The sequence below is a fragment of the Marmota flaviventris genome, chromosome 14 (genome assembly GCF_047511675.1).
Source record: "Marmota flaviventris isolate mMarFla1 chromosome 14, mMarFla1.hap1, whole genome shotgun sequence".
NCBI classification, from domain to species: domain Eukaryota; kingdom Metazoa; phylum Chordata; class Mammalia; order Rodentia; family Sciuridae; genus Marmota; species Marmota flaviventris.
The window spans coordinates 19,915,842-20,035,235 of record NC_092511.1 but is presented as its reverse complement, the minus strand read 5'-3'; the positions used below and the strand labels follow the sequence as shown (position 1 = coordinate 20,035,235).

Sequence of the window (119,394 nt, the reverse complement as noted above, 5' to 3'; positions counted from 1 at the left end):
GGCAGGCTGTCTGGAAGAGGGAGCTCTTTTGGGCAGGTGGGACATTTTGTACATAGCATCTAAGAAGCTAGCATGCTGTTCAGCCTATGAAACCAATATTGGGCTGGCCTGCGCTTAGGGGCCCAGCTACAGTGGACATTTTTAAACGATGAATGACATAAAAGTTACTTCTATTAAACTTTGGAATCCTAAGCCTCTCCAATAGGGAATGGGTATAATCCATGTCATGGCACTTATTACACTAGGAGCACAGATCTGCAATGTATACCCCATTTATTGGCTCAGGGAAGAGTTTGTTCCAAACCAAGCAGCTCATCTACCCTGGGAGCAGTGGCCTCTCAGGGAAGGATGCTGTTCAATTTCCCATCTAACTTTCTCCCTGGATCCACAAGAGCCTCTCCATGCAAGGAAGAGACTATTTTCTTTCAAGCTTTATTCTCAATCTTCCCTATAGCAAGAAAGCTGATTGGATATTGGGATTTTTAATGGTTTTGTCTGAAAGCCATTCAAAATGAAACTGAAATGCCAATAAGACTAGTGTCAAATGGAGTAGATGTTAAGTGGGAAAGAACTTGAAACAAGATGGGGTTACTGATAACTGAAAAGAGATGATGGAGGTCCCTTGGCTCTGTGCCAGTGAAGACAAAAGGGCCACCCAAGTGATGCTGCCACTGTGTGTCCATACCCTCCTACACAGTGACTCTTCAAAAAGGTTTAACAATGTTTTGCTTTTTTAAGTTGATCTTTCCACTCTTTCTGTATAATTGATTTGTTTCAGCAAATCTTTACATGTATATGTGTGTGTGTGTGTGGAGAGAGAGAGAGACAGAGAAAGAGACAGAGAGACAGAGAGATTTCAGCTCATTCCGTTTGCTGAATACTCACATCTGTATCTCTAGTGCCTAAGCCAATGAAGGTTAGCGCATTTTCAAACAGAGTCCACATGTGAATTCTGCAATGGCTAATTTCACAGTGTTTGACTTCCTTTCTATTAGGCTATGCAAATACTCAAGCAGTGGAGGGTTTGAGCCTCATGCTTAGCTTGGAGCCCATTAGAACCAGACTCCTCCTTGGAGGTCCCCACCATATCTCCCCCTGGCTGTTTTTTGCATCCTTGAGCACAGCCATATCAGAGCCTCATTAAGATCTTTCTAGGATGCACAGCTCTTTGATTATTCAGAGCGGCAGGTCCTTGGGGAAGCCTGATGCACCACTAGGCTCACCTGATTCTCGATTTGTATCGTGTATATCACCTTCGGGGAAAATTAGCAGTTGAAGCTCAGGCTCCATCTCTCCTGTTTCCTTCTCCTCTGACCGCTGCCTTGCAGGGGACTTGTTAAGATTTTTCTATTTGATTTTTTTTCTTTGTTTTGTCCCTGGCTAGTACTAAAGATTATTCCTTTTCCATCTTTTCTACTTCGTATCTATTTTCTGTATAAATGACTCTGCTTTATAGCTTCTAATTATCTCAGATGCAATCCTTCCCCACCTGCCCCCACCCCAGCCCCCCCCACCACACACACACACACACACACTCAGATTTGCCACATCACTATTTCAGTGAATCCAACATCAACCCTGCCTTCCTCATGAGACTGGGGAGCAAAGTCAGTTCCTAGAGGGAACAGCCTAGCTGAGTCTCCTTCCACACTCAGCCAAGGCGCCATCTCAGGGGAGGGTCAGAGGGGCTCCTTAGTTAAATGAGGTCTCCCAGGTCTTCTGTGGAGAGGGAGCATGCATACCAAGATCCGTCCTATATTCCCAGCCCTGCCCGTCAATGGCAACCCATCCTAACCCCCATCTGGAGACAGCTCTTTCACAAAACAGACCATTTATTGGTCTAGATTAGTGGGAACTTAAAAGTGTTTTTCTTTCAATTATAAGAGTAAAGCATGATATTTTTTTTTAAATCCATGTATAATATCCAGTAAATAAAAAACAAAAGGTCAAAGTACGCTGCTTACAATATCTTTTCACTCCCCCTCTCCAGGGAGGACGAACTTTAATGGTTGGAATTTTTTTTCTAAGCACATACAAAATAGATACATAGAATTGGTTGTTTTTTAAAAAATAGGATTAAAAAAACATCTAGGATCCAACCATACATGCTATTAGTTATTTATTCATTTGTGGGTCATTTCAAAGAATAATAGATTAATTTTAAGTAATAACTTTTTAACCTATCCCACCTCTGGTTTTCTCCTTATAAAAATTATAGCCTCTTCTCATGTTATTCCAAATCACCCCCCAAAAAGGTATTAATCCTCCCTCTCTGCACCATTTCTGCATTTTGTGAAAATTTTTATCTTGGGATATATATTGTATAGTATTGAACTAGGGACTCTTCGAGGTCCCTGGCTTCCCCTTCTTGGCCCCCTGAGGAAAGGGTCCTATGCATTTGTCCATCCCTCTATCCTGAGTCCCAGGATGTGGCCCAGTACATCAGGGACTCCGCGGGTAAATGCTTTGCAAAGTGAACTGGAGGAGATGGTCTCCACACATGGCTGCCTCATGCCCCTTAGTTCACCCTCCACTATCCCCTGATTTAGTTTTCCCAGCAGCTTGGGTCAGTTCAGATTGGATAGGCCAAAAAGAGGACAGCCTCTGACACCCAACATGCCCTATTTGGTGGCATATGGATGTGGGGGCAGCCAGGGGTCTGGGACAGTATATCCATCCCACCCTATTACTTGTGCCAGCAGGAAAAGAAGGGACCAGGTACCGAACACAGGAAAGAGAGAGGTCACCTGAGACTCTCCTCTCTGTAAAGGCTCACAGAAAAGGAAGGGAGATGAGGCTCTGGAAGGGGTAGAGGAGGCCCTGGGGACAGAGGTTTGGGACTTGACTAGTTGTCCCAGGCTTTGTTTGGGTGGGACCAGGTCACAGGAGGTGGCTGGGCTCCACAGACCCCCATCAGCAGGAAGGGAGCTTGCCACTCCCTGGACCAAGCTTCTGCTAGGGCAGCAGGGCCTGGGACAGCCAGTGGGGGGGGGGGCTGCAGAAGAAGGTCAAGAGAATCCCTGGGGAAGTGGCCAGGGGAGAAGAGAGCCCTGGGGTCCACTCCCATGTCTATTCTGACCAGCTTGGCCTTCCTGGATTTTAGTATCCCATTTGTAAAATGGAGCGAATGGCCTTTGACCTGCCTACCTTAAGGACTGCTGAGGGTCAGAGAAGAGGTGACATGGGGACTCGCCTCATCCTGGAGAGCCGCATAGCCCTGCGGTCCGGCAGTTCATGACCATGGTTTTTTTCATCAAATGCTGTTACAATGACTCTGGGGCTGAGGTCTGACTGGAGTCCCCTCTCTCCCCCACACAGGGCAGTCCTTCTACTCCCGGGTCCTGGAGAACTGCGAGGATGTGGCTGACTTCGATGAGGTAGGCACCGTGTGGGGCCTCTCCTCGGGCTTCTCCAGAAGCTCTGAGCCCAGAGGGGAGCAGTTGCCCTCTCTGCCCTCAGGGATACATCTGGACCCAATCCTGGGTGGGTGGCTTGCACAGAGCTCCTCAGCTCTCCTCACTGCTACCTGGCAGGAAATGGTGTGGGAGGGTGTGGAGGAGCCTCTTCTCCTCAGTGAGAATCCTCCCCTGTGTGTGAATGATTCTGCAGAGAATGGCAGACCAGGCCCAAATCAATGGTCCACTGTGTGACTGGTGCATTTTTTCTGAAGAAAGGGCCCACAGGGATGTAGGCCTGAACCTGAGCTGAGGGCTCAACGGGGTAGAGCAAAGGGTCCCTCGTCAGTGTATCCCTGTTTCCCTGGAGCCCTTGAAGGACCCAGGCTAACCCCACCAGGGCTTCCACAAGGCCAGTCTCGTGCAGACTATACCCCTTTCTAAGAGCCTAGATGCTGTTCCCACCTAGGTCACCACAAGCTTCCTATGATGGAGACAGTGGGGGACACACAAACACAGTGTTTCCCCAAGATAGCTTGCTTTTCTTTTGAACTGCAGGATTCAGGGTTGAACATAAAAACATTTGCCTCCGTTTATGGGACACTGTCTCGTTGGTCCCACAAGGCCCCACTGCTGCGTGTACAAATGTATGTCTTCTCTTTTAGCCCCATCTTTCCCTCCATATGCAACTGCTCAAATGTATGAATGCATATCTTTGGTTTTCTTATGATTTTTGCAAGATCTGTACTGTTGTCTTATAGAGCATGTGTTTGTTTACTTAAATGGCGGTGTGTTCAATATTTAATTTTCTTTCCTGCTTTTTCCACCATGTACTATTTTTAAGTTCCATCTGTGTTGTAGAGTGTTCCATGGAACACAGCCAACACAGGATGGTGACAAACCATCCTGGTTTGCCTGAGACTGAGAGGGTTCCTGAGACACAGACTTTTACTGCTGAAACTGGGAAAGTTCTGGGAAAAGCAGAATGAGTTGGCCACCCTACACATATCTCACCTGCCCACTTCATCAGGGAGGGACCCCAGTTGGCCTCCAACTCTCCCCCACCAGAAATGAATTTTCTCACACACATGTCTTTTGCACCTGTGTGAGCATCTCTCTGGGATGTACACCAGGATCTGCAATCGCTGGCTCTCAGAGTTTGCATGCACTTAATTTGACCCAGCACATCCACTGCCTGTGCTTCTACCTATGGAGCATACAGATTCCTGGGCCTGGATTCCTGATTTTCACCAGGCCAACGGTGATATCTCATTGTTGTTTTAATTTACATTTCTCTGATTACTGATGGAGTTGAGCATCTCTTGATATGCCTTTAGCCTTTTTAGTTTCCTCTTTTCTAAATTGTCCATGTTCTCTGCCCTTTTCCTGATTGGGGTGTTTGTCTTTTTCTTATTGGATAGCAAGTCTGCTTTGTATGTTCCAGACATCAACCCCCGTTGGTTTAAATACTGAAAATACTTTCTCCCAGTCTGTCATCTGTCTATGGACTAGGTCTATGGGGCTCCTCATTGACCAAAAGTCTTTAACCCTTAATGTTTTCCAGTTTTTATGAAGTCTTTCCCCCTCCCACACGTTACTGATTCTACAACATTTTCTGATTGTACACTTACATCTCTTCCATTTGGTGTTAGATAGAGGTCCAGTTTTATTTTTCTTCATTTAAGAAATTGCTTTTCCTAACATCAGCTTACTAAACCATCACCTTCTCTCCACTTACTGTCTCTGGAGGCCTGGGTCTGAGCCTCCTGCCCTATCCCATTAGTCTACAATCTACTCTGGATCTTTGCCAATATGCCCGCATAAATATGGCTCTTCTGTGTATAGGATAATATCTAGTGAAGCAAGTTGTATTTTCTTACTTTTCTATTTTTTTTGAAGTTGTCCTATATGTGGACCTTTATTCTTCTGGATAAATTTTAAAGTAAGTTTATCAAGTTCTTCCAAAAGCCAGCTGGGATTTTGATTGAGATTGCATTGAACTGAAAAATTAACTTAGGATGCTGTTGGGTGTTTGTAATATTAAATCTTCTATTCAAATGACCTATCAGGCTTTATTATTATTTTGAGTTTTCTATATAGAAATTTTATGTCATCTTGATTAGTTCCTAGATACTTTATGGTTTTGATGATATTGTGAATGGTTATCTTTACTTTTATTACTTTTTTTTAAAGTTGATTATTGCTGGCATAGAGAAATGCTTTCAACTTTTTTCTAAATCCTGCTCTTTTTTTCTGGCAACCTTGCTGAACTCCTACTGATTCTAATAATTTGTTTATTGATTCTGCTTTTCTTAAGCACATTATGTATCATATGATCTACAAAAGAAGTGTTTTGTCTCCTCCCATCTGATCTTTACCACCCCCGCCCCGAGCTTTCTTATCTTTCTGTAGAACCTTGGACATGATCTCTAGTGCTATATTAAACAGCAATGTGTTCTTGAAATGAAAGAATATAAATGCATCTAAAGTTTGATCACTAAATGAAATTATTATAGTAGAGTTTTAATATCTAATCTTGTCTTACTAGTTCACTAGAGTTTTCATCATAAAACATCATCAAACCTTATCAAAGTATTTTCCTGAACGATTGAGACGATCACAATTTCACTCCTTTAGTACATTTTGTAATGTATTAGTTTCTAACACACTGTTAAATCCAGTTAACAAATATTTTTACTTAGAATTTTTGCAGAAAAGTTTCACAGTATTCCAGAATTTCTGGAACAACTCATAAGAGGAATTCTTCTTCTTGACATTTTGGAAGATTCAAATGTAAAAACATCTAAGGCTGGACTTTTTTGAGAGAAAAGCTCTTTTGTCTCCTTTTTTGATGTATCTATTTCTTCTTGCATCAACTTGTCATTTTTATATTTTTCTGGGCATTTTAAATTTCATTTGGGTTTTCAAATTAATTAAATTGTATAAGATCAAAAGATTTTGAAATTATTTTAAAATATTTATTGTTTCTATTAGTTATTGGCCCTTTTCTCCCATAGTTCATTCATCTCCTTGATTTCCCCACTTCAGGCCATCTCTCATGCTGATCTTGTCTAGGTTAGAATTTTGATTCTAAGTTCTTATGATGTGTGGCCTCCTTTTCTTTTATTCGTCCCATCTTTGTTTTTTCTTCCTTAAGACAACAGTCTTCACCAAGTTCTGATCCCTTTACTGCTCAGATCTCTGGAAGCTTCTCTTGGATTTGATTCTCATTTGAGTATTTCTCCCAGAAGCGTTTATGATTTGGGTCATTTTGTAGCACGCCTTCTAAAGTGCTCACACCCACTCTTCTCTTCAACCCAAAGGACTCACAGAGACCCATGCCCAAAAGATCTGTAAATTTTTTCTTATTTTCTCAAGCTTGAGAGTTTCACTAGATGTAAAATTCTAGGTTCAAAGGTCTTCACAATTTTCAAAGTATGATTCCATGTGGCTGAGAAGTCTGATGGCTGCCTGATGCTTGTAACTTTGTTACGATATAATTCTACATACAATTTATTTAATATAATAGATAAGTATATAATTTTTTAATCTTTGGTATCATTAAACTCTTCTACATCTTCAGGTTTTCCTCATTGTTCCTGTCTTGCCTTATTAGTGAGCCCTTCCAAATATCTAGCCTTTTATCTTCCATTTATTTTAGAAAATTCTATCTCCACATTTTTTCAATATTCTTTTCATTCTTTTATTCAATTTTTTCTCTCCTCTGCCACCTGCATTGTCAGATGTCAGTTCTTCTAACTTCCAGCGGCCACATCTCTGAGCTCTATTGTTGTTTCTCAATTCTTTCCTGATGTCTTCTGAGGAAGCCCTTCAAGTTGATCTTCCAGTTTACAAACTTGCTCTTTCACATAAGCACGTTAATATTATATTCCTGGTCCTCATTTTATATCGCCAACATATTTCTTGGTGGCCCGCTTCCTCCCGCAGGCTGCTATTGGTAAGGACTCTATGCCATCTTTCTTCTGTAGGAGATGAGCTCGCCAAGTCTCTCTACTTTGCTCTAACAGTTCACCATGTCAGGTCTGGTGACAAGTTTTGGACACGGGTCTCTGTGAGTCCTTTGGGTTGAAGAGAAAGAGGGTGTGAGCACCAGGATGGGAGCCCCGGTCACCCCAGAACCATGAGTCCCTCTACCAAAGTCAGAGTCTCCTCTCTGAACTCTTTAAGGGAGACTTTGTTGACAGAAGACAGTCTAGATTGTTAACCACCTGCCCTGGGAGTTCACTAAGAGCAGGTGAGAGCTACTGGTCAGTCAGTACCTATCTTTGTTCTCACCCCAGCAAGGCTTTTGCCACCATTTTATCAATGAAGGGAGGGGCAGCAGTGATCCGAGGGAATGCCAGGGAGCGGGGAGAGGGAACTTTCCTCCTACAGAGCTTTCCTCCACCTAGTCCCACCCTGACCTTCCCTGCACCTGTGCCCCTCACCAGATAGCCCCCAGTCAACCTCAGACACCAGCTTAGCCTGGGTCTTCTGGGTTTCCACACTCTCTCATCTGTTTATTACTTCCTAGAATCCATATCTCCCTCTGCTACTGTGATTTCTGCAGAGTAACTATGGGGCAAAAGCCAACAAACAGTCCTAAGTCACCATGTTGTAGTAATCCAGAAGCTTCAGATGACCCCCAAATAACTGACCCCTTCTTCCTGGCTTTGCCTCACACACCTGGCTCTGTTAGGGCACAGAAGGACCTCATGGCAGACTTGAGGCTCCAGGCTGAGGGGCCATGCAGAACTAGCTGTCTCTCTGCCCTTGGGCCCAAGCACACAGTGCAGTTGTGCCCACAGACCCAGAGCTGGTTGAAGGGAAAGCAAGGCCTTGACCTTCTCACTTGGGCTCAGGAGCAGCCAGGGGGCACAGATACCACTGTTTTCCAAATGGGTACAGCCCCAGGGACCGTTGGATTCCTTGTTTAAAGTGAATCACCAGAGCTAAGGGAGGCTTCTGTCCTTGCCTCTCCCCATCCTGACTTTCAACATGGCTTTCAGCCTCAGGTACATTGTCAAAAGCTACTAAGGATGGGTCTGAAGTCTCTCTGAGATGACGAACGGAAGGAGGGATCTTGTGATGAAGGACCCATCACTGCCTGCTAAGCCAGCCTGCAGGAGGCCTCGGACTTGCCCCATTACACAACTTGCCCACTCCCTTCCTCTCCTGTTTTCCTCAGTGAGGGCCCCAGAGAGGGGAACAGCGTGTTGGTGAAGATGCACCAGCTTGGCCCAGCTCCCCACGGGCCTGCCTCTCCCGGCCTCATCAGCCAGGTGTAGCATCCAACTTCCTCCTTCTGAGACTCCCAGGGGACAGGTCAGCCCTGGCTCCAGCCAGCAAGCAACCTGATGCCCCTTCCAAGGGCACCGCCACCCCTTTCCATGCACTGTACCCGGGATACCTGAGCCACAGATAAACATGACATTCAGAGTTAATCACCGTGTCCTTCTTGCCCAGCCCAGATCAGGTGGAGACTGTCTCTGCTGTCCCTGAGTCTCTGCATGGGACCATGTCTGAGCAACTAAGGGTGCCAGCCCCAGGGTAGAGACACTCTGGATTCAGAAGTGGGTTCCACAGGAGCTTAGGAATGGGGCCGCCTCCAGGGCAGTGTGTAGAGACCACCAGGAGGAGCAGGGGCCGGGGAGCTGTGACAGATGCACTAAGGAAGCCTTCCCACCCTTCCCTCCTGGGAAGACTGAGACAGCCCCACCTGCAGCAGCCCCCTGCTGCTTTCTGAGCCATTCTTCTATCCAGTACCCACAAGAATTCACAGGCGATGACACTCAGGCTCAGAGAGAAGGTCCGTTACAAGGTGACAGAGTGGAAATGGCCAAGCTGGGATTCTAAGTCCACACTGAGATTAGATTCGAAGCCTTCTCAGGATACAGCAGGTGGGCAATCCTATCCTCCCTGGCTGCGCCCTAGAAGAATTGGCCTGTCAGGGGTTCCAGAAAAAGCCTGGAAAAGGTCCCCTCCTCTGCTCAGATGAGGGTGAGGGTTGTTATGGGGCTAAGCAACCTGAGTGGGCAGGAGGTGGCTGGAAGAAAGACAATGCTCCTGCAATAGTGGGTGGAAAGAGAGCCTGGGTGGTGTCCCCTTTCCCAGAGGCTGGAAACCTGAGATCCTCCATTTAACCTACAACTCTGGAGAAACCAAGAGGGAGGGAGGCCCAGCCTTTGTAGCCCAGGAGAGCAGGTGCAGCCATGCTTAGTTCACCTCAAGCTGGTCTGGTCTGGCACTAACACAGACCTTGTGTGGACCAGACCCCACAGGAGAGGCCAGATTAACAATAGTACTTGAGCAAGGATAATAAGAACCCCTGCTATTTACTGAGCATCTAGTAAGTGCCAAGTAGGGCTGAGAGCTTTGCCAGAGCATTATACTCACTATAATTCACCAAGTGGCCATCATCCAGGTCATAAGGAATCACACCAGGATTTCAGTCCAAGTTTATCTTATTCCAGAGCCTAGGGACATTTGCAAAATGGACAAGACTCAGTTCTACCCCAAGGAGCACATCCTAGTGGGAAGATAGGCCTAGTACAGATAGAGATGAACCATGGGCCTTCTGAGTCCAGGAGAAGGAGATAACCTCAGCCTCGGGGTGGCAGAGGAGGGGACCTGGCCCCATCCGCCCACTTCTGCTCATGGAAATTGTGGGCTGTAAGCTCTCTAGGGGCAGCAATATGCCAGCCTTTTCATCATTGGCTGGCATCCAGCATGGGTCTGGGAGAATATTGCCCAATAAAAGCATGAAGGAAAGCCTGGCCATCCACTAGACTGGCACCTGTCACCCCAGGCCTCTGCTCAGGTCTGCAGGGCTCAGCAGAGCTGGTAGAATGTAGAAGCTCTTAGCTTTGGCCTGGTGAGATAAGACATAGGCAAGGCACAGACATGATGGCTTAAAAGGGCCTTAGAGGCCACCTAGTTTACCGCCCTTGTTCCATAGTGGAAGAAACAGGTCTAGAGGGACGAAATGAGCTGCCCATGACAGCTGAAGGACAAGCAGACTGGAACTTGAACCCAGGCCTTTCAGCTCCCAGGGCTGTCTGTTTCTATCACACCCTGTGTCTTTGCAGGACATATTCATACCACCCGCAAACAGAAGACAATCCCTTAAGGATGCTGACTTGCTGGCTGAGGACAACTCCAGGACTAGTCAGTGATCGAGCTGGACACAAGCCAGGTCATTCTCCACGCACATCAGGGACATCTCTCTGCACAGCCTCAGATCCCTGGGGCTGATAGGAAGTGGAACCCTGCACCCCAGCCAGCACCAGTCAGGTCAGGGCTAAGCCTGGAGCTGGTGAACTGGGTCATGACTGGACACTTGAAGGGCTCCTGAGACCTCTCCTGGCAGAGATCCTCTTTCCCTCCCACTACCCTAACACCCACCTCCCTACTCCTGTCAAAGGTCCTATTGCAGACTACTATTTCAGGTTAGTGTCTGTCTCCAGAACTATCCAGAAGCATTCCCAAGACTAAGAATCACCCCTGCATCCCTACATCCCACAAGGTATCATGCGCAGGACCTGGTATACAGAAGGTGCTCAGTAAACATGTGGCCCAGTAAACATGTGGCTCACCGGCTTGCAACATCTGGAGCCCCAGTGTTTAGCTTAGCTGCTACATGGTCCTCTGGCAATACCAGGCACATGTCCTGGGTCTGAGATGGAGAGAGGTCTTAGATGACATGCTGGGTTTCTTTGGCCCAGTCTCAAGGCCATCCGTTTTCAGGGAATCCTCCAAAATAGAATATACCATCCTCAGCTCTGACCACAGAATCATGCTGGGGCTGCCCAGGCTGGAGAAGTGGCCCCTGGACCCACAAACCTGCAACCGGGCCATGTCTGTCACCAAAAAGCCAGGCCTAGCTCCAGTTTCTGGAATGACCATCATGATCTCAGCCATTATAATAAGCTGCTCTGTTAACTGGGAACTTACCATGTGCCAGGTCTGTGCTGAGTGCCTGGCCAGCCTCATGGTTACCCCAAGAAGTGCATTCTGTTGCCATCACACTTTAGAGAGGAGCACTAATCTGCTGAAGTGCACTCCACAAGTAAGGAGCAGCACTGCAGTTGGGTCTGTCATTTGAGACCTGTTTGCAGAGCACCTACTATGGGCTGGGTCCTGCAATGAGTGTGGGGAGACCCCAGTGAACCTGACTAAAACCTGGGTTTTAGCTCTGCTTCTGCTCTGACTGCCCTGAGAGTGACAGTCAAGGCTGTCCCTGGAGTTCTCAAAGCCAGTGGAAGGAGAGGAGCAAGAGAACTGGTGCATGGGGAAGCCAGGCCTGGAGCATGGAGCCAAGCTCTGCCTCTGGTGACAAGTGTCCTTGACATAGTATGATACTTAGAGCCACAAGAGAGCATAGGGTGATGTCATCATTACCTAGTGCTGTGTAATGAACCACCCTAAACCATGACTGACACAATCTCAGTGTGAGTATTGCTTAGGATCCTGTGTTGGTTGGTTTGAACTGGATGGTTGTTCAGCTGGAGTTCCATGGGTGCTGCTGTCATCTAGGGATGACACTTTGGGTCTCCACCTCATGGCCTCATCCTCTAGGGACTCTATCTCCACATGGCCTCCCTCCAACAGGACAGCCTAGACTTCTTTACATGCCACTGTCTTCTAAGAGGGTGAAAATGGAATTCTAAGAGCCACACAATATCACCTCTGCCATGTTCTGTTGGCGAAAGTCAGTCATGGGGCCAACAGGGAGACATCCTAGAGAGTACCACAGACACGGGTCCTTCAGGGTTTCCCCTGTGCCCAGGGTTAGGTGACACTCTCACCTGTTTTACAAATGAGGACACTGGGAGGCAAGGAAAGCTGCTCAAGATCACAGAGCTGCTAAGTGGCAGAGCCAGGACTTGAACCCGGGTAGCCTGGATCTTGTCTTAACAACTAAGCTGTATGGTCTCTTACTTTAGGCAAATCCGCACTGGGCCCTGGTTTCCTTATCTGTAAAGTGGGGGTTTGATTATATAACATGTGTAAAGTGCATAGCCAGTGCCTGGTCAGCCCTCAATAAGCAAATGTTGTGTTACGGCTGACAACCTAGAAGGATGGCCAGAATCGCAGGCCTCTGAGTTAGCCTCAGGAGAAGGCCCAGCAGAGTGGAATACGCCCCGGCCAAGCTCTAGAGACTTGGGTTCCAGTCCCACCCTCTGCCACCAGCCAGCATTGCGCCTTTGGGCTCCTCCCTTTCCTGCATCTTTGCTGTGTTGCTATGAGCCATGTCACCAGTGCATGGTGTTCTGGGTAGACCTTCTGGAGACCTTCCTTCAAAAGCCCTTTCCCTTCAATCAAGTGGTTCAGGGGTTAGATAGCATTGTCAGGGGAGGGGTGCAGTGAACCAGGCTCCCCCCTGAGGTCCCAAAGCCCCAAACTTCCCACCTCGTCCTGTTCATTCTCTGCCATGTATGGACACACCACCCCAGTGGGTAGCACAACAAGACAATGAGAAATGAAATCAGATGAGAAGAGCAAAAAAGGAGAGAGACAGGAAAAACTGACAGGCCATGGCAGATGAAGAGTCAGAGAGTGAGGGAGAGGAAGGACCAGGGAGATGGGCCGGACATGTATAGAGGTCCCACGGGAAAAAACAAAACCAAACAAATAATGCCTCCATCTCCACAGTGCCATGTTATTTACAGAGTCCTGTCACCTGTGATTGCATTTGGTTCTTTCAACAGAGGTGAAGTAGATATTTATCTTAGTCCAAAAATACAGTTAGGAGTGGGAACCGCCAAGAGCGAGAGAAAGAGAGAAGTGGATGTAAGACAAAATGGATGTGCTGAGTAGAAAGAGCAGAAGAAGAAAAGAGAGAGAGAGAGGGAAAATAGAGAAATGAGCAGAAAGAATAGTGTAGGTAAAAAATAGGGAGATGGCTACTGACCCCATGTCCACTTGGCCAGCTGGCCTATGGTTGGGCCCTTGGGTCCCCACCAGCTGAACTGCGCCCAGCAGTGGGCCAGCAGAGACCCCAGGAGCTCCCTTTGCCAACCCCTTGGCTCAGTCCATCGAGTTTCCTGGGAATGACTCTCCTGCCGCCCTGGCATTAACCTAGTTAAGCCGCTCTCCCTCCCTGGTGCCATTTCCTCCCACATCTCGGCTCCCTCCTGTTCCTTCTCTACTTCAACACCGAATCCCACCAGCAGCCCCTGGGGTGGATCAATAGGCCTGCCCGCTCCATTCCAAGAGCCCAGTCTCGGTGGCTCCCCAGCACTCTCCCCTCGCCTAGAGCTAATGAGCTGGGCTTTCCAGAGCCGCCTTATTTCCCAGCAGCCCCATCCAAGCCGCCTCATTATGCCAACCCGCCTGCCAGAGGCACCAGACAGCGGGAGCCCGAGCTTCTTAATGAGGCCCGGGAGGCCTCCCAGCTCTCCTGCTCCCCTCCACCACCTCCCACCACACCCCAGGACCCTCCCTCCTCTGCCTCTTCCTCCCTCTCATGCCCATACCAGCACCCCCAGGACTGGCCAGTCCTGAAGGGAGGTGACAGGAAGGCCATCTTCCTGAGACAGGCCTGCACACACCTGCCAGACCAGCCCAGTGTGCCCCCAACCCTCCAAGTCCCCTCCAGTCTGCAAGAGGAAAGCCCAACTTTGGAAATGGCGAGCCTGCAGCCTGGGCCTGAAGAAGCCATCTCCCCAGCGCCCTCAGCTATTAGCCGTCTCCACATCATACCATTTCCCTGAGCCTCAGCTTGCCTGTCCATAAAACAGAGAAGGTACTATTGGCCTCTTGGGCTGTTGTAAACGAATTAGTGCACGCAGACTTCAGACCCCCACACAATGAAAAGCTCTCTATAAATGGCAACAATTACTACTATCACTGTTATTATGTACTACTGGCTTATGGAGCAGTCTGAATTGGAAAGGGTATAAAAAGGAAACTTAAACAGTCATTGCCTCCCACCTGTCAAATCCCCCTGATACCATCCTCCAACAGCATTGAGCAGCTCTCCAAGCCCTGGGGCCATTTTGGTTATCCAAAGTCCAGCTAGGCAGAGTGTACACCCTCACCCAGCACCTGTTTCTATCTGGCCTTCTCCCCATCTCTTGTGAGTGGGGTTCCAGATGTGGAATGGGAGGGGACCCCTGCTCAGACCCTCCCAATTTCCCATTCCAGTAGAGGGAGGGACATGAGATCATTCTGGGTCCAGAGCTTCTGGTTCTGTGGCTATAGCCCCACAGTCTCCTCTGAGCTGAGGACCCCTGTCTATTAGGAAGCCCTTGAGAGAGAGTTTCTGGGCACTTCCTGCCTGCAGAGCCTAAACCACACACTTGCCACACCCAACGAAGTGCCCTGGGCTCCTGCCCTCTGTGCTCTGTGGGTCCCCTAAGAGGCTATGGGAAAGGCCAGCCGCTCACTACCCGGGCAGATGCTACTAGGAACCTGCATGTCAGGCTGTCTGTCTTGCAGGTGCCCGATCTCTATGAACTGCTTCTCCAGGGGATACCCAAGAGCGCTAGCCCTCAGGATGTAATTCTTTCTTCTTTTCCCTTCCCAGTCTTCTTTGCTGTCCCATGCAGGAGGAGGACTGGGTGAGGCTGGGGTAGCAGGTCCTTTGAGGAAGCCCTGCCGATCATGGTTTTTAGCCTCTGTGTTGGGCCCTTGCTGCCTCTTCTAGGGTAGTGAGAAAAATCCCAGCCAAGTCCCTATTTATCATTATTACTGATTTAGGGAGGACTCCAAAGGACAAGGTTGACTCTAGAAACAGCACATTGGGGACAGGCTGTGGGTCTGACCCTCCTAACACTCAATAGCTAAAGCTTGTCCCCAGTGTTAACAGTGCCACTTGAGGGGTGGTTTGATCTGCCAGGGCAGGGTCTATGCTGGTCAGAGTAGACCACTGGGAGAGATCCGGAGGCCCATTACTCCAGTCAGCACGCACCAATGCCAGGTCACACCCACAATCATTGCTGTTACCCTGGAGACCAAGTCACAAGTCCTGGTAAGGTCTAGGATCTTCCACTGCCCACGTGACCTTCTGAGCACGATCTGTGGAAGAGGAGTGGTCAGCCACCCCCGTGATGTGACTGTGGGGATTAGAGTCCACTGAGTATTTGTCCCTAGGGAGCCCTGGACCCTTGTGAGGGGCAGGCTGGCTATTGGCAGCCCCTCCCGCCCTCCACATCCTACCCACTATTTCTACCCAAGGCCACAGCTCTCCCTCTCTCCCCAGACGTTCCGGTGGCCAGTGGCCAGCAACATTGACAGAACCGAGATGCTCGAGATTCAGATTTTCAACTACAGCAAAGTCTTCAGCAACAAGTAAGTGTGGGGTGGGGTTGGAGGCCTGCCCTGCTCCTCGGATGACCCTCTCTTTGGGCTCAAATTGTGACCTGCACCCCTGGCCCACCCTGGGCAGATCTTCAAAGACCAAAGAGGTCTTGGGCTGGTCTCTGCCTGCCATTCTGCTCCTTCGTGATGTCCTCAGAGGACCCTATTTCAGAGTAACCATTGTCAGCCAAGAGCACCTCACTTCCTGTCCACCCTTCTGTCCCCAGCCCTGCCCAGGCTTCCTGGCCTTTTCTTTAAGCTTCTTCTCTACCCTATGTTGGGGGGACAGAAACCCATGAGAGAAGCTAGAGACAGAATGGCTGATACTGTCCTACTGGCCATCTGGGGCCTTGGGAATGAACTTGTCTCACAGAAGCTGGGAAGCAGTTTGGCTGATGGTTTAGAAGACAAGCTTGATCTCAGATCCCAGGTCAGTCATCTACTGTGTGACCCTGGGCAGCTTCCATAACCCCTCTGAGTTCAGTGTCTTCATGTGTCATTTACCACAAAAGGCAGCTGTGAGATGAATGAGAGAGAGCCGTTCATTCATTCAACAAATGTTTACTGAGCACCTCTGTAAAAAAAAAACAGCACAAAACCGGGCACTGGCCTCAAGGAGCTTTCATTCTGGAAAGGAAGTACACCCTCCACATGAGGTGTCCCATAAGGGTGTCCCCTTTTTTCCATGTGACATACAGAATTCAGAAGAACTTGAACAATTTAGAATTGTGGTTAAATGTAAGAAATATAAAGTTTGCATTCAAAGCTTAATTAATCTTGGCTTCAAAAATTAGTTGCTCCTATGTAAGCTGGAGGAGGTCATGTCTTAACTGCAGTGTGCCCAAAATGGTGTGGAGATATTCACTCAGTCACACTGAGCCATCTCAGTGTGACTCAACAGTGGGAGGAAAGTACAAACCAAAAACATCTAACCAAATCCTAGGTCATATCAGTAGAAGTAGTTCAATCTGAGCCAGGGAGGACGAGGGGTCCACTCTTCTTATATTGGTTGCAAAAAACTTCAATAGGCAACACCTGGGGTTGCCTGGGAGAAGGGACTTTAAACCTTGCTTTATGACAAGAGAATGCAAGCCTAAAGGAGAAGGTCATAGAGGACATATTCATCTGTTCACCTGTCCATCTACTCATCCATCCATCCATCCACCTATCCATCTATCCACCCAGCCAGTCATCACCAAATATCTACTGAAAGAACACCCTGTATCAGACAGACACCAAGCCAGTCATTAGAGGGGCTGAAACGAAGGATCAAGGCACAGGCCCTTCGTGTGAGGTTTGTTGCCATGGGAAGAGGAAAAGAAAACATGTGCTTAAGCAAAACGAGGACCAGGCTGCCTTGCTGGAGGAAGCAGATGGCAGACAGTCAGGGCGCTCCAACCAATGCACCGCCCTGGGAGCCCCCAGCATGGGGAGAGAGTGAGCCCAGAATAGACCACGTGGGGATGTCTGAGTCAGGAAGGGCTGGACTTCGTGGGCTGCAAGGAGTGTTTGATTCTGTGGGATTTATTAGGAGCCCTGGAGACCTCTGAGTGTGGGGCACAGGCACTTCTGGGCTTCTGGCAGGGCTACAGGGAAGATACTTAGGGCCTAGAGGCCTCCTCTTTGCCTTGAAGGGGGTCACAGCATTCAGGCAGCTGCCTCTGGTAGCTACAAGAGAGGTTGGTAAGAGACACCTACCTCTCCAGGGACCCCCAAGATGAAGCATGGCCTTCTTCCCTGGGGTGAGATACCCAAGTGACCTATGAAGACAGGAGTCACAGGAACAAGAGAAGGGTCCAATGCAGACCACGAGGATGTGGGGAGGAGGCAGAATCAGAAGCTGAGTGCCAGGAAGGGTACCCAGGAACCCCAACAGGGACCAGTCCTCAGATGTCAGATCATCCATGAGCCTTAGAGCTCAGCAGAGCAAGCCTCCCCGTGCCACACAGGGATATGCTGGGAGTTAAGGCTGCACACAGGTGTCCTTAGTGCCGAGAGAGGGAAGCCCGAAGGGGCTCTGCTTCCTATCCTTCCCTCCCTACCCTTCCTGTCCCCATCCAAGAGAAGACAGGGAAACCCTCAAGGGGCATCCAGGCCTGATGAGAGAGGGTCTTCAATTTCTCAGAAACCCAGAGAATGTCCAGGACACTGTGGGCTGAGAGATGGGATGGGGGTAAGGAAAAACCACCTTGTGGAGACACAGGCCTGTCCTGACCTGGGCCAGCTTGCGTGGAGGGGTGCTTGGAGTCAGGTGGGGCTCAGGACTTCCCATCCTGGAGTTGGGGCTTTATTTCCCAGAGCCAAAGAAAAGGCCCACCTGCCCCCCACCTGGTGGTCTAGGGGTTTCTGGGAGATGGAGACAAGGTGGGAAAGAGGGAAGCATCCTAGTCCAGAGCAAAGAGTCTTCCATGTCTGCTTGGCACTGCCTGGAACAAGGGCCTCCTTCCAGGAAACTTGAGCTTCCCAGGAGGACGAGATGCTGGATTCAGAGTTCTTGGGCATCCTGCTCTGCCTGTCCAGGATCTTGGGGGGCAATGGCCTGGCCCAATTGCCAGGCTCCTGGATGCTGAGGATGCCAGGGTCCCTGAATAATTCAGAAGCCAGGAGCGCAGTGGAGGCCTGAGGCATTTGACACCGGCTCCCAGGGGGACACAATGAATTATTGATAGGCTTCTGGTGCCCAGTTGCCACTCTATTGTGGTCAGTCTATAAACCCATCTACACCGGGGCCTCCTTCCCTACTGGCTAACTACCTGAGACCCCTGGCCCTGCCCTGCAAGCCAGGCCCATCCACGGGTTCTTCCAGCAGGGATGCCTTCCTGGTGATGGGTGGTGTAGCTAAATGGCCCACATAAGGGAAGTTGCAGAGGGTGTGGGGTTAACTCCCAGATCCTTCACCAAAAAAAGCCTAGGGGGAACATTCCCAGGGAAGGCCCTTGCCCATGGTCACACGGCAAGTTCAGGGCAGAGCTGGGTCTTCAACCCCGACCTCCTGAGCCCTAGGCCAGTGCTCCTTCTCACAGACCACATGGCCTCTTACCTCCATTTGCAGGGAATCAACCCTGCTATCCAAGGGGTAGATAAGCCCACCCTTCCTCCATCTCCTTGGGTGCTGCTGTCCTGTGCTGACCCACCCAGAGGAGAGAGATCTACTGTATTTAAGGCCAGGCTGCACAAAAGGCAGCTGGGTGGGCAGGGTGGCTCTGGGGTTGCCACAAGGGCAGGAGCCAAGGGCTTTCCTGCCCCATCTTTCCTGGCTCCTTCCCCAGGGAATGCCTGCGAGGAGGGCTGATGGTGGCATTCTCATTGTTTTGAAGCTGTTTCCACGGCAAGCACCCTGTTTTTTGCTCACAAACTTATAAAAGGAGCAAGGTTTTGTAAAACTGCTTTTCTTAATATTTTATGTAAGACTTAGATACAATCAATTGTCCATTTCAAATAATATTATTTTTATTTGGGAAGGGCTCTTAGGAGTTTAAAAAAAAAACCAAGTCACTCCCTGGAGGTGTGGCAAGTTGATCCCTTTGAGGATGCAAGTTTGGAGTGTCACAATCCCAGCTTCCAGGCTGCAGCCAGGCTATTCAGGCTCATGAGGCTGGGCAGAGGTGGGAGGGTCAGTGGCAGCCTGGATCTGCTGCCAGAGTCCAGCCTGCGAAGGAACAGCCTTGCCTGGGCCCTTCACCCTGCCCCACCTCAAAGGAGTGTCTGTACACCCTCCAGGGAAGCAGGTGGCATGGCCTGCAGACAGACTGGAGCACAAACCAGAAAGCATGCAACTGCCAGGTGGTGGAATCTCCCTTAGACTCCGCTGGCTGAACTCATATCTGTCTGACTCCGGACTCTGGCTCGTTCCACTGTCTACACTGGCCATTTAGTCTTCAGGGTGTAGGCAGGGTTGGGATTCTCCGGGAGATTAAATTCAGTCCTCCTGGGGTGCGATGAATGCAGTGGAGAGTGACCTAGCAGTGGGAGCCTCCTGGAGTAGTGGGGTCCTGGTTGCCCATCACTGGTGTGTCTAACAGAGGCTCCAAAGCCTGGTCAGGGAGGTTGCTTCAGACATCAGCGCTGGACAAGCTGTCCTCTCAGGACCCTCCCAAGTCTAAGGTCTGAGACTCAGGCAAGGGAAACCCCAAAGGCACCAGAGGCTTCTCTGAGCACTTGCAGGTGAACAGCTCCTTCCTGCCCCCTGGGGGTGTCTTGTCACACTGCAGTACCTCTGCTGAACCTGGGGAACTTTATTGGCTATTACTGGGCCTATAAAGATGGGGACAGATGTGCCTGAGTTCTAACTTGCAGCAGGTCCTGGTGGAGTGACAGTGTCCTAAAGAGCCAGTCAGCAAAGTGTGAGAGGAGGCAGGTTCTCAAGTGTGCACTGCAAGCAGCAGCATCAGTGTCACCTGGATACTCCTCAGAAATACACACACGGCGTTTCTCCAGCTGAGGAGACACCAGGATGGGACTGGGCCTTCCCTGGGGCTAGTCTAAGAAGAGGCTAGAATCCCAGTTAGGTTTTAGACTGGAGGGGTGACGGACAGTTTCACCTTTAGGGAGATGGGGTCAGCTGGCCGATGGGCTCTGAGCTCTGGAGGGAAACATTTCCTGTGTCTCCAACATGGCTGCTCCCAGCACTTCTTCTTCACACAGATGGATTCCCCACCCGCTCTTTTTTAAATCAGTGTTCATCCTCCATAGCCCTCAGGATGGTATAGACATCAAACACGTCTCATGGTTCATCTGATAGCTCACCTCATACCTCACCTCACATCTTTAGGGCCCATGTACCCTCATAGACATGCTGCCCTGGCCAGATGTGACATTAATTATGTTCCTGTCTCCTTTCTCAGCCCCACCCTCTTCCTCTCTAAACCAAGGGCAGCACAGTTGACCCCCAGGAGCCTTCCAGCTCTCACACATGGTACATGTCCCCAGGGTCTTTGTTCCTTCTACAGAAATAGGGTATGTGTTCTAACGGACCCAGATGGAAGCACCATGTGAGTTCACCTCTCTGAGGACCCTGCTCTGTCCCAGAGCAACAGGGGACAGAGCAGGGACACCCACTGTTGCTCACTAATTCAGCCAACAGATATTGAGGTCTCTGAGCATGCAGGAAATATCAAATACAGGCAGGACATAGAAACCACCACCAGTGTGGGCGTGAGGACCTCATGATCAGTAGAGTAGAGGAAAGGGATCAGGAGAGGAGGGAAAGGGGAATTGCTGGGGAATTATATTGGCCAAATTATATTGTTATATTGTGTGCATGTACAAATATGTACCAACAAATCCCACTGTTTTCTAGGACTGTAATGTAGCAATTAAAAAATATGTGGAAAAGAGAAAATACCACTCACCGTGGTTCACAGCCTAGAGGCACTGCACAAACAAGGACTAGAGCATCTCATCCACTTGGTGAGGTAGGGGTCATTAGCTCAGCTTAGGAGCAAACAGACTCAGAGAGTGTAGGTGAGTTCCAGGGACAGATGCCTCGCTGATGTGAGAGCTGGGTCTCAAACCCCAGTCTCTCTGACCACCAGACTGTGCTTCTAACCCCAATGCTGCATGCCTGTCCCCTGCTGTGTAGTTGGAACATGGGATTCTGCGGTGGCACAGGTCCTAGCCCTCGAGGAGCTTGGGGATTGCGGATGAGGATAAAAGACGACGTGGTGTTGGCCATATGCAGCCTTGCCCATGGTTTAAGAGGTAGAAAGGAGGAGCTTTGTGCATCCAGCAGCCTCAGTCCTTCCCAGATACCTCCATAGGACCCCTGGAAGCTGCTCTGGAGGGTCTCAGCTGAAACCTACTCCCACGTGCCCTGGCCCCAGGCCATGAACTTTATTTATCCCAGGGTTCTGCTCCCCAGACTCTCCTGAGAAAACAGGCCTCACACATACAACCACACACACCTGTAGGGGTCACGTACCCTTCTGGACATGCTGCCCTGACCAGGTGGGCCCTGACTCCTGGGCCATTATCTCTAGCACCAGCCAAGGAGTCCTGTCTCTTTCCCAGCTTTTCATGGCCCTTGGGATGCCAGCCTTGCTCCTCACTGTGGCTTCTTGTGTGAAGCCACCATGCCTCCTTGCCATTCACAGGCTGATCGGGACTTTCCGCATGGTGCTGCAGAAGGTGGTGGAGGAGAACCACGTGGAGGTGACCGAGACTCTGATCGATGACAACAATGCTATCATCAAGGTGGGTGTGACCAGAGTCCCTGGACTTTCCCATTATAGGGAGAGGGGATCTGCTTCACTCCCTCTCCCCGATACACAGGGTGGTCTAGAGAGAGCCTGCATGGCAAGGCACGGTGGGCAGAAGAGACTGAGGACACTGGTAGAGACACTCAGTCTGGTGACTGGTGCTGAATCTGTGGCTTGGACACCCCAGACCTTCCTACAATGACAGTAGGAGGTGGAAGGTGCCATTCCTTCTCCTCCTTTGAGTCCTTCCACTTGGATTCCACTTGGGAATCACTAAGGAGGTTTCTCTCATCATCCAAAGCCAGACTGAGCCCTGCTGGGCCCGGAGCCTCCACTCTGTGCATCTGACTTGGCTCCTCTCATAGGCCAGTCATTCTGGGAGGGCAGGGGCCTCATTTTTCACTCCACTTGTCATACTCCAGCCCTTCAGCCTGAGCACACGTGCCCTAGTGACACCATCCAGCACTTAACACATGTCCTAAGAAAGGAGGGGTAAAGCCCTGGCCACCCAGCCCCCAGGCTCTGTTCTCACCTGTCCCCTCCAGCTCTTCCCTGGACGCCCATGGGCAGTTGGCATGGTGGTGAGGAGCCCAGCCCCGGGTATGAATCTTGGTTAGGCCACCTGCTAACTGTAACTTAGGCAGGGAATGTGTCATCTGCAAAGTGAACAGAAGTATGGCATCTACCTCTCAGGATTGTTCTGAGGATTAAATGAGAAGACACAAGAAGTGTTTAGAATGGGAGAGCACATAGTAAGGGCTCAATAAATAAATAAAATAATACTGTTAACTGTCATTTCCTGACCTCATGTGTGCAATAGGGGCTGTACCATGGTCCCCCCATCACCTCCAAGGGTCTGCATAAAGTATGCCTCTATGTAGTAACTATTAGAAAGAACCTCAGAAGGCAGCCTCAGGACCCAGAAGGGAAGGAGCCCTTTCTGAGGAGTGCTCAGAGTGGGGCAGAAATTCCCACTGTGGCTTGGCATCTCAGGAGAACATCTGGGGCTTCTGAGCCAGGCCATTCTGAGCCAGGCCTACTCTCCCTCAGGCCAGGGTGGGCTTTTTGAAGTTTGAGGGTGGAGTCTCAGCCACCGCAGCAAGGGGAGAGGGAATGCAGAACAAGCTGTGGACACCAATGGGAATGAAAAGCTTGGAGAAAATGGCAGCCTGCGTGAAGAGAATATAGTGTGGGAGGGGAGATGGGAAAGAACCAGGAAGTGGGCGGGAGCACAGCCACGCCTGTATTTCTAGAATGCCACCTAGGATTTCAGCTGAGAGGACATGCAGATTCTCTAGCCCATACATCATTCACCTTTTCTGCCATTTTATGGGTGGGAAAGCCGAAGTTCTGGACAGGGATGAATTCCAAAGTTAGAGAGCTGATCTACATCAGAGGCAGCTCTGAGACCCAGGGCTTCCAAATCCAGGTACCATTTCCCACTGCAACATCCTCAATCACACCAGAGAGGTCCCATTGGCTCAGGGAAAAGGACATGGTGCTTACAGTCAGGAGCCTGAACTCAAATCCCAGCTCCAGCATTTCTGAACTGGCCATAAGCATGTTGCTTACCTCCTGATTTGTTAGGCAGGGTAGGTTGAAGTGTTAGGATCAAATGAGTTCACATGGAAGCCTCTTAGCAAGACACCTAGCACCAGGAGGGATCAGAAAATATGTGCACCTTTCCCTTCCCTTGGGAAATGCAGGCTTGGCCATTAGGGGATCCAAGTGCTGAGGGAAGGCTGCCTGTCAGGATGCATGAGCAGGTCACTTCCAGAACTGTGTGAAAGGGCGACCATGTCCGGGAGGCCTCTGTTCACCCATGTAGGTTGAGGAGGGAACTGGCAGGAGTCTTCCCTATGCAGTGGGGGCAATTGGAGCTAGTGCCCAGGTAAGTGGCCAAAGGACACAGAGCAAGAACCCCCTCAGGATTCTCAACTGTTAAGTCTGGGCCCAAGTTTGGTGCTCTATTTTCTCCAGAGGAAAAAGCCCAGGATGACCCCAAGATCCCTTCCTCTCTAGGTAGGATGGTGGGTGTCAGAAGAGTAAAAAGACATGCTGATTCCATGCTTTTGTAGGGTGTCCAGGGCCTGGGTCCTCACCTGGAGGGCAAGCTTAGCTCATTCTGTCACATTGCCAGGCAGACCGCCTCTCAAGCCTACAGGCAGCCACAGTTCTGGGATGAGGAAGTGACCTCATCTTTGGGGACACTGAATGACACTTTCGATTAAGTACACCATGGACTCAGAGCCCACTGCCAGGCTCACCTGTTCAGGGTGGGCCCCTGATCTTGGGCACCAGAGAGGAGCAGAGTCAATGCAGTGGAACTGGGGGCCAGTTCCCTTAGAGCTGGCCGAGTCTGCAGTGTCAATCTTCCTGAGCCTCCTTTTTCTCATCTGCAAAATGGTCAGGGGGATACTTCCCCTCACCTTCCTCCAGTAAGTCGGGGTGAAGGCATTTCATGAACACCACAAAGCAGCAGAGTTCCCCGGGCGCGCGATGGTTGCCATCCCAGCTGCTCACACACCTCTCTCCCGCCAGACCAGCCTGTGTGTGGAGGTCCGATATCAGGCGACAGATGGCAAGGTGGGCTCCTGGGATGACGGAGACTTCCTGGGGGATGAGTCTCTTCAAGAGGAAGAGAAGGACAGCCAGGAGACGGATGGGCTGCTCCCTGGATCCCGCCCCAGCTCCCGGCCACCAGGCGAGAGGAGCTTCCGGAGGTAACAGGTTGGGCCCCTCCAGCTACCCACTGCCCCCAAAGACATGGGGAGGAAGCCTGATCCCACTGGAAGGCCCCCCGCAGGCCTGTCCGGGCTCAGAGTGCAGGGCTGAGTTGCTGCAGAAACATACGAAACGGGCAGAGGTGTTGGCAAGGTGCCTCACCTGCACCCCCAAGAGCCCACGGGGGAGGCAGCGGGGACTCAGATAGGGATCCCACAGGGATCAGAGGCCTCTCTCAGGGTTAAGCTCTAACATGAGGGGAAGGGGCTGGACCTCCTACTCCTCGGGGAATGTGAGAAGGAACAAGGAGGCCTTGGCCTTTCTAGTCCAAGACCCAGCAGGGCCAACCAAGCCCAGACAGCCTGGCCTGCACCCTGGCCCAGTGAAGACACCCTAGAAAGGGAGGCCTCTTCCTGCCAACAGTCCTGCTTGAGACCCAGCCTCTCTGCTAAGAATGTGTCTAAGTGGGCTGGGACTGTAGCTCAGTGGTAGAGCACTTGTCTCTCATGTGTGAGGCCCTGGGTTCCATCCTCATCACCACATAAAAATAAATAAATAAAAATGAAGATATTGTGTCCATAAACAACTAAAAAAAAAAAAAGAATGAGTCCAAGCAGGCATGGTAGCACACATCTGTAATCCCAGCAGCTCTAGAGGCTGAGGGAGTAGGATCAGAAGTTTGAGGCCAGCCTGGGCAACTTAGCAAGACCCTGTCTCAAAATAAAAAATAAAGGGCTGAAGATGTAACTCTGTGGAAAAGCCCCCATAGGTCCAGTACTCCCACCCACCCAAGAAAAAGAGTCCTGGCACTTCTGTGGCCAGAATACATCCCTGCAAATGTCCTGCCACCTACAGACGACAGGGAACTGTGTCATTCCGCAGGCGTCCCATGAGCTGCTCACATGCACTATTTTTTTCAATAAAGGAAATGCCATTGCATTACTCCCCGAGCCCAGAGAGGCCAGATCGAGGCTAGGCTAGCGAGATGGCCACGGGTTCCCGGATGGCTGGAAACGGTGTGTGAAATGCCCATAAGCCTAAAGGATCAGGCTGTGTGAGAGCAAGGATCCTCCAGGTTCAGTCTCTGTGCTGGGAAAACACACACACACACACACACACACACACACACACACACACACGTCCCCAACTTGTGCAATGGAATTGATTCGCTTCTATTAGGAAATATGTTTTCCTTCTTCACACTTGAACTGTTTCAAGCTTCTTTACCCCTCCATCCCCACCACACACACAAGCTTAAGAAACCTTGAGACTGTCTACATTGGGCCAGCCATGGTCCCCCTCAGACTCTAAGCCTAAGTGCCAACTCTGCCTCTTACTAGCCATGTGGCCCTGGGCAAGTCACATAACCTTTTTGACCCTGTCCTTTCAACTTTAAAATAGGAAGAGCCATGAAAACCCCAGCCCTGTTGTCAGGAGAGCCAAGGGGACCCTCCAGAATGAGTTGTAATCAAGGAGCCAAGTACTGCCAGGGAGGGGTTGGTGACAATAGGTTCTTTGTCCTGGACCATGCAAAGGATCAGGAATGGAGTTAGAATGCTGAGGGGAGGAGCAGAGACCCAGTAGGGCCGAGGAGCTGCTGACACTTGACTACCACTTGGTCCCCATCCACCGACTCCACTCAAGAAAGAGCTGAGCAGGGCTGGTTCAGAGACTGCAGGAGGCCTCTAAGAAAGGGCTTTATCAGGACATGATTGGAAGCATAGGAGGGCCATCAGTTGTACGGACAGGAGTGCTGACCTGAATCACGAGAGCTACATTCCATCATGACTCTGCCACTCCCCAGCTAAGTGACTCTGGGTATGTCACCAACCCCTCAGAACAGTAGTAAGCATGAGTTCAGCAGATTGGCAGGCTGGGCCCTCAACTCTGACATCCTGAGGGACCCAGGATGCTCTGGATCCTGTAGGTAGCATCCATGGGAAGCAGCTCTCCTGGGAGCTCCTGGTGGCCAAGGGCTGGCTCTATAGGTGGCTATAGCACAGGTAATGCCAAGCCAGTCCTACAGAAGGGGGCCTAGAAAAAACAAGATGTAACTTAGTTCTGAGACCTCCAGAGAGTTCTGGGCACCAAGGACATAGAACTAGAGGGCTCCTCCCACCCTTCCCCTCAGCACAGCCCGCCATTCCCTCCCCGCCCCCACCTTCACATGGCTACTCCCAGGAAGCAGCAGCAGGATGAAGGGTTTCATCCAAGCCACTGGGAACTGAGCAAGGGTGACAGCATCTGCCAGAGCTTCTTGTCTTCCAGGTGCCACCACCCTGATTGGAGGGCAGGTGAGAGCACACACTTCCCTGGCCTGCCATGGGGGCTGCCAGTCCAGGCCTGAGAGCACCGTGGGGTTGGCTATTGTCACCACACCCTGTCTCCAGGCCTTGCAGTCAACCCCCAACCCAGCCACTGCCTGTGAACCCTCTGCTCCCACAGTTCCACCTCTCCTAGGCCCAGCTCAGTGGCATGACCTCTGATCTATTCTGCCCACATCTCTAGTCCCTGCCTCCAATCAGGGGCCTCTGGTTCCTGTCGGCTCTCGTAAAACTCTCCCAGGAGGCAGAATCCTGCCAGGATACAGTGTAGTACAACGAGAGCCTCCCAGCTCTGTTGCTGGAGCCCATCTTCCCATCTGTAAGATGGGCTCCCTGACGCCCATGGGAGTGTTGGGAGAAGTAGAGGTAATCATGTGGCCACCATGGTGCCTGGCAGGTGACAGGTGCTCAGGCAGCACTCATTTTCTTCCTCTTCAGGCTCCACATTACCCTGACCCCAAATGAGCAAGCAGCACCTTTTGGTCCAAGTCCCTTCTCAGTGCTGACACGCTATAGCAAGGGCTCTTTGAATATTGTCCACACAGGAGATTCGATCCCCTGGGCAGAGGCAGGAGTCTCATTTACCCCACTTCCACAGCTCTCAGTGTTGCAGGGAAGGAACAAAGTACTAACCTCACAAGCCCTCTGCTTTTAGGAGCACAAAAACAGGATTCAGACGCTGCATGTTGGCACACATTGCCTCAGTCTCTGGAAAGACAGGCGACTTTGGCCCCAGAGACACAAAAATACCCATGTGTTTACACACATTCACATGCATACACTTTACGTGACACCAGGGAGTGGCACATGGCGCTGGATGCTGACGTCTGTTGTGACTCTGTCTCTTAGAATAAAGAAAGGAGCCTCAGCTTTAATCTTGCCTGGACATTTTCTCCAGATTCCCTATATTCTGAAATATTTGCCCCTTCTCATATTCTACCTGCTCTAGTCCTCCAACCCTCCATTACCTGGGGCCTCCTTCTAGGCTGCTCTCTGCGGAGTCTCATTTGGGAGGAGGAATGACAGGAGGTGTTCTTTTTATCCACCTATGGACATTCTTCCACTCCAGTGGAGATCTGTAGAAGCCAAGGACCTACCCGTCATGTCTGGGACAGAATGACACGTCATTCTTTAAAATACAAAAATGAGACAGGCATTGGCAGCCAGGCATGTGTGGAAGGCCAGGGACCGTGAGAGAGGTACACAGCTATGTGCAGGGTTGAGTATGGCAGGTGTGTAGAGGTGCAGTACACCCTGCCTCACCCTCAGTGTTCCTTTATCAGTGCCTTCCACTCCCAGAGAGCTAGAAGAGCCTTCCCTGCATCCCTTCACCAGGCTGGCTCCAGACCTACAACAGCTCCAGAGGAGCCAGGATCAGCCAGTCATGCCAGGATCACGGGTGAATGGGGCTCAGGAGATTCCTCTCCAACCCCACTGCTCCACCTGATGTTTGGGCCACCCCCAGCCCAAGACCTAGTGAGGCCTAGCACCGTGAAGTACCTGGGGCCTAGTAAGTACTAGAATCCCCTACAGGGTCTCCATGTTGATCCTGCTCTTCTGTGGCTGCTTTTAACAATGAAAAGAGGGATGGGGATGGGGATGGGGCTTAAAGAAGAGGTAGAGTTGAACTAAGGCTGAGTGCCAGACTCACACAGAGAATGCTAGAATGCTGGCTGAGGAACAGAACTTACCCAATCAGGAAGGGACACCAAAACCACCATGTGGACTGCAGGAGGGAGTTTGAGTTCACCCGGGGCTTCCCGGCACAAATGGAACATGAAGTCATGGTTTGCTGGCTAACTGATAAGGGCAGCCTGAGCCTCTGCAAGCTCACGTGGAAATACACAAGAAGAATGTCCACTTCACAAGACAGATTAACTATGGCAGAGCCTGCTGCTAATGTTGATAGCAGCAGTGGTTGTGGTAAAATCACAGAAGTGTTCCTTCTTCAAAGAAAGACATAGCCCTTTCCCTTCTCCATTTCCTCACTCAGGGAGTATGGGCCTGTGTGTGTTCCCTTTGTTGGGTCTGAAGCCTGGAATAGGTAAGGAGGAGAGAGGAACAGAAATCCCCCACTGTAGTGGTTTTATCTCTGTAGTTTTAGAGCAAAGACCAAAATAAAAGAGAAAAGCCTCAATGCCTGTTGTTCAGCACAATGAGTCCACCTTCCTCTTGCCCGCTCCCCAGTGTTGGACCTCCCCTCCTGGTTCCTCTGTTGCAAGGGGTTGACAGATTTTCTAGGGTCACAGCATTCTTTAAAATACAAAAATGAGACAGGCACAATAGCATACTCCTATGATCCTAGGGAGGATGAGGCATGAGAATCCCAAGTTTGATGCCAGCCTATACAACTCATTTTGAGGCCCTGTCTCAAAATAAAATAAGGACTGGGGTGTAACTCGGTGTTAGAGGGCCCCAGGGTTCAATCACCAGTACGGGGTGGGGGTGGGGGAATGCACCTCTTCCTCAGAAGCTCAAATAGCAACTCAGAGAAAAGCTACTTTCCTTGGATTAATGTAAAGATGGAGATCAGCAAATTTCCCATTGAGCAATGGCTCACTGGAGCCCCTGCTCCCTTGAGCAAGCCCTAGCAGCCTTCAGAGGCCCTTGTGGGTACCCATAACAACCAGACTCCAGACCAGTCAGGTTGGGCCAGCACAGGGCTTCTGAGACAGTGTCCGCACTCCACAGTGAGCTCTTCTCTACTCAGTAGTCTCAGCTGACTGTGGCAGCCAGAGACCTGGCTAATATTGACCTCTCTGAATTACAAACTGATCTGCTTGCGTGGTTAGCCAGCTAGTGCAAGACATTGACCGAGTGTCTGGAGGTCTCCTGAGACTGAGCTGTCAGGGTGTGTGATCAGGTCTACCAGGGCAAAGTCTGTGTCAGGACAGTATGTGAGAAGGGGGAAAATCTGCTAATGGTTATTTGCTTTCTTTCCTTCATCTTCACTGAGGAAGCATTGACAGGAATATTCCAGAAGCATTGCTAGAAGCCTCCCTAAAGGAACACCATTCTTCCACTGCTCTGAGCCCTGGAGTAGTAGCCTACTAATTGCCCCCATCCCACCTTTCTTCTCAAAGGCCAGATGTCCTCCTAACACACCCCAGTACCCTTAACCCTCTTGAAGAAAGTTCAGCCCACTATTTCCCTGAAGGACCCCATCGCCTGGGAGCTCAGGATGAAGGAAGGAGGTGGGGGAAGAGCAGGCCCTGGAGAACCTGCAACCCACTTTCCATAGTCACCAGCCTGTAGCCTGGGGTAGAAGGGATCGGCTGGTACCCAGGCCCTTCCCCTCTCTCCAAGGCAAAGCTGAGGGCCATGTGATCCCTGCCCAGCACATTTTGGTTTGTTATAAGCAAAAGCTGTGGGTGAGGGTCTGTGGGACAAGGAGGACCCTAGGGAGTGTGGAGGTCCACAGGGCCAGGGGCTAAGACTGCAAGTGTCTCTGGTCCACATCCTCTCACTTGCATCCCCTTGTCTCCTTATTTCTTCTCCCTACTCAGCAAAGGCAGAGAGAAGACCAAGGGAGGCAGAGATGGCGAGCACAAGTAGGTGTCCAAGGCCAGGGCAGAGCTGGTGGGTGCCAGCTCCTAACCACAGGGCTGCCGAGGGCGGGATGGGCCCATCTGAGGGTGCTTAGGCGTGGGCTGTCCTGGTGCAGCCAGCATGGGAGCATGCAGGGCGAGGGAGGTCAGTCCATGGACCATGGAGGGGGGTGAGGAAAAGTGGGGGGGAGGATGGGGTGGGCAGGTGTCCAGGCCTTCCGATTTCTACTCTTGGTTCTTGGGGGTGACCCCATCACCTTTCAAAAGTGTCCTGTTTTTTGCCCATATTTCAGTTCACTTGCCACTCCTGTGAGTCAGGCCTTTAAGCTTCCCTGCGAGGGAAGGTGAGGCTTGAGGCAAAGGATGGGATGCAAAAGAAGCCACTAGTCATCCCCACACACACTGCTGCCAGTCTAGCCAGGGCTGGGCAGTTGGACAGACAGCAGTGGAGGCCCAAGGAGGACAGGCTCTGGGCACTGGGTGACTGTAAGGTGTGCCAGAGCATGATACCCAGAAAGCTAAGGAGAAACGGCCACTCTCTGGTGGCCTCACAATCTCCACTCCCCAAAGGGGAAAGAGACATGAGGACTGTCTGGGAGATGAAGGAGAAGGGCAGGGCCAGCCATCCGGGTCTGTCAAGGCAGGAGGCCTGAGGTTACCTTGGGCTCGTGGGCTCCCCCAGAGGCACATTGTCACTTGGAGACAAGCATCACAAGGCAAATTCACAAGGGCAGTAATAGTCAGGGCACTGGAGGGGACCTCTGGCCAACTCCCTTTTTTACAGATAACAAATCTGAGTTTCAGGAGATAGGGACAGAGATGGAACTAACATACAGGGAGTCCCACCCCCTCCCCCACCCCCAGAGCTCACCATGGACCCAAGAAGTTTAGAGCACTTGACTATAGTTAATTAAATCTCCAGATACACCAATGAGGTTGAAAAGCCAGGACCATGATCATTATCTTCTAGATAGGGAAACTGAGCCCCAGAGATTTTCCCAGAACTGTCATTCCAATAAGTTAAAAATTAGTACATGTGAGGATACCATGGAAATGCCACCATTGTGTGTCTAGAGTTCTGCACTGATGGGCGCTGTGCCTGGGGCGCCTGTTGACATCAAGATCCCAAGGAACTCATAGCCTCTCCCATGCTTTACCATAAGTACCCTGAGTTCCCATCACGCCTGTAACCCACAAGCAACAGCTATGATGACACAGCATTAAGGCTACAGTGATGGAGGCAACCACACCACATGGGGATGGCTCCACCGGCTCCACCCAGGGACACGAGGGTTGTAAGAGTTTGCTGAAGCCTCAGGCAGAGCGCATGGCAAGGCTTGGAGAGGAAACCAGGGAGCTGAACTCCAGGGCAAATGGGAGATGACAGGAATGCTGAAGGGGAGTTCCTCCTAGAGAAAGGCCTCAGGGATTCTTAGATTTCAAAGGTTATATATGAGACATAAGTCACCCGTCTACCCAGGGCTCTGTGTGAGATCGCAATGCCCTTCTTGATGTCCAGTTCCACAGTCTGTCCTGGTAGAGGGCCCATAATATGCTCTGGTTCCCTAGCCAGCTCTTTGCCATCTCCCATTATCATATGAGATAAAGCAAACCAGCATGTGTTATTATTTTAATGTGGAGCATAATAAGACTAAGGAAGAGTAGGGAAATGGGATTTCTAAGAGAGTAAACAAATCAAGGCTCTGGCCTGGGAAGAGAAGAGCCTGCAGTCTCTGAAAGGAGATGGTGCGGCAAAGCTGGTTAGTTTTTATCTACGCTGAGGGGAAATAAATGGTAATAGATGTAAGCTGCAGTAGGGGAAATTCAAGATTCGATCCACAAAAGAAGGTCTGCTCACTGGGATAAGTCACTTTGGGAAGATGGAAAACGTATTTCCATGATGCTGTTTGCTTAAGTTTTGTATAATAGTAGACACATGAGGAGCACTGAGGACCCCTAGCACTCCTGGGGTCAGGATAAGTTCCTGTGGGTCTCTCAAGAACGGGTGCAACTGGTGCAAACAGGTCAGTTTAGAGACAAGTGGTTCTGGGTGAAGGATCCTCCTATCCTCCTGCATAGGAAGCTATTTGCAAAACTAAATGAAATTCAACACACTTTCAAAGACATCTTCAATGATTGCAGAACCCAATTAGATGAAATGTAGAATTATGAAATTTACTGTACTTGGGGCATGGAAAATAAAGGAAATAAAGCCATCAAGGGCGCTTAGAAACATGTCCCCAAGTTTTTAAAACCTTGTTGCTTACACAGTGCAAAGAAGCATCACAGACCCCGCTTCTCTTACATAGGAGTTTGTTTTTATCCCAGTTACCTAAGGCCTGGCAATTCCCTGGCAATTCCAGTTGAAGCCAATCGTGGGGCACAAGCCCTGGGCCGTGAGAAATCACCAGATCCATAAATGAAGAGTTTACAGTGAGTGCACTAATTTTAAAATATTTCCTCTAGAGAGAATTCTAGATATATCATTCTAACTGTGGCGAACCCAGCCATGGGGAACAAATGTGAGTAGAAATCTTCAGAGCATCCTAAGAGGCCACCCTCCCTCTGCTCCTATTTCTCAAGTTTAATGTGCCCATGAATAAGGAGCCACTTGATTACAAAGTAGTTTTTCACTGAGTTGATTATTGGCTTCTTTGTCTGTTTCTTACCACATTCTATCTTCAATGATTGCAGAACCCAATTAGATGAAATGTAGAATTTTAATTTTAAAATTTTTTATAAGTTTCAAGACAACAGAAACAAAAAAAATACATATTTTAAAGGAGTCTTTATGACAAGTGGATACTCTTCAAAAATCCCTGATTAAGTTAACATTTATTTTTAAAAAAATCTCCTTTACCTTTGCCAAGAGAGCCCAGCACACTGCTTGCTAGGAACTGGTGCTGGTATAAGGCAGGAAGGGCTTTTCCTGTAGTGAACTTCTGATATGTCAGCAATCAGAAAACTACAAAGGCAGTGGCAATGACATCATACTCTATTGCCCATGGTCACTGATGACCAAGTCTAGAAGAAACCAGCAGAGGCACAGATCCTCTGGAAATTACATCTATTGGACACATTTACACATTTTTCATCAAGAGACAAGCATGTCATTTTGAGACATTCCCAGAATACTATCAGTGAACTTCAGATGGTTAAATAATATAGAACTGGGAAGGAGGGGTTTCTCTCTTGAATTGCTTCAGGGTGTGGTAGAGATTTTTGGATAACTATAGTTTTTTAAAAAGTCTCAATCTTACTTCCAATGATGTTTGTTTTAAAAAATAAAGTGACTTTCTAATTCAAAGGGTGGGGGGCAGTGGGTGGGCACATGGGATCAGCATCAGAAAGCCACCATGGTGGCTGCAGTAGTGGTGGTGCCTGGCCATTCCTCTGGGCCTCAGGCAGAAGAGCCAGATCTGTCCCAGGATGCTGGGCAGCTGGCTTCTCCAAGTGGGGCTTCTTCTGGTCCAACTTGGATCACTTGGATCTGCTATCCCAGAACACTTGCCCCTGGGAGTGGAGGGCCCCTTGACTGGAGCAGACTATGATGATGATGACACTGTGCAGCTCACACATGGAGTGAGGATTCTAAGAATGGCCCAGTCTAGGAATGGCTAAGACAAGATTGTACAAGGGCAAAGACTGAACCTCCAGGAGACTCCTGGGTGATTCAAGAGAGAAGTCGATGAACAGTGAAGCTGGGCAGAAAGGAGTCCCAAACACAGAGACAGGAAGGGACAGGTGGGGAAGACATGTAGTAGAGTGAGGTCCACACTAGTCAAGCTTCCTAAAGCCGGGTCTGTTGCAGAGGTCAGCATATAGCTGGCACCCTGCCCCCAAAGGGGTGAGATACCACAGGATGCTTGTGGGTAGGTCAAACGCATGGCCCCTTTGCCTGCTACCATGCCATTGTTTCTGATGGGTTTATTGATCTGCCCAATGCTATGTTACCAGCAACTTAACAAATACAGCTTTCTCTTTCCAAATGTGTTGATGCTTGGGTTGGTTTTGAATGAGCCCCTTCTATGTGGGACTCTTCATAGACGACAACCCAATCTGCAAATTGTGCTGGCACAATTGCCATGGCAACAGGCCCTGGAATCTTTTTGCCAAAGTCCCCATGGTCAGGATGGGATTCACACTCAGAATAGCTCCAAGCATTCAAGCCAGCACAAAGTGAATATACTGCCACTAGGAGACAGGAGCTTTGTATTTCAAACCCAAGTCTGCCACTTATGTGGGACAATGAAGTCATTTTCATCTCTCTGAGCCTCAGCTTTTCCTTGGATAAATAAGAAGTATATGTCTTTCACAGGATTCTTAGGAATATGAAATGAGCAAACATCTGGAAGAGCCTTTGGCCCACAGTAGTTGCTCAAGAAAAGTTTTATACTTTTGTTTATAAGTTATATACTATGGATTGGCCACTTTGTGTGTTTTACAGGTATGCGTGTATAACTTACTCTCTTAATGTTACAGTTAAGATAATTCCAAAGACATCAGCTTCCTTTCATAGAGCCCCTTTCTTCACATTGTTATTCCCTAAACAATAGGATACTGTCAAGGGGAGACATACCACTGTCGCTTCAGCCTTCTTCTATCCTTCTTTATGAACATGTTAGTAAGCTGATGTCATGTGAAAGGGGTGGTTTTGATTGCCTCTCAGGGGATACAGACATGCCTTGCCTAGTATCTGAATAGTAAAGAAAATCCTGGGTTTAAGATAGAGCCAGGTTTGGGAAATAAGATTGGCTTATCTGGGGTTGAGGAACTTGAGATTTCTAGGACATTTCTAAAAGAACAGAAAAGTTCTCTCCAACCTCACATTATACAGCATAAAGAGCAGGGATGTGGGGGCTTAAAAACTGTCAAGCCTCCACAGGGAGAAGCAGACACAAAGATGGTGGGCTCTGTAATAAGCCAGTCAGGGGTGGGCCTGCTCCTTTCCCCAGTGAGGCCTAAAGGATGACAGCCACACCCAGGAGGAGGAGAAGGGGAAGTACAGGGAGTCAGGTGTCCGGCTCATGTAATATGGATGGGGTAATGGAATACTACACCTTACCCCCTGCCAATCCTACTGCTGGTCCCTCCTGGCTCCAAGGACCTCCGGCTCAGCTACAGGGACATCACTGAAGGGCAGTGAGGACTCCTGTCCTCTTCCCTCAGCCACCCCCCCTGACTACAAAGCCTTTCACCTCTGGGGCACAAGGCCACACCAAGCCAGAAAAAGAGGTAGGAACCATGGAGCTGCCATAAGTTCCTGGGGGTGGGGAAAGGGTTTCTGAAAGAGAAGAGACAGGCAGAAGAGGCAAAAGCCTTGAAGAAGGATGGGAAAGGGCAGTCTCCTCTTCGCTGGGACCAGGGAGAATCCCAGGCCACAGAGAGGCTGGGGAACTGCAAAGCAGGCATGGGGCACCTGGGCCCTCTGAGAACTGAACGGCTGGTTTCTCCCAGCCCCCTGAGCCCTGCCCTTCTGTTCTGATACTATGTCTCTGATCATCTGGCTTGCTTTCCAACCAGCTAGGGTGGGATGCAGGGACAGGGAGGATGAGCTTGGGGACCTTGCAGAGCTCGGGAGCTCTGAGAAGACTGGATTGAGGGGGTGAAGAGGCGCTCTAGGTAACACCTTCTTCCAGCTCCAGGCCACCTTAGCTGGGCCCGCCCCCCTCCCTGGCCCCAAGGACAGGCGGTGGGGTTTCCCTCTGCCCCACTTCCCTTGTGGCCCCCAATTTGGGAAGTAAGACCCCCCATATATCTTGGGACCAGCAGCTGAGGGGCCGGGGAACCCATCACCCTTCCTCTCCGTGTCCCAACCGCGGCTGGCTCTTGGGTGTTGGTGTATTTTCCTCTGTGCGTCCATCTCCCTCCACCTCATTCTGGCGGCCCCCTCACAGAGCCGGGAGGAGCGTGTTCTCCGCCATGAAGCTCGGCAAGAACCGGCCCCACAAGGAGGACCCCCAAAGACAAGGTAGGACACCTGGCCCCGACGGTGGCTCGTCCTGACCTCTCGCAACCACTTTTTCCGCACGTGATCACATCAAACCCCGCCCCCTGGGCAGGTCCCAAACAGGACTTTCTGGGATTGGTTCAACCAGAGCCACCTGGGCGGGGTCTGGCCTCCCATTGGCTGGTCCGAGCCAAGCCCCGCCCTGAGAGCCCAGGTCCTCTAGGGATGGGTGCTCCAGGGGTCGGGGTGGGCACTGCCCTTTGGCACCACCACTAGTCTGGAATTGGGCAGATAGCCCTCTTCTGGATGGAGGTTTCCTGTCCTCCCTTCTCCCTATCCTTTGTTCTTTACACCACCCAGGGATTTTTAATCGGAGGGAATAAATAGCAGGAAAAAGTTTTTAGCCAATTCTTTTGTGGGGTGGGGGGAACCAGAGTCCCAGGAGTGCTTATTCAGTGGAAGAAGTCACCGTCCTCTCACCAGGCTGCAGCCTGGCCTCAGCCAACTGGCAGGTCCTGGCAGGCCGGAGTGGCCTGTGGCACTAGTCCCTCAGGGAGAATGCTGCTGGGGAACTGGAGGACAGATGTCCAACACAAGGAAAGGAGGACAGACAAAAGAGGAGAAATGTGGTGAAGAGGAGAGCTGGGTGGGAGCCACCTGCCCTTCACGTACCCACTCTCAGTTTCCTGGCCACCATCTCCAGCATTTTCTCTGTGGCCCACTGGTCCCCCAAATCTCTGTCCTTACCTCTTGCTACATGCCAGTTACTGCTGTGCCTTCTCCTTAGACTGAGAGTGCTACTGCTGGCTGAGGCCCACACTCACCACCTTTGGGTAGCTTTTCGGGCTTGTCATTTCTTCATATCAATGGATTAATACACACCAGTACAGGGCTAGGTCCTGAATTTCATCAACTATTTTGCATGGATAAGATACCTCGGAAACCTCAGTTTTCCCATCTATGACATGAATATAATGCCTACCTTGACAGGTGTTCCCTATAAAGATTAGAGATCCATGTGTAAAGTGCCTGGCATGTGCCTGGCATTTAGTAACCACTCAATTAAAGGTAGCAGTTGTTATCCATGTAAGTATGGATTCTTTATTCCCTACCTTTTTCCACTTTAGTAAATAGTGTTTAATGAAAGAGTTACATTCAACTAAAATAAAAAAGAAAATAAGACCAAATATAGTTTCAAAAATAAAAGACCAAGATTGGGTAGAAAATACTGCAAGTATACACTGTCCCATTCAAAGCAGATGCTACCAAGTAAACCTTAAATTTGATTCTTAGCTTTGCCACCCACCTAACCAGCCCTTCTTCTTCCCCAGATGAACCAGCGGTGCTGGAGATGGAGGACCTTGACCACTTGGCCATTCGACTGGGGGATGGGCTGGATCCTGACTCAGTGTCTCTAGCCTCAGTCACTGCTCTCACCACCAATGTCTCCAACAAGCGGTGAGTTGGCATGAACCCAGCATCCCCAACTGTCTCCACTGTACCAGGAAGGATCTCAGTTGCCAGGTTCAGAACTTGTGTGGAGAAGAATCAGGCCCCATGGACTGCTCTTTCCTGGCCCCTCCCCTTCCTCTTTTCCCTGGGTGTCCCTCTCACCCCTTCCCTGCACAAGCAGAATGCAGCTGCTGCATCCTGTTCCCAAGCCATTGAACACCTCCAGGCCAGGGAAGGCATGGAGCTGCCAGCCCTCATTTCAGCCTGGTGGCCTCATGTCTGGCCCCTGTTAATTCTGTCTTTGGTTAGTCCTCTCCTATGGGGACCTCTGAGGACAATTAATCCCCATTCTATTTGGCATTCCTCTTAGGGGTTTTCAGACCATGATTCTGTCCCTCCACCCTACTGCAAGCTCTAACCCTGCCACCACCCTCCTCCCCACAAGCACACCCCTTCCACCAGGCCTGATGGTACCTTCTCCTCCTCAGATCTAAGCCAGACATCAAGATGGAGCCAAGTGCCGGGAGGCCCATGGATTACCAGGTAGGTGGCACCTGAGGCCTACTGACTTATAGATTCTGTGGTGGTGGGCAGTTCTAGCCAGATGTGCCTTATAGACCCTGTCTCATGAATCTGGGAGTCATAGCAAACCACAAATTGCATATAAATTCTCAAAGTTGACTTGTTACTGGGAGGCATTCCTAGAAAGGATAGAAGTATTGAGGTACAAACCCAGAGAGGAGCTGGAGAGCTCTGCTTGTGCTGGTCAAAACCCTTCCAGGCTTTTGTGTTCAGCACAGGACATCATAAAGTAAGAGGGGCCTGGAAAAACCATAGAGACCAAGGAGAAACGCATGCAGGCAAAGGTACGCATGTGCACCCACACAAAGTATTCAAATAGTTGAATACTAGCCTTTGGAGAAAGATTTTTGGGGCGATTTTTTAAATTGTTGTTCTGAATTATTCTATTGCTGGAAGTAATGTCAGTCTTGTTATATCAGGATAGTGGGAATGTGTTTTTTTTTTTTTTTTTTTTTTTGCTTCTCTGCATTTTCTGATATTAAAACAACTTCTTTGTATGTTTTTTAAAACTGGAGACAAACAGGCTGAGACAGGGAGTGGTGTGCAGCTGTGAGTTATGAATGTGGCTCAATGCAGGCAGGACAGGTGATGAGCATGGCTGCTGGGACAGGCCACACTGGCCCTAGCTTTGCAGGGCCAGGCCTTCAATCTTGGCTGTTCTCCCAGAGTTGACCAGAGCCTGAGAGGCAGAGTTACACTCACAATAGGCTGGTGGACAAGCCTGAAGCACCTTCTACTTGCATATAAACTGGAAGCAGGGGAGAAGGAGGAGGAATCTCTGAGGCAGGTGCCGGGACCCTGCCTTGCTCCAGACCCTCCCCCGAAGGTAGTGAGACCCAACATAGGTTCTTAGCATTGAGTGGGTATGCTGAGGGGTCGAGGGGGACAGAGCTTTAAGGACACCCCGCTTGGCTGGCCCTGCATTCCCTATTTGTGGATGGTCTGTCTGAGTATCAGCACCAGGCCCCAGAATCAGAGTGAGCCCCTCTCCCAGGGTAGAGCTTTATTTTGATGCTCATGCACAACCCCCACTCTCCTCACCTCCCTCAGGAGATGACATGAGTGACGAGAACCACCTTTCTGTGGGAAAGGCACATCTGAACATGTTTCCCCAGGGATTTGCCTCCTCTCCCTTAATCCATGCTTCAGTTTATCTTCACTTCTCAGCAACTGTCTTCCCAAGGGCTTGAAAAATGGCCCCAGGAAGTGTCCAACAGACTCACACTGGTGGTTTTAAGTAATGTTGCCAAAATCCAAACACAAAGAGTCCTGAGGATTCTGAGGGCTTTCTAAGGGCCCAAGGGTTTGCTTCCGTGTGCTTAGAACCAGAGAATTCTAAAGAACAAAAACTCCAAAGAACAAAGACTCCAACTCAGATACCATGCCACAGGCCTGTCTCATAAAGAAACATTGAAATGGAGTTGTTGTTATTAATGTAACTTATTTTTTGAAGATTTATTATATACCAGGCACGGTGCTAGGAGCAATATATGTGTCTCCATTTAAATTAATTCTTAACAACTACTCAAATATATATGTTACTACATTTTACAGGAAACTGAGGCCAAGAAAGTTAAGGCTCTTGCCCCAGGTCACACAGAGAGTCAAGGTCAGAGCCCAGGTTCAGACCCAGGGGTGTCGGACCACAGCACTCAGGGTCAAACTTGGACAGTTGCTCCCTTCTGGACCCTGGTTTAGCTCACTCGCTGCTTACTGCTTGTTTTCAAAGGTTTTTCAACCTGTTTTCTGCCAGAGACTTTTGTTAACTAGATATTTTCCCTCCAAAGACTTCTTAAACAACATCTGTCTACTTTCCAGTCTTGAGTTACAGAAAGCCTTTTTTGAAGGGGGAATGGGTTACAATGGGACTTTTTTAAGCCTTTGGCATAAAAAGGTTATTGGAAGTTAAGACTCTATAAACTACGGTGCAAAGAATATTCCAGAAGGACTTCTAGTGTCTGTTTATGCTCATCAAAGTAAACTTCCAGAGCTAAGTTAATTGGCCCTACTTCCTTTTTGGTTCCCTGAAGAAATGGTGATTGTTGAACCTCTTTGAAGCTTGGATTCTAAGCTGTCAGTCAGTCCTTCTGGACTTCAAGCTCCAAATAGAAATGTTTGCTTTCATGGTTCGAGTGTTGTTTCAATGAGTAAATATTCAGTTTCCCATTTCTATACTTTCCTGGCAACATTCATACTGCAATTAGGTTTCTGATTTCTTAACACCGTGACTTATGATGTGTGGATTTTTCTTGATATTCAGGCTATTTATCACACTTGATGCATACAGTGAATGATAATTTTAGAAATGATTCTTGTTTTATATATAAAAAAGGAAATAGGGCTGGGGATGTAGCACAGTGATAAGAGTGTTTGCCTAGCATGCACAAGGTGCTGAAGTTTGATCTCCAGCACTGGAAAAAAAGAAAAAGGAAAATAATTCACTCAAGTAAAATCATATTTAGAAGTTACATGAAAGCACAGCAACTACATTACCACATCTTCGCGATGAGAAGCACCAAGAGCCATCTTTCCTGTTCCATTATAGGTAAATGCTCATACTAGCTGAGATAAGGCATTTTGGTTAATTGGTCTTGTGAAACCATCCCAAGGCATCCCCGACCCTGCCAGCTTGAGACAGACCACTGCCTGAAGGCAGATTCTAAGAAGCCACTTAGAGCAGATGCTGGCACTGCCCAGAGTTTCCCTCTGTTGAGGATGCCTTTATCCTTTCATCTCACTCACTCCACCCTCACCCAACCTCGTGGGTAGCTGGTGTCTTAGCTGGTAGCTGAGAGATTTGTAGCGTGGTGAGTCCTCCTCACTCACACCTGGTAGCATATTGATGCCAAGTTCAGCGGCCCCAAGTCTATTTACCATGACCACTCCAAGGGGACAGAAACTTCCAAATCCAAAGTGATTTAAAATGAAGGTTTGGGAAAAGTAGTGGTCACATCAGAAATTCCACAAACCAACCTCTGCGTGTGAGGTGTTTTTTCTTCTTCTTCTTCTTTTTTTTTTTTTTTTTTTTTTTTTTTTTTGCCAATAATCACTTACACTAAGTTCCATGAGGCGAAGGAGTTGACTTCACTCCCACCTGTGCCTGGCCCCAACAGGTATCCCCTAAATATTTGTTGAATGAATGGACAACTAGAAAAAGGCTTCCCAGGGCAAAAGTAAGATTCCAGGGAGCTGGAGGCTACTTGAAGGACACAAAACACACGCAACATACAATGGTCAGGTTGAAAAAGTGGCTCAGTGGCACCAAAGCCTCCTTGCCATTCAGAGAAATTAAAGGCAAGGAGAGGGGCAGGAATGCAGGAAGGGAGCCAGGTTCCAGAAACACAAGAAAGTAGCAGAGGCCTGCAGGCTCACATGAGAGACCCTGGAACAGGAAATTAAATGTAAGCTAACAAAGACTCTAAAAGCTTAATTCCTAGCTGGGCACAGTGTTGTGGGCCTGTGGTCCCAGCTACTCTGGAGGCTTAGGCAGCAAGGTGGCAAATTTGAGGCCACGCTGGACAACTTAGACACTGCCTCAAAATGAGAAATAAAAAGGGCTGGGGACATAGCTCAGCCATAAAGCACCCCTGGGTTCCATCCCCGGTACGATCTCCTGTGCGACTCCCAGCAGCACCTATGTGCAAAACACAGATAAAGCTTAGTTCCTGAGGGCATGAAATATGTGAGGTGGTTTTGGCACCCCACCCTTCACCCCTGGGCAGAGCCATCCCATCCATCTGGGGAAGAACTCAGGGCTCTAGTATCACCTAGGAGCTTTAAAAAACTGACGCCTGAGCCCATCCCTGACACTGGTTGGATTGGCCAGGAGTATGTCCTGAGCACCAGAGTGGGGGGATGCCCCCTGCCCCAGATAATTCTAGTGAACTTGGCTTAAAGGTCACCCATCCCATGTCCTGCTGCAAACCAGGGCACTGAGGCTTGGAAAGGAAAGAGCCCAGGATCTCCCAGCAAACCAGACAGTTGCCAGCGCAGATCCGAGGACGTGACTCAGTCAGTGCAGCTCCCTGAGCCCTCCTGCCCTACTCCTGGGCTCCAGCAGGACCAGGCTCCAAGGCCCACTCAGCTGTCTCCCCAGCTCTTCCTTCTCCTGCCCACAGGTCAGCATCACAGTGATCGAGGCTCGGCAGCTGGTGGGCTTGAACATGGACCCTGTGGTGTGCGTGGAGGTGGGCGACGACAAGAAGTACACATCCATGAAGGAGTCCACCAACTGCCCCTACTACAATGAGGTCAGTGGCCCCATGCCTAGGTGGGGAAAGGGGCCTCCTGAGATGTGGGAGGCGGCTGGGCCCCAGCCCCACCCAGGCCCAAAAGGAGCAGCTGAGTGTCAAGGGATGTACGGTGCTCCCAGCAGAGGTGACTTTGGCCCACTGTGTTATAACGCACTGACACACAGTGCCAAACCCTCTGGACCCCTAGTCTAGAACCCAGTCTGGCCCTGTTCTGGCCAGGGCCACCCATTGAAATGAGTGTGGCCTGGGTGCTCCTGTGCGACTCCCAGCAGCTCCTATGAACAAACCCCACAGCCCCACGAGACCTGGTCCCAGCTATTTTCCAAGCCAGAGCCCTGGGCAGTGCAGCTTTCTCCAGCCCAGCCATCAGTGTGGCACCAACGCTATTAATGAACATTTCCCATGTGCCCAGGACTCTCCTGATGCATTAGTTGCATCAGCCATCAGAGGTTGCCACTGATACCCCACTGCTCACACAGGGACACTGAGACTCCTGTAGGAGGTTCTTACAGCCCCCTCTGGGGGCTTCCCTTCTGACCACTGGCCTTGACTTTGGGTGCAAGAGGTAAAATACTTGGTGCCCTCTCTTGCTTTTTCCAGCCCTTTGAGGTCACATGAAATATGAGGGACCTAGTTCAATGCCCCACCTTACAGAGGAGGAAGCTGAGACCTCAATACCAGAAGAGACTTCCCACTGTCCAAGGGTACAGTCAGTTCAGAGCAGGGGCTAGATTGTCCGGCCTCCAACCCAGGGCCCTGGCTGTCACCAGGGCACAGCATCTTGACCCCTGGGCTCCACATGGAACCCCATCATGACCAGCTCTGGTGAGGGAGGTCCAGGCCTCTCTCAGATGTCTAAGAACACATCAATCTGGCCCAGAAGCCTGGACCCTGAGCCTCCCTTTTCTCAAGGGGTACAAAGTGGCTCCAGGAAATGAGATGTGCTGGAAGACTGCCACTGAGCAGTCTTCCTTCAAGTGAGACACCTGTGCTGCTTCCTGAGGTGTAGGGAGGGCTGAAGGGAGCCATGAGCCGCTGTGGGAATCCTCCAACTGCACCTGCAGGAAGATAAACCTGTGCACACCAGGTTTGCCCTTCAGCCAAAGCCTGGCCCAGGTGTCATGTGTAGCCACAAATGGACCACATCTCCCAGCCAGTTTCTCTTGGGGCCCCAGGGCAAGACGTCACTGCTCAAGACTCCTTCAGCCTTGTGTGGAGTCAGGAAATCTCTGACCTCATGTCAGGACACACCCATGACTAAAAAAGCATCTAACCTAAATAAGGGTCTACTTTCCCATGATAGCTACAGAGACAGGTCCCTGTGACCCAGCATGTTATTTTTTTTTTTTTTTTTGAGGTAAAGCCATGATTGGTGGGCTCAAGGGCTCACTTTGTACCAGGCCCATGCACCTCATGTTCTTTTCAAACTGCTCCCTTCTTCCAAGGTGCTCTGCCACTCCTAGCAAACTCCTGCTACCGTGCAGGGTCCGCTCAGATGTCTTGCCACTGAGCAGTCTTCCTTGCCCTCTCTGGGTCAGAGGGTCAGTTCCAAGCCTTTATTTCCTTTTTCTTCTCTTCCTCTTCAATTAAAGATACCCCAGGGTCACAGAAAGGTACTGCAGCTGACAAATTCTCTGAGCTAGCAGGAACTTTCCTTTGGTTGCACTAAAGGAGCTACAAACAACCAACACGACTTAACAGATTTCTAAGCAATTCCAAAAGGGACTGTGCTCAAGAAATACCAGGAATGTGACCAGAGACAGTTCAGAGGGTGTAGGATTCTGGCCCTAACTGAGCTAGCACGTTGCATGGGGCTGACCCATCTCCAAGGCTCCAGGCCTGATGACCCATCCTGCCTGGCTCTGAGCCTGCCCGGGTGAAGGGAGGTTCATGGAGGGAGTTCTGCCCTCCCAGCACAACCTGTCCCACATGGGGAAGGACAAGCCCTCTTCCCCATGTGCCTGATCCTGCCTGGACATCTGGGGAGCGCCATCTTCCTCCTGCCTAAAATCAACCTCTCCCCTTTGCCATGGACCCTTCTCTTCCTACATCCCGAGGAGTCTGGCACTGCACCGTCCACCAACACGACAACTTTGTCTAAGCCTTTCTTCTGGCTCCTTCGCCTTTGCCTGTGTGGTTTGACTGCAGCACATTTTGTCTAAACACCACTATGAAAACTATGCCTACTCAAGGACAGGAACTAGACGCTCGTCATCCATGGATCAAGGGCTTTGCCCACTCCCATGGACCTCTCCAGCGCCACCTTTTTCTCTCCTCTGTTCCCAGTAGGCATGTGAGTTGTCCCCACCTTCTCTTTCCCAGTCACACCTCAATCTCTGCCCCACAGCATTTCACAAGATCAACGAGGACCTTACTCCTGAGGACCATGTCCCCTGCTGTCCTCTCTCCCTTGACTGCCCAGTCCCTCCATCTGGTTGTCTACCTGCCCCTCCTCTTTTGCTCCCACATGTCTCCAGCTCCTTCTCCCAACCTCCTGCTTCCTCTGCCCACTGCAGAAGTCTGCTTCTTGGAGCCCTATCTTGAGCCCGCCTCCCCTCTGACACTCTCTCCCCCTAGGTCCTTCCTCCATTCAAAAGCTGCAGTCACCATCCAGGTGCTGATGGTTCCCAAATCTAGATTCCCACCTGCCTCTCCAGAGTTGCAGGCTCCCCACCCCCAGCCAGTGCCACCCGGACCTGTTACTGCCACACTGAACAATTAAGGTTAATTGTGCATGTACTGCATCCACACCCGGGTTGAGAGCTCCACCAGGGTCCTCTCATTTCAGGACTTCACAACCACACCTCACAGATGTCCCTGTGCCCCTGGAGAGATTCAACTTGCTACCTGAGACTATTATCCCCATATCACAGGGGTAAACTGAGGCTCAGGAAAGAATGTGATGAATCCCCAAATCGCATCTAGATGTGGCCAGTTCTAAATCTAGTGCTTTTACCCACAGTGCTCAAGGGCGAGGCTCCTGTAGTCAGGAACCTGTACTCTTGTGACTTTTATCCCTAAACGCTTCTTTTCTCACCCGTGAGTTCACCAAAGCAGGGATACTTTTGCTCACTACCCACACCCTTTTCCCAGCCCTTGTACCCCGGCCAGGGACAAGGGTGGGGACCACAAGTGGCAGCCTCCAGCACAAGAAGACAGCTCACACCACTGCATTTTAGGTTTACAGTCAAGGAAGTGCCTTCAACACCTTAGGGCCTCAGCGCTAAGAGTCACCTTATTTTCCCTCTTAACCTCCCAGAAGTTGCATGTTCCAGGCAGAGTTGTGGTTTAATGGCGATATCTGTGTGGCCCTCAAACCACAGTGTATCACACAGTCAAGAGCATTTTCAATTCAGTGACTTATGATATAATATCTCATCAGAGCTTCATGAGGTGGGGGTCCATATCCTCGTTTTACAGCTTAGGAAACTGAGGTTCAGAGAATGTGCTGTTCAAGTCCACACTGCTAGAAAGAGGCAGAACTGGGCCTAGAGCCCACAGTCTTTCTGAGCATGTCAATGTCAACCAGTGGTTCCACTGACTGGCAGCAGGTGGCCCAGCCTAGGGGATGGGGTCCTGCCTCCATCACTCAGAACAGGATGGTTTACCCTACTGCTCATCCGAAACTTGGGGCTCAGGGGAAATGGCCAGGGTACAGACAGGCACTGCCAGAAGGGAGGGGCCTGGCACTGTCCTGGGCTCTAACTGCAGCCCCCCCAGTGACAGCAGCCTGGTCCTTCCCCCTGCAGTACTTCGTCTTTGACTTCCATGTCTCTCCTGACATCATGTTCGACAAGATCATCAAGATCTCGGTGAGTGGGGAGCAGCCCCCGGCAAACAGGGCCACTGGCTTCAGCTGCACCTGTGTGCGATCTTGCTAGGTGGCCCCTCTGGCTGGACCAGTCATATAAAGGTAGCCTGGTGCCTGGACACATGGCTGGGCACAGGGGGCTCAGGATGGATTTTGGCCCCTCCTGTCCCTTTAGCCAGGTGCCTCTGTGACATGTATAACCTACTCGCCAAAAAAAACAGGTGTGGGCAGGAGAGGCGGATGCTGAGCCTGAGTGAGCCACCTCAGCCCTGCCAAACGCTCTCCCCCTTCACCACTAAGCTTGGGTCCCCAGAAAGACTGAGGTGGTGTCAGTGGGCCCCGCCCTGGCCCCATGGAAAGCTTCGCCCCAGCCCTGCCTGACTGGCGGCTGGTGGTTCTGCCCGGAAGGTGATTCACTCCAAGAACCTGCTGCGCAGTGGCACCCTGGTGGGCTCCTTCAAAATGGACGTGGGGACTGTGTACACCCAGCCTGGTGAGTAGCTGTGCATGGGCTGGCCAGCCAGGTGCGTGTGGCTCCGGGAGTGGGGCAGCCATGGTCCTCCCCACCGTGGCAGTTCCTGGGCTCAGCCTGGTGGGGACCACATTCTGGAGACTGTGAGCACACACCACGTGGCCTGAGGGAAATGGTGCGCACAGTGTATACACAAATGTGGGCAACAGCTACCCCGTCTGACAGTTCTCCCTCGTTATCAGGGGAGTAACACCATGCAGAGCCTTGGAGGAATTCTGGACAGGACGTAGCACGTGCTGCGTGGCCGCCCTTGTCTAGGGTGCAGAGAGACGTGCCTATCCTCACAGCCTGGGAGGGTCTGTGGCCAGCCTCCTGCCCCCTGAGCTGGCACCTGCCAAGCAGAAAGGACCCCTTCCATCCTCACAGGAATCCACCATCCTCCTTTGACAGTTGAGGGACCTGAAGCTCAGAGATGCTCCAGGTCTTGCCCCAGGCACCCAGCTGATGTGTGTGTGTGTGTGTGGGGGGGGGGGGTCAGGCCATGTTCTCTAGATCCCTCCTTAAGTCACACTGTTCAATCCAAATGTGGTGGTGATAGCCATTGCTGAATGCAGTATGACAGCCTCTGAGGGACTCCTGGACTCTAAAAGCAGTTTTTTACAAGAAACCCGGGTCACCTGAGGAGCAGCTATGTGGGGCAGAGGTTGGGCAGCTCTGTAAGTACCTATAGACCATGTATGGAGATGGTGAGGCAACCCCAAGGGCTGGCCCAAAGCACTTGTCACTACATGGCCAGCTTGGGGCCCTTTGGGGTTTCAGTTTCACCCACAGTGTCACATTTTACCTTCACAAAACAGTGAAGTAGGCAGCTGCACCTCTTCCCATTTTACAGATGACTTAAATGAGGCTAAGAGCCTTGAGGGGCTTAGAGGTGTCACTTAACTAGAAGGATGAACTCCTGGCACTTGTGGTTCAGCCTAATAGACAGTCAGCTGACACACCTTCAAACTGGGACTCAGATCAAGGAATTTGAGTTCAGTGCCCAGGAATATACACATTAAAATTATAAGATCATAGAACATTCAAGCTACAGCAGACCTTAAAAATATCTGGTCCAATCTTTATTACAATGGAGCTGCCCAGGGTCATGAAGGACTTGCCCAAAGTCTGGGAGTAGAGCTTAGGCCTCAGGCTTCCAGGGCAGTGCCTTCTCCACTGCCCCACACAAGTCATGGGCCCCAGGGGAGGCCAGCTGTACTGACCTCCAGCTCTCTAAGGAACAGGGAAGAGTCAGTCTGCTTTCCAGGAAGCACACACGGCTGTGGGGCCGTGGTTCTGAATGTCACTAGCATCCTGAGGATGACCTCCTCCCAGGGCTGAGCAGTGGGTGTCCCCTGTTGCCATTGGCAGACCTGAGGCTTAGAGTCAAGATGAAGTAGGAAAATAGAGAGAGTAGGGGAGCTCAGTATGCCCCCCTGGGCTTCTGGTTGGTCAGGTCCTGGTCAGGAAAGCATCGCCCTCATGGAGCAGGTCCAGCACTGAGTCAAGCATGCCATCCAGAGGTGGACCCTCCCTACCCCATTATAAGCACATGAGCACCATTCCCATATGGAAACTGAGGCTCACCAAGCTCAAATAGCTGGCCCAGGGCCACACTGGGAGTCAAGTGGGCAGAACTAGGCTGTGGGCCCCAACTTGGGCTCTCTACTAGGGTAACCCATCCCTGGACTTGCTGCTTCTACTGTCTCTGCCCCTGAGCCTGGTGCCCTTCTCAGAGACCAAACCTGGGTAGTGTTGGGAAGATGTTTGCAGGGACCCAGAATTACTGGTTGCTCATACAGGTGGTGTCAGCACCTGGTGGAACGGGAAGAGCTTCGGGGGGTCCAGAGCCTATTCTCACCCTGGCAGGACCCTCTTTACCCAGTCATAGGCGACAGGAGGAAACTTCAAAGCTGCTCTCTGCTGGATGGGGGTGTGGGTTTGTAGGTCACGAAGAGGCCTGGGACGCTGCTTTCCAACCAGCCAGTCAGAGCCAACAGGTACCAGAACCAGACTGGACACAGGTGAAATGATGTTTCAGGCCACTATACACAGAGCAGGGCTCTCGGGCTGTTCTTGCATCTCTGACCTGGGATCACACAATATCAGGACTGGAAGGGCCTCAGAGGTCATCAGAACACTGTGTACCTGGCATAGGGACCCCTGTATCAATGTTGCTGATGGTCACCTAGCCTCTGCTTAGACCTCCCAGCACCCCCTATTTTAGGTATCTCCACTGTGTTTATGTCAGATAAAGAAAAAAAATCTATCGCAAACTTCACCCATGTCTATAGGTCCACTTTTCATGACAGAAAAATATTCCCTCTTCAAATAGCTTTAAGTTTGAAGGTAAAATTCATGTCATTCCTGAGAGTGTGTTATTCCCTTTTCTTGCCAAATTTCCCTAATTCATCTAACCATGTCCAAATCTGCCCACCTGTCCACCCGTCTATCCATCCACCCCTTCTGTCCATATGTTAATGGACCCTGCTATTCATTTATCCATCCACCATCCACCCATCCATCCACTCCACCAGCCAGTCAGCCCACCCAGCCTTCTGTCCATCTCCCATTAGCCATCTACTGTCTGTTCATCTGTCTCCCCCTACAAACATCTGCTCAGGCAAGGCCCTGAAGCTCTGGGATGCCCAGGTCCTGGCCTCCTCCTCTTGAGGCATGCCAGCCCAGCAGAGGTCTCCAGCAACTCCCCACACCTGTGACTTCCTACCCTCTGCCCTCCTTGACCCTCTTTTTAGGCTGCTGTGGCATTAGCTCTACTGAGACACAGCTGGGCTGGCCGAGCCCTGGACAGGCTAGTTTCTACACCCAGCCCCTAACTCCCCCCAAGGAGCCCCTGGGATCACAACCTTAGATGACACAGGCCTGGGCTGCAGTAGAAAGGGGAAGAGGAGGAGGAAGGAAGGGAGTTCTGAGCCTGGGGATCAGTGCCTCACAAAACACAGGGAAAAGCTCCACAAAGCAAGGCTTCCCCTCTGCCTCCTTCCACCTCTGTCCTGGGTTCAACGCCAACCTGAAGGAGCGGGTCTTCCTAAAGTGCCTCTCCTTTGCTCCACACTGTCCTAGGTCCTGGGGACCCTGGGGTAGGACCACAGGCCCCTGTCTTTAGGAGGCTCTCAGTTCAAAATTGAAACCAAACAGCACACAATCACAGTGAGGTGGGAGCCAGACGTGGGGGGCACCAAGCTGTGAGGAAGTCAGGGCAGGGTGCATGGACGAGAAGACCCTGGGGCAACTGGCCAGGGATGGAAGAGGAGGGATGGGACTCATTGACCATGAACACAGTGGCCTGGAGGTGGCATCAGCAGGAGCTCAGAAAGGAATGAGGGCTTTGCCTGGGGAGTAGTGCAGAGCGAGGCAGGGAGAGCCGCAGCAGGAGCCCAACCCAAGCCCTGGGGCTTCACTCCAAGGCACTGGGGAGCCCCAGAAGGTTTGGAAAGCAAGGAGGTAATTAGGTAGGAGCCACCACTTCAGAATACCCTGTCTGGTGGCTATGTGTGTCCGGCTAGAGTGGCGACAATAGGAGAAGCCGCAGGCCAAGAAACCCAGTTAGGAGGCTCATCACCAGGAAGCCACGGCACACATCCCGTGGATGACCTGGGCGGGGCTTGTCCAGCTCACAGCTCCTGAGACCAATTTCCCTCTGTCTCTCCCTGGCCCAGATACAGGCAGAACTGGGGACCCTGGTCTCTGGGACCTGCAGCCTGGGGTCTCTAGAGGCCAAAAAAAGTGCTAAGCTCTGCAGGGCCCTTGGTCTGCCCTAATGGCAGGGAGCTGCAGGGGTGGGGACATTGGGTACAGCACCCCTCATCACCACTGCAGAGCACCAGTTCTATCACAAGTGGGCCATCCTGTCAGACCCCGATGACATCTCCGCCGGGCTGAAGGGCTATGTGAAGTGTGACGTCGCTGTGGTGGGCAAGGGGGACAACATCAAGACACCTCACAAAGCCAATGAGACAGAAGAAGATGACATTGAGGGGTGAGCCCCATCTCGCCCCAGCCCTTCCAGAGGAGCTCCCGGCGTGGACTCCACCCAGAGTTCTTACGTCCACCTCCCTTACCCTTGTTCCCACCAGGTACCCCACACAGGAGGGCCTGGGGCAGGGCAGGAGCAGGGTTGAGGGAGGAGTGCGTTGAAGGTGCTTTCACTCCAGACTTTCAACTCTGAGGAATTCTGTAGGAAGAGTAGACGCTGGCAGACCAGCTTCCAGAAGCTGCCAGGTCGGGAGGGCGCTAGCACCCTCCTGGGAGAGTCCATGTGGTGTGCCAGCTGCCAGCAGCAGAGAGAGGCTTTTGAGAAACATTCTGGGACCTCAGCTGCCTCAGTGGGAAAGAGGGCAGGGATCCAGTGACTCGTGTCTTCCTGGGCTGGGGAAGGAAGAGCAGCTACTTGTGAGGTTTCGTTCTGGGGGACGAAGACTATGGCATGAGGCTGTGCAAATTGATAATAGTACTCAGATTGGCGCCCCGCTCTGTGACAAAGCGTTCCCATATTGTAACCTGTTTGAGCCTATTATATTGTTTTCGGGGAGGTGAATTTTATTGCCCTCACTCTGAGGAAACTGAGGCTCAGTGTGATGGGAGATTTGCCCTGCTTCCCACAGTGAGTGGGTGCCATGAACTCCGGTGTCTTCAATCTGCATCTGGGCCCTCTCAGCTGTCCTTCACAGATTGGGCCAGACCCCAGGGTAGGCAGATGCTAGGGTAGGAGGTGGGGGCCCTGGACCTGGCCACCATGGCCCTGGCTGGATGTGCCGGCAGGAACTTGCTGCTCCCTGAGGGGGTGCCCGCAGAACGCCAGTGGGCCCGGTTCTACGTAAAAATTTACCGTGCGGAGGGGCTGCCCCGAATGAACACGAGCCTCATGGCCAATGTGAAGAAGGCGTTCATCGGTGAAAACAAGGACCTCGTCGACCCCTACGTGCAAGTCTTCTTTGCTGGCCAGAAGGTACGAGGGTATGTGGTGCAGGAGGTTGCGGCTGGGAGTGACAGGTGTCAGAAGGGCAGGTGATGGGCGTGGTGGCCTGGGAAAGACACGAGGTGAAATCTGGAGCCTCCAGCTCAGGCTGGAAGGTGAGGTCAGTCTGGGAATGGTCTTGGCCATGGATGGTGCTCAGAGAATCCTCAGGCCAAGAGCCTGGGGGAGGCGAGTCTGAGAGGCTGGGGACACACACACACACACACACACACACACACACACACACCCTAACCCTCACCCCTCACGCCTTCCCACCAGGGCAAGACTTCGGTGCAAAAAAGCAGCTATGAGCCCCTGTGGAACGAGCAGGTCATCTTCACAGACCTGTTCCCCCCACTCTGCAAACGCATGAAGGTGCAGATCCGAGACTCCGACAAGGTCAACGACGTGGCCATCGGCACCCACTTCATCGACCTGCGCAAGATTTCCAACGATGGAGACAGAGGTTGGCAATGGGAGCCCAGTTGTATTAGGGGTGGGGGCACAAAAGGAAGGAGTAAAGAGACCCTCTCCTCATACCACCCCTGACATCCCGACCCCAGCCTGACAGGGCCTTGTGTGTAGCCCCTGCCTCAAGGAAGAGGGGAAAGTCACGACCCACTCAGTGACCCGGTCCCTCCTCCTTGTCCTTGCTGCCGCAGGCTTCCTGCCCACGCTGGGCCCGGCCTGGGTGAACATGTACGGCTCCACACGCAACTACACGCTGCTGGACGAGCACCAGGACCTGAACGAGGGCCTGGGGGAGGGCGTGTCCTTCCGTGCCCGTCTGATGCTGGCCTTGGCTGTGGAGATCCTGGACACCTCCAACCCCGAGCTCACCAGCTCCACAGAGGTGCAGGTGGAGCAGGCCACGCCTGTCTCAGAGGTGAGGCCCCTGGGGCTGTGCTGCCCTCAGGGCCCCCAGTTCAGCTCCCATCCCACCCTGGAAGCCTGAGTCCTCGAGGGCCCCACCCCAGAATGAGACCTCTGTCCCTTCCAGCTAGGCAGGCCGCTGTCTCTAGGGAGGAGAGGCCTTCATGTGGCCCCTCAGCAGGACCTCTGTCCTCTCTTCCACTTGCCTATACTCTTCTCAGAGGTGCCCCCATGGCCACCATCTCCCAAGATGGTGCCTCGTGTCTGCCCCTCTTCCCGGTCATGTCAGCTCTTCTCCAGGACCATCGAGGCCGAGGGCTTTAAGGTCTGGGCTGCTAACCCCAAAACTAGGTAGGATGCCCTCCATCAGCCCAAAGGGCCAGTCTAGGTCCTGTTGGAAGGAGGCCAGCCCAGGCCATTGCCCCACTGAGGTTTAGCGGTGGTTTGAACTACCTCCCGCACAGAGCTGCACAGGGAAAATGGAAGAATTCTTTCTATTTGGAGCCTTCCTGGAGGCCTCAATGATCGACAGGAAAAACGGAGACAAACCAGTCACCTTTGAGGTGACCATAGGTGAGTGCTGTGCTTACAGAGGGAGGGTCTTCAGGCCGAGGGGCTGCTGGTGGTAACTGTTGGACCCTGCACCCTGACCCCTGGACACAGGCAACATCAACCTCTTTCCCCTGAGTGTCCGCAGGCACCCACACAGCACCTCTGTGGGAGTGTACTTGTTCCCCAGAGGGGCCAACCTTCACTCCACCTTGAGGGCTGGCCTGAATCTGGGACAAGGAAAAGAAAGACAGGACAGGCTACTGGGGGCTAGAGAGGAAGAGTGGGGACCCAGGCCATGTCCTAGGCTGGACCTCATGTTCAGTCAACATCAGGGCTGTCAGCAAGATCCGGGCGACATGGGGATCTTTCTCTGGCTAATGCTCTGTCCTATCTGAGCCCCATTCTCTGACTTTGCCTCTTCCTAAAGAAACACCTAGACTGGACAACTGTTGGGGCCTGGTAGGGAAAGCATTCTCCTCTGATGCCCCATTCTGTGTCCAGGCAACTATGGGAACGAAGTTGACGGCCTATCACGACCCCAGCGGCCTCGGCCCCGAAAGGAACCCGGGGACGAGGAGGAAGTAGACCTGATCCAGAACTCCAGTGACGATGAGGGTGATGATGGCGGGGACCTGGCCTCAGTGTCCTCCACCCCGCCCATGCGGCCCCAGATCACAGATAGGTGGGCTCACCCTCCTGTGGCCTGGTCCTCCCACTTTCTATGGCCCTGGGCCTCAACCTTCCCACACCTCCCACTCCAGGAACTACTTCCATCTGCCCTATCTGGAGCGCAAGCCCTGCATCTACATCAAGAGCTGGTGGCCAGACCAGCGCCGCCGCCTCTACAATGCCAACATCATGGACCACATCGCTGACAAGCTGGTCAGGGCCAGGCGGGGGCTGGGAGTCCTAGGGAATGGGTGTGTCTGAAGGGCTCTCCCAGAGGTCTGCCCAGAGGCTTGCCATGTGGCAGAGTGAGGGGCTGCAGGAATGGCCCCAGTAAGACCTCTGACCACGTCCTGTCCTAAGTCCCAGAACTCTGGAAGAGAGTCTAAGAAGCCTGGCCCCTCCAGGCCTGGGGTTCCCTGGAGGCAGCTAGGCAGGCCTCTGTCTTAATGAAGTAGGCATCTCTCCAGCCTTGAGTCCTGTACCACCCACTAAGGTCACAGCCAGAGGCGACTTCTTCCTTCAGGAACTGAGGTCTCCAGGTTCTACAGAAGAACCTGGGGAGTTGGCTGCTTCCTCTTGATGAATAAGGAATGGCCCTAGTGAGAGATCCCAGGTCACTAGGACCCTTCTTCCTCCCTGATGAACATGGAGGAGACGTTTGGGAGGCCGAGGGGGTGGGCTATGGCCCAGCATGAACCCACACCCCTGGTTCCCAGGAAGAAGGACTGAATGACGTGCAGGAGATGATCAAAACGGAGAAGTCCTATCCTGAGCGCCGCCTGCGGGGAGTCCTGGAGGAGCTCAGCTGTGGCTGCCAGTGAGTGGGCAAAGGGGCGGCAGAAGGGGTGGGCACAGGGTTACCGGACAGAGGGGACCCAGGCCAGGCCTGGGCAGAGGAGGAAGTGCCTATGGGCTAAGCCCTGGCTCCCTCCCTTCCCAGCCGCTTCCTCTCCCTCGCTGACAAGGACCAGGGCCACTCGTCATGCACCAGGCTCGATCGGGAGCGCCTCAAGTCCTGCATGAGGGAGCTGGTAAGGATGTGCTGGACCCCAGGGTTGGAGGAAGGCTCTTGCAGTGAAAAGGGGACATCTGCCTCTGAGGTCATAGTTCCCCCGGTCATGGCCCCAACAGTGCCCCAACAGCCAATCTCCCCCTGCACCCCTTCCCCACAGGAGAGCATGGGGCAGCAGGCCAGGAGCCTGCGCGCCCAGGTGAAGCGGCACACGGTGCGTGACAAGCTGAGACTGTGCCAGAACTTCCTACAGAAGCTGCGCTTCCTAGCAGACGAGGTGCATGGCCTGCAGGGAGGACAGGGGATGCACAGGAATGGGTGGGCCAGACTCCCTGTGCAGCCCCTCCAGCTCAGGCTTGGGGTCCTTCCCTCCAAGGCCCCTTCTTCGTCCAGGTCCAGCCCCCAGGCCAGGCAGGCTCAGGGGCCAGAGTGGAGAAGGTCCTTCTCCCTGACCCCCCTGTCCTTCCCCCGCCATAGCCCCAGCACAGCATCCCTGACGTCTTCGTCTGGATGATGAGCAGCAACAAGCGGGTTGCCTATGCCCGGGTGCCCTCCAAGGACCTGCTCTTCTCCATTGTGGAGGAGGAGCTGGGCAAGGACTGTGCCAAGGTCAAGACACTCTTCCTCAAGGTGCCACAGGGATGGGACTTGGGTCGGGGGAGGTTGGATCCCACTAAGGGTCCCACCCACATCCATCAGGCCTGAACTGATTGCATAGAGCCCTCTACTAACTCGTGTTCAGAAAAGGGCTGGAAAGAGAGCGAGGGGGCAGAGGGAGCTGTGCTGGGGTCCCCACCGGGCCCATACCCTCTGTCCCCACCCCATCCCAGCCAGTGGGATGGCTGCAAAGGGCAGGCACAGCTCTGACCGAGGCCTCCATCAGCCCTCCTTCCCTGCTCCTACCCCTCCTGGTGGGTCCTGGCATTGGCCAGACTCCTGGTGACCCCAATCCTGCCCCCAGCTGCCAGGGAAGCGGGGCTTCGGCTCAGCAGGCTGGACAGTGCAGGCCAAGCTGGAGCTCTACCTGTGGCTGGGCCTCAGCAAGCAGCGGAAGGACTTCCTGTGTGGCCTGCCCTGTGGCTTCGAAGAGGTCAAGGCGGCCCAGGGCCTGGGACTTCACTCCTTCCCGCCCATCAGCCTGGTCTACACCAGTGAGTGAGGACACCTCTCCTGGTGGGCCCCTCTCAGCCAGGAGGGGCTATGCCAGGCCTCAGCCTCCTCTTCTCCACAGAGAAGCAGGCCTTCCAGCTCCGAGCTCACATGTACCAGGCCCGCAGCCTCTTTGCCGCGGACAGCAGTGGTCTTTCTGATCCCTTCGCCCGCGTCTTCTTCATCAACCAGAGCCAGTGCACGGAGGTGAGGGCCTGTGGGGGACATGCCCATAGGCGTGTGATTGTCCCTGATACTTGACCTTCCCCATCTGGAAAGAGCACTGGAGGCCTCTGAGTTGTGGGCCCAGAGAGCAGGTCTACTAGCACCCAGGCTCCTTAGACCTGCAGGCCCAGGTCACACAGGCTAGGACTACAGCTTTGAGGTTGCATCCACAAGGCAAAGAAGACAGGAAGACTTTGTCAGGGCTCTGGAGGCAGACCTCATATTCGCCTTGATTTTAAGATTTCTGACATTCCTGCTCCTGGCTTCCCCGGAATCCCTGACTAGGAATGGTGTCAGCCACTCACTATCACCTGTTCCCTGTCTCCCACCCCATGCCGCAGGTGCTGAATGAGACACTGTGTCCCACCTGGGATCAGATGCTGGTGTTTGACAACCTGGAGCTGTATGGAGAAGCCCAGGAGTTGCGGGATGATCCCCCCATCATTGTCATTGAAATCTATGACCAGGACAGCATGGTATGAGTGGGCGTTGGCACCAGGGACCCCAGCAGCACCACACCTCCCCCCTGGTCCCCTGCACTCAACCTGCTGGCCTCCTCCCCACTCCCTCCTGGGCTGGTGCTGGCTGGGAAGCTGGCATCTGGGCTGCTGACCAGTCCCTCCGGGTGCCTCCTGCCCACCCGTTGCAGCCTAACCTTTCCCAACACTGAGCCTCTGGGATCTCAGGAGTCAGGCCAGGGCATCCTCACCTCCCAGCACAGACATACAGAGCCCAACATCCTCAGGAGATGAGCCGGAAAGTTCTACTGTCACCGCAGGGCCTTTGACCCCCTGCCCACACCTATCAGTCTGTACAGCCTTCAGCTTTCCATGGTGTGGGGGGCTGGGGGGACCTGGAGTGGGGAGTAAAGGATTGGGATGACCCCCCAAGAGTTGGGAAGCCACCAACTCTTCCTACAAACCACCTCACCCATTGAGGTGCCCCTAGAGAGCTCTGGACTAGAATAGAAGGACCTTATTTCTGGTCCTGAGTCCTGCATCTGCCATTCACTGCCTGGCCCTGAATAAGCCTTTGGTTGTCCCTGACACTTGACCTTCCCCATCTGGAAAGTGGGTGATCACACCTGCTCCTTACACCAACGCATGGCCAGTCGTAAGGACCAATGAGATGACAGATGTGAACACAAGTGCAAGAGGCCACCTGGGTTGTTTGTGTTGTCAGGGCAAAGCCGACTTCATGGGCCGGACCTTCGCCAAGCCCCTGGTGAAGATGGCAGATGAGGCGTACTGCCCACCCCGCTTCCCGCCCCAGCTCGAGTACTACCAGATCTACCGCGGCAACGCCACGGCCGGAGACCTACTGGCTGCCTTCGAGCTGCTGCAGGTGGGTCACAGGGGATAGGGCTCAGTCTGGGGCTTCCCTCCTCCCCATGCTGCTGTGAGCCAGTGGGACCAAAGCAGGGGGTGTGGTTCTCAGGGGCGTGGGGCCATTTGGCCATCCTTATCCCCCCTGATCTCAACTCCTGGGGGAAAAGACTCCTCTCCCTGGACTCCCCAGCATGTGACCTATGACCCCCATTCCTCAGATTGGACCGGCAGGAAAGGCCGACCTGCCCCCCATCAACGGCCCGGTGGACGTGGACCGAGGGCCCATCATGCCTGTGCCTGTGGGCATCCGGCCCGTGCTCAGCAAGTACCGGGTAGAGGTGCGCAGGGCCTCTATGGTCCCTCCCTGTGTCTTCCACCTGGCTTTCTTGTTCCCTCTCATTCTCTCCACTGAGAAAGTGCACGTTCCTCTGCAGACAGCAAACCCTGGTGCCTGAGAGGGGAAGTGACTTGCCCAAGGTCACCCCGGGAGCCAGCAGCAGACCCAGGTTCCCACCCCAGGCCAGTGCCTGCCTCCATCTGACTGAGTCACACTGGGGCTCAGGGCCTATCCCAGCAGCACCCCTGTCGGCTCCACCCTCGATCCTCCACACCTCCACTGTGAGGCCCCACCTCACCTCATCAGTTCTCCTGGCACTGTCCCTGCCCACTGAAATCTGTCCTCTGCTGCCTACTGCCAGGTTCCTTCTCAGGAGACCCCGCCACCCACGGCTGCGGCCTGGACTGAGCAGCGCTCCTCCCCAACCCTCTCCCAGGTGCTGTTCTGGGGCCTTCGGGACCTGAAACGGGTGAACCTGGCCCAGGTGGACCGACCGCGGGTGGACATCGAGTGTGCAGGGAAGGGGGTGCAGTCATCCCTGATCCACAATTACAAGAAGAACCCCAACTTCAACACCCTGGTCAAGTGGTTTGAAGTGGTAAGCACAGGCCCAGACAACGGAGGGCAGAGCTGGCGATGGAGCTGGTGTGGCTCCACCTGGTGGGGTTCCTCTGTCCCCTTCTCTGAGGTTCAGGCTTTGTGTCACCAACACCCCCAGGACCTGCCAGAGAATGAACTACTGCACCCGCCCCTGAACATCCGTGTGGTGGACTGTCGCGCCTTCGGACGCTACACACTGGTGGGCTCTCACGCCGTCAGCTCCCTGCGGCGCTTCATCTACCGGCCCCCGGACGGCTCGGCCCCTAGCTGGAACAGCACGGGTATGGCCACGTCTGGGCCCGAAGCCTGGCTCGGCCCCCAGAAGGGCTGCTGCTCTCAGCCCCTGCAAGCAGCCACCAGTGTTATATCCCATGGTCCTGTGGGAGGGCAGGAAGGCGGATGCCAAGAAAGCCTGCCCAGGGCTGCCCCTCACTCTGGAACCGAGTAGGCCAGCCCTGGAAAGGCCCCAGAGGGCCTGAGAGCAGATGTCCTCCTCCACTGGATGGAGGAGACCCAGGCCCTCCCTCCTGGTCCAGCCTCCACTCTGCTGCTGGGCCTCCAGAAGCTCGCCCTTCTTTCTGGCTCACTTTCTCCCTCCTTCTTCCCATCTTTGTCCCTTCAACTATCCTGTCCCTCCTCTCCCCACAGAAAGTTCCAGACTCAATCTCAGGCACCCGCTCTTCTGCCTCTCTGACTCTCACTGTTCTTCCTGCGCCTCCTCTGTCTGTCTGTCTCCCTGTCCAGTGAGGCATCTCCAGGGCTACCATGGGCTATGCAATGGGGGACCCTTCTCTTGCCCCACAGGGGAGGTTGTGGTGAGCATGGAACCAGAGGTGCCCATCAAGAAACTGGAGACCATGGTGAAGCTGGACGCGGTAAGGCAGCCCCAGACTGTCCTTGAACTTGTGACACACTCATGAGCCAGGCTGCTTCACCCTGAGAGATCAGCATTAGGTCACTCCTCTTTCAGTGAGGAGTGTGGTTATCAAGGGCCAACCCGACTGTACAGGCAACTCCACCCTAGCCCTGTCCTGGCATATGTGTGTGCAAGCTTGGCAGGGGAGGGTACGGGAGTGGGGGTGGGGGTGCAAGTTCAAGAACAGAGAGAGCATTAGTAGTGTGAGGTGATAACCTGCAGTCATTTGTACTCCAGCACATGCACCCTAGGCAATGGATTCCTTGTGAAAGCACCCGTGTCCTTCCTTCCAGGAGCCTGGTTTTCCCTCCAAGCCATTTCTAAAACACCCTACAGGCCTGGGCTGGGAAGGATTCCAAGTGGAAACTCCTTATTCCTCTTGGCTTTAGGATGCAGCCAGTTTTAAACTACTGGTGCCTCTTGCCACTGTGCAGACTTGGTGGTGCCCACATTAGTCATTTGTAAAAGCCCCCCGGCTGATCCCAGCGTGCAGCCAGGGCTAGAGCCAGCGTCCCAGAGGGCCTGAGGAAATCCTCCAAGCAGGCCCCAGCAGACTCACCAGGCAGTGTGCTCTCGGGGACGAGGGGCTCATAGCACACCTCGAGCTTCCATTCCTGCATGCACCCTCTGGGCTCCCATCTGTCCCTCTCCTCCACACTTCCTGGAGGGAGCTGCTGCCTGCCCCTTCAGGCCGCAGTGGCTAATCCTGTCCTGTCTCCTGGTTCCCCTCTGCAGACTTCTGATGCCATCATCAAAGTGGATGTGGTGAGTGTGGGGGCCATGCAGGTGCCCTGGGGCCAAAGGACCTACGCTAGTGTCAGCTGTCAGGCCAGAGGGCCCTGCCTCAGGGACCGAGCCATCCCCTGAACCTGAGCGCCAACTACTGCCTCACCCTCATGGTCCTCACAGGGTTGTGGCCCCCTCCCCTACAAAACTCAGCCCTGTCTCTTTGACATGGGTGGCCCCATAGAGCCACATGGGGGCCAGGGCTTTTCAAGAGCAGATGGCCGGAGTGGGAGGGGACCCTCTGGGTCATCCAAGGTTCTGGGAAAGAGCAGGGAGCAGGGGAGCCCACAGGCCTGTAGACCTAGGCAACCCTCAGGCTGAAGAGGAGAAGGAGAAGGAGAAGAAGAAGAAGAGGAAGAAGAAGAAAGGCACCGCGGAGGAGCCGGAGGAAGAGGAGCCAGACGAGAGCATGCTGGACTGGTGGTCCAAGTACTTTGCCTCCATCGACACCATGAAGGAGGTGAGGCTCTGGCATGGCTGGGGGTGAGGAGGAACGGGCGGCCTGCTCACACCCCGTCCAGATCCCCTCCCGCTTCCCCCAGAGCTGGCTCCCCTGCCCTCCGAGTTGGAGTCCCCTGAGAACTCACCTTTTCCGAGCTGGTAGTCCAGTCTGCCCCCACCCCGCCCCTGCTGGCTTGGTTTCCTCTTGTCCTCATTCAATTATCCCACAAACGTCTCTGCAGTCTTAGATAATCCAGACACTGTGGGAGCCCAAAGATAAGATGCCCCACGTGCCCTGAGGAACCTCAGTCACTGGGCAGAAGGGACGTGTACCTTACAGTACTGTGTGGTAGCCAAGGCAAATGGAGCCCCAGGGAGGCAGGGGTGTCACTCTTTCTTTTGGCAGCAACTTCGACAACAAGAGGTCTCAGGGATTGACGTGGAGGACAAGGAGGAGATGGACAGCTCAGAGGGTGAGCCCTGTACCCTGGCCTGCTGCCTCCCGTCCCCAGCTAGGCTGCTGCCCTGCCTGCTCACCAGCGGCTTCGCCTTCCCCCTCCCACAGGCCCTCACAGTCTCCTAGCCTGGGCAGATCACTGGGAGTCCCTAGGTGCCAGGCAGCAGGCGAAGCCCCTTATCTGGAGTAGTTTTTACTCTGACCAGTTCAGCAACGACAGTGGTGGGCAACCATTTAAAGCCACAGAGTATCAGAGCGAGCAGGAACTTCACAGCCACCTCACCCAGCATTTTCCAGACAGTATGGATGAGGATTCTGAAGGGAAGAGACGGTTCTGTGGTCAAATTGGTTCAGGAACGGCTGGTTTAAACATGTTCCTTGGGTTTCAACAGAGCCTTTAAAATGCAAACACTGTAATTCTCTAATAGGAAGATATTATAAAAAATCTTCTCCCACTGAGCCCACCACAACACCCTTTCTTCCAAAGCCGCCAACTGCACCTGTGCTTGATGTTCCACTGGATGCAGTTTGGCACCTTGTTGATACCATGGGCAGGTTAAGCGCAGCTGGAGGGGGATGAGGGGGCCCAGAGCCACTCAGCAGCAGGCCTCTGACTCCAGACCCGGCCTCCTTCCTGGCCCCACTCTGCCAAATGGCACAACCGTAGTCTGTGTTCCCGGGCTTGGCCTAGTGTCGAGGACAATGAGACAGGAAATTAAATAATGAAGAGAAGGAGCGGCGAAGCTGGTTCTCCAGCGCAGGCCTTCTTGTCTGGTCACTTCGGCCCTGCCTCCCCTAAGCTCACTGAGCTCTCCTCTCTGCTTCTGGCCAGGCCTAAAGGGGCCAATGAAGGGCAAGGAGAAGGCAAGGGCTGCAAAGGAGGAGAAGAAGAAGAGAACCCAGGGCCCCGGCCCCGGCCCCGGCCCTGGCCAAGGGTCTGAGGCACCAGAGAAAAAGAAACCCAAGATTGATGAGCTGAAGGTGAGGCTCTGGGGCCCACCCTGCCAGGGAGCGGGGGAGGCGGCGGACAGGCATCGGGCCCTAACGGCCTGGCCCCGGCCCAGGTGTACCCCAAGGAGCTAGAGTCAGAGTTCGATAACTTTGAGGACTGGCTGCACACCTTCAACCTGCTGCGGGGCAAGACGGGGGACGATGAGGACGGATCCACCGAGGAAGAGCGCACTGTGGGCCGGTTCAAGGTCAGGCGAGGAGCACGGCCAGCCCTGGAGCCTCCCACCTCCTCAAGTTCTCTCTGGTCGCCTCACCACTGCCCTAGCCACTCCTTCCAGAACCCCTGGCCACCCCTCGGTCCAGCAGCTTAAGACCCTCCCACAGTAACTGGCCGCTGGTTGTTTGGATGCCACCCCTGCCGACATCCAGGCCGACCCTGACCTGGGCCCCCTTGCCTCTCCCCAGGGCTCCCTCTGTGTGTACAAAGTGCCACTCCCAGAGGATGTTTCCAGGGAAGCGGGTTACGATCCCACCTACGGCATGTTCCAGGGCATCCCGAGCAATGACCCCATCAACGTGCTGGTCCGAATCTATGTGGTCCGGGTGAGGCCCCCTTTGCACCCCCAGCCCTGCAAGTCCTCCTGCCCCGGAGGAACCGGAGCCGCTGGAGACTGACAGTCCTGAGTGGGAGGCACCTGGGGATCATCTGGCCTAGAAGAGGAAGTCAAGGCCCAGGGAAGGGCAGCAACTTGCCTAGGGCCACACAGCGAGTCCCCTGACTGGTCCAGTGCTCCTGCCCCGCCTTCAACATCATGGGACCCTCAGGGAGCAGGGCAGAGGCACCCAGGACCCTCCTCAAACAGCACCCTCCCCACCCCAGGCCACAGACCTGCACCCTGCTGACATCAACGGCAAGGCTGACCCCTACATTGCCATCCGGCTGGGCAAGACTGACATCCGTGACAAAGAGAACTACATCTCCAAGCAGCTCAACCCGGTCTTTGGGAAGTAAGGCGCCTCATGCCCTGGCTTGGCCTCACTCCCAGCCCAGCCCCTGCCACAGCCCAGCCTTCAACGCTTCTCCTAACACCCCCTGCCAGGTCCTTCGACATCGAGGCCTCCTTCCCCATGGAATCCATGCTGACAGTGGCTGTGTACGACTGGGATCTTGTGGGCACCGACGACCTCATTGGGGAAACCAAGATCGACCTGGAGAACCGCTTCTACAGCAAGCACCGCGCCACCTGTGGGATCGCCCACACCTACTCCATGTGCGAGGGGCAGGGTGGGGTGCTGGGGGGGGGCAGGCCTGCTGCACCTGACCCTGAAACAAGACTCAGAGGTGGAGATTTGGGAATGTAGACATACTGTGGTTTCCGTCCCAGGCCAGCGCTTCTCCCCTAAAGGATCTGGGTATAGCCTCAGGGGCCAGGTCTGCAGATTCCAAGGCAAGGAGAGGGCCAGGGGATTCCAGGACAGAGAAGTCAGAGCAAGGAGAAAAGAGTGAACTAGGGAAGGGGGTGAGACAGCAAAGGAGGAGAGGAAGAGTCCTCTGGGGATCTGAATCAGCCTTTGACCTTTAAAGGCTGTGTGACCCTAATCAAGCCCCTTAACCTCTCTGGTTACCAGTGTCCTCATGGGAGTCTTTGAGGTTCCAGGAGAGTAGGCACAGTGGGGCAATGCTTGGGGAACACTGAACACATGGGCCAGTCTGAGCTAGGAGGGGCCAGGCTTCGGGAGCCATGGTACCTTGGGAGACCTGGAACCCCGGGCAGGCCCACCTGTTGACATGAGGCAAAGATCCATTTTAGAGAACTGCCACCAGGGGATGGCCTAGTCCCAGTCAGAGCTCCTCAAGCCTGTGTGTCCCCCACAGACATGGCTACAATATCTGGAGGGACCCTATGAAGCCAAGCCAGATCCTGACCCGCCTCTGTAAAGAGGGCAAAGTAGACGGCCCCCACTTTGGGCCCCCAGGGCGAGTGAAGGTGGCCAACCATGTGTTCACCGGGCCCTCTGAGATCGAGGATGAGAACGGTAAGCGGCCCTGCACCACACCTCCTGGCCCCTTTCAAGGTGGCTCCAAAGGCCATGAGGAACCCATGCTGTCCTGTAAGGCGCTCTCAATGGTGTCCTTATCCACGTCTGGGCTTAGTGACCCTCCACTCCCACCCCAGAGCCCCCTCCTGTCTGCCCAGCCTCTGCCGTCCACCCCTGCACCCCGCTTTCCCACGAACTGCCTTCTCTAGCCCTGCTTGCACCCCTGTAGGCTAGAGAGATTGTCCCCATTCTGTAGATGAGCAAACCGAGACCCCACAGAGGGTGTGACTTGCCCAAGGTCACATGGCACTTTAGAGGCTTGAGGACGCCGGCACAGATGCCTCTGGCTCCAAGCCCTGGGCTGTCCTCACTCCTCTCCCATGAGGCACCTCCCAGAGAATCGGGAGGTAACTGTGCTGCGGACCTATGCCTGGGCCTCAGGTGCCGGGACAGGAGCGGCTTCTCCCCGCTCTGCTCCCTCTCACACGTAGCAGGATTGTTTGCTTAACCTCCCCAAACAGGGGACATCAAGGACACGGACCTTTCTGGGTCCTATGGAGTAGCTGAGATCTGGGGCAAGCCACCTGTGTGCCTCAGTTTCCCCAACAGTAAAATGGAGTTCGGTGACAGGGCTCACAGGCTCAGGGCTCTGTGCCCCTAAGACCCTGACCCCAGCACCGGTGCCTTGGTTCTGGGGAGGCCGGATATGCAGTTGAACCACTGGTACCCATAGGTCAGAGGAAGCCCACGGATGAGCACGTGGCCCTGTCTGCCCTGAGGCACTGGGAGGACATCCCCCGCGTGGGCTGCCGCCTGGTGCCAGAACATGTGGAAACCAGGCCACTGCTGAACCCCGACAAGCCAGGAATAGAGCAGGTGATGCCTTCCTCGCCAGGATCAGGGCTTCCTGGGTATTTGGGATCAGTGAAGATCAAAATGGGCGCATGAAAGTAGAAGAGGGACCTCCTGCCACTCAATGCACTCCCCCAAATCTGGCAGGCACCCACCCACCAAGGCCAACTTGAATGGCCAGTGTCTTTGCTCAGAATGTCTCCCTCAGAAGCTGTGATTGGTTATTGGTGACATCATGGGAATTCCTGGCACCCAAAGATGGAAATTGATGACAGAACATGGGCTGGGAGGGTGAGGGAACTGTCGTTCCCAGAGGCAGAAGTCCCTGAGACATCTACCACGACCTTCTCTTCCTCAGGGTCGCCTGGAGCTATGGGTGGACATGTTCCCCATGGACATGCCAGCCCCTGGGACGCCTCTGGACATCTCCCCCAGGAAGCCCAAGAAGTGAGCTTCCTGGAGCCTGAACTACTCCCTTTTCTCCTTCCCACTGTGACCAGTACTTTCGGTTGGAGACACAGGCCCAGATGGCCTTAGTCAGTCCCCATTCCCTGGGTCTCAGGTGTGGCCAGACCTCCTGAGGGAGAAAAAGACTGACCCATGAGGTGTGGGGGGCCTGCTCTGGGTAGGTCCCTATTTGTTGGGACAGGGGAACACTCTCTACTCTGCTATGAGCAGGGGAGACGTGCCACACCCCAGCACCCCAGCACACGCCCATCCTTGCAAAGATGAGTCCACTGGTAGACACACCCACTCACCCACTTCAGCACACACACAGCCCTCCCAGGGCACCCGCATGCGTACCCACATGTGCACACGCATGTACAGGAAACAGAACCATCGGGGGCCTACTCTGCACAGAACCCCCGAGGGCCTGTTCTGTACCCTTGCGTCAGCTGCTGTCATGTCTTCTTTCAAGTCCAAAGAGGCAGGAGGAAGTGATACACTTCTGAGTCAGAAGCCAAGCATCTGCCTCTCCTAGTATACCCTGGCCAGGTCGCTTTGCCACCCTGGTCCTCAGTGTTCCCCTTTATAAGGTAGCAGGGTGAGCCTTACCCACTTCTGACCTCCACAGTGGCCTGGGATTCAGGTCAGCTTCCTGGTTATATGAAGCTGCATAGAGACCCACACTCAGGGGCTCCCATTCTTCCAATGTTGCCATCTTGATTTCTTGATGATTTATTTAGCAAAGGGCCCTGCATTTCCATTCTGCACCAGCCCCAGCAAATTATGCAACCTGTTCTACCAGAAATATCCTCCAAGCCTGAGCCATGGGCATGCTATTCCAGGTCCTACCACAAGAGGGCAACCCAACCATTCCCATCCATTTTTAGTGGAAGACTCAACCTCACTCTTGAAATATAAATGCCTCATTTATAATTACAGTTAAACCTCAAGGGGAAATTCTTCTTTGGAGACAGGACATAAAAATAACTAGAGTCTGTGGGTTTCCATCGCAGGCTTTTGGGCTTAAACTTCTCTTAAAACTGAAGAAGCTCTGATCTCTGGAGTCACATAGAGGTTGCTCCTGGCTCTCCAGCCTCACTTCAGCGCCCCCACTCTCCTCTTTGCCCCTCTCTGTCCTTAGCACCCTGTCCAGGAAGGAGTGTGTTCCAGCCTGACTGGACCTCCCCCGAGGCAGATGAGCATGTGCCTGGCTGATGTCCAGCTCACCTGGGCCCCACAAGACAGAGGCCTCCCTCTGGCCTCTGTTTGCTCTCCTGTCCACATGCCAGCCCAGGTCCCCAGGGTTTCTCTCACTGTCTCGTCTCCAGCACGCACCCCGCCCTCATAACCCCCACCCAGGCTGCTGATCGGCCCTCCTCCCTGTGTAGGTACGAGCTGCGGGTCATCGTGTGGAACACGGACGAGGTGGTTCTGGAGGACGATGACTTCTTCACTGGCGAGAAGTCCAGTGACATTTTTGTCCGGGGGTGGGTGAGAGAGAACCCTGTGCTGGGGGGCTGAGCTGGGCAAGCCTACCTTCCAGAGAGAAGAAAAGGGGGCTGTGGGGGGGTGAGGCCCCCCAGGGTATGGCCACAGGTCTGGAGCACGTGGCTCCTGGCAGGTGGCTCAAGGGCCAGCAGGAGGACAAGCAGGACACGGACGTCCACTATCACTCCCTCACTGGTGAGGGCAACTTCAACTGGCGCTACCTGTTCCCCTTCGACTACCTGGCAGCTGAGGAGAAAATCGTCATCTCCAAGAAGGAGTCCATGTTCTCCTGGGATGAGACTGAGTACAAGATCCCCGCGCGGCTCACCCTGCAGATCTGGGACGCTGACCACTTCTCAGCAGACGACTTCCTGGGTGCAGAGCAGGGCGGGGCCTAGCACCCAGAGCAGAGAGGCAGGGGTGGGAGAGGTTGGGATAGGTAAGCCCGGCTGCCCTTGTGTGGCCCATGAGAGCAGAGAGATCAGACGGGGTTCCTGTCCCCCAAGAATCCACCTAACCACACATGGGACAGATGTCCCCAGGGTCATTACCAAGGCAGGCAAAGTGCTTTGGACACATCAAACAGTGGGCAGTAAATGCTGATGGAGGGATCAGCAAGGATCCCTAAGGGGGTCGGGAGACTTTACAAGGACTGTGACAGAGGGGAGGCCCAGGGGGTAGTGGGTGGCAGACACCAGGAGATGCCCACCAGGCTGAAGGAGGGCCTGAGCAAAATGTGGGGACAAATCCCCTGCCCCTGTCACGCTTGCCCAGAGCTGACTCTAAGATTGCCACAGGGGCCATCGAGCTAGACCTGAACCGGTTCCCGCGGGGCGCAAAGACAGCCAAGCAGTGCACCATGGAGATGGCCACCGGGGAGGTGGACGTGCCCCTGGTTTCCATCTTCAAGCAGAAGCGGGTCAAAGGCTGGTGGCCACTCCTGGCCCGCAATGAGAATGACGAGTTTGAGCTCACGGTGGGCACCGCCTCCTGCTGGGGAGTGGGCCAGGCTGGGCCAGGGTGGAGTGGCCAGCCCTGGGACCTTTCTGTTCTTCTCTTCAGGGCAAAGTGGAGGCGGAGCTGCATTTGCTGACAGCAGAAGAGGCTGAGAAGAATCCAGTGGGCCTGGCCCGCAACGAACCTGACCCCCTAGAGAAACCCAAGTGAGTGCCCTGCCTGCCCGGACCCCCAGCCGTGCTGGTCTTAGGGGCAGAACAGGAAGGAGGGACCAGAACCTTCTGGATTTCTTGCCCCCACTCCTCAGGCAACCTGTGTTCCTTCCTGGGTCACAGCCACATTGTGGGGGAGCCCCCTCCTCCACTCCTGAACCCCACCACCTTCCTCTGAGCCAAAGGATGGGTTCAAGGAAGCAGCTCCTCTCCCCAGCCACAGAGGTAGAGGTTCTTCCCAGAATTTGCCAGCAAGCAGACCAGTGGTGGTGCTGGGCCTAGCTGGCCTTGAGGACCCAGAGCTCATATACTCTGCCCAGGTGGACCTCCCCTCAGCAGGGGCCCTTCACCAACCCAGCCCCAGCTCCCCCGTCCTTTCTTCCTGATGCAACAGCCGGCCCGATACAAGCTTCATCTGGTTCTTGAACCCTCTCAAGTCTGCCCGCTACTTCCTGTGGCACACCTACCGCTGGCTGCTCCTCAAACTGCTGCTGCTCCTGCTGCTGCTCCTCCTGCTCGCCCTGTTTCTCTACTCTGTGCCTGGCTACCTGGCCAAGAAGATCCTTGGGGCCTGAGCCCCACAGCCTCCCGGGTCTGGTACTTCTCCCCTCTGCCTCTGGACCAAGGGCTGCTGTCACATGGACACACACACACACACACACACACACACACTTAAACCATAAACACAAATGCTCATACACAAGCCCTCACAAACATTCAAACTTTCAAAACAGAATAATATTCTCAGAATTAGAAGTGGCTACTTCACATTTTTATGTGTTAAATCAGAGAGGTGAAGTAACCCAACCCAGTAAATTAGGGCAGAGCTGAGTGGGACTCCAGCCAAGGTGTCCAAACTGCCAATCCAGCGTTTTTCAAACTACAGCACCTCCCGTCCCAGCTACATTCCTTGCAGACTGTACTCCAATTTATTGACATAAAAAATTGATAGTGACAAGGACAGGGGAAAGGTTGAGCTAGGATTCCCCAGCAAGAACCTGAAATGACTTCCCCCATCAAGACGTCCCTGTGCGGTGCTGAGTCTGCCCTGTGGAATCTCAGTCCCATCCAGATTCAGACCCTCAACAGCCAACACTGAGCACCACCTCACGGGCTGAGAGCTTCACAGGCACTCTGCTTCACCATTTCACAGCCCCAGGAATCAGCTATGACTACCATCCATAGGAATGGAGGCTCCAACAGGTGCCAGCCATAGCTGGAGTCCAAACTAGACGCCCTGTGCCCAAAGTCCCTGCTTCGTTGTCCCATGTGTACTGAGCTCACTCTGGAGCATAGCCCGTGTACTCTGGGAGGTGCTGGGTAGCTTGACAAAGCATATTCAGTACTTTCACTTTATATCTGGATCTCTTATGAAAACTGCTGTTTTTGTAACAAACCTTAGTGGTAAAGCTCAGCGAGCCTCTTAGCTAGAGCATTTCATTTCCGCAGAAGGCAGAGCAAAGAAGGTGGAGCAGGTCGGCGAGGGCAGTGTGCCCTGCTTGGCCAGGCCTGGTGGGACATAAGTTTGTACTCATTATGAAGGAAGAGGTAGTGCCACACTGGTCCCCTGAGAACAGGGGACAACACAACCCTATATGATGAGCGGCTGAGTACAGGTCCACAGTTCCAAGGCCACTGCCCTTGCTTCAAGTGTCAAGGCCGAGGCCAGGTGGCTGCCCCATGCCCAGGAGCTCCATCTAGGGGCTTTGGGAGGAGCATGAGGCTCTGCAAGCAGCAAAGCTGGTGCTTTGACGTAGGCAACCCCCGGGCTCCAGCACCCATGGCTGAGTCTGCGGGGCTTGGTCTGCTTCAGGGCCTCTGGGTCTGGAAGGGGAGAGGATGGGTGCCTTGTGGGGGCTGCCTGTGCCACTGCCTGACCAGCCCCTCCCGCTCTCCCCCAGCCGGCCCGACACGGCCTTCGTCTGGTTCCTCAACCCGCTCAAGTCCATCAAGTACCTCATCTGTACCCGGTACAAGTGGCTCATCATCAAGATCGTGCTGGCGCTGCTGGGGCTGCTACTGCTGGCCCTCTTCCTCTACAGCCTCCCCGGCTACATGGTCAAGAAGCTCCTAGGGGCGTGAGGCTCTGCCACTTCCCTCTGGCACCTCTCCAGCCCCTGCTGCTGTTCCCTTCCTGCAGCCTGGACTCTCTCCTGCCCTCCCTGGGGAGCCTGAGGAGCCCCACGTCCACCCTCCAAGCCTTGGGCCGGGCCCTGCCTCCTGCCTGCCAGGCTGCCATCCGCACTGCCCAGACTGCTGCGTGCCCAGCCCTGTGCCTCAGATCCTGCCTGGGGGCCGGGGAGCGCGGGAAGAGGTGGGGACCTGGAGCAGGTCCCTCTTGCCCCACTGCTGGGGTCCCACCCTCCTTCAAGCCCTGCTCCAAACCCTCCCCTGGGGTTTCTGAGCCCAGGATTAAAACTTTAATGAGATTAACTAAGGAACACAGCCCAGTCCCAGGGAGCAAGAGGGCACCTCCACCCTGTCCTGTGAGCGCAGCCGATGCCACCAGTCCTGCCCAAAAGCCCCAGGGCAGCCGCTGTGTCTGCCCACGCTCCACTTGGCTCCTGTCCCTTCCCAGGCAGCCGCCTGTCTACAGGTGCCCAACCCAGGCCCCTCTGCCCAGGCGGTGCTCGCAAGCCCAGACAGGAGCACTGCGCTGAGCCCATGTCACCACGGCCCCACCCTTGAGGCAGTCCTGCCTGCCCAGCAGCTGCCGCCAGGAGTTTGTGCTTAAAGTGCTGCCCCTGCCTGCGACTGGGTTTCTCTTGGCTGTTTGTCCTTTCCTGAGTGTGATTTTTTCTCTTAATAAATCGAACACTGAGCTGACAAGTCTGTGTTGATACAGTGAGGGGAAAGCCACCTCCGTGGGGCACAGGTCAGCAGACAAGCTGGGTTGGTCAACTCTTCCCTTGTGGTGGCCTCTCGTGGCCCAGGGATCAAGATGAGCCTCAGGAACAGGGCTGCCTGCTCAGGCAGCTCACAGGAGGAGCCTCCCCCAGCCCAGAAGGCACACCAGGATGCACAGAGGGCCCCAAGAGCACAGAAAATGTCCCTCAGGCCTGCAGACAATCTGAAGGCTCATGACCCTATAAGAGCTCCAGCCTCCACCCATAGAAACCAGCTGCCCCCGCTCTTCCTTAAATACTGCAACCATAACTCCCCCACCTCTTTCTTTCCCTTTTGTCCCTGCAAAGATAAAGGAAATGATAAATTCCTTGGAGTACATTTATAAAGTAGTACATTTCTAACATATTTATTCAGGTTCTAACCTTCTGCTGTACCTGAGTAGACAGAAATGCATCTGTTACAAAAATGAGGAAATGCTAATGGAGCATGCTTTTAAAATCCTTGAAAAACACCATTTATCCCTGGATTTGGGCTTGCCCGTGTTCTTTTTTTTGTTCATGTATGTTCTCAAAATCTCATGTGTGCTGTGCTAATTCAAGAAGAACAGTTTCTTCCTGGATTCCTGATTTGATTGACTTAATTATACATGACCTAACTATACTCGAATATTACGAATATAAATGGGTAAAAGTAAATTACTCTTCTGAAAATGTGTCCTGTGCTTTTGACTTTTTAAGTTCCATAAATACAACAGTCTTCATTTTCTTAGAGACTCAGTATCATTTCTAAACCAGAAATATTCTTTTTTTTTCTGCTAATGATGCTATAAGAAGGAAAAGAAAGTTTTCTGCTTAAAAATATATAGTTATTGGATATTTCTAGCTATGTTAAAAATAAAATATGGTTTCAAACTGGAAAAAGAAAAAGAAAAGAAACCAGCTGTCCCCAGAAGCAAGAAGGTGCCCCAGGCCACTGGCCTCAGCCTGGTCACACACCAGGACCTGAGCCCGGGAACAAAGTTCCCTCATGACACACACATCAGATCTGGCCTCTTTACAGAGATTCAGCCACAGTTTTCAAAAAACTTTAATCAGAACTATAGGAAACAGGTGACTCGCTTGTTGACTTATTTTGACAGCCTATAAGACAGCTCTGGAAAATCTAGAGTGGGCTCAGATCACTAGATGACAAGTGCCAGCTCTGGCACCAGCCCCAGTGCCAGCTAGGGCACATCAGCCCTTTGAGGTCCACCTCTATTTTGTGGGTACCCGGAACACATGAGTCGGAGGAATCTGCAGTTCGGAGTTTATCTGGAAAAGAAAGTGAAGGTCATTCCTTCCCCCAGGCCCTCCTTCTTCTTGTCCCCTGGGATTCCAGTGCGCCTGCTAGCTCTCCCTGAGTCCCCAGACCCCTGCAAGAGTTCCTCTCAAAGCTAACGCACACACAGAGCGCAAGGCTGCCGGGCTTCCTGTTCCCCTGGGCTCTGGCCAGCAACCTCTCCTAGTGTTCCCCCTGCCCCCACCTCGCCATTGAACCCCCCTCCCCTCTTCACTGGCCAGTGCACCCCCTCCCCTCCCCCAATGCTCTTGTATACAGCATCCATGGAAGCAAGGGCCATATGGTCCCCAAATGTCTGAGTCCTGTCACAGGCCAAGAGGCCATCATGATGCCAAGGCTCACACTATCTGCCTTTCAGGTGTAGCCTAGGACCTGAACTAGGCTAGGGACATGCGTCCCATGCTCGGACTCGGGGCTAGCCTCAGCTGCCTCACATGTGTGTAGCTGATGACTAATGACCCTCCGGGCCACAGGACAGCACTGTGCTAAGGACAGGAGAGGAGAGCACATGACTGTTACAGCAGTACGGTTCCGATCTCCTCGGCCGGGCCAAGGGAGACACCACGATTCCTGCAGGAGGAGGCACAAAGCTGGGCAGAGCCCATGTGCCCAGCACAGACACCTCTCCCCATGAGGGCACCCTGAGTCAAATCACAGGCCAAGGAAGCTGATCTGGCCCTGGCCTCTGGGGGTCTCCCTAAGCCTCCAGGTTTTGCTGTCTTTTGTGAAGTGGGAGGACAGTTCTACCTCACACAGGTTGTTAGAGTGGAGAAAAACTGGGGCCTGTGTAAGCTGGGAAGCTGGCTCTGGCACTACTTGAAAAACAGTCCCAACCGGCTGGTGCCAAAACCACAAGCATCAAAGAGACGTGGTCACAACCTGGTTGCCAATACCCACTGCCCTGTCATTGTCTCCACCTGAGGTGCTACTGTTGCTTTGCATCCCGTCTAAACCACCTGGCCCCTGGGGAGGGGCTCCTCCTTGCTCCCAGCTATGGCCCGCCCTGCTGCCCACCCACCTTGGAGTGGAGATACTGCTGCAGCAGCATCTGCAGCTCCGAGTTCTGCTGCTCCAGAGAATTGTTTTCTATCAGCAACTTGGCTCTCTGGGTCAGGACGAGGCTTTGGGTAGGAAAACAGGTTAGAGACCCACTGAATCCTCCATCCTCTGCCAAGTGAGGACCAGGACCTCTATGTTTGTTCTGGCTAGACACAGAGGAGGACCACAGGCTAGTGACAGAACAGGGCCGGACCAACCAAAGCTCCCCCTACCCCCTCCACCACACCCAGCTTTTCTCCTCAAGACTGAGTGTGACCTGGAGTGTGGCTGTTCAGAGCAGGGTCTGCCCCCACAGACCTGCCCTGCTCCCTCCTCCTCCTGGCTCATGACACACACTTACTGGTACTTCTCCAAGGCTGTGTAGAGAGCATCCCAGAGGTTCTGCTTGGAGGGAGGGATAACTGTAGTCAGGGCCTTCCAATAATCAGAGTCCTTTGAGTTATCTCGTGAAGAATTTGCCATTCTCATTGTTGCCCGGATGTTCCTGCAGGTCAAGAGCACTAATGCCATGATCTCCACCTGACACCCAAGGCCCCCAAGCAGTGCTAATCTCAGTGCCTGAAGTCAGTCACAGACATCCTGCCTTTCCACCTGCCACCTTCCCTCCCAGCTGTCCAAGTCTCTTAGATTATGGCAGATTCTCAGAAAGTACACCTGCTTCCATGTTCCTGACTGGGGCTATTGTTCCCTCCGTGAAGGTAAAAGTCTGTGTTGATACAGTGAGGGGAAAGCCATGTCTCTTTCTCCCAATTTTTTGTTCACCTCACTACTTTACAGCTTATTACTATGCCTCCCCCTTTTTCCGTGAATGCATCCTGACATCAGCTCTTAAACTCTGGCACTTTCTTCCATGCCCTCTATGATGTCTTTAACCCAGAACAGCATTCCCTCCCACCCAGACAAGCCTCTCCATTTCTCCCTGTTTCCAGCATCACCTCTGTCTGCTATCAAAAGGATCTTTCTAAAGTGCAAGTCAAATCATGGCTCCCCAACTGCTTCATATCCTCTCCCAGCTCCAGTCACCAGGGCAAAGGCAAAGATCGTGGGCACACAGGCAAGGCTCTCCAAGAGCTGACCTAGCTCCCCACTCACTGGTCCCACTCCCAGACACAGGGCACTCTTGCCATCTCTGCCATCATGACTCCTGAATGTATCAGGCCTCCCCCGCGCTATGATGTCCTGAAAAGCCCTTACCCCTACACTTTGCCCACCCAGTTCCAGTGCCATCTCCACCCCAAATTCTCTCTGATATGCCAAATGGGGATGGCCATCTCCCCCTCTGAACAATGCCACACCTCACATAGGCTTTGATGTCATTCTGACCACAAGGAGTTACCCTCGTTTTGCTGAAGCATGGCAGACCTCAATAAATGTTTGGTGAACCAGTGACGAATGGGGAAAGCATCAGTCAGCCCTGCACCCCACTTCTTTCCTCTCTGCCCAGCAGCCTCTTCACTCACTAGCCTCTGCTTGGCTCCCAGCACCCACGCCTCCCAGGTCTCAGGCAAGCCCTCTGGTGCCCTGCACACCTGGGTTTCTTCAGACCCAGGACAAAGGCCTCCAGAACCTTGAGAACCTCATTGGGGTGGATAAGCTTGGGAGAAGGCGGGGCCTCCTTCTCTTCCAGCTCTCTGCCCACAAAGCTCTCCTCCTCTTCCCCCTCCAAGGACTCTGCCTCCTCCGTCTCCTGCTCTGACTCCTGCTCCGGCTCCCGCATCATATTCTTCTCGAGCCCTGTCGCTGATATCAAGCTCATTCTCTCCAGAGCTGACATGAAGCTTGATTGCTCCAAGTTTGCTTGAGTCCAGGAGCCGATCTGGAGAAGGGCGCACAGGAGAGAGTGGGTCGGGGACACACACGCACCAGTGTGTGAAGAGAGACAGGAAGAGAAGAAAACAGAGTTTACAGAAAGTCACAGAGACAATCGCACAAGGACAGAAATAGGAGAAAGACGGGAAGAGATGGGGGATGGACAGGAAGAGGCACGTGGGGCAGGGGAGGGCTTCAAAACAATGACAAGGTTCTGCTTCTAAATCTGGGTCCACAGGTGTTCATTGACTTGATATCCATAAAGTGGACATGTCATAATTGTCATTTTGAATCATAATACACAGGCAATTTTTTAAATTTAAGAGTTCTTCTGTCTCCCAGGTTATTCAGTTTATATCTTATAGGCAAATTAATGTTATGAAGAAACAGTATGTCTATATAAGCAAGTAGATATGTAAACACATAAAATACTTTTCCTTCCTATTTTTATGTAAATGATACTACTCTATACATGTTGTTTTATAAATTGCTCTCTCTCTCTCTCTCTCTCTCTCTCTCTCTCATTTGTTCTTTTGGCTTACAGACTTTTTGTATAAATATATAAATAATTTCCTGTTCTTTGTTTCCATTTGGTTTTTTTAAAGTTGTACAGTATCCCACTATGTAGGTGTTCTATATATTATCAAATAAATTCCTCGATGACAGACATGAAGGTTGTTTCCAATCTTCTGTTACTTCAAATAATTCATTGAAATAAATAAGCCACAATAAACACATCATTTCAACTGTATTGAGACATACCTATAGAATAAAATTTTAGAAGAATAATTGAAAAGTGTATAGAGTTTTGTAATTAATACTGTCAAATCATTCTCACTTGGAGGTGACAATGTGCACTCCTACCAGCAACTTAGAATGTGCCCATTTCCAACACACCAGTCATCACTGTTGTCAAATGTTCAGATTTTTGTCCATTTCACCAACTCTTTTTGGAGACCTGTCAGGAAACTCACTCACATTTTTTAATTCTTTTTTTGTTTTGTTTTTCTTTTTTGTGGTACTGGGGATCAAACCCAGGGCCTCATACCTGCTAGGCAAGTACTCTACCACTGAGCTACATTTTCAGCCCTTAATTCCAATTTTTAATTTTTGAATTAAAATCTTGTGTCTTTTTAACATGATGACCTCTTCAGAAGAGTTGGTATTTGGTTCTCTCACTAAAATCAGTTACAACAAAGGTATGTATAGCATTACAAACAATCCTTGCTTTTCAGGAAAGTGTTAATGGTCAAAAATGATGGACTGTGGTGGCCCAGATCTTATAGTGGCTGAGGCCAAGCTTTGAGGGAAGGCCCAGGGAAAGATCCCTTGGATCTCAATATGACAAGAGCATCTCTCCCCTCATCACTCTTCCCTTTGCAAATATAGAAAATAATAATAAGGAAAACACTGTTAGCTATTCCTGGTGTAAACTCCCAAGATTGCCCAGAAGTGTTACTTGAAGGCAGCAATGCCCTCTGGGGGGCTTCCTGGAGAACTGAGATGCCCTTTTCAGTGGCACCTCACCTTACCTGGCTGGAAGATAAATGATGGGTTCGGTATTCAAGGAAGAACTTCACCAGTTTATACAAGTCATCCTCGCTCTCGATTCCAAGAGCCTGGGGGAGGGGATAGGTCACTGTTCAGACACCATCAAAGAGATCCCAGGCTTGGGATGCTGATCTCAGCTCCTCAGAGGAGAAGACGCGGCAGCTCCACTGAGCATGCCTGGAGCCTGTTGTGGCCCAGAGTAGAGGACATTGATCCAACACTGAGAAGCTACATGAACTGGGGGACATCAGAATAGAGAAACGAAGCTCAGAGGGAAGCTGCACGTCTGGTAGGTAGGAGAGAGCTAAGGGGGCACCAACACACACCTGAGTTGGGTTGAAGGGAAGAACCTACAACCTGAGAGCCTGGCCACAGAGTGAAGCCAGCAGGAGGTCAGGGAAGGGAGACATCTAAATGGGGCCGAGGCCCGTTTGCTGTGCAGAGGGTAAGTGAAGGGAAGGCTGTGACAGTGAGCCCAGAGAAGCCCCCACGAGACCTGCACCTAGTCTCAGGGCTGAGGCAAACCAGAAAGTCAGAGGGGCTCTACTAGAATGAGGCAGGCTTTACCCGCTGGCACCCCACGTCCTCACAGCCCAGTGGGACTCACTGAGAAGATGGCGTCCAACTTCAGCAGATAGCATTCGTTCTTCTCCAGGGGAAGGAGAAGGCTCAACAGCTTGCTCTCTATGAGGAAACCCTGAGGAGGAGGAGGAGGAAGGCATCACCAGTTGGAAACGGGGCTCAGGGTCTGCAGCCACCTTCTGTGTAACTCTTGAAGGACAACTCCACAGGCGGAAGCCCCTGGGCTGAGACTCTGGGCAGCAAGGCCCCCAGAGGAAGGCCATCGAGGGACGCCTCTGAGCCATTCCCAGGGAGCAAGGCCAGGAACATCATGGTGTAGACTGCCCCCCACTTCAGAAAGGTGCTCATTCACCTTGCCCACAAGCCACTGGGCAGTCCAAACCCAACCCAGTCACAGGGGCCCGCCTCACCCATGTTCCCCAAAGAGCTACACAACCCAGCAATAGGCCCTGCATGGAGGAGAGGAAGGCATGGCGGAGGGTGGATTCAGAACTCAGAGCCTGTGAAGTGGATCAGGGAGAGGATGATTCCAATCACCCAGAGTAACCTCAAAATGAGCCCCTAGATGAAGGCCACAGCCAGTGTGGCCACAGCACCTGGTAGGTGGGTTCATGGAGGTGAGACAAGCACTGGTTTCAGTTATCAGGAGCTCCCAGCTCCCCTGGACTACACCTTGCTGGGCCAGCTCAGAGGCACAGGCTCTCTCGTGAACTGGCCCCCAAGTCCAGCGCCGACCCCAGCTTCACTCTTGAGACCCACTCTCTGGGAATGGCCAGGGGAGGGCAGCCACTCCTGACCCCAGGCTGCACAGAGCCCAGCAGGACTCAGAAGCAGTCCTGGCTGGCCTCACCGACTCATCACATAGGAGCATCAGGATCTTTCTGGTAGTTTTTGCTGAAACTTGCTTGGGCAGGTCCAGGTAAGAGGATTCTGAGGCATTCTCTTCTAAGCCATCCTCATCTGCAGATGGGTCACAGAGAGGATATGGGGGAAAAAAGAAAGATAAGTTTTTGGCCTTTGAAAAACAACTGAACCTCTTAAATATAGCTCTTAAAGCCCCTAAAGGAAGCCTATGATGTTGGGGACAAGGGCTTGGGGAACCGAATCAGAGACCACCTGGAGAACTCCATCTCACTTCCCCAAACTGCATCTACCCAGAGCCTTCTGTTCAAAGTCCAGCCCTGAGCAAAGAAGTGGGAAGGAGAGACAAACCTATTGATTCTCATTTTGGAAACAAACTAAAGCATGATACTTGGTTCCTAAACCTGCAAAGATTAGAAGCAACCAACTAGAAGATGGGGGGAAATATTACCAACAAGAACTGATGGCTGCCAGGCATGGTGGTGCACGCCTGTAATCCCAGTGATTCAGGAAGCTGAGGCAGGAGGATCATGAGTTCAAAGTCAGCCTCTCAGCAACTTATTGAGGCTCTAAGCAACTCAGTGAGACCCTGTCTCAAAATAAAATACAAAAAAGGACTGGGGATGTGCCTCAGTGGTTAAGCACCCCTGGGTTCAATTCAAAAGAAAGAAAAAGAAAGAAAGAAAGAAGGAAGGAAGGAAGGAAGGAAGGAAGGAGGGAAGGAAGGAAGGAAGGAAAGAAACTCATAGCTGAGAGCAAGAGCCAAAATTTTAATTAAATTTTTAAATATTTTATACTATACATTCCTTATCAGAAAATGGGAATGAAAGTCATTTTATTACCAAGGTTTTCCTGGTCATTCAAAAGGGAAGATAATATCTATGTCTTTGAAGAGCCCAAGATATCAAATTGCTGGTGGAAAAGCAAATGTATGGTGTCACCTCTGTGCAGCAATATTCAAAAAAATTACACAGGCATTTTCCCTTTGATTCAGTAATCCTACTTCTAGGGAGCCATACCAGCAATCCACTAGCAAAAACATGAAAAGATTCATCTATTTGTTGTAGCAATGTCTGTAATCACAAAAGCAAACAAAAGTAGCCCAATGATGATCAACCAAGGGCTATTTGAATAAATCATGGCACAGACACAAATCGAGAGCCATGTGAGGAAGAAGCAGCAAACACTTCTTTTACTACAATAGGTGAAAAGAGCAAAGTAGAAACAAGCACAGCTTTCACTTTCCTAAAAAAAAATTAGTTGCCATGAATAAATATGCACAGATATTTATATATTTATATTTGTTTATAAAGTAAAGCAAAGCAAGAAACCTAACTATGTATCCAGTGGGTGAAATAAACCAAGCAGAAACTATTACAAGTGACTTTAAAATGCAATAATCTATCTATACATCCCTAGTGAAATATATTTTAAGAACCAAAAGAGCTAAAGTTTAAACTCTTTTTAATAACCATTGTTGGGGATGGAGCTGTGGCTCAGTGGAAGAGCACTTGCCTTGTATGGGTGAGGCACTGGGTTCAATTCTCAGCACCACGTAAAATACAGGTCCAACAACTAAAATATATTTTTTACAAAATAACCATTTGTTCTTTGTAGGGTAATGTTTTCTTCTGAAAAAGTTGTGGTGTTATGGGGAAAGCAGATGAGAAATTATTTTGAAGTCAGTATCAAGTTTTTCAAATTGGGAGAAAGAAAATACACTTTGATAAGGTTATGTAAAACTCCTGGCATCTTCTTAATTGGGAAGTATTAGGGTGAATTTGATTTATTTGATCATTAAAAAAGAATCCTATGGGGCTGAGGCTGTAGCTTGGTGTAGAGTGCTTGCCTGGCATGCATAAGGCATTAGGTTTGATCCTCAGCACCACATAAAAATAAACAAATAAAATACAGGCATTCTTGTCCATTTATAACTAAAAAAAAATTTTTTTTAAAGAATTCTATGTACCCTCAGACCATTTCCTATTTGAAAGGACCAGGCATCCATGGAGAAATGGCCAATTCCAGACTTGAGGTAGGAAAAGTAAAGTGCTCCTGGAATATCTAGTCATTCTGAACAGCCAGGAAGCTACTACTACTGGGGCTGTGTCAAAAGAAGCCAGATGCTAGCATGAAAAGATTCCCACAGTAGTACAATTTGAGCATCAGTATGGATATTAATTATAGCAAATTCAGATACCTCAAATCTGTTTCAATCCATGCATTTATAATGATACTTTAAATAAAATCCTCATTGACATTTAGGAGGTGCTAGAAACCCAATCCATGATTCTAAAAACAGGCAAATAAAGAAAAACACAGGGCTGGGGATATAGCCCAGTGGTAAAGCACTTGCCTAGCATGTGAGGCCCTGGGTTCAATCCCCAGTACTAAAAAAAAATGGGCATCTATTCTGCTTTTCCTACACAAACTGCATCTCAGCAAATAGCTGATGAGAGAAAGGTTCTCTTCAGAAATGTTCTAGCTAATAAATAAAGATATAATGATATAATTTAAAATATCACTATTTTGCAATCCCAATGCCATTAATGGCTTTCAGACAAAGATTCTTGGTGGCCACTGACATCACAAGGAGACAAACACATTAGTTGGTTCTGATAGAGGTACACAAGAGTACACTTGGCAAAAATAAATTGAACCTGCATCTGATCAAACTTTCTAGGTCTTACCACCAGTGTAGACTCAATGAAATGAGAGGTGACTTCAAAGCTGTGTCAACCAATCATACTCTACACCTCTGAGAGGTCGGTTTCCTTATCCATAAAATGGATGGACTGACCAGTGTCCTCAGAGGGCCCCTCCACACTAAGGCTCTGTGGCTGGCTCTGCTCTAGTCACCTGCTTGCTTCAGCACCTCTTCTACTATTTGTTTGGCGGTCTTCTGTGGCTGCTGGGAAATAGGCCCCACATTCTTCAGGAACCAGAAATCAGGTGCTGTCCAGGGGAGACCCAGATGCTGCATATGGATGATCCTGTCCACATCAAAGGCTCTGCCTATTAGCCCCTTCGCCTCCTCTTCATTCATCAGCCAAATCTCTCGAAACTTCTCAGCATCAATAATAGCAAACTGTCTGTGAAGGAGAGTCACCAAGCATGGCCAGATGACCTCACAGCCTGGCCAGGGTCCCTCAGTTGGCAGAAGGGCAAGAACATGAGCAAGAACCATGGAAAATCCTGGGCCTGCCCCAATCCCTAAGCAGCTAATCCCACCTACAGTGAAATGGAAGCCATCCCAAAAAGAAACAAGAAAAGGCAGGTGACACATTATTAAAGGGCCAGAAGAACAAAGCACACAAGATTCTTCAATGTCCTGAGCACCAAAAAAGCTGGTCATATCAAATCTAATGAAATCACTGTTACCATGCCACTACCAACTCTCCCTCTTCCCCCAGCCCCGACCTCTATCCTAGTACAGATGCCTTAGGGTCCAAGGCCCTAAAATACCTCATGGCTCTCTGTAGCTCCTTGAACTGTATCACAAGACGCTTGTATTCTGAGGTCAGAGAATGGTTCTCCTCCTGGAAATGCTTTACCTGCTTGGCATATTTTGATCTCAGGTTGTTGAGTACATCCTGCAGGCTGGTTGGAGAAACAAAAGTTAATCCACAGCTACTAGAAGGTGTAAAGTTGTTCCTCTCATCCACACAATGCAGCTCCACAGTAAATCTAGGGTCAGAATGGTGGAAGGGCAGAAAAGCCTCCCACAGATTCCAAACCCAGCTCCTGCTATGGTCAAGGAGAAGAAGGCAACAGGAGCCAATGGGAATTTAAAACAGTCGAGAAGCCCAGGCCCACCAAGAGGCAGCCTCCTGCTCCCGAGTGGGGATGAGTCCTCCTCAACACACCCCTCCTCGGGGGTCCTCCCCCAGGCCCACCCTCACACGTTCACCTCATCTAGCTCATCGAGGTCATGATTTGCAGGTTGGTTTCAATTCTGAAACCAAGAAAACACTAACACTGCGTGCCACAAGCCTGTGACGATGACTCCTCCTTCCTCAGAGCTGATGCTGTTCTCAACCCACTCACTCACTCACTCACTCATTCGTCCATCCGACATGAAGTGCCTCTCTCGAGTCAAGGATATGTTTGAAAACAGGACGCTGTCAGCCAGTCAAAGACAGGCATTACTCACAGTAAGGAGTGAAAAGTGCCAGGGGGCAGCTTGCCAGGGGAGGGGAGGGGTCCAAAGGCGCAGACCAGCGAGAGGCGGTTAGGACCTGGCCAGCGGCACCCTGATCCACTGCTTCTCGTAACTTCTATTGCCTGCCCGTGTCCTGCCCACTTCACTATTTCACCTCTTTGGGAAGCTTTCCCAGACAGCTCCTTCTCCCTGTTCCCCTAGCTAGGACGGGGCGTCGACTGGGATTTTCCACAAATATTGCTCCCTAACTGCTCTTGTCTCTCAGATAACCACACTAAGATGCCAGCTCATTTTTTCAGTATCATTTTCTGTTACAAGTAACTATCAAAAGGTCCACTATTGTTTCTCTATGTACCCAACATTCGTCCAAAATGTAAAAACAACTTACTAGAAGAATTTTAAATAATACTAAGTCATCTGGCATTGGGGTAAATCCTCAATACTGTTTCCTTCTTTAAACAAAATGTATTATGTTATCTGATCCTTAGAGCCCAGTACAATGCTCTAGAACTTAGGAGACAATTCCTAAAGGAAGAAAGGCAGGAGAGATGGAAAGAAGGAGACAGAGGGGCTGGGGTTGTGGCTCAGTGGCAGAGCCCTTGCTTTGCAAGTATGAGGCACTGGGTTCCATCCTCAGCACCATATCAAAATAAATAAATTAAATAAAGGTATTGTGTCCATCTACAACCATATATATACATATATATATACATATGTATACATACATTTTTTTAAAAAAAAAGGAGACAGAGAAGAAGGGTGGGAATGGGGAGGATGAGTGAGAAATTGCAAGCAATCAGTACCTTTAAGGGAACCACAGTATCTGTACAAAAGCAGCTGACTCAATGACATTTACATTCATTTTGTAGTTATAATAGCAAAAGATTAGAAGCAAACTGTATCTATCGGTGGAGTGGGTTAAATAAATTACAGTTCATCTACACTGTGGAGCCCTGAGCAGCTTCAGAAATCACGTGAAAGCTCTCTATGAACATGAAGGGAAAGGCCTTCAAGATACAGAGTTTTGCTTCTAGAATGCCATCCCTTGTGTAAAGGCACAGGAGGAATGAGAATATTTGTGTGGTGTACCACATAAAGAAAATCTGGAATAGAAAAATGAATAAGTGCTTCAGAGGGGAGAGAAGAGCAAGACAAATACTCTGCTTGGGAAGAAAGTAGAACCACTTGAGTATAATCTTTTCCAAAATAAAATTCAGAAAAAGTTAGTTATATTTTTAGTAGGTTTCTATCCCTTCAGGAGACAAAAGTTCACACCCATCCCTAATCTCAGCATGGAAGGACCCAGAAGAAAGATGCTCTGTGTGCCAACTTACCGATTGATCTTCCTCTTTTGCTGGGATTTAATAACTGTACTTTCCTCATCTCTCTTCTTCAGCACCTGGAAGTTGTACTCCAACTTCTCTTGGTTTAGCTGATAAGTTGCTTTCATCTGCTGAAGCTGTTGCTCAAGAATCTAAAGTTTAAAAAGATTTAAAAAAAAAACTAATAGGCTCTGATATAATTTTTTGTGCTGAGAACCTCAAGTCACGCCAAAGGAAACTTAGACACAAAGCGCCTCAACCTGGACTCTTAGAATTTCTATTAAAGAGTCAAATTAAAAGCCAATTAGATAAAATACAAATCACTCATCTCTAAGCCAAAACCTGCACACCCAAAGCCAAAGAAAGAGCATTTTAGGGCTTTCGAGTCCAACTAATCCTGCTACTTTGCATCAGGTCTTTTAGAGATATGAGCAACCTCACTGAAAACATTATAAAAAAGAATGTTGTTGCAAAAATTTGAAACTTTCCTGCTCTGATCATCCAGAATGGTAGTGTTAGAGTTAAGCAATTTAATAGCACTTAATAGGAGGTCAGACCTCCTACTTTGGATTTCTATTATCTGGACTCACTCATTCAGCAAATATTTACTGAGTGCCTTATATATGCCAGACATTATCCTAGGGGCCGCTGGGAAAATACTGGTGATAAGTAAGCACCAGTGATAAGAACACAGAGGTAAGCACTGGGTGTTATGGGAGCAGGAAAAGGGCACTTTCCTTGGACATGAGGGATTAAGAAGGCATCCCTGAGGTCTCAGCATGCCAGCCTAGGACCTTGAGAATGGGTAGAAGTATTCAGGTGACACTGAGGGGAGGAGTTCTGGAGGGAGGAAATGGCATATACAAAGAAACAGAGGCAAAGGACAAAGAGGCGCCGCAGGGTAATCATAAGCATTTAGGATGTGAAGCACAAGGCAAGCAACGGTCAGAGATGAGGCTGAAAGAGCAGCAGCACCTACCACGCCAGGAACGTAAAGTATTATCCAAAAGCGAATGGAGCACCACTGAAGGTATTTAGTGGATTGGGAGCGGTGACCAGTCCTGCCCCGTGGAAAGCGCACTCTGACAGTTTGGTAGGGGGAGTAAGAGGCAAGGTTGGAGGGAAGGCAAACATAGACAGGCTGACCTGCTCCTGCAGCCTGAGAGGAAGGCAGGGCTGGAGAGGACAATGAGGCACAATCAGATCTTGATGAAACAGCCACAGGCCACACTCTTGCCTCCCTCTTTCCTGTGTCCCTCCACCAGGCCAAAGACGAGCCAAGGAATCCACTGAGGCAGTGATTCCAAGAAGCTATTTCAACCCCCCTCTGGGTCATCTTCCAGGAGGGTGACTGGCGAGGAGATGACACAGAGAGGAATAAAAGCAGTGACTTTTTCAGCTCAGGAGGTGCACCATTTTCACACCCCATGTGGGATCCACAATCCCCTTTTAACCAGGGGAATTAATCAAGCATATTCTTCTTAACCACTGCAGAGATATTTCGATTTCTATGATATATTTGAACATCTTCAAAACAGAAGCCTAGAATCTCTATTCTTTAGCAGGTGAAGAGCCATATTGGTCCCTGAGACAATAACTAATTGCATCTCTCAACTTCTCTGCTTGTTTAGTCCACTTTTTACTTACTTTTTCTGATTATATGCTTTTCTTTGTAAAAACTTTTCCGGATTGCAGTAGCAAAATGTGCTCATTGTTGAAAATTTGGAAAGTACAGCAAATGAAAAAGGAGAAGCCAGAGTAAAAGGGAGAAGAAAAACTACCTGTAACTCCACCACCCAAAGGTAACTCTGTTAACATACTTCATGTTTCCCTCCTGTGTACTTTACATGGTTGCAATCAAACTATGCCGGTTTGATTGTAATTCCCTACTTTTCTTCCTTAACATTGTTACATAAGGATGTTCTGTATTAGTAAAGTTTTATTACTATCATTTCAATGGTGCAAAATACTTTTAGATATTATATTATTTTATCATATATGAAATGTTTATGTTTATCATATATCATAATATTTTACCATTTCCTCACAGATGTTAACTTTCTTTGTTTCAATATTTTTCACTACTATATAATAATGCTAGTATAAATCATAAATAAAACTTTAGGGTTGTTTCACTTATCTTTAAGGTAGTTTCTTAGAAGTGAAATGAGAAATGACTAGGTCAAAAATTCTCATATCAAATTGCTTTTGAAGAGCAAAAAATGATTTATGCTCCCACTGGCCAAGGGTGCAAGTCCCCACCTCACCACTCCATTTAAGAACTGAGCCTGCAGGCTGTAGAGTGCGAAGTGCAGAATGGCCTAGGTGAGGTGCTCAGGGTGGGGCAGGGAGCTGCCAGGAGCCTCACCTGACCCTCCCTGAGCATGACAATATTTAATGTTGACATTGCTGGCATGTTCAAGAGCCTAAAGGCCTATGAGAGATGCCGATAGCACAACCTCAGTTCAAGTACAATGATCTGGGTCCTGCCCTCTTCTAGGGATGGTCCTGAGTGTCTCTTAGGAAAAGGGACTCAGTAGTTCTTCCTGGAAAGCCACAATGATTTATGTCCCCAATCTTCTATAGGAACCAGCCATGCTGCTTCAAACATGACTGACCCAGCTCCTAACCCAGTGCATCAGGAATCAGCACAAACCAAACACAAATGGGATAGACGTAGGGAGGCCAGTGGTCTGTGAGGTGGCACAGCATGAAAGTCCAGGAGAAAAGCTCCATGTTGGGTGGTGGCAATCTGAGAAAGCACAAACACTCGCAGAAAGGAGGTCTCCAGAGCTGCTCTGGATTGGGGATGGCAGCCAGCAGCTGATGCACTCTTCCCTGGGGCTCAGAGTGCCCGCGTGCTCTGGCAGCTTCCAGAGGCCTTCCTGCTTCTTGTAGTTTCGCAGTTGGTCCCTGTCACTAGGACAGAATTTCCCAAAAATCTATTTGGTCATAAAACAACTCTTACATTTGTAACACAAAAAGTGCATGAGGACTTTAAATATAAGCTCCATCACATAAACTCTCATAAGTGTCATTCTTAAAGGCAGATCATGATACCATATGTAAATAGACTATGCATTTTTCCTACATATTTTATTTTTAAATAGCTTTTATTTTTTAAAAGTTAATGTATGCATTACCAGAAAAATAAAAACACAAGCAAAGAACAAAGTCACCCAGTCATAAGCAGCTTAGTTGGACATGTCACTCCAGGCCATGCACATACATACACACCATCTCATTTTGTGTGACTGAGATCATAGTGAGTATCACACTTTTCCACATCATGAATATTCACCAGTTCAAAATCCCCAAGCTACATGAATATTTTTGATAACCAAGAATACACTACACCAACTCAATCTGTTACAAAAAAAAATGTAATCCTTTCTTGGGGACAAAAATTTCACTGAAGACAGAAATGGCAACAGGACTCCAGATAGACATGTTGGCAGAGCTACAACTAAGATAATGCGTTCCCTTGATGCTCAATTTAAAATGAGACAAGGCAACAGAATACACCAAGAATAGTGTTTCTAAGAGGGTTTGTTTTCAGACTTCTACTACTAAAATATTAGCAAGAAAGCATGTTCCCAGTGAATTAAAGTATTCCTATAGTATAGCCAGAAGATGCACATGCCTCAAGACTCACATCAAATGTAAATCCTTGAGCACTTGCTCCCATCTCTCCCTGCATCCTTCCTTCTGCCCTCCGCAGCAGCCTAAGGAACAAGTCCTGATAGGCCTGCCCAGAGATAAACAATTCCATGTCCAAGATGCATCTTTTCTATCAAATATAACAAAAAGATATTGGCTAATGCACTAGCTCTACTTTTTATGATACACTGTCACCTCGGGACATCCAGAAAGCTTATACCTTGTGAGATAAAGCATAAACTTTGTGCAAAATAAACACAAATACTTTACCAAAATTGCACACAGCGATCTTTGGTTATATTCTAAAACTGTCTTCCAGATACGAGATACTAGCAAGGAGCACTTCCCCTCACCCTTCCTCTTCTCCCTCTTCATCATTCCAGTGACTAAATTCAGGACTGCATCTAGCACCAAGAGATAGATTAACAAAGGTCATTACCAGAAGACAGTTCTTCCTAAAACCAACAAAAAGATATTGATGTATGGGTTATTTGCTACTTCTAACAAACTTTGTGCATTCTCATTTAATACCCCGCAATATTAACTAAAATGTACATATAACAATAGCTAGGCCATCTGAACTAATCTAAGGGCACAGAGTGCTTCTCTATGCATGCTTTCTCCTTCCCCCACCCAGCACCCAGCAAACCTTCAAGATATCAAGTTCAGAGCTGGGGTTGTGGTTCAGTGGTAGAGCACTTGCCTATTGTGTGAGGCACTGGGTTCAACTCTCAGAACCACATAAAAAATGAATAAATAAAATAATGGCATTGAATCCATAAACAACCAAAAAAAAAAAAGACATTAAGTTCAGCAGTTCCATTCCCCTAAATCGCAACCATTCCTATGTAGTCATGAAAAATACTTTAAAGGGCATTACATCAACCCTCTACTTTTACCATGTGTTGTGCACTTTTAAATATCTAGAAAGACGAGATGTTTCCAACAAGGACTTACGTTTCCAACTATACGTACCGGAGCACTGAATAAACTGCACACACTTACTTAACAAAGACTAGACTTTGAAGCAAAAAAGAAAAAAAAAAAAAACAAACTTTTCAAAGGCTAGAATTTGAAAGTGTCTTCCAAACAGGAACATTCTGGCCTAGAAACCTTCCCCTTCTCATCTCTTATCAACCCAGGGTTCAGATATATGCATCTGTAAAGCTTAGAGATGACTTTAACAATTTCACTTCCTAAGTGTTTTAAGAACAGTGTTTCCTATGAATTTTAACACACAGTGTACTCAATGCGTTAGCTCACTAACTCAACTTTTGTCATACACTGGCAACCTCCCTAACATCTAGATAGACTAGATGTCAATTAAGACTCACTTGTCTTAATATGCACTATTTACACAGCCTAGTAAAACAAAACTCACAGATCTAAGGGGCAATGGTCAATCTTGCTTCACAGAATTTACATTGGTATAAAGCCCTTTGCATTTTCTTTTCCTTCTTCTTCCCTGAACAGCACAAATATAATATGTATTGCTCAGAGAAGTGTTTTGACCATTCCTTTTCCAAAAGACAGTTATTTCATTATGAATTTTAACAAAAAGATGTCTACAAAATGTTGTATTTCCTACCTTTACTTTTAACATACTTTGTGCACTTCTAAACATCTAGAAAAACTAGATGTTTCAAATTAGGACTTAAATTTGTCCACTATGTCCATAGTAGTGTTGAATAAACTACACACATGTGACAATGGTTATCAGAAAGTGACTTCTAACTAGGATCATTCTGGCCTGGAGTCCTTCATTTCTTCTACTTGTTTATCCTACATCACATGTGATATAGGCATGTGTGTCACTCATAGGTGATGCTACAATTTCACTCCAAAAGTCCCTTTCAGACATATTGGCAGACTTACAAAGTATACACAAAGTATACAAACAAAGGGTACAAAATGTGTTACTTTACTGACTCTACTTTTCTCATACACTGGCAATCTCTTTAATGCCTAGAGACTAGATATTTTGAAAGAAAATAAATCACAGGTATTGCTTTTTTGTCAGCTTTGTGAAAACTCTGAGCTAGAAGAATTTGGTCATGTAATTTCCTTGTGGTCTAAAATAGCGTAATTCTGTGCTAACTTTTTAAGCAAAAAAGGGGGGGGGAGGGGAAACTGTCACCTACTTTTTAAAATTTACATTTCTTTGCTTGCATGTGTATTTAAATATTTATTAGCCATTTCTACTCCCTCTCATGGCACACATTTGCTCCTATTCTTAGCTAGAGAGCATTCTGAGGGGACATGCACAGGCTCACCCTCTCACCAAACCTCTGTATCAGGCAAATCTGTGCTGGCTCCACATCGCTGATGCCACTTAAGAGTTAATAACATGTGGTCAAGCTAGTAACAGCCCATGTCCTGATGTCCCTCAGGACACAGTCTATATAGTGTACACCTTAAGCTCATGATAATTTCAATACTAATGACTCTATTGTTAATTATCTCAGGCAAATAGTCATCCTTTATCATCACATATTGAATACAGATTATCCAATTATCCAAAGATATTTTGCAAAGTTGCACTTTAAATTCCCAAGATTAATAGACAAACATGACTTTAGGTTTTTCTGTGAATTTTTTTTTAAGAGAGAGAGAGAGAATTTTTTAATATTTATTTTTTAGTTTTCGGCGGACACAACCTCTTTGTTTGTATGCGGTGCTGAGGATCGAACCCGGGCCGCACGCATGCCAGGCGAGCGCGCTACCGCTTGAGCCACATCCCCAGCCCGTGAATTCTTGATAGAGATGGCAAATTAACCTGCCACAGATCTGCCTCCCTAGGAAAGGGAACACAGATGTTGGTCACACCTTCTCTGCTTCTCTTGGGGCAGTGGCTCTGGGGCAGTGCCATCTCCTGCCCACAGCTCAGTAAAGGGCTGCCATCACCACCCCACAGTTCCAACAGAACATGTGAAACAGGCTTTCTCTCTGCCTTCTCAGCTGAATCTAAAGATCCCTCTGGACCCTATGAAGGGGACCCCAGGATCCCAACCTGTAACCACACAACAGGCAATTTCATCTCCAGCCCACATTCTTGCTTTCTCTTTTCTGCACCATTTATGCAGCTTGCTTTCTTACTCAGTGGATGACAATTCTCTGAGGGCAGGGAACTTCATCTTGTTTATCTCTGAGCTTTACATAATATAAGTTAACAATATTTGTTCAATATATAATATTTAATTTTGTGGTTAATATTCTGGTATTAAAGAGAAAAGCTCCTAGATGTGAACTAGGTCATTCCATAATTTTAAATACGTATGAAAGAGCTAAAAATAAAAGCATTTGTTTTCTGCATCAAGAATTAAACTAATTGTTTCTAGCAGGATTCTCTGGGACTGGCGGGAAGGAGTGGTAGGATCCTTCTCTGGGGCAAGTGCACACACTTCCCTTTGCTTTAATCATTAATAACATGGCCTTTACTTTCACTTGAAAGTATAGATAGATAGATTTTTTTTTTTTTTTTTTTTTTTTTTTTTTTTTTTTTTTGGTGGGGAGGGTACCAGGGATTGAACTCAAGGGCACTCCACCACTGAGCCACATTCCCAGCCCTATTTTGTATTTTATTTAGAGACAGGGTCTCACTGAGTTGCTTAGCACAAGGCTGGCTTTGAACTCGTGATCCTCCTGCCTCAGCCTCCCAAGCTGCTGAGATTACAGGCATGTGCCACTGTGCCCAGCTTTTTTTTTTTTTTTTACTTTTTATACTTTACCCATCAAACCAAATAAATCTATGTATTAGATTTTCCTGTTTTGTGGCTTATAAAAATTTTATTTCCACATCTTAGACTGCTATGAGTTAGTTGAGAAGAGCAAATTTAACATTGAGCTACAGTCAAATCTTCTTACCAAAAATCAATGTCATTTAAATTGAATTTCATGTCAAAGTGTAGCTGAGAGTTTCTATGATAAATGTATGTACATCCTGTTAGTTCTATTCCTCTAGAGAACCCTGACTAATACAAATATTAAGATTCAGTTATATAACATCTAAATATAATCAGAGAAGCATTTTTTAAATTGATTTTGAAACATAGAATCCAAGGCTTAGAAAGTGCTTTGGAAACTAAAAAGTCTAATCTCCTTCAGCAGGAATTCTTCTTCAGCACTGAAGACAGATATGGTCATTTGGCCTGAGAACACATAATGAGAAAAAGGATCCTGTCTTATAGAATACCCTTTTCCATATTGGATAGTTCTGTTAGAAGGTTCTTTCTGAAGAGTCAGAATTTGCTTTACTGTCATTTTTAATATCAGTCACAGGCTTTGTGGCATGATGGGAAGGAAATAAATGGGTATAAATTACCATGTACTAGTTATGAACACTTGTCTCTGAGCTCAGTTTCCCCACGTATAAAATGCTATTAGTGGTTTCTCCTTTTGCATTATCATGAGGTGGTTTTCAGAAGCCCCGAAGCCCCAAGGCTCTTAGATGCAGGATTATAATACTTTATGAGACTCTAACTCCATAAACTCCAAGAGGAATGCTCCACTAAGAAATCAATACTATGCATTAAGTGCCTTGAGTGGGGGAGACACCATTAGACAGTTTTGGTATCAGGAGCAATAGGCTTTGGCCTTCTACACAGCTGACTTCCCCCAGGGACTCCTTCCCTTTCCCAGGCTCAAATGCACAATTCTCAGTGCTTCCTCACATGCCATGTTTCCAGACCCTGGTAGCATCTTGGCAGTTCTCCCCTGGTTTCTTCTAAAAAATGTTCCTCTGGGCTGGGGGGTTGTAACTTGGTGGTAGAGCAACTCCATGGGTTGCCCTTGACATTCTCCCACCCACCTGCCACCCCTTTACCTCTTTGGAGTTGTGGGTCTGCAGTGCCCACTCCCACTTCTTCCTTGTTCTTGCCTAGCAAGAACAAGGCCCTGGATCAAACAAGTTTGATCCCCAGCCCAGGAAGGAAGGAAGGAAGGAAGGGAGGGAGGGAGGGAGGGGGAAAGAAGGAAGGAAGAAAAGAAATAAGGGAGAAGGCAATGTTCTTCCACATATATCCTGGCCATGAGCAACTTTGGACATGATCATTTAAAATAAAGCAGATAATTAATAAATATTTGGTGCCTGGGCTGCCTCTGGAACACTGTGGAAGTTGCTGAAGATGAGACACTCACAGGCACTCAACATCTGTACCACTGAGCCTGCTGGCGAGGCGAGCTGCCGTACCTGCACATCCTGCTCCAGCTTGATCTTGATTATGTTGTACTCTTCACAGTCCCAGATCCGCTGCTTGTTCAGCTGCTTCTCGTAGTCCTCCACTCTCTTAATGCGGTTGATGAGATACTCTAGCTAAAGGCACAAGGATATGAGGAGAAAGTTAGGAACCCTCTTTGCCCCAACTCAAGCCTGCACAGCGGACGGTGTGGAAGTTCCACGGCTAGGGAAGTCTGCTGGTTCAGAAACCCCAAGGCCCCAAGGCTTTAACTCTTAGATCCATGGTTGTCATGCTTTATGAGACCCTTCTCCAGAAGCTCCAAGAGGAATACTCCACCAAGAGATTAAATAACAATCATTGTCAGATGTTTATATTTCTAAAACATCCCCTAGGTCTTGGTCAAGACACTTCATTGTTCTTTACATCTCTGAAATAAAGTGATAATCCCATGCCCTTTTAAAATGTGTCTTAAAACACCTTTTTGGGTCACATATATCCATGGCTGGGGTAGATACCCAAGGAGGAAGTGACAGGGCTGTGGAAACCACAGCAAGCTGTAAGGTGGTATTCGCCCACACAAGAGACAGCCCCACCTACAAAGCCAGGCTGCTTAACCATGAAGTGCAGAAATGAATGCACACCATGGCAATCCTGCCAAGATACTAAAGGCTAGCAATTCTGTCATAGTCGAAATCACACCAGACTCCATGGATTGCCCTTGACATTCTCCCACCCACCTGCCACCCCTTTACCTCTTTGGAGTTGTGGGTCTGCAGTGCCCGCTCCCACTTCTTCCTATTACTGGTCAGCAGCTCTTGTCGTTCCAACTCAAAGGCTTTCTACAACCAGGAGGGGAAGGAAAGGGTCCTTGTATCTGCTTCAGTGAGACACGTCACACCAGAATAAGCTTTTAGATGACTGCACAAGTGCCATGTCACCAACCACATAAATGAAGTCTTATCCAAATGCAGATTTGCCACATTTCACATGGCCAAATGGCAACAGAAAGAGTTGCATGGAAATTGGGCATTAATTATTCTACATTTCACATGAATTTAGAGAAGAGATGCACCAACATTGTCACAGCTTAGTCATTTATCAGGAGCAGGGCACTGGAGGATAGCCAGTGCTCTGGTTGTCCATCCTGGGCAAACTCTGACTATAATTCAACCTTGACCAGGACTGGCGCATTGCCACAGCTGGGCTCCGTGAAGCAAAGGCAGCATGCAGCCCACAAAGGCCTGGGAATGCAGAAGCAGGTCTGCAAAACCCACAAGCCCCACCCTCTTGACTCTCTTCCATCTTGGCAAGATCTAAGTCTCCATCTCAGTCCATTCAAATTCAAGGTGTCACTTCCTGAATCCTATTGGGCACTCCCTTTCCCCATCCCCCACCCAACTGTCATAAATAAATAAATGGCTCATGTAGGTCGATGGTTATGGCGTACTAACCTTCCCCCTCATTCCTCATCCCTGTCATATTTTATTTTGTGTCACATTTATAACCATCTATCAAGTTATAAATGTAGTAATTTGTGGACTTCAAGCTATATCCTAGTAGAATGCAGGCCCCACCAGGGACTTGTTTTGTTTGTGGCTGATCCCCTGCCCCTGGAAGAGTACCTGACATACAGTAGACACGCGATGATTACATGAAGGAGTGAATGAAAGAGCAAATAAACTAAGGAAATCCAGAAATCAGAGGACAGACACACCCAGGGCCCTCCTTAGACCATTAAGACAGACCCAGCTCTATGCAGGGTCTCCCAAGTGCAGAAAGCAGCCCCTCTCACACCCCTCACCTCAATGACAGAGAGCTCCTGACGAAAGGACTTCATTACGTCCTTCACCTGTTCTTCCATCCTCTCCAAAAGCAGACTGATGTCATCTGACTGTTTCTTCAAGTCCTTCACATACTGGTCATCCTTTACTTTTAATTCCTTGAAGACAGTGTGTAGAAGGTGGGTCACAAACTGAGACAGAGCAAGAGGTGCCTAGCACATGCCCGTTGGTCCCCTCTCATCCTAATCTGTAAACACCATAATTAAAACCATAAGAAAAATAGCTTCAGAAGAACCTTTGAAGGCCTAGGAAACAGCACAGCTCAGCTCAGGGCAACGCCACAGGAACCCAGGATCAAACCCCTTGATTATCACTTGCCGCAAATCTGCCTACAAGCTCCCTGAAAGCCTAGTGTCCCAGCTAAGTAATTAATGTCCCAGTTCCAATGTGGGAATATAAGAAAGGCTAGTGTCCCAGCTAAGTAATTAATGTCCCAGTTCCAACACAGGAATATATCTACTGCAGAGTAAGTTCCATTCTTAATGAAGAACATAAAACTTGAAACAGCAGCTGCTACAGAAGTACATCTTTCTACCAGCCAAAAAATCTAAAATCACTACAAACTTTTTCCTCTGGTTAAAAGTTTATCACTTGAGGGCTAGGGTTGTAGCTCAGTGGTGGAGCGCTTGCCTTTTGTGTAGGAGGCACTAGGTCCAATCCTCAGCACCACACAAAAATAAGTAAGTAAAATAAAGGTATTATGTATATCTACAACTAAAAATATATTTTTAAAAAAAGTTAATCACTTGGGCTGGGGTTGTAGCTCAGTGGTAGAGCACTCGCCTAGCACGTGTGAGGTACTGGCTTTGATCCTCAGCACCACATAAACATAAATAAAATAAAGGTATTGAGTCCATCTACAATTAAAAATATTAAAAAACAAAAAAGGTTAATCACTTGAAAAGGCACCCAAATTGGAAAAAAAGAATTAAAATGATATCTATTCACAGTTGACAACATGATCTGATATGTAGACAACCTAAAGATTTTTAAAAACCTGTTGGTACTAATAAATTTAGCAAAGTTGCAGGACAAAATCAACCCTCAAAAATCAGATACATTGTTATGTATTACAATACCTAAGGGTATACAAATGCCTATGTGGATGTGCCTGTGTAAAAATATAATGTAAAAAACAACCACATTCCTATACATTAATAATAAATAATCCAAAAAGAAGAAATAAAGCCCACTTAATGCATACCAAAAATAATGCAATGCTTAGGAATAAGCTTAATTATGGGGGTGAAAGACTTAAACTCTGATAAAACAATCTTTAAAAAGTACAAAATTGGAGATCACATATTCTCTGATTTTAAAATGTTCTACAGAGCAATAGTAAAATAATGTGGTACTGACATAAAGAAAGACATACAGACCAATGGAACAGAATAGAGAGCATAGAAATAAACCCTGCATATGTGGCAAAATTGTTTTCAAGAAATCTACACAATTGGAAGAAAAAATAGCCCCTTCAACAAATGTTATGATACTGGCTATTCACAGCAAAAAAAGAAAAGAAAGAAAAAAATTGAACCTTTACCTTATACCATATATAAAAATTAACTCAAAATGGATTTAAAATCCAAATATAAGACCTAAGACTATTAAACTCATAAAAGAAAACAGAGGAAAAGCTTCAGGACATTGGATTTGCAATAATTTCCTGAATATGACATCAAAAGTACAGGGAACAAAATAAAAATTAGACAAATGGGACTATTCCAAACCAAAAACCTTCTGTGTTTCAAAAGAAGCAATTAATAGAGTAAAAAGGAAACTTACAGAATTGGAGAACATAATGGAAAATCATGGAACTTCAATTCAGTAAAAGAAAAAAACAATTAAAAATTGGGCAAAGGATTTATTATTTTTATTTTTTTATTTTTTTTAAATTTTTTATTGTTGGTTGTTCAAAACATTACATAGTTCTTGATATATCATATTTCACACTTTGATTCAAGTGGGTTATGAGCTCCCATTTTTACCCCATATGCAGATTGCAGAATCACATCAGTTACACATCCATTGATTTACATATTGCCATACTAGTGTCTGTTGTGTTCTGCTGCCTTTCCTATCCTCTACTATCCCCCCTCCCCTCCCCTCCCCTCCCCTCTTCTCTCTCTGCCCCCTCTACTGACATTCATTTGTCCCCCTTGTATTATTTTTCCCTTTCCCCTCACTTCCTCTTGTATGTACTTTTGTATAACTCTGAGGGTCTCCTTCCATTTCCATGGGCAAAGGATTTAAATAGACATTTCTCCAAAGAAGATATGCAAATGGCCAAAAATTGAAAAAGATGCTCAATATCTCTAATCACTGGTGAAATGCTAACCATCATGAGCTATCACCTCTCACCCATCAATACAGCCACTATCTAAGCAACATGATATAATAAGTATTGGCAAGGATGCAGAGAAGCGGGAACCCCATGTGCTGTTGGTGGGAATGTCAATTGTGCAGTCATCATGGAAAACTGTAAAAAGACATCTTTCAATATTAAAAATACAGCCAGGCACAGTGGCCCACACCTGTAATCCCAGGAGCTTGGGAGGCAGGAGGAACACAAGTTCAAAGCCAGGTTCAGCAATTTAGCGAGGCTCTAAGCAACTTAGCAAGATGCTGTCTCAAAATAAAATACAAAAAGGGCTGGGAATGGGCTTCAATGGTTAAGTGCCTCTGGGTTCAATTCCTGATACCTAAATAAATAAACTAATATTAAGAATAGAACTACCAAATGATCCAGCAATCCCACTTCTAGGTATAAATCCAAAGAAATTTAAAGCAGAATATCAAAGAGATATGTGTACACCCAGGTTAATAGCAATATTATTCACAATGGCCAAAAGGTATTCACAAATACCAAAAGATAGATAGATAGATAGATAGATAGATAGATAGATAGACAGATAGATATATAGATATGAATATACTGAAAAAGGGTTAAGGTGGGCAAATTTAATGGTATTTGGTTTTTACCATTAAGGTTTTATTTCATCTTAAATTCTGAAGCTTAATTTGGCTGGGTATAATATATCTTGGTTGGCATCCATTTTCTTTCAGAGCTTTTATATATTATTCCAATCATTTTTGGCTATTAGGTTATGTGTTGAGAAATCACATAAAATCCAGATTGGTTTTCCTCTAAATGTGACCAATCATTTTTCTCTTGCAGCTTTTAAAATTCTATTCTTATTCTATGTATTAGGTAATGCCATTATAATATGTCTGGGAGAAGATCTATTGTGATTTTGTATCTTTTGAGTCCTAGATGCCTGGTTTTTTTTTTAATTTCCATCACATTCATAAGGTTTGAAAATTTTTCTGATACTATTTCATTGAAAAATTGTGTATTCCCTAAGCTTGTATTTTAGAGCCTTCATCTGGCCCAATGATTCCTAAATTTTTCTTTTTGATTGTATCTCAGATTTTATATATATAATGCAGACTTAAAAAAAAGAAAGAAATTCTGTCACATGGTTCAGCATAGAGGAACCCCAAGATTATTATGCTAAGCAAAGTAAGCCAGTCACAAAAAGATATATACCATTGATTCCATTTGATTCCATTCATATGAAACTACCACTTGAAGTAGCCAAAATCACAGAAACAGAAACTAGAAAGGGAACTACCAAGGACTAGGGAGGAGAGGGAGGGAATTAAAATCTAATGGGTACAGAGTTTCAGCATTATAAGACGAAAACAGTCTGGAGATTGTCAATGGTATGGAATATGAACACTACCAAACCAGACACTGAAAAAGAGTTAAGGAGGTGAAATTTAATGGTATTTGGTTAATATCATTAAAAAATAAAGAAAATATGGGGGAAACTGTCACTTGATTTGTGCAGCATTCAAAGTAGTAAAATAAGGCCTTTGCTTTTATCTATTGAGGAACAACAGAACAATGACCTATGCGAATCCCCCAGCCAGATCCCCCTGGGCCAGGAGGTGGCCGCTACTTGCCTGCTGCAATTCATTGATAAGCTTGTTCTTGTCCTCTATCAGCTCTGCACAGTGTAGCTGCTGAGTGTTGAGTATCTCCCACAGGTCCTGGGGAATGCGCTTCCGCTTGCCCTCCTCCCACTTGGTGGTGATTTCATCAAATTTGTCCTGGCTGTTCTTAACTTCATTCTCCAGCTTCTCAAGTCTACAAATACAAACATGCCACCAGCCTCAGGTGCTGCCTTCCAATAGTGCACACAGGTTCTCTGGAGTCTATAATACAGGGCCCAGGCACAAGGCACAGCCCTCAGACTTGCCCACCAGAACCAAACCAAACCCAGGAAGTATTTAAATTTAATGCTCGATGGTAACTTAGATCAAGTAAATGATCTGATGACATGTAACAAAAACAGATCCACCCAAGACTACACACGCACACACACACACACACACACACACACACACACCACAAACACAACACAAATATATGGGAAGAGTCAACTGGTCACATACGTTTTAGTAAGATATGATACCAAATAGTTCTGACACACAGTTTGTGTTCAAGTCCTGACCTCCCTACTAACTGACTCAACCTTACATAAATTGCCGCACTTTCCTCATTCGTAAAATGGAAATGATGAAAATATCCACCTCAATATGGCTGTTGTTGAGATTAAATAAAATGACACACAGCACAGGTGATCACTAAACAAATGGGAATTAAGTTATCATTTTTCATTATGACCTAAGTGTCTGGCCACTCCTTTCCCAGTAAATGACTAGTGAAATGTACAAGATAATTCTGCCACTACTAATGGAAAATAGGGAAATCTTTCCAGAAATTCCAAAGAAACCCTAGATGGAACACACTGAGGACAGGATAAGAAGGAAGGTGTTAGAGGACACTGGCCTGTGACTTGCTCCTAATCTAAACAGACTAAAGGTGTATGAGTGTCTCCAAACAAGAACACAAATCACTCTGGACAGGAGTCACAACTTGAAACATCCTGTGATCCCCTCTCTCTCTGTTTTGCATCTCAGCCCGCTTCCAAGCTGTCACAATTTTATTGATTTCATTATCTCAAGAAATGGGCAAACATCTGTCAGTCATCTTTCCAAAACACACTGATCTTGTAACTCAGCTTATAAGCCTTCCATTTTTCCCTCAGTGGCCATAGGATAGCCTAACTCCTTAGCATAACACACAAGGTATTTTATAAGTTGACCCTGCTAGTGACCAGCCAACTCAGTTTCTGGTACTGCCCATACAGGCAGTGGGATGTTTCAAGAATAAAGTCACCAATATATGGTAGAGCTGGAAATGTTGCTAATGTGGGGACTACCTATGCTGAGCAAATAAAAATGGTGTATGTATATGTTGAGATGAGCTAAAATGGTCAAGTGGTTGCTCTTGTAATGGAACTGCATTTAGGAAGCTAATTAAAGAACAATCCAAAGTAGGAGGTTAAATGAGGACCTCTGTTCCAACTGTCAGTCCACTTCTGTGTTCAAACTAAGGAAGTACAACCATTCTAAGTAGCTTCACCTCCTCTCGGGCAACCTGAGATTTAAAGATAGGTGTGCAAAGCAACCTGACTATCAATAACTCTTGAGGCTGAAGGGTGGACATGGGTGCCTTTTGTCCCTCTGTTCCTAGGCGTAGAGCCAAGATGTCTATGGATCTGGCCATTCTGATCAACTGAAACCCAGCACTGACCAGTCAATATGTTCAGCCTCATCTCTTTTTCTCTATTACCCTCATCCAGTCTTGGCTATCATGACATTCCCAAGCACATTGTGTGACCTTATGCCTCTGCTCAAGTGTTCCCTCTGCCTAAATGCCTATCTCAACTCCTCAAACTCCTATTCATCCCTTACAGCCCAACCCAAAAGTCGCCCTACCTGGGAAATTCCTCTATCTCTACAGAGACATCCAAAGCCCTCCTCATGTGTCTTTGCATAACTCTTTGCACATACCTTTAATTTAGAACAAATTCTGGTTGGGTGTTCCCATGTCAATCATAAGCAGGGGCCATATTTCGGTCCTCTTGTAACCACACAGCTTGGCACACATCAGTAATGTAATGCTTAAGAAAGGGAGTGAGGGAGCTGGGACTGTGGCTCAGCGGTAGAGCACTTGCCTAGCACATGCGAGGCCCTGGGTTCGATCCTCAGACCACATAAAAATAAATAAATAAAGGTATTGTGTCCAACTAAAAAATAAATATTTAAAAAGAAAGAAAGAAAGATGAGCTGGGGCCATCTGGTAGAGCGCTCACTTAGCATGCATGAGGCACTGGGTTCCATCTTCAGCATCACATAATAATAAAATAAAGATATTGTGCCCACCTATAACTAAAATTATAACTAAAAATAAATATTAAAAGAAAGAAAGAAAGGGAGGGAGAAGGCAGAGAGGAAGGGAGAGACAGGGAGGGAGGAAAAGAAAAAGGAAGGGGGACTCATAAGAGGCAAGAAGGGGATTCTATTAAGCTGGTCAACCAACCCCTCTTTCCAATGATTCAGAGGAAAATAGGGAACCACAAAGAGACCATTGTCACGTCCACCAGGCTGCAGAGCAGTGGGCTCCCTACCTCTGGCGCTTTATCTCCTCTTCTTCAACTCTCCTGTGGATCTCTCTGATATCTGCAGCCACCTGGATATTTGTCACCAATTCAGTGCCACAGAGGAGCAGTTTAGACAATTTCTGAAAACCGACATAGGAATTTATAAAGTTAGAACATTTTGTAAAGAATTTAGAAGGTTAGGGCCATGGATGTAGCTTAGTGGTACAGCATTTGACTAACAGGAGTGAAGCCCTGGGTTCCATCACTGGCACTGCAAAAAAAAAAAAAAAAAAAAAAAAAATATATATATATATATATATATATATATATATATATATATATATATGTATTATTTAGAAAATTAGAAACATTTTGCACAAATATCTATAGTTCTTCCATCCATTCCAGCAGGAACCAGCAGCTACCTCAAGAGTTTGAAAGGTACCATCTATTTAGCAACCCTTTTCCATCAGGACATTTGTGACCTAACATTATAGCTTACAACACTAATGCTATAGTTTTCAATGTACTTCATTCTCTTCATAGTATGGATCAGCCAACCAATGCTCTGGGCATGTACTATAGGTACATCTCAGCACTTTTCCCAACAGATCTCCAAGCCATTGACCCTGCCAGGGTCCTTTCTAAGAATCTCAGATGAGGAGGCGAGACAGATAATGGTAGTTGTCCTCTAAAGTGCATTTCCCCCTCTTCTTTGAGTAAGAGAATGCTCAAATTTTTGCTGGGCATGTGACCTCCCAAAATATACATTTCCCAGACTCACTTGCAGCTAGAACATGGTCTGATCAATGATAATATGTGCAAAAGTTGTATGTGCCACTTCTGAATTGTGCCTTAAGGGAAAAGGTGTACCTTCTGCTGCTGTCTTTTTCCCTCTCCGAGCTGGAATATGAGGCTAAAGTATGATGTCATGAGCAAATAGAGGCAACCTAAGGAATGGCAGAAGGAGCTGAGGTCCTCAACATCAAGAGAGCTCCCAAATGGGAATGACTCCGATGCAGCTCTGCCTAGAGACAGCAACATGGAACATGAGATTCCCCTGCCCCCTGGTTAAACACAAAAACACACTGTCACCACAGCCCTCTGCTCTTCTGGCACTAACAGGACCCATTTACCATCAGTTCATACCAATCTGCTTTCTTCTTTCTGTTTGTAACTCTTGCTTTGATCTTCCTCACTCTCCTTCTTCCCATCTATATACTCTCCAAGCGCCTCCCTGTGACCGAAAAAAGCAGAGAAACTGAAGTTATTTCTACTACTTAAATTCTATATTTAAAAGTTCCATAGTACTTCACACCACATGCAAAAAATACATTCTGTTTGGATAAAAATTTAAATAGTAAAAAAAACGCAATCATAAAAACCCTAGAAGTAAATATAGGAGACTGTTTGTATATTATTAGCAAGGAGAGCCCATCTTTGAATGAAACCAAAATCAGGGAGAAAAAAAGATTAAATAATTTTTTTACTTTCTAAAATTTAAAAATCATATTCTTAAGGGATAATTTGGTAAAAGATATTTGACAAAATTTTACCATCTATAAAATAGAAAGGCCCTGAGTTCAATCTCCAGCATCATCTTAAAAAAGAAGGAGGAGGAGGAGAGGAAAGGAGGGAGGGAGGGAAGAAGGAAGGAAAGGATAAAGTGAGGGAGAGAGTAAATTTAATTTGGGGCAGGTGTTGGAAATCAGTGATAGAGCTCCTAGGTAGCATGCACAAGGCCCTGTGTTTGATTCCCAGGAAGGAAGGAAGGAAGGAAGGAAGGCCCTTCAAATCAATACAAAAAAGACAAAATACCAAAAAAAGAAAAATTAGCAGAGGATATGAACAGGCAATTTACAGGTGAAATACAAATGGCAAACAGACATTTGAAAATATCAGTTTCACATATAATCAGAGAACCTGAAGCCCTTTGAGGAATCACTACTTCTCTATCAGACTAGAAACTATTTTAAAGACAGATGATATCAGGTATGGACCAAGAATGTGGTTGCCCAACATTAATGGACCCAGGTCCATCTGCTCACCACTCAAAAGCCAATACTTGGGAGGTGAGAAGGAAATCAGGGTAATACCATTATCCTCCTCAAGGAAAAAAGAAAAAGACAGGACCATCTTAAGGAACTCAGGTATGTAAAAGGGTTCTTATAAGGAGGAAAAGGAGGTACAAGGGCAATAGACTTCATGTCAGGAGGGGTCTTTATCATCCAGGGTATGTGTCTCCTGTATCTCCTCTTCTCCCTGCACCACCACCCCACCCCACCACCACCCCATTTGTTTTTCTGTTGTGGTTGTTTTTGGGTCCCACTTTGGCCAGAACATATAAATTGACCTTGACCTTCTGGGGATAGTTCCTATAATTCTTTAGACAAACTTATGACTTTTCTGCAAGTTAAATATCACAGCTATTTTTACATGCTTTGTGTTAGTTGATATACAGAATTTTAAAATAAGAGGTGTTATACATTCTGATGTTCTGGGTTCACCAGATGTTCTGCGTTCACCAGATGTTCTGGGTTCTGGAAATCTAAAGAAAGATTATCAGTTTACATCTTAATCATTCAGGTTCTGCTTTTCTTTAGAATTTAGAACACTGGGCAAAGGGAGAGGAAGTCAAAGAACAACTTGCAAAGGGGCAGCCAGTGTTACACAATTATTTACACACCATTTAAACATGGAACAATCTGTCCAAAAGGCAACTTGGCAAGACATATTAAAAAATGTGTGTCTTCCCTCTGGCCCAACAACTCCACCTGAAGAATTTTCTCAGAAATCTCTTACACAAGTACATAAAGAAATATACACAAGAATTATTACTAATTATGCCAGTAAGAACATGAAAATATGAGGGCTCCTCGTACTGTCTCAGGAAAAATGAAACCATCATTTTATGACTCCAATATTCATTGTGAAACAAGTGTGTCCCTTTATCTCATTCTTCCTTGACCTTTTCTAACACTGACATCCATTTCCACCCACATTGTTCAAAGTCCAGCACGGCCTACACAGTGTTATACCAGAGTTACCATCCCCCACTCCCAATCTAACTGAAACCCTTTTTCTCTGTTATTTCAGTCACTTTCCCCATCCTCTTGAACCTTCTCTTTGTTCTTACAACACTATTTGCTCCATCCTACTAATAATGCCTTTAGACCAACAGTGTTCTCATCTCCCCGCCCCCAAAATGCACTTGTCTTTCTACTTTGGCCACTAATTAAAATTAATTACCAACTCTATCTAAATAATCCCTTTTAGCTACTTCCTGGAGCAAAGAGCAGTGCTTCAAAAAGAAAAAGAACTATACAGTCCAGAGCAGCTACAAATTCTTATCTAGTTTTAACATAAATCCCATCGCTGTCTTTTATTCATCTTTTATCTGCTTAGCATTATGCAACCCAGTAGAGTGGCCATTAATCACATGTGACTAGCAAGCACTTTAAGTGGGCGGGCCACGAGTATAAAATACACACCAGATGGATTTGAGGACTTTGAATTAAAAAATGCAATATATCTCACTAATATGGTTTATACTGATTGCATGCTGAAATTATAATATTTTTATGTATTAGGTGAAATAAAACAAACTAGGAAACTTAAATTCACCTGTTGTTTTTTACTTTTTTTTAAATGTAGCTACTAGAAAAGTTAAAATCACACATGTGGCTAATATTGCCTTTCCACTGTTCAGCACTGACCTAGCCTATTCCCTAAAGCAGCTGTCGCAGACTTTGCTCTCAGACTTGGGCTCCTCCTGAGGACTTACTTAATCCTCTATGGGGAAGCTGATTCCTCACCACAGCCACATGGGCAGGAACTTCCATCTTGAATATCCCACTTCCTCATCAAAGTCCCTTCTCAAAATTCTAAAAATTGGAATTGGATTGATTATTCGTCTGGGTTGAGAGTCCTAGGTGGGAAATCATATTCCTTCCGTGTTTGTTGTTGTTTTCCCCCAGTGTAGCAGAAGGATATGGAAAATAACATCCTCCAAGAAAAGGGAAATGACAGCCCCCAGAGAGAAAAGGATGACAGTGTGATCCCAGAGGGGCTCTGGGCTTCCATCCCAGTAACAACGAGTTTCAAGCTTTTACAACTGTTTTCCTGAGTAAGATTTTTTAAATCTGCACAACTAGCTTCCTAACTGTCCAGCCGGCCCGTCCTCAGTCTCCAATGATTAAACCACACTGCACATTCTGCTACGGTGAAGTCTCAGTAAGACCTATAACACACAGACCCCTCTTGTAACCAGTTGCCATTTTCTCCCCTGAAAATGTGCCACTCCACCGCTGCTTAGTAAAGACCGTTGCTGGTCCGTTGACCTCTGCTCCTGTTTTCAGTTATATTTGCTTCCAGCAGTTATTCAAGAAACTGAAGTAATTCTGTCTCTTACTCCTTTTGTGACCAATTTTTTTCATTTTTTTTTTTTTTTTGTTGTTGTTGTTGTTGCTATGGTTGTTTTGGTTCCCACTTTGGAAGTCAGTAGACTCTTCTCTCTGTTCTCAGTGTTCTGAGCTTTCTCAATGGTGTATCCTCAGAGTAGGTCTATTTTCTTGTCAGTTATAATTGTTTGTGTGAGTTTTGGGATATTTTTGGTTTTTGGTTCTGGGAAATTGAACCCAGGACCTCATGCACACTAAACCTATGCTCTGCCACCGAGCTGCATCCCCAGCCCCTAGGGCGGGTCTATTTTCACCCTATTTCAGTGCTACAAGTTGTCACTCAGTCCCTCTCTCAGGAAACTCTGATCTACAGCTCTGAAAAATGTCTTGAATTCTTTCTGTGACAATGTCCTTCCCTCTGTTTACTGTTCTTTCCTTCTCAAAATAGACACTAGATCTCCTGGACTATCCTCCACTTAAAAAAAAAAAAATCTTTTTCTTCACTAGTTTTTATCTTTTTCTTTCTTTTTGCTCTATCCTTTAGGCAATTTCATCACCTTTATTTTCCAACTTCTATTTTTCATTTTTTAATTTCCAAGAAGTGTTCTCTGAATACTCCTTTTTAGTAGCAAACTAGTCTTGTTTCATGATTGCCATATAATCTCCTTTTTCTATGGGAATTTTAAAGATAGTCTTTTTGTGGTACTATTATTTTTTTCCTTCCTAAAATAGTCCTAAGTTCTTCTCAGGGGCTTTTGTTTATTTGTCTTGCATTTTGATATCTACCTTTTATGTTAAAGATTTTCTTCAGTTATCTTGGTTACCTCCTCATGATAAGACTCTAAATGAAAAAATCAAAATAAAACACTGTAAAGGGGACTGGGAATGTAGCTAAATGGTAGAGCACTTGCCTAGCATGGCTGAGGACTCGAGTTCAATCCCTGATGCTGAAGGAAAGGGGCACCTTAACAGGTTCAGCACCAGATGATCTACTTGAGCTGTTGCCAATCAATTCCCTTTGTGCTCTCACCCCCACTTCCAGATGAATTTGATGCCACCAATTTCTTAGTCTTTGGAAGACTTACTACAGAGTAAACCAAGGGGGTTCTCAGCTTTCTTCATGACCAGCTTATAGTTCCATATTCTTGATTCTTCAAGGCCACTTTCCACCTATTCTTATGCTTCCTAGCTTCCAAAATTTTGTTACTGTTGAGTCTTCTGTTCTTGACTTTGTGGGTTTATGTCTTTTTTACCTAATTCCATTAAGTGTCATTTTAATGGAGCATTTGTTGGGGTGGTGGTAGTACTGAGGATTGAACTTAGGGGTGCTCTACCACTGAGCTACATCCCCAGCCCTTTTTATTGTATTTTGAGATAGGGTCTTGCTAAGTTGCAGAGGCTGGCCTCAGGCTTGGGATCCTCCTGCCTCAGCCTCCCAAGTCACTGGGATTACAGGCCTGCCCCACTGTACCCAGCTTAATGGAGGTTTGATCTTTCTTCACTATGGATGTATATATTCCATCTGCCATATTTACACAGAAATGACATCTCCCAGGAATTCTAAGCTTCAACTGAGGCCCAGAGATTGGGAGTTTCAAGGACTTTAGCATATTATTCCTATTCTTTATCTGCTTATGACATTTGATTATTTTAACAGTTTTCTTCTTAAAACTATACCTCCGTGACCTAACAAAGTCTAGGCAGCTACAGCAGGGGACACCACAATCAATCAAGGAGTCACTGGCTATGGATAATTTTGAAATAATACAACTGACTAAAATTATCACCATGCATTAGCAATTCAAAACAATGCCAGTGATAAAATAGTACTTTCTGAAAATCTTCTGTTACGCTAAGTTTGAAATGATTGATGTAGATACTGTTGGGTTTAATATTATATGTGTAGGCCACACTGTAGTACATTTTAATTTCTTAATAAGGACCTTAATTCAGAGAATTAAGGCACATGCACACTCAGAGCACATTTGAAATGGTTCAGAAGTGCCTGTCCCCAACCACTTGGTTACCATTGTCTGTGCAGAATAGGATTTGACAGCCAGAAAGAGCACAATCATTGCAAAGGCAAAGAAACAAAATCAGAATCACTTCAATTCTGTCATTCTGTGTGCAACTTGTTTTCTACAGCTTAAAAATCCATTCTTTTGGAAACATTCCTTCATATGATTATATCCTTCCCCACCCTTAAGCACATTAATGTAATTAAAAAGTATTAATCCATTACTTCTTTCTCATTCTTTACTGTAAATTTCATTTTCATTTTTTAAATTTTTACTGGTTTGGTTATATATATATAAAGTTCAAGATAGAGCCTCCCTGGGTTCAATCCATAAGTGCTGCAAAAAAAAAAAAAAAAAAAAAAAAAACTTCAGTAAGAGAAAATGTGCACTGTGGGCCTCTCTTTTCAGACTATTGTCATTATCTGTGTGTTTTTTTTTTTTTTTAATCACCTACTCCACGTTTTAGGTTTGTTAGGTACATGTTACACCTCACTTGTCTTTCCACCAGCCTCAATGGGACCTCCCACCCCAGTCTCCTTTGTCAGCCCTCTTCTGTCAACTCCTAAGTGCTGTTCGGATTTTTTGTTAGTTTATTTGTTTGCTTGTTTTTTGGTACCAGGGATTGAACCCAGGGGTTCTCTGTGGCTGAGCGACATCCCAGTCCTCTTTTTTTTTTTTTTTTTTTTAAACTTTTTGAGACCAGGTCTCGCTAAATTGCTTAGGGCCTCCATAAGTTGCTACGGCTGACTTTGAACTTGCAATCTACCTGCCACAGCCTTCTGAGTTGCTGGAATTACAGGTGTGCACCACCACACCCAGCAATGCCGGACTTTCTTAGGGCTTTATAGCTCTCCTCTCCTTCCTTTAATCCCCATTCCCACTGTAGCTGAATTAATTCCTGTGGTTTTAAATACAATCACGATGCTGCTGACACCTCTAATCCAGAGCCACATCTAATGGCCTAACCAACTTCTCAATTTTAATGTCTTATAAAATCCAACTTTCTTAATATGTTCAAAACCCACCCCCAGGGCTGGGGATGTGGCTCAAGCGGTAGCGCGCTGGCCTGCCATGTGTGCGGCCCGGGTTCGATCCTCAGCACCACATTACAAACAAAGATGTTGTGTCCGCCAAATACTAAGAAATAAATATTTGGGCTGGGGATGTGGCTCAAGTGGTAGCGCGCTCGCCTGGCATGCGTGCGGCCCGGGTTCGATCCTCAGCACCACATACAAACAAAGATGTTGTGTCCGCCGAAAACTAAAAAATAAATATTAAAAAAATTCTCTCTCTCTCTCTTTCTCTTTAAAAAAATAAAAAAATAAGAAATAAATATTTAAAAAAAAAAAAGAAGACTATTTTGGGGGGCTGGGGTTGTGGCTCAGCGGTACAGCACTTGCCTCGCATGTGTGAGGTACTGTGTTCGGTCATCAGCACCACATAAAAAGGAAGAAAGAAGACTATTTTGTAATATATGAACATTATATGGAGTTCAAATTGTAATGTCCATAAATAACATTTTGTTGAAATACAGCCATGCCTGAGTTAAGCAACTGGGACAGAGACCATATGACCTCAGAAGCCTAAAATACTGACTATCTAGCCCTTTACATAAAAAGTGTGACCAAGAGATGGCAATACACCACAGGTCTGGTAAGAAGGTAGGTGATGCCAGGCGTGGTGGTGCATGCCTGTAATCCCGGTGGCTAGGGAGGCTGAGACAGGAGGATCACATGTTCAAAGCCAGCTCAGAAAAAGTGAGATGCTAAACAACTCAGTGAGACCCTGTCTCTAAATAAAATACAAAATAGAGCTGGGGATGTGGCTCAGTGGTCCAGTGCCCCTGAGTTCAACCCCCCCCCCCCCAAAAAAAAAAGAAAGAGGTAGGTGAAAAGTCCCATGAAGATTCAGAGATCTGAATCAACATTAAAGTTTTTAGGAATCCAGTGGTCAGTGGCATGTTGGAATATCCCACCAAATTTAAAAATATATATATTGCATCTTTTATCTTCTACTACAAAGAAGGAAACTCGATTCCTATTAGGTCCCTTGGGTTCCTAGTGGCAATACAATTCACACTCAGGAATACTTTTTAGTCTGACACAAAAAGCTACCAGCTTTGAATGGTGCCAGGAACAGGAAAAGGCTTTGCAGCAGGTCCAGACCATAGTGCAAGCAGCCAGGCCACCTGGGCCAGAGGATCCAGCAGCCCCTATGTTTGGAGGTATTAGTGGTAGAAAAGATGCCATATAGAATTTATGGCAAGTCCCAAGTGGCACAGTCCCGAGAATTCTATAGTAAAGCCATGCCTTCTGTAGTGTGTTTGTGTGTGTGTGTGTGTGTGTGTATTAAAAACAGCTCCTGGAAGCTCCTGAGCACTGATAGAGAGTGAACAATTGATCGAGGGATGCCAAGTGAGCAGGCATCCGTAACTATAAATCATGAGCTCGATGACAGATCCCACACAACATGAAGACTGGAAGACCCAAGAGCAGGCTATTTTAAGATGGAAATAGTAGATCTGAAACAGATCCTGAGCAGGACCAAAGGACACACGGTGGCTCCATGCACAGGTCTTCCAGACCCCCACATCATCTACCATGGCTGCACCAGTTCTCCTCCCTCTCCTCAGAAAGACTTGTGTATATCAGTTGAAGAAAAGTGGAAATAGCCCGAGTTCAGTTTATAGATTTTTTTGGTTTGATTTGTGGGTTCAGGCTGAAAAAAGACAGCAACTGCATTACAGCCTCGCTCCAGGATGGTCTTGGAATACAGCGATGATAAGTCTTCCCAAGGGGCAGAGCTTTAAGAGCTGCAATTAGTCATGGATTTTGTATGAACAAAAAGTCACCTTAGCCAGCACTGCTATCCAGAGGCTTGAGCAGGGCTTGATCCTCAGGCACGGATTTTTACACAATAAATAATTAGGCCAGGTGGTTCCATTCATGTGCAAAAGAGGAGCAGAAATGGGCCCATGACTGGCTGCCAGATCATATACCCTACCATCCCAGATCAGCCAGCCTGCCGATACGGGGATGGCACCAGCTGAAAGACAAGGCACACTCCAGAATGGAGTCCCAGCCTCCAAATGCAGTGACCACTGGGAGTCAGAGAGTTCCATGTGATTCTGTCCTCATGGGTCTGGCAACCAACTGACCCCGCTTATCATTCTTAATGATTCAGTAGGGACTTTGAGCTTCCTGTCTTCACAACTCTGGTGTCTAGCAGATCCAAAGTCCAGGTCCCCAAAGAAGCATACTCTTGCCAAGGTACAGAGCAAGCATCCAACTGAACTACAGGTTTTGGCCGCCACTTTGGACTCCTTGGGTCCAAGGTCCAGCAGATAAGAGAAGTCATCATCTTCTCAAAGCAATTGAGACCAGCAGAAGTGATGGCAGAGTGATCGCTGAGGTCTACTCAGTAAACACTTGTGGAAGGAAAGCTGGGCGGAAAGGAAGACCCCTGAATCCTCCGTGCTTCTGCCTTAAACAACAGGCTCCCAGTTTCTAGCTGCGACTTGACAACAGTGTGTTGTGTGTTTTAATGCCCCATACTCACCTGAACCTTCTGGGAGTATGTTTTCTAACTCATCAAAGAACGAGGTCCCCTGACACTCAGATTACACTCCCACCCCTGCTTCTGCACTGGGTCTGGTCCGCGCACCAGCACCCTGCGCTCTGGGCGGCAAGACCAGCCCAGACCCAGCTCACCGTCTCCGGGCTTCCAGGCGCGCCGCGATGCGGAGGCGCCGGGCCTGGATCCGCTCCTGCGGGTTATCAGAATTAACCGAGGGCTCGAGATTTTGGGTGGATAAGCGTTCTTCCACAGTCTGATCCAGGACCCCTATGGACTCTGACGGACTCGGATTCATGGCAGGAGCCTTCCCTTGGCAGCTCCGCCCGGACGCCTCCTGGTTGCTAGGAACAAGCCGTTGCCAGGGAAAAGCAGTCACCTGACCTGCAGTCGGAGTGGTTGCGCGCGCAGCTCTTTGGTCCCCGCCCACCTTTGCTCTTTATAGCGTAGCTTTAGGCTTTATTCCTCCGACCTGAAGTTAGAATGCGAGTACTGTCCTGACCTCAGCAAGGTCCCAGTCATACTAGCGGAGATTGTGGGGTCTCACCATGAGACTGGAAGACTTAAAGAGCTGGACTAAGTTGTGCTTCATCACTTCCTGACTCATTCATTCATCAAATGAATATTCCTAAAAATCATATTCATCAAATACAATCAAATGCCTACTATGAGCCAAGCACTGTACTACAGCTAAGGACACTGGCATTGTCCTTTCCTTATGGAGAGTACAGAATAACAGGTTCACTCTGAGCCTACTGCCTCGGACGTGTAAACTAAACTATATTGCACCCATACAGTCGTCGGCCATTCATTTTTGAGCTCCTGTTGATGCCCTGGCCCCTAGAATGTGAAACCACCCTGCTATCAATAAATTTATATCCAGCAAGGAATTGTCTTCTGTAGCTGTTTTCAGTAGGGAGGAAACCTAAAGCAATCTCACCATCACCACTTACAATCCCAGATTGTAAAAGAAAAAGGAAAAGGGGTATAGAGGGATATAATTGGCGTAGGAATACAAAAGCACTATTAAAGTCTCACAGAAACTAGGCATGGTCATGGTGCATACCTGTAAGCCCAGCAACTTGGAGGCTGGCTGAGTCAGGAGGATCCCAAGTTAAAGGTCAGCCTCAGAAACTTAGTGAGTTCCTGTCTCAAAAATAAAGAATCAAAAGGACTGGGGATGGAGCTTAGTGGTAAAGCATTCCTGGGTTCAATTTCAGGTAAATAAATGGCATTGTTTCCGGAAAGACTCTTATTTCCTAGGCATTTTAATGTCTTGTTGTCAACAAAAAGTATTCTCATTAAGAATTAAAACCCTTAATATAAAATCAAACTGAATACCATTTGATAGGATCTGTCCCATCAGTGGGAAACTAATGAAAGGACAATAGCATAATGATAAAATGGGGATACTAGTCCTGGCCCTTGCACTGCCACCTTGGGCAAGTCACAACTTTTTGAGGTCTATTTTCTACTTAGTTATATTTACAATTTCTATTGAGCTCAGTCAGGCCAAGAAGCCCTTTGTGAATAAGACCTGCCACGAGGCAACTAGAGTGTTTATAAAATAAATTTTTTCCAAGTCTGCAAGTGGTAGAGAACATGGAACAGCCCAAAGAGTCCAACTATGCATAGGTCCTTGTCCCTGGCCAGGTGTTGGCAGCAGTGGCGATGAGTTTTGCGGCAAGACTTTAGGCCCCTCTGCCAAATCTCTCCTTTGATTGTATCTCACTTGTTAAACCTTCCTGGGAGTCATGGAATACAGATAAGGTAGATATACCTGTTCTTTACCATCAGAGCAAGGTACAGCTCTGACCACATACTGCCAGTTTCTGGTTCACGTCTCCACCATTCCTAAGAAGAAAAGCAAGTTAATGTGTGCATATGTCTGCAGCTAGGAGCAGGATACCGTGAGAAAGTGGGAATCAGCTTGTTGCACAAGAAAGAGGTTCAAGAGCAAAAGTTTCATCAGAGTCCATGAAGAGTCCCAGTGACATCAAAGATGACCCAGATACCACCCCAGACATCTTCTGCAATAAGGAATCTGGCTCTACTTTTTCTATTCAACTACAGGCAATTTGGGGGCCTCACCCACTTTCTTCTCTTGGGACAACTTGTGGAGGGGAGACATAAAGGGTTGCTGGGGATGTTGCTTAAGGTAGAACATTTGCCTGGCATGTGCAAGGACCCAGCACCTGCCCCAAACTTCTTTGCTGGCAAGAGATTCCCATGTGTGTTGGACACTCATCTAGCTCACACCATCACAATAAAAGCCACAGCTAGTCGAACTTCTTTGCTGCCGCAGTCTGGCTGGGCACAAATCACGAGCCACTGAAGCAGGAACAAACTTTATTTTTAAACTGCAGGAAAACACTTCACACAGCTCCCGGGGAATCCTCCCGAACGCGCCACGAGGCTTGTCCAGGAACCCCCAGCCGGAAAAATCTCTCCCAGAAATCCCTCCTCCTGCACTTCCCCAACCAATGGGAACTCTCGGGGAATCCCCGGAAATCCCCAGGAGAACTCCAAAATAGTGCGAGAACTCAAAAGTTGCGGCAGAGGCGGATAGTAATGCCTCGCCTGTCAATCAATACTGTTGGCAAAATGCCAGGGGCCATACAGACTCAGCCGTGGCTCTCAGCATCTCCCCCTTTTCGTTTAATTAAACAACAAGCAATGTGGCTTAGGGACCGTGCCTGTTAGGCAGTCCAATTCAACATATGGTCCTTACCTGTCATCGGATGAACTGACCTCTAGGCGTCAGCCTCCTGTCTTAGGTTGGTACCACTGCAATTGGATCATACCCGTCACTGACTACCGGTCCAGCATACAGCCATACTTGTGGATAGGCCTTTGCACCAGTGGGGGGGTGAGGTTCTTCGCCTCACCTCTGTTGGCCCCCAAATTTTAGACCATCACTAGTAGAAGGGAGGAGGATGCAAAATGCCATGACACTAAGCCAATTGAGGGCTCCTTTGAAAAATTGTACCACCGGTGACACCATCAGCAAAAATACTCCAGCACTACCACAATTTGCTGTACCATTATTTGACCCATCAGTGAATACATTTGGAGCATTCATGATAGGGGTTTTTCTTGTCATTTTTGGAAAAACTACAGGATGCGAAGACCAAAAAGACAACAAAGGATTAGATGGTAGGTGATTATCAAATGAAACATTAGATTTACACATGATTATTGCCCAAGTATTTAACTCATTAGCTAACTCATCAATTTGATCCATAGTATATGGAGTAATAATTTTATTGAGAGAAATTCCAAACACTCCCTTTGCTGCTTTTATTCCTTTGAGTATTAATTGTCCTACAGCCTCAGGATACCTAGTAAGAATAGTGTTAGGAGAATAAGATAAATGTATCCACAATAATGGACCTTCTTGCCAAAATACTCCTGTAGGAATATTTTTTGTTGGTATTACAATAAATAGTAAAGGCAAAGTTATATCAATTCTATCCAAATGCATATTTTCCATATATGTTTCAATAATTTTTAATGCCTTTCTTGCTTCAGGCGTTAACATGCGGGGTGAATTTGGATCTGATGGACCTTTTAGGATATCAAATAAAGGTCCCAACTCTCCTGTTGGTATGCCTAGATAAGGCCTTATCCAATTTATGTCTCCTAATAACTTTTGAAAGTCGTTAAGTGATTTGAGTTGATCTACTCGTATTTGAATTTTTGGTGGACGGACCATGGTTGAGGATAATAGAACTCCTAAATAATTAATTGGAAAATTTAATTGTACTTTATCTATTGCTATCTCTAGATTATAATTTTTTAATAAATTTGTAAGTGTGGCATAACATTCTAGCAATGTGTTTTTATCTTTGTGTGCTAACAATACATCATCCATATAGTGAAATATTTGTAGTTTAGGATTTTGATTTCTAAGTGGCTGTATTGCTTTGTTAACATAAATTTGACACATAGTTGGGCTGTTAGCCATCCCTTGAGGGAGTACTTTCCATTCATATCTCTGATCAGGACCTTCATGATTCAGTGCAGGGATAGTAAATGCAAAATGTGGACTATCCTCAGGATGAATTGGAATTGAAAAAAAACAATCTTTAATATCTATAGCTAAAACGTACCAGGTTTTTGGCAAAGCAGACAATTGAGGAATCCCCGATTGAGCAGGTCCCATAATAACCATCTCATTATTAATGGCTCTTAAATCTTGCAATAATCTCCATTTACCAGATTTCTTTTTAATGACAAAAATGGGAGTATTGTAAGGAGATACGGAAGGTTGTATATGTCCCTCCGCTAATTGTTGTTTGACCAGGTCATGGGCTGCTTGTATCTTTTCTTTAGTCAGGGGCCACTGAGGAACCCATACTGGTCTATCTGATTTCCAAGTAATTTTTATTGCCTCAGTGACCCCTTCTGAAAACCCAGTCCATGTCTATTTATTCCCTGATCTATTTGAATGGGTGCTGCTATGCCTTGTTCTCCTAATCTTTTTTCTTTCCTGAAACCTTGTCTAGCCCTAATAGTGGGCGCATTTGGATTGATGTTATTTGTTAATGTCAAACCTAATTGATCTAGGACATCTCGTCCCCATAAATTTATAGGAAGATGATCCAATACATATGGCTGTATAGTTCCTTCGCATCCTTCAGGATCCTTCCAATCTAATACCATTGCACTTCTATGGGGATTAGTTTCCACTCCTAGGCCTCGAAGCGTTTGAGTGGCTTGTTGTAACGGCCAATGTTTTGGCCATTCTTGACGAGAGATGATGCTAAGGTCTGCACCTGTATCCAGTAGCCCATTAAATTCATGTCCTTGAATATTTAGTTTTAGCATGGGGCGAGAATCTAAATTTAAAGACAGCATAGCCCAATCTACACCTGTGGAGCCTAATCCCCTGGAACCTCTTTCTATAGTACTACTGGAAAATTTATCATGTAGGCTGGGTATTATTAATAACTGTGCTATTCTATCTCCTGGTGAAATTACTGATATACCCTTTGGAGAACTGGCTATAATTTTTATTTCACCTTCATAATCGGGATCAATTACCCCGGGACTTATCATAAGTCCTTTTAGCGTAGAAGAACTGCGTCCTAACAATAAGCCTACTGTTCCTTGGGGAAGAGGTCCTTTTACTCCTGTGGGAATGATTTGAACTCCCATCTCTGGAGTTAGTACTGCTCTGGTGGAGGCGCAGATGTCCAACCCTGCGCTCCCTCTGGTTCGTCTGATGAGAGATCTGATGGATAATGTGTCCTGGGCACTACCCTGATGGTGTTGCTGGGTTCCTCCATGGTGTTTCTGGGTTCCTCCAGTGCCCCGTACATTTGTGGTCGTGGGCCCCAGAGCATTGGGCCCCCCTGTCCGTTTTTTGGCAATGGAGCTCGATGCCTTTCTCCACGATATCGTGGGTAAACACTTGGTCCTTGTCTGTTTTTTGATAATGGAGTACCCTCTATGGTGGTTTGAGAACGGCATTCATTAGCCCAATGTTTCCCTCTACGGCATCGTGGGCAAATACCCGGTATTCTATTCGTTTGATATCTAGCTTTGTTAAACCCTCCTCCTATGGGGCAACTCCTTTTAAAATGTCCTGTTTGATCACAATTATAGCATGTTTTTGGCCTGGCATCTAAAGCCTGTTGTACTGCTGCTAAGACTTGCCCTTGTTCATTAATGTCTCTACATAATTTAATATATGTGTTTAAATCTTCATGTCTCCATGGTCTAATGACCTCTCTGCAACAACGATTTGCTTGGTCATAAGCCAGTTGTTTTATAAATGGCATTGCCTGTTCTGTATCCCCAAAAATTCTGGAAGCTGCTTGAATAAGCCTATCTACAAATTCAGCGTAAGGTTCATTAGTTCCTTGTATTACCTTAGATAATTGACCTTGTAAACCTCCATGCCCCTGTAAAGTTTTCCATGCCCTAACCGCATCTACAGCAATTTGTGCGTATACGCCAGGATCATATTCAATTTGTTGCCGTTGACCCTCATAAGGTCCTTTTCCTAACAACATATCTAGATTTCTTTGAGGGTAACCGGCTGCTGCATTTCGTCTAGCTGTCTCCCTGCAAAATTCCTCATTGGCAACCTTCCATAACAAATATTGTCCTCCATTTAGCACAGATTTACACATACTAGCCCAATCTGCTGGCGTCATGTCCAAGTTGGTAATGGATTTGACCATGCTTACAGTGAACGGTGCTTGAGGACCATAGGTTGTTACAGCCTCCTTTAACTGCTTCACTGTTTTGAAATCTAAAGCACGGTGAATTCGCTGCCCTCCTGCCTGCTCAAGTACAGGGCATGCTAATCTTTGAGGTCCTGTCTCAGGATCCCATCTATCAACTACGGGGTTTGAGGGCCACTCAGCTATCTCCATAGGGGGAGCTGTTGGTTGAATTACGCCCTCTGGTGATAGAACGGTGTTAGTAGCAGCCTCCTGTTGTAGCTTTTTCCCTAATAGCTGTTTCTCCTCTAAGCTTTCTTCCTTTAAATTTTCTTCCTCTGTCTGACTAGCTTGAGAGACCTTCTCTTTTGCTTGATCTAAAATGTCTTTCTCCATGGTCTGAACCTCTAACAATTTACTTAACACTCTTTCAGTTTGTTTTTTACTAATTTCTAATCTGTTATAAAGATAACGCAACCCAATAAGATAACACAAAACAAAACCGAAACAGAATGAAACAAAAACGGAACAAAAAATCGTTGTATCAATTTTCCTATTTTCTTGATATGTGCATTTGTGGTCTATTTCTCTCTCTTCCTCAGGGGCGAACAACTTCAAACCTTGAGCCAACCATTTTTCCCAATCTGCCTGAGAAAATTCTAGGGATAGGCAGCTTGAAACAAACACAAAACAAATCAAAACAAGAACACATTGTTTTTTAAAATGGTCACCCATTCTCTCGCCTTCCCTTAGGGGCAAGCAATTTCACTTACCCTGAAGCTTCAGACGTTCCCCGCACGGGCCACCAAATGCCGCAGTCTGGCTGGGCACAAATCACGAGCCACTGAAGCAGGAACAAACTTTATTTTTAAACTGCAGGAAAACACTTCACACAGCTCCCGGGGAATCCTCCCGAACGCGCCACGAGGCTTGTCCAGGAACCCCCAGCCGGACAAATCTCTCCCAGAAATCCCTCCTCCTGCACTTCCCCAACCAATGGGAACTCTCGGGGAATCCCCGGAAATCCCCACGAGAACTCCAAAATAGTGCGAGAACTCAAAAGTTGCGGCAGAGGCGGATAGTAATGCCTCGCCTGTCAATCAATACTGTTGGCAAAATGCCAGGGGCCATACAGACTCAGCCGTGGCTCTCAGCACTTTGCTCTTATGGACAGCCTCAATTATGTAATGAAATGAAGATTTTTAATAGTTGTGGAAAACAGACAGTGTTGTTCACCACTAAAAGGGCACCTTTCTGGAGAACATTCAGCCACCTATTAAATGTTAGATTCTATGTGCATTGACTAGGCATTTCTATTTAACAGAATCATCCTTATACAACTCCTTGGAGTTGTAAATGTGTTTTATTCAATGCTGTATACATATCACCTAACACAATACCTGGCACATGGTAAGTGCTCAACAAATATTTGCTGAGTGAAAGAAATGCTCACAAGACATCTTGGAGAGTATGTTGAAAAGTTCCCTGGGTGGTGGGTGGGAGGAGAAAGTATGCAGAGAGAAGCACTCTGTGCCCCTTAGATTTGTTGATTGTCTCACCCTTGTTATATGTGCATTTTAGTTAATATTGTGAGGTACTAAAAGATAATTCCCAAAGTTTTTTAGAAGTAGCAAAATAACCCATGCATTAAAATCCTTTTGTTGGTTTTTAGAACTGTGTTCTGGGAATGACCTTTGTTAATCCACCTCTAGAGTTCTGAACTGAGTCACTGGAATGGTGGAAAAAGAAGAGGAAGGTGAAGGGAAGTATTCTTTGCTACTATCTCAGTATCTGAAAGAAAGCTTTAGATTATGACCAGAGATCTACATGTGCATTTTTAGTAAAATACTTTAGTAAAGTACTTTAATAAGCTTTCTCGATGTCCCGAAGTGTATAATAAAAAGTAGAGCTAGTGAATTAGCCAACCGGTAAATCTTTTTGTTATAACTGATAGATGCATCTTGGAAATGGAATTGTTTATCTCTGGGCAGGCATATCAGACTTGTTCATTAGCTGCTGCAGAGGGCAGAAGGAAGACACAGGGAGAGATTTACCTTTGATGTGAGTCTTGAGGCATGTGCATCTTCTGGCTATACTACAGGAATACTTAATTCACTGGGAACATGCTTTCTTGCTAATATTTTAGTAGTAGAACTCAGAAAATGAACCCTCTTAGAAACACTATG

The 119,394-nt window shown here is 48.7% G+C and overlaps 2 protein-coding genes and 1 long non-coding RNA gene across 6 annotated transcripts; 1 reads left to right on the top strand and 2 right to left on the bottom strand.

The window, feature by feature from the left end:
• Positions 1–3,325: 3,325 nt before the first annotated feature.
• Otof (otoferlin) lies at positions 3,326–71,102 on the top strand. 4 transcript variants are annotated; one of them, XM_071601419.1, is made up of 46 exons: positions 3,326–3,377; positions 15,601–15,689; positions 21,791–21,890; positions 24,437–24,618; positions 30,450–30,494; positions 36,389–36,462; positions 37,773–37,899; positions 38,382–38,436; positions 42,594–42,725; positions 46,478–46,540; positions 46,948–47,032; positions 50,891–51,050; positions 51,833–52,019; positions 52,308–52,494; positions 52,691–52,914; positions 53,366–53,474; positions 53,955–54,135; positions 54,215–54,335; positions 54,839–54,939; positions 55,063–55,153; positions 55,295–55,411; positions 55,612–55,764; positions 56,096–56,285; positions 56,366–56,490; positions 56,850–56,984; positions 57,691–57,852; positions 58,055–58,174; positions 58,610–58,771; positions 58,892–59,054; positions 59,578–59,648; positions 60,425–60,454; positions 60,792–60,935; positions 61,323–61,389; positions 62,206–62,354; positions 62,438–62,572; positions 62,790–62,927; positions 63,205–63,332; positions 63,425–63,595; positions 64,201–64,361; positions 65,098–65,240; positions 65,575–65,663; positions 67,052–67,150; positions 67,285–67,526; positions 67,949–68,127; positions 68,214–68,314; positions 70,222–71,102. In XM_071601419.1, exons 2-46 carry the CDS (start codon positions 15,643–15,645, stop codon positions 70,400–70,402), a joined length of 5,826 nt encoding a protein of 1,941 aa, XP_071457520.1. In that variant the 5' UTR covers positions 3,326–3,377; positions 15,601–15,642; the 3' UTR covers positions 70,403–71,102. The 4 variants fall into 4 exon arrangements, with proteins under 4 accessions (XP_071457520.1, XP_027789242.2, XP_071457522.1 ...); XM_027933441.3 differs by lacking the exon at positions 30,450–30,494; XM_071601421.1 differs by lacking the exon at positions 70,222–71,102 and having other exon boundaries at positions 67,285–67,455; positions 68,214–68,302.
• Positions 51,344–52,458, bottom strand: LOC139701776 (uncharacterized). Its single transcript, XR_011704322.1, has 3 exons — positions 52,374–52,458; positions 51,900–52,095; positions 51,344–51,439 (listed from the first exon to the last, which is right to left on the bottom strand). It is a non-coding gene; the product is annotated as an uncharacterized lncRNA (long non-coding RNA).
• Positions 71,103–72,286: 1,184 nt separating the features above from the next.
• On the bottom strand, positions 72,287–111,333 carry Drc1 (dynein regulatory complex subunit 1). The gene is made up of 17 exons (XM_027933375.2): positions 111,173–111,333; positions 102,194–102,281; positions 101,072–101,184; positions 98,499–98,682; positions 94,490–94,627; positions 93,441–93,527; positions 92,700–92,822; positions 83,864–84,003; positions 81,833–81,967; positions 81,227–81,459; positions 78,357–78,466; positions 77,532–77,621; positions 76,906–76,992; positions 75,094–75,380; positions 73,905–74,048; positions 73,524–73,626; positions 72,287–72,477 (listed from the first exon to the last, which is right to left on the bottom strand). Exons 1-17 carry the CDS (start codon positions 111,331–111,333, stop codon positions 72,421–72,423), a joined length of 2,280 nt encoding a protein of 759 aa, XP_027789176.2. The 3' UTR covers positions 72,287–72,420.
• Positions 111,334–119,394: the final 8,061 nt, after the last annotated feature.

Coding starts and splice junctions, on each gene's coding strand:
- Otof (XM_071601419.1), top strand. CDS start 15,643: ATGCTCGAGATTCAGATTTTCAACTACAGCAAAGTCTTCAGCAACAA. Junction 37,900..38,381: donor ACCAATGTCTCCAACAAGCG/GTGAGTTGGCAT, acceptor TCTCCTCCTCAG/ATCTAAGCCAGACATCAAGA. Junction 67,527..67,948: donor CTCAGCAGACGACTTCCTGG/GTGCAGAGCAGG, acceptor AGATTGCCACAG/GGGCCATCGAGCTAGACCTG.
- Drc1 (XM_027933375.2), bottom strand. CDS start 111,333: ATGAATCCGAGTCCGTCAGAGTCCATAGGGGTCCTGGATCAGACTGTG. Junction 98,683..101,071: donor GAGGAGATAAAGCGCCAGAG/GTAGGGAGCCCA, acceptor TTGTATTTGTAG/ACTTGAGAAGCTGGAGAATG. Junction 76,993..77,531: donor AGTTGGACGCCATCTTCTCA/GTGAGTCCCACT, acceptor CCCCTCCCCCAG/GCTCTTGGAATCGAGAGCGA.